General features: G+C 46.6%; 1 protein-coding gene across 3 annotated transcripts; it reads right to left on the bottom strand.

Moving 5' to 3' along the window:
• Window positions 1–47,651: 47,651 nt before the first annotated feature.
• On the bottom strand, window positions 47,652–136,197 carry CYRIB (CYFIP related Rac1 interactor B). 3 transcript variants are annotated; one of them, XM_060243218.1, is made up of 13 exons: window positions 135,993–136,197; window positions 96,184–96,261; window positions 89,412–89,445; window positions 73,140–73,222; window positions 67,525–67,646; window positions 65,025–65,130; window positions 64,508–64,644; window positions 62,891–62,968; window positions 62,652–62,768; window positions 60,361–60,440; window positions 51,723–51,849; window positions 50,856–50,926; window positions 47,652–48,522 (listed from the first exon to the last, which is right to left on the bottom strand). In XM_060243218.1, the coding sequence occupies exons 4-13, from the start codon at window positions 73,210–73,212 to the stop codon at window positions 48,459–48,461; spliced, it is 975 nt and encodes a 324-aa protein (XP_060099201.1). In that variant the 5' UTR covers window positions 73,213–73,222; window positions 89,412–89,445; window positions 96,184–96,261; window positions 135,993–136,197; the 3' UTR covers window positions 47,652–48,458. The 3 variants fall into 3 exon arrangements, with proteins under 3 accessions (XP_060099201.1, XP_060099202.1, XP_060099203.1); XM_060243219.1 differs by having other exon boundaries at window positions 89,416–89,445; XM_060243220.1 differs by lacking the exons at window positions 89,412–89,445; window positions 135,993–136,197 and having other exon boundaries at window positions 96,184–96,252.
• Between the last annotated feature and the right edge of the window lie 7,982 nt (window positions 136,198–144,179).

Here is a 144,179-nt window from a genome sequence, read left to right as displayed (position 1 = left end):
ATGTGCAGCAGCCTAACAATCCCTGGATGAGCTCCACCACCTATTTTTCTACAAAATGAACCCTGGCCACAGTGTATTGTTGGAACTCTCTATCTGGGGCTCTGTATTCCTGGCGCTTGGGGTGGGGGCAAAGTGGAAGGGCTTCTAGCCCCACTTGTGAACCTCCTGATGGCCCTTGGGTTTTTTGGCCACTATGTGACACAGAGTGTTGGACTGGATGAGCCATTGGCCTGATCCAACATGGCTTTTCTTTTGTTATGTTCCTTTGTGGCCTCCTTATCTGGGAGAAGCAGGTTTGATTCCCCACTCCTCCACTTGCAGCTGCTGGAATGGCCTTGGGTCAGCCATAGCTCTCGTAGGAGTTGTCCTTGAAAGGGCAGCTGCTGTGAGAGCCCTCTCAGCCCCACCCACCTCACAAGGTGTCTGTTGTGGGGGAGGAAGATAAAGGAGATTGTGAGCCGCTCTGAGACTCTGAGATTTGGAATGGAGAGGGGGATATAAATCCAATATCTTCTTCTTCTTCTCTTCAAGTGCTTATGGTGACCATGTGAGTTTTTTAAGGCCAGAGATGAACAGAGGTGGTTTGCCATTCCCTGCATCTGTGTAGAAACCCTGGACTCCCTTTGGTGTGAACTTATATCTCCTTTCTCCTGTATCCTTTATTATAATATTTTTATTGGAAATGTTAGCTTAAATAGTTACTTCGACAAGAAGACTTGCAACATAAATGTACCAAAATACATTATCTTGACGCTGATGATTTAATGTAAAGAGATAATAATATGTGACGATATCTGTATTTTTAAGAAAATATATTACATGCGGACTAGATTATGTTTGCAACTACAATTTTCTATTCCCTCTTACCCATCCCCCTTAACTTTTTAGAAAACCAATAAAACTTTTAAACCAGAAACCCTGGACTCCCTTGGTGGTCTCCCATTCAAGCACTTACGATGACCATCCGGGGTTTTCAAGACATTGACTACCTCTGCGTAGCGACTCTGGTCTTTCTTGGGGAGGGACAGTGGCTCAGTGGTAGAGCATCTGCTTGGTATGCAGAAGGTCCCAGGTTCAATCCCCGGCATCTCCAACTAAAAGGGGTCCAGGCAAATAGGTGTGAAAAACCTCAGCTGGAAACCCTGGAGAGCTGCTGCCAGTCTGAGAGGACAATACTGACTTTGATGGACCGAGGGTCTGATTCAGTAGAAGGCAGCTTCATATGTTCTTGGTGGTCTCTCATCTCAGCACTTACAGTGACCCTGCAGGGTTTTGAAGGCAAGAGATGTTCAGTGGTGGCTGGCCATCGCCTGCCTCTGCATAGCAGCCCTTTACTTCCTTGAGGGTCTCCCGTCCAAGAGCTAGCCAGGGCCACCTCTGCTTAGCCTCCAAGATCTGATGAGATTGGGCTAGCCTGGGTCATCCAGGGCAGGCTGTCTGGGTGGACAAAAATGGCCACTGCATGCAAGCCAATTTTGGCTTCTGGTTTGACCCGCACGGTGTGAAATCATATGTTGCATCAGGTTTCCTGCCTGCTGGCTTTCTTTCACCCGAAAAACCCTCTCGGCAAGTCAGCCAAAATGGTTCCTTTCATTCCCTAGATATTACTACTGATTGCGGTCTGCCCTCTCCGGTTTGATGTCTCCCGGACCAGTCTGTTCGTACAGTACCAAAGCTGAAGGGGAATAAGGGGGCGCTTGGAAGGAAGGGGGGGCAACATCCTCCCGATTCAGTTAACGCTTGCAGGAAGTGGTTTGCCAGCCCCTGCCTGGGGGACCATGCCCCTTCTCAGAAATGAACAGGCAGTTCTCTAAAGATAGATTGCGCAAATATTCAAGAAAACCCACCAGAGGCCCACGGGAACCTACAGCTGCAATTCCCCCAAGCAAGGAGACCCACAGAAGGCCCTTTCCCCACAGCCCCCAGCCCAATATTTTGGCACAGCTGCCTTGTGGACTCTGGCAACACATGCCAACCCAAGTCGGGCTCTTGCGCAAGGTCTCTCCGCCAGTTTCACATCTGCAGCACCCGCGTTCTGTTGAAAGAAGGACAGCTGCGCGCAGCCCCCTAACCTCGTTGTAAACGTAACCGTAACTTCAAACGAGGCCTTCGTTTCCCAAAGGCTGAGATGGCAGTGGGCCGCCCGCTGGAAATATGGAGCTCTGAGAAAGTTCCTGCCTTCAGTTTTGTGAACACAGGTGTCTAAAGGCAGGAGGGGGTCACAGAAGAAGAGGGGGATACCTCCAGAAGAACTTAATGGAAGGGAGGGGGTCACAAGTGTCTGAACTGTGGTCTGATCTTGTGGCCCAGAACGATTTCAGGAAATGGATGTTCTTATGGCTGGTGCGAACAGGTCCTGGCCTATTTTATGCATCAGTAGTGCAATCCTCCACTGCCTTCAATGGATCTAGAAGGGTGTAATGTTGTTTAAGCAGAGCCCCGTGGTGCAGAGTGGTAAAGCTGCAGTATTGCAGTCTTGAGTTCGACCTGAGTTTGATCCCCGGAGGAAGCTGGGTTTTCAGGTAGCCGGCTCGAGGTTGACTCAGCCTTCCATCCTTCCAAGGTTGGTAAAATGAGTCCCCAGCTTGCTGGGGGGAAAGTGTAGAGGACTGGGGAAGGCAATGGCAAGCCACCCCATAAAAAGTCTGCCATGAAAACATTGTGAAAGCAATGTTACCCCAGAGTCGGAAATGACTGGTACTTACACAGGGGACCACCTTTACCTTTTTAAATGGTGTTTAAGATTATATTGCTAGTAGGGTCGCCAAGTCCCCCGCACCTCTGGCAGGGGGCTGTTTTTGTGCACACAGAGCATGCACAGTGTGATGACGTCACTCACAAGCGATGTCATCATGCCGGCAACGTCACACGCCGGCCGCTCTAGGCGCTTCCAGGAAACTCTATGGTGTACCATAGAGTTTTCCCTCCCAAATTGCTAGAGCATCCAGGAAAACCATGGTTTTCCTGGAAGCTCCTAGAGCAGCCGGCGCACAATGCAATGACGCCACTACGAGTGACGTCATCATGCCAGCAATGCCGGGGGAGGATGTGGGCTGGTGGGTTGGGAATCTCTGGGTTGGGGGAATCCCTGCCCAGCCCGGGAACTTGGCAGCCCTAATGGTTAGCAAGCTAGCACAGTGCAGTTGCTAGGACTGATCCACGGAGTCCTTGATTCATGTCCTAGTTTAGGGGGAAATAGATGCAGTCACCTTCTATCGATAAGATGCAAGCCCAATCGCATCAGATCTTGGAAGCTGAGCAACTACTTGGATTGGAGACCTCCTTGGAATATCAGCAGTCGGGAGGTGAATGCTGGGCCTAAAGCAATAATGGTGGCCATAAACCGAAAGGCAACTTTTGCTGTGCAGGACTCATGGACTTCATTGTGTTTGTGCGGCAGAAAGTGCTGTCTTGTCACAGCCAACTTATGGCAAGAGACGAAGACCGGTGGTTTGTCACTGTCTACTTCAGCGTAGCATCCCTAGGCTTCCTTGGTGGTCTCCCATCTAAGTACTAACCTGGGCTGACCCTGCTTAGCTTCCAAGATCTGACAAGATAGGGTTAGCCTGGGTTATTCAGGTCAGGCAGGGGTGGAATTCTAGCAGGAGCTAGAATATGAGGCCACACACCCCTGATGTAGCCAATCCTTCAAGAGCTTACAAGGCTCTTGGAGGATTGGCTACATCAGGGGGGTGTGACCTAATTTGCAAAGGAGCTCCTGCTAGAATTCCACCCCTGCTCGTTGCAGTCTTCTGAAATAAACAGGGTTCCATTAGCCTTCCCTTGTAGAACTTGTTGGCTAGAAGCGGACATCTTCATTTTTCTCTTCTGAACCCTGTCGCAATGGCCTTGAGTCAGCCATAGCTCTCCTAGGAGTTGTCCTTGAAAGGGCAGCTGCTGTAAGAGCCCTCTCAGCCCCACCTACCTCACAGGGTGTCTGCTGTGGAGGGGATGTTAAAGAAGATTGTGACCACCCTGACAGAGTATAGGGTGGGATATAAATCCAATATCTTCTCCTTCTCCTTCTCCTTCTCCTTCTCCTTCTCCTTCTCCTTCTCCTTCTCCTTCTCCTTCTCCTTCTCCTACAGGACACAAGGACTCTGACCTGGATAGCCCAGGCAAGCCCGATTTCATCAGATCTTGGAAGCTAAGCAGGGTTGGCTCTGGCAAGTCCTTGGATGGGAATACCAGATGTCAGGAGGGCAGGGACAGGCTTTATTCAGCCACCTCACTAAATATCCTCTAAGCTTCCAGTAGGGGCCAGTCACCAGGGGGCACCAAGGAGAGGCTGAAATTGCTGGGGATCTTTAGCTAGGAGAGGAGATGACTAAGAGATGATATGATAACCAGAGGTGGAATTCTAGGAGCTCCTTTGCATATTAGACCACACACTCCTGATGTAGCCAATCCTCCAAGAGCTTACAAGGCTCTTTTTTGGTAAGCTCTTGGAGGATTGGCGACATCGGGGAGGTGTGGCCTAATACGCAAAGGAGCTCCTGCTAGAATTCCACCCCTGGTGATCACCATCTTCAAGTACTCGGAGAGCTGTCATTTAGAGGATGACGTGGAGTTGTTTTCTATGTCCCCAGAAGGTTGGACAAGAACCAACAGGTTGAAATTAAATCAAAAGAGTTTTCAGCTAAACAGTGGAACAGGCTTCCTCAGGAGGTGGTGGGCTCTCCTTCTTTGGAGGTTTTTGAACAGAGGCAAGGTGGCCATCTGACAACAGTGCTGATTCTGTGACTTGGACAGATCATGGGAAAGAGGGCAGGAAGGGCTGCATCAATACTCGGTTCTCGTGGACCTGTCTTGCACGCCAAGGGAAATGCTGGCGGCCACATTGGGATCAGGCAGCAGTTTTTCTCCAGGTCAGGGATCCTGGAGGGGCTTTTCTTTGCCATCTTCTGGGCATGGAGCAGGGGTCAGTGGTGTGTACAGGAGGAGATATTGGTGAATTTCCTGCATTACGCAGGGAGTTGGACTAGATGACCTTGGAGGCCCCTTCCAACTCTATGATTCTATGATAAACAATATGGGGTTGACAGGTGAAAGCAAAAAAAAAAGGTAGAACAGAACACAAGACTCCAGAGAAGGTATAGCAAGGTTGGGGTAGTGGTGGAAGGTGCCATAGGGTCTTCTAGGACTTTTTTTATAGCAGGAACTCCTTTGCATGTTAGATCACATACCCCTGATGCAGCCAATCTTCCAAAAGCTTACTGTAAGAGGAAAGGAAAGGTCCCCTGTGCAAGCACCAGTCGTTTCCAACTCTGGGGTGATGTTGCTTTCACGTTTTCACAGCAGACTTTTTACAGGGTGTTTTGCCATTGCCTTCCCCAGTCATCTACACTTTCCCCCCAGCAAGCGGGGTACTCATTTTACCGACCTCGGAAGGTTGGAAGGCTGAGTCAACCTCGAGCCGGCTACCTGAAAACCCAGTTTCCACCGGGGATTGAACTCAGGTCGTGAGCAGAGCTTAGGACAGCAGTACTGCAGCTTTCACACTCTGTGCCACGGGGCTCTTCCAAGAGCTTACAGTAGGCCCTGTAAGAAGGGCCCCATAAATTCTTGGAAGATTGTCTACATAAGTGGGGTGTGGCCTATTACGCAAACGAGTTCCTGCTACAAAAAAAGCCCTCCAAGAGGGCCCTTAGCACAGGGCCTACTCTAAGCTCCAGGAGGATTGGCTACATCAGGGGGGCATGGCCTAATATGCAAAAGAGCTCCTGCTAGAAAAAGAGCCCTGGCAAAAGGGGAAGGTGAATTAAATCCATGGGGCACAGGTGGGGCCTGATGATCATCAGCTCCCCTGGAGAAAATATAAACTCAGCAGGTTTCGATGTGTAAATATGGAACAATACAATCAACACCAGAAATATACTTATTATCACATCAAAGTGTGTGCAAACATATAGTTTAGTGACAAAGACTTAACAACATTTAAACATAGGGCGTTTTCGCACTCACCTTCAAGTGGTGCGACCACCCTCCTCACGCCGGCGGATCTGCAGGGATTTCGCACCAGAAGCGCCGGCGCACCCAAAAGAGCCGGCGACTTCCGTCGCGAAACCAGCTCAAACGTTTTCCTGCTTCTTGGCGGTTTCCGTTTGAGCTGGTTTTGCGACGGAAGTCGCCGGCTCTTTTGGGTGCGCCGGCGCTTCTGGTGCGAAATCCCTGCAGATCCGCCGGCGTGAGGAGGGTGGTCGCACCACTTGAAGGTGAGTGCGAAAACGCCCATAGAGTAATGCTTCCAGAGATTAGGCTGGTGAAGGGACAAGAAACGAAACTGTAATTTGACCTAGGAGTACGGTCCCTTTTCTCTCTCCAGTGAATTTTTTTTGATTTCTTGGAAGCAGCACAGAAGACAACAGGACATAGGGACGTATACAGGAAGTGGGCTTTGCCCCATAGATGGAGTTGTGTGGACTTTTGCACTATTAGACTTCTTCATTCATAGAATTATAGAGTAGGAAGGGACCTCTAGGGTCACCTAGTCCAACCCCCTGCACAATGCAGGAAACTCACAAACACTTCCCCCTAAATTCACAGGAACTTCATTGCTGTCAGATGGCCATCGAGCCTCTGTTTAATAACCTCCAAAGAAGGAGAGCCCACCATCTTCCGAGGAATCCTGTTCCACCAAGGAATCGCTCTAATGGTCAGGAAGTTCTTCCTAATGCTGAGCCAGAAACTCTTTTTATTTAATTTCAACTTCCTAATGTGTTTTTTTTTTTGGTTAAACAATTTTATTTGGTAATATATGGTAATCATATCCAATACTAATAAAATATTGATAAACACTTACTACCTTCTCCATACATTACACTTTCTCCACTTCCCCTCCCCCCAAATCTTGACTTCCGCCAGTGCCAATTACCTAAAATTCTAATATCAAAAGGTATCTTTAACTTTAAAAGAATCTTAATTTAAAAAAAAGAAATATATATATCATATTGCTGAGAAATAAACAGGCACATTTCTTATACTTTATAAAGTCCCACCCCCCTCCCCCCGAGAAAGCCTGTTCCACGGAGGAATCTCTCTAACGGTCAGGAAGTTCTTCCTAATGTTGAGCCAGAAACTCTTTTGATTTAATTTCAACCCATTGGTTCTGGTCCTACCTTCCGGGGCCACAGAAAACAATTCCACACCATCCTCTAGATGACAGGCCCTCAAGTACTTGAAGATGGTGATCATATCACCTCTCAGCCGCCTCTTTTCCAGGCTAAATATCCCCAGCTCCTTCAACCTTTCCTCATAGGACTTGGTCTCCAGACCCCTCACCAACTTTGTCACCCTCTTCTGGACCCGTTCCAGCTTGTCTATATCCTTCTTAAAATGTGGTGCCCAAAACTGAACACAGTACTTCAAGTGAGGTCTTATCAGAACAGAGTAAAGCGATACCATCACATCACGTGATCTGGACACTAGACTTCTGTTGATACAGCCCAAAATTGCATTTGCCTTTTTAGACACCGCATCACACTGTTGACTCATGTTCAGCGTATGATCCACTAAGACCCCTAGATCCTTTTCGCACATACTACTGCCAAGACAAGTCTCCCCCATCCTATAACCATGCATTGGATTTTTCCTACCTAAATGCAGAACTTTACATTTATCCCTGTTAAAATTCATTTTATTGATTTTAGCCCAGTTTTTCCAGCCTGTCAAGGTCATCCTGCATCCTGTTTCTGTCTTCTTCTGTGTTTGCAACCCCTCCCAATCATTAATTGTGTTTTGTAACCAGCTGTTTCCCCTGGAGACAATGGCCGCTTGGAAGGGTGGAATCTAGGGCCCTGTACCACTCTGAGGCCCCTCCCCTCCCCTCCCCAAACCCTGCCCTCTCCTGGCAAGAGAGGAATCTCCAGGTGTTTTCCAACACAGATGTTAGCAACCCTAAGTGCAGGTTTATCGGCTATGCTATATAAATGGAACCTCCATATCAAGAAGCAGGGCTTTTTGGGTAGGAAAAAGCCCAGCAGAAACTCATTTGGATATTAGGTCACCCCCCTGATGTCACCATTGTTTCGCACAGGGCTCTCTTTTTTTGTAGAAGAAGCCCAGCCGGAACTCATTTGCATTTTAAGCCACCACCACCACCCCGACACCAAGACAGCTGGATCTGCATTCCTGTGTGTGTCCCGTCTAGAAGCCGCATACTTCTAAAGATCAGCTGCTAAAGAACAAATCGAAGGCATAAAACTCTTGCCTTCTTGCCTGGTAGCACTTCCCTGTATTATCAGCCCTACCCCTATCCACCATCTCCGTTTACGTACTGAGCAGGGCCTTTTTTTGTAGCAGGAACTCCTTTGCATATTAGGTCGCACCCCCCCCCCTGATGTAGCCAATCCTCCAAGAGCTTTCAGGGCTCTTCATACAGGGCCTACTGAAAACTCCAGGAGGATTGGCTACATTAGGGGGGTGCGGCCTAATATTAGGGGGGTGCGGCAAAGGCGTTCCTGCTACAAAAAAAAAAAAACCAGGGACCTCTGAGGTCCCAAATATGTCAGTCCCTGAAGCTGAGGGAGAAAGCTGTTTCGGATCTGCTGAATCAGAGCGAAACTTTTTTCCGCATTGTTGACATGCCCCGTAACCAGCAAAGGGGTTGGCCACACATTCCTCCTTTGCCCGAGATTCCCACACTGGAATCTTGATGTATAATTTAGTGAGCAAGAGAGGAACTCCCTCCCCCTCCTCTGTGCAACAAAGAGTTGGCCACACAGCAAGAGAGGAAATGAGCAACATCTGTCCAGCTTCCGCTCTCTCTCCCTTTCTCTCTCTCTCTGGTAAGCATCGCAAAGGAACAGCTGTGTCTGGCATTTCAGAGACTGCCGAAATCCATCATGCCTTATTCCCTTTTCACCACACCCTTCACCCCGAGCATCTGGGATAAGGTCCCGAGGGAATTGCCAGAGGGAGCCAGTTTGGTGTAGTGGTTAAGTGCATGGACTCTTATCTGGGAGAACCCGGTTTGATTCCCCACTCCTCCACTTGCAGCTGCTGGAATGGCCTCGAGTCAGCCACAGCTATCACAGAGGTTGTCCTTGAAAGGGCAGCTGCTGTGAGAGCCCTCTCAGCCCCACCCACCTTACAGGGTGTCTGTTGTGGGGGGAGAAGATATAGAAGATTGTAAACTGCTCTGATTCAAAGAGAAGGGCGGGGTATAAATCTGCAGTCTTCTTCTTCAGAGTATTTTGATTCCCTTCAAGGTGCGCTGGAATGGGATGCTGGGCAAGAGACACGGGCTTGGTGACGTTCACCTCAGTTGGTTACAAAAGTGTAAAGTAAAAAGGTTAGGAATTCAGCTGCCAACCACCACTGCATGTTAGAACATAAGAGAAGCCATGTTGGATCAGGCCAATGGCCCATCCAGTCCAACCCTCTGTGTCACACAGTGGTCCCCAAACCAGGTGCCATTAGGAGGTACATCAGTGGGGCCAGGACACTAGAAGTCCTCACACTGTTGCTCCCCCCGCTCCCCGTACCAAGAATACAGAGGATCACTTGCCCCAGACAAAGAGTTCCAACAATACGTTGTGGCTAATAGTTTCAATTGTGAACTACTGTTCTAGTTTACAACTGAAAATCGAAACATGGCTATCCTTCCATTCATTCATATAGTTTCAGGAATGGTAGGGCTGCCAATCCCCAGGTGAGGCCAGGGGATCCTCTGGTTTGGAGGCCCTCCCTCCACTTCAGGGTATCAGAAAGCGGGGGAGGGAAATGTCTGCTGGGCACTCCATGGGTCACACGTCACACTAAAAGCGGGTGTGCAGCGCTCAAATTTGAACCGCTGAATATTGATTCGATGCAGGGCTGTTCAGACGAGCATCCAAGAATGCGGCTCACACGCCACACTAAAAGCGGGTGTGCAGCGCTCAAATTTGAACCGCTGAATATTGATTCGATGCAGGGCTGTTCAGACGAGCATCCAAGAATGCGACTTATTCTGTTGTTGAGCGATCAGACATCCAATACTATCACGCTCTTTTCTTGGAGCATGCGTGATCAGATGGTGATTTCTGGGAGGAGGGTCCATTGAACATGCGCCCAACTGTTTGGATGTGGGAAATCAAATGTTGCTTCAGAGATGGGGGGAGAAGGGGGGGAAGTTTCCAGAATTAACGTTGCCGATTCAAACCAGAGAACTGCCAGGAATTACTTTTCTGGACATTGGCAGTGACAATAATATCTCAAAATCCTCCACATTGAAAAAAAAATTATTTTTTTCCTGTTCTGAATAGTGGGAACGTTTCCACCACCACCCCTCCGATCCTGTGTTGATTGGAGAAGCAGAAGCGTCACCTCAGATTCCCGGATGATCTGGCAATGCACATGTCTGCTGGGGCTTTTTTATCAAAAAAAAAAGGTGGGAGAGGCGGTAAACATTCCAAGGGGCAGTATCGCCCATGAGCTGTCCAAACGGGAAAAAGCCGATCTTGTGCCGCTTTTTTGAAAAGGGGCCGAACTTTCTGCGCTGTCAAATTAATGCGGCATTGAGGTGCAGCAAACTGGGATGACCCTGGATGACGCTCGATTGCCAGATGTGGATGTCTGGACGAACACATTTAATCCGTCAGCGAGAGGGAGCTGTGTCGCCACTAATGTTGTGAGCCTCCCTGCGTCCGCTTGCGGAGAGGGTGGGATAAAAGTTTAATGTAAATAAAATAAATAAAATAAAAATAATGCTACGTCTGACTGCATCCCATGATTCCCTATGGAGACCAATTCCCACAGGGAATAATGGAGAATTGAACCATGGGTATCTGGGGCTCGGCGGGGAGCTGTTATTTAGGGTAGAGGCACCAAATTTGGAGCATAACATGCAATGCCTCTTGTTAAGACACTCTCCAAGTTTCAAAAGGATTGGACAAGGGGGTTCAATTCTATGAGCCCCAAAAGAAGGTGCTCCTATCCATTATTTCTGATGGAGGAAAGTGTGCTGTCCCTTTAAATGTGATGGCCAGAACTCCCTTTGGAGTTCAGCCATGCTTGTCATACCCTTGCTCCTGGCTCCAGCCAATGTCTCCTGGCTCCACCCCCAAAGTCCCCAGATATTTTTGGAATTGGACTTCGCAACCCTACAGGGTAGCCATCTTGGTCTGCTGTCGAACAGCTGGATTCAAGCCCAGGGACACCTGAGAGACCAGCAAGATTTGAAGTTTGCCCAAATATTGAAGACTGGAAAGATAAGATGGAGGACCAGGGCTTTTTTTGTATATCTGGCCACACACCCCTGATGTAGCCAATCCTCCAAGAGTTTACAGGGCTCTTTTTTTAGAACAAAGCAGCAGACAAGTGCATCTTTAAGACCAACTAAGTTTTATTTAGAATGTAAGCTTTCGTATGCTCTTAAGCAGACTTCTTCAGACAAAACTTAGTTGGTCTTAAAGATGCACTTGTCTACTGCTTTGTTCTGTTGCTTCAGACCAACACGGCTGCCTACGGGGCTCTTTTTTTGTAAGCTCTTGGAGGATTGGCTACATCAAGGAGGTGTGATCTAATATCCAAAGGAGATCCTGCTAGAATTCCACCTCTGCCCCTGATGTAGCCAATCCTCCTGGAGCTTACAGTAGACTCTGTATTAAGAACCCTGAAAGTTCTTAGGGGATTGGCTACATCAGGGGTGTGTGGCCTAATATGCAAAGGAGTTCCTGCTACAAAAAAGCCCTGTGGAGGACTATGACGTTATGGTGATACAGACAAACAATGTAAACTTTAAAAACCAAGTAGCGTATTTGAGAATAAATGGGGATCCTTTTATGCTTATTATTGGTAGAACCAGGCCTTGAATTCAGCAGGAGCTCATAGGAGCACAGCTCCTGAACCTTTCTGATGCCCCCCCTCCTCCTCTCCACCTACCTGCTTTGACCACTGAATAGTAAGTGCAACTGCATAACAATCCCTAGATTAGGAGAGTGGACAATCAGCCAGCCACCAGGAGCTTTGCCACACTCCCAACAGCCCTCATTAACCGCTGGAGAAGCTCACACCACCCTTTCTCCATTTCTTATGTGATTTTCGACGGTGGGTACCTTGCTGACCTTTTGACTGGGGGGCGGGCAGCCAAAGAGAGCCTCAGGTGAGCGAGGCCTGCTTGAGCTAGCTGGATCTCTAGCCAGGCCAAGCTGACCTCGCTCACCTAGGGCTCTCCTTTCTTGCGTCGGGTTGCTCTTGGCTGCTGGGGGAGCGGCATATGCTAATGAGTTATGCTAATGAGCTCCACCACCAACTTTTCTACAAAACAACCCATGTATCTATCTAGACTAGAGTTGTCAGGTCCTCCGTGGTCAATGGTGGTGGTGGTGGGTGGAGCCAGGTTGTGACAAGCACAATTGAACGCCAAAGGAGGGAATTCTGGCCATCGCATTTCAAGGGACTGCACACATTTTAAATGCCTTCCCTTGGCTGGAAATAATGAAGGATAGGGGCACCTTCTTTTAGGGCTCATAGAATTGGACCCCCCTTGTCTAATCTTTTTGAAATTTGGAGGGTGTTTTGAAGAGAGGCACTGGATGCAATGCTACAAATTTGGTGCCTCTAACTCAATAAACACCCCCTCGGGGCCCCAGATACCTGCAGATAGATCAATTCTCCATTATTTCCTGTGGGAATCAGTCTCCATTGGGAATAATGGAGTGGCCAGTCAGACATTTCCCTCCCCCCAAATACACTTTCAGATGACCCTGAAGTGGGGGGAGGGCCTCCAAACCGGGGGATCCCCTGCCCCCACCTGGGGATTGGCAACCCTAGGGTAGGGTTTCCAGGTCCTGGCTGGGAAACCCCTGGAGATTTGGGGGTGGAGTCTAGGGGAGGGCAGGGACCTCAGTGGGCGACAATGCCACAGAGTCCAGCCTCCAAAGCATCCATTTTCTCCAGAGGAACTGATCCCTGTAGTCTGGAGATGAGCTGGAATTCCAAGGGATCCCCAGGTTCCACCTGGAGGCTATCGTCCATATTCTGGACACACGTACATGAATGACCACTGCTGAGCAATAATTTTTTTTAAAAAAATCCAGGGCTTTTTTTGAGCAGGAACGCAGAGGAATACAGTTCCGGCTGGCTTGGCATCAGGGGGTGTGGCCTAATATGCAAATGAGTCCTTGATGGGCTTTTTCTACCAAAAAGCCCTTTGTGGAGCAATGGTGTTGTCAAGAGGTGTGACCTAATGTCAGGGGTGGAAATCTAGCAGGAGCTCCTTTGCATATTAGGCCACACACCCCCTGATGTATTTATTTATTTATTTAGTCGATTTATAGTCCGCCCTTCCCCGTAATGGGCTCAGGGCGGATCACAAGCACGATAAAACAATAAAACAGTAAAATCCAACAATAAAATCATAAAACCATAAAACAGTCAATGAACAATCAATGCAGCCAGTCTTCCAAGAGCTTCCAAGGCTCTTTTTTGTAAGCTCTTGGAGGATTGGCTACTTTAGGGGTGTGTGACCTAATATGCAAAGGAGCTCCTGCTAGAATTCCACCCCTGCCTAATATGCAAATGAGTGCCTGCTGGGCTTTTTCTACATGAAAAGCCCTGAAAAAAATCTATATGCTAGGAACCACACAGTACGTAGCCTTAAAGATTTCTGGATGCAAACAGCCGCTCTACTTTGCAACGTTCCATGAAAATATTTCAGGACACTGCTGTGGAGTTGCATTATATCATCTAATGAATTAAACATCCCCTCTTGCGGGCTCAGAGGAAATTTTACTTGCCGGGCGAAACATGCATTCATCGCAAGGGAGATGGAGTGTATCTGGTTTGTGAATCATCTAAAGAAAGTAAACAAGCCTCTCGGTAACAAAATATACTTTCCTACCCACTCAGACTCCGATCGCATCATCAGAGAGGGAACTGAGGTGGGGGCTGAGTAATCTAAAAAAGCTGCCATTGTTATGCTTGTTTTTCTGAACTGTGACAGAGGCAAGAACAGAAGGGGGGGGGGAAGCAGGAGAGAAGAGGCATGTTTTGAATTCCCACAAGGAAGTCAACTTCGAGTTCTTCCTATCTTGAAACAAAGCATGGATTGGTTCTGGAACATCCCAAAATGCATCAGACATTGGTGAACCTGCACATTTTGTGTGTATTAGGTTTTCGTGGGAGCAGGTCTATTTGACACTGCATCATGGGAGCTGTAGTATTACGGGTATGGAACTTTTCCACTCTTCCCTCTAAGCTGTGTGTGTGAGCGGCTGCTCATTAACACGGGAAGTCCCACTCAGCAACAATCTGGAGCTGTTGTAAGGTCTGTTTTAAGGTTACAGCAATTAGATTCTGTTCAGGATGTGAACTGATCTGTTCAGTAAAAAATAGGTACTCCCCTGTGCAAGCAGCAAGCCTTGAATTCGTCAGGAGCTCACAGGAGCACAGCTCCTGAACGTTTCTGAGGTTCCCCCCTCCTCCTCCCCACCTACCTACCTTGTCCATTGAATGGTAGGTGCAGCTGCATAACAATCCCTGGATGAGCTCCACCACCTATTTTTCTACAAACCGGCCCCTGGCAAGCACCACTCGTTTCTGTCTCTGGGGTGACATTGCAACATGAAGTATTCACAGCAGACTTTTTACAAGGTGGTTTGCCATTGCCTTCCCCAGTCATCTACACTTCCCGCCCCACCCCCAGCAAGCTGGGTGCTCATTTTACCGACCTCGGAAGGATGGAAGACTGAATCAACACTGAGCCGGCTACCTGAACCCAGCATCCGCTGGGATCGAACTCAGGTCGTGAGCAGAGAGCTCAAACTGCAGTATTGCAGCTTTACCACTCTGCGCCACAGGGCTCACTCTCCTCAGTGGGGGGGGGGGCGGATATTGAGGGAACATTGTATGAAAACAGGAGGTGTGTAACCTTTTCACCCTCTGTCCAGTAGAATTGTGTACGTGCAGCTTGAGAGCAATTGTCCATAAAATACCCTGTCTGCTTTACACTGCTCTCTGCATCTATGCATATTCTGTCTGTGCATATTCTAGGCCAGGGGTCCTCAATCTTTTTGATCCTGGGAGTGCCTTTAGAATTCAGACACAAGGTGGTGAGCATGATCACAAAATGGCTGCTGCAGGGGGTGGAGCCACTCACGTGCACACAGATGGGGAAAGGAAGGGAAAGGTGATTGCTCTGAGACTCCTTCCATTGTTGTTCAGCCATACAGTGCATTGTACCATAGAGTTTTCCCTCCCAAATCACTAGAGCATCCGGGAAAACCATAGAGTTTTCCCAGAAGCTTCTAGAGCAGCCGGTGCACGATGTTGCTGATGCGATGACGTCACTGCGAGGCTGCGGGGGACTTGGCAACCCTACCTCCAGGGTCTGATGCTTCTCCTGCAGCTTTCAGAAGCACAAGAGAGGGCGGGGGGTCCCAACACTGATTTGCAGCATGCTGATAACAGGGATAGGGGGGGATCAGACCAATGATCCTTTTCGTCCAGCATCCTTTTGCTCAGAATGGTTCACCAAGAAGGTCCAAAGTAGGGTTGCCTGGTCCTCAGCGTTCTGAAGTGATGTTATCGCTCCGGCAATGTCGTGTGTGGCCTCTCTAGGCGTTTGTGGGAAAACTCTATGGTTTTCCCAGATGCTCTAGCCATTTAGGGGGGAACTCTATGGTACCTATTGTGGGGAGAACCGGGTTGAGCCGCCGTGCAGTATATTACAACAATAAAGTATTCACTCTACAGGTGTTCATATTGCAACCATAAAGTATTTCTTATATAAGAACCGAGACTTTGTGAATACTTTATGGTTGCAATATATTTACAGTAATTTTGAAGAATTTTGGAGGTTATCAAAGATTTCAGGTTTTCACGGCTGGTAACATCATTAGGGTTTGTAGAATCTTTCGGGCTCAAGTGCCGTGTTCTACTGGAGAAAGCTTTCCTTCCAGACGTTTCGTTCTCAGCTGCGGAGAACATCCTCAGTGGCGTTGCAGCCGGAGCAGGCGCTCAGACCTTCTTGGCTGCTGTGCATTGAGCAGCCAAGAAGGTCAGAGCGCCTGCTCTGGCTGCAACGCCACTGAGGATGTTCTCCGCAGCTGAGAACAAAACGTCTGGAAGGAAAGCTTTCTCCAGTAGAACACGGCACTTGAGCCCGAAAGATTCTACAAACCCTAATTTTTGGACATTATTGCACGCCAGCTCAGCCTGGTTTCCCCCACACCCATACCCGTATGTCTCACTTTGGTTGCCAAATCCCCAGGTAGGGGCAGGGGGTCCCTGGTTTGGAGGCCCTCCCCCCACTTCAGAGTCATCAGAAAGGGGGGGGTGGAGGGAAACATCTGCTGGCCACTCCATTAGAGCCAGTTTGGTGTAGTGGTTAAGTGCGATTACTCTTATCTGGGAGAACCAGGTTTGATTCCCCACTGCTCCATTCGCACCTGCTGGAATGGCCTTGGGTCAGCCATAATTCTTGTAGGAGTTGTTCTTGAAAGGGCAGCTGCTGCAAGAGCTCTCTCAGCCCCACCCACCTCACAGGGTGTCTGTTGTGGCGGGGGAGGTAAAGGAGATTGTGACCATTCTGAGATTCAGGGTGTAGGGTGGGATATAAATCCAATATCTTCTTCTTCATTATGCCCTATGGAGACCAATTTCCACAGGATATAATGGAGAATTGATCTGTGTATCTGGGGCTCTGAGGGGGCCTGTTTTCTGAGGCAGAGGCACCAAATTTGCAGCATAGCATCCAGTGCCACAAAAGAAGGTGCCCCTATCCTTCATTATTTCCAATGGGGGCAAGGCATTTAAAAGGTGTGCATGTGATGACCAGAACTCCCTTTGGAGTTCCATTATGCTTGTCACACCCTTGCTCCTGGCTCTACCTCCAATGTCTCCCCAAAGTCCCCAGGTATTTCTTGAATTGTGCCTGGCAACTCTAGTGAAAAGAGGTCACCCGGGGGCATTTGCCCTCCTTACTAGGCCTGCGCTGCAGCTGCTCCTCCTTTCACAGGATCCGGGTGCCAGTTTAACAGCGTTGCGTAAGGAGGCCACCAGTGCCCGCTCCCGGGTTTACTGAGAAAGGCTGGTACAGCCGCAAAGCACCGCAGCGCTTTCAGTTCCGCCCAGCAGTGTGAGATCTGCCAGGCCACCAGCTGGGAAATCGGAAACCCCAATTTCCGCCAATTTACACATTAGAGTATTATATAATGAGCACACTGCTGCGGAAGTGGCCAACGACTAAGCCACAGAGAGATGCAACTCTGACAAGGGGATTTATGGCCTTCTCGGGCTCCCTTCCCACCCCCTCTTTTGGGGGGTGTTGAATGGGCTTCGTTTCCAGTAATCTCCATTGAGCTCTTTGCTTTCCCCTCCCTCATCCAGTTCATAAGACTGTGGGGTCTATCAGGTTCCCTTTCCCATGGAGACCCCCAGGGCTTGTTTAGCAACAGCAACTCCTTTGCGTCTTAGGTCGCACACCCCCTGATGTAGCCAATCCTCCTGGAGCTTACAGAGCTCTAAGTCCAGGGTCTACTGTAAGCTCTTGGAGGATTGGTTACATCAGGGGTGTGTGGCCTAATATGCAAAGGAGTTCCTGCTACAAAAAAAGCCTGGAGACCCACCCACCCCCTTTTATGATGGTCCTTGGAAAATGATTTGTGTTCTCTGCTATACAAAGAGGACATCTGACTTTACGGTGCTGATCGACGCATGCCAGCATGGAGCACCAGAGCCGTCTTACTTATCCATTCATAATAGTTGCAGGCAGGGCCTTTTTTTGTAGCAGGAGCTCCTTTGCAGTGGGAATTGCATGCAGAATTTGGCATTCTAAAATGGCAACTGACATTTTTAAAAAACCCAAGTTTCCAGCCCACATGGTCCTCCAAATCCTGTACTGGAGCAACCAACCCAATTCGGAATTCAACAATGAATCCATTTTATTAAGAATTATCTTCTGCCAGAGAATCCACCAGCAGGCTCTTTCAAGACGGTCTTCCTGGCCTAGAAACATCTCTCTCTCTCCCTCTCTCTCTGTATATGCATATGTGTGTGTGTACACACACAAACCTATAGATACATAAAGGTAAAGGTAGTCCCCTGTGCAAGCACCAGTCATTTTCAACATCGCATACAACATTTTCACAGCAGACTTTTAATGGGGTGGTTTGCCATTGCCTTTCCTAGTCATCTACACTTGACCCCCAGTAAGCTGAGGACTCATTTTACCGACCTCGGGAGGATGGAAGGTGGAGTTAACCTTGAGCTGGCTACCTGAACTTTCGCCGGGATTGAACTCAGGTCATGAGCAGTACTGCAGCTTTACCACTCTGTGCCATGGGGCTCTTTATATAGATATACATACATACATACATACATATACACACACACACACACGCACAAATATATACATACATATATTTTTGTTGTTCAGTCACACAGTCGAGTCCAACTCTTTGCGATCCCATGGACAAAGTCATGCCAGGCCCTCCTGTCTTCCACTATCCTCCGAAGTCTGCTCAAATTCATGTTAATTACATCAGTAACGCTGTCCAGCCATCTCATCTTTTGCCGTCCCCTTCTTCTTTTGCCTTCTGTTTTTCCCAGCATCAGAATCTTCTCCAGGGAGTGCTCCCTTCTCATTGGGTGGCCAAAGTCTTTGAGCTTCAGCTTCAGCATCTGACCTTCCAGGGAACAGTCAGGGTTGATTTCCCTTAGGACTGACTGACTGGATCTTCTTGCAGTCCAAGGGACTCTCAAGAGTCTTCTCCAGCACCTCAGCATATGTACACACACGCATATATACATGTGTGTGTGTGTGTGTGTGTGTGTGTGTGTGTGTATATATATATATATATATATATATATATATATACACACACACACACACACACACACACACATGATGGCAACCTGTTTAGTTCAGCTAAATGGGAATCTGAATTCTCCCCAGTAATCAGGACTTAAAGTAGAGTTTCTATGCAGGTAAAGGTAAAGCTAGTCCCCTGTGCATGTACCGAGTCATTACCAACCCATCACTTCACGACGTTTTCTTGGCAGACTTTTACGGGGTGGTTTGCCATTGCCTTCCCCAGTCATCTACACTTTCCCCCCAGCAAGCTCATTTGACCGACCTCGGAAGGATGGAAAGCTGAGTCAACCTTGAGCCGGCTACCTGAACCCAGCTTCCTCTGGGATCAAACTCAGGTTGTGAACAGAGAGCTTGAATTGCAGGACTCCAGCTTTACCACTCCTGCACCACAGGCTCCTTCTATGCCGAGGCAAGGTAGTAACAAGCCACCTTTGTTCATCTCTTGCCTTGAAAACCCTGCGGAGTCACTGGAAGTCAGCTGCATCTTGACGGCATTTTCCACCACCAGCCCCTGAGAAACAAGCCAGTGCAGAGTCCCTGCCACCCTCTATGGCCCATGTCCCCTGGAAGTCCCACCAGAGAGTCACAATGGCTTTGGAGACTGGACGTTTCCAGCTCGCTGCAGTTTCTCACAGGTCAGAGAAAAGGATAAGACCAACTGTGATTCTACCAGGTTTCTGCCACACAAACCCCCCCACCCCTGCTGAATTCTCTAGTCTCTGCTGCCATCTACTGCCTCTCTGGCCTTCTAGGCAAGCTCCTGTGAATGGAATGTATTTGAGAGCATCACATGATTCTGTGTATTGTTGGAACTCTCTGTCTGGGGCAGGTGATGCTCTGTATTCTTTGTGCTTGGAGGTGGGGGGGGAGGCGCAACAATGGGAGGGCTTCTAGTGTCCTGGCCTTACTGGTGGACCTCCTGATGGCACCTGGGTTTTTTGGCCACTGTGTGACACAGAGTGTTGGACTGGATGGGCCATTGGCCTGATCCAACATGGCTTCTCTTATGTTCTTATGTGACACAGAGTGTTGGACTGGATGGGCCATTGGCCTGATCCAACATGGCTTCTCTTATGTTCTTATGTGACACAGAATGTTGGACTGGATGGGCCTTTGGCCTGATCCAACATGGCTTCTCTTATGTTCTTATGTGACACAGAGTGCTGGACTGGATGGGCCACTGGCCTGATCCAACATGGCTTCTCTTATGTTCTTAAGTGACACAGAGTGTTGGACTGGATGGGCCATTGGCCTGATCCAACATGGCTTCTCTTATGTTCTTATGTGACACAGAGTGCTGGACTGGATGGGTCGTTGGCCTGATCCAGCATGGCTTCTCTTATGTTCTTATGTGACACAGAGTGTTGGACTGGATGGGCCATTGGCCTGATCCAACATAGCTTCTCTTATGTTCTTATGTGACACAGAGTGCTGGACTGGATGGGTCGTTGGCCTGATCCAACATGGCTTCTCTTATGTTCTTATGTGACACAGAGTGTTGGACTGGATGGGCCATTGGCCTGATCCAACATGGCTTCTCTTATATTCCTATGTGAATCAGGCAGATCATGAGACGGAGGGCAGGAAGGGCTACATCAGTGCTTTGTTCTTGCGGCTTCTTCTTACACACCGACGGAAATGCAGATTGACACTTTGGGATCAATCTGAATTTTTTTCTCCAGTACAGATTAGCAAGGGTTCCTGAAGGCTTTTGCCATCTTTTGGTTGTGGAGCAGGGGTCGCTGGGTACGTGTGGGGGATGTATTTGTGATTTCCCTGCATTGTACAGGGGGCTGGACTAGATCAGGGGTCCCCAACCCCCGGGCCATGGACCGGTACTGGTCTGTGGCCTGTTAGCAACCGGGCCGTGAGTTGTATAATTATTAAAGGAGGGACGGTGGCTCAGTGGTAGAGCATCTGCTTGGTAAGCAGAAGGTCCTAGGTTTAATCCCTGGCATCTCCAAAAAAGGGTCCAGGCAAATAGGTGTGAAAAACTTCAGCTTGAGACCCTGGAGAGCCGCTGCCAGTCTGAGTAGACAATACTGACTTCGATGGACCGAGGGGTCTGATTCAGTATAAGGCAGCTTTATATGTTTATATTTCATTATATATTACAATGTAGTAATAATAATAGTAAGAAGACGACGACATTGGATTTATATCCTGTCCTCCACTCAGAATTTCAGCATCTCAGGGTGGCTCACAATCTCCTTTCCCTTCCTCTCCCACGACAGACACTCTGTGAGGTGGGTGGGGCTGAGAGAGCTCTCCCCAGAAGAGCTCTGCCCTTTCTAGGACAACTCTGCGAGAGCTATGGCTAACCCAAGGCCATCCCAGCAGCTGCAAGAGGAGGAGTTGGAAATCAAACCCGGTTCTCCCAGATAAGAGTCTGCACACTTAACCACCACACCAAACTTATAGAAATAAAGTGCACAATTGTATCATCCCAAAACCATTCCCACCCCCCACCCCCACCCCAGTCCATGGAAAAATTGTCTTCCACAAAACCAGTCCCTGGTAACAAAAAGGTTGGGGACTGCTGGACTCACTAAATGACCCTGGAGGTCCCCTTCCAACTCTATGATTCTAGGCCTCAAAGCGGGAGGCAAGAAGATGTTTGGAGCATGGTAAGGTTTCAGTAAAAGGGGATGTGAAAGATCTCTTCCCAAGATCCCGGAGAGCAGCTGCCAGCCAGAGTAGGCTCAATCCTGCTCAGTGGTATACTGCACAAAAGCCACTTCATACAGTCATCCGTCTCCACCATGAAGCAGGCAAAAGAAAAGGTGTCATCCTTTCAGCCAGCAACCCCCCCCCCCAAAAAAAACAAAACCCTTTGCTCAGCAGGGCTGACCCTAGCAAGTATTTGGATGGGAGACTCCTTGGAATACCAGGACTGGGAGGCAAAGGCAGGCTGTATCAAGCCACTTTTCTGAATGTCCTCTATGCCCCAGTAGGAGTCACTAGCCATGATGCCCTCTAAGCTGAACTAGTGTGAGCTAGCTCACAGTTTTTTAGCTTCCGGCTCACACGTTTTTGTCCTAGCTCAGGAAGGATGGCCCCAGAGCAAACGAATTTATGCAGTGGCTCACAACTTTAATACTGGTCACTCACAAAGTAGAATTTTTGCTCGCAATTCGCCACAGCTTAGAGGGAGTATTGGTCACCAGTAGGGGACTTCCAGGCACACATGCGCACGCACATGCATGCACATACACAAATTACCCCCAAAATACCCATCATTCACTGCTTTTCTGATCTGACCTGTGAACCCTTTAGGACAGAAGCCCCATAGGAATTTGGGGACATCTATTCTGGATCAGAGGAATGGTCCATCTAATCCTGCATCCTGTTTTACAGAGTGACTGACCAGATGCCCAGTGGAAGGCATGAGATATTGGCTACTTCTGGGGAGATAGTATCTCCTGCTCATACAGTGTGTTCTTAAGATAAGGTTGCTAGCCTTAGGGTGGGGCGTTCTCCCAGAATTACAGCTGACCTCTGGACTACAGAAATCATTTCTCCTGGATGAAATGGCAGCTTCATGGGGATAAACCATAGAATCTAAGAGAAGAAGAAAAAGACCACTGCAGATTTATACCCTGCCCTTCTCTCTGAATCAGAGTCTCAGAGCGGCTTACAATCTCCTATATCGTCTCCCCCAACAACAGACACCCTGTGAGGTGGGTGGGGCTGAGAGAGCTCTTATAGCAGCTTCCTTTTCAAGGACAACTCCTACAAGAGCTATGGCTGACCCAAGGCCATTCCAGCAGCTGCAAGTGGAGGAGTGGGGAATCAAACCTGGTTCGCCCAGATAAGAGTCCGCACACTTCACCACTACCCCAAACTGGTCCAGTGTCCCCTTCCTCAGCACTGACCTCAAATCTGCAAGAATTTCCAAAACTGGTGCTGGCAGCCCTATCCTAAGAAGACTTTCATCCTTCTAAGACCATTGAAGTCAGCGGGGCTTATAAGGGGGCAACTTTGCTCAGGATTGCACTGGGGGGCTCTTCATTCTTTACAGACATGAACCACCCTCAATAATCCTCCCTCCCCCTCTGAACCTAAAGCAAAGGGGAAATTTCTGCACCCAGCAGGCAGGACCAAGGCAGGCATTTTCTGGAGCCTGAAAAAGAGAGGAAGGATATCTGATACATTTATTCTGTATTCAGGAATTTAGCATTGGTAAATGGAGATCCGGGCATCGCAGGGAACAAAAATAGCTTTTGACCTACTTTTGTATTGATCTCTGGGCTCTGCTGAAGTCATGCCAAGAAAATGTGCACCCGAGAATCCATGGGATTAACCATTTAATTATCCAGTACTAGGTAACCTATCTTGTGGCTACTAATATTGCATCTCCACACGTACGTACGTATGTCTGTCCATCCAACCATCTGTCTAATTTTTATTTCATCCTTCCTTTAATGAACTCTGAGCTCCCCCTTTTCTGAACAAGAGTTAAACTGAGAGAAGAAGAAGAGGAGAAGGAGAAGGTCAGATTTATACCCCACCTTTCACTCGGAGTCTCAGAGCAGTTTACAGTCTCCTTCCCTTCCTCCTACCACAACAGGCACCCTGTGAAGTAGGGAGGGCTGAGAGGGCGAGAGAACTGAGACTGGCCCAAGGTCACCCAGCTGGATGTGTCTGAAGGAGGAGTGGGGAACCCCAGATCAGAGTCTGAACATATGAACATATGGAGCTGCCTTATGCTGAATCAGACCGTCGGTCCATCGAAGTCAGTATTGTCTTCTCAGACTGGCAGCGGCTCTCCAGGGTCTCAAGCTGAGGTTTTTCACACCTATTTGCCTGGACCCTTTTTTGGAGATGCCAGGGATTGAACCTGGGACCTTCTGCTTCCCAAGCAGATGCTCTACCACTGAGCCGCCGTCCCTCCCCAAATGAGCAATGAGCAATGCTGCTCTTAACCGCTGCACCAAACTAGCTCTGAAGCTGACTGCTCCAAGGTAGCCCAGTGAGTTTTATGGCTGGGTGGGAAGTTCAATCCAGTTTCTCCATTCCTAGTTTGATCCTCTAACCTCAATACTGAGGTCTGCCAGTTGCCAAGAGGGGTCTGAAGATTTTCCAGAATTGGAACTAATCTTCAGACTACCCTATAATGTCTGCATTGAAAGGTGGGCTGTAGGCAGGGTTTTTTTTTTGAGCAGGAATGCAGTTCCAGCTGCCTTGGCATCAGGGGGTGTGGCCTAATATGTAAATGAGCCCATGCTGGGCCTTTTCTAAAAAAAGCCCTGACTGTAGGGCTCTTCTTATGTTCTTACATTAATTAAGGAGAAGGCTTGCTCATTTTCTATTCCCTGGGTAAGTAGTTGTGGCTGTCTGTCAGTGGTAGCAACAAACTTGTGCCGTGGCCTTAGAGATGCCCTTTGGTTCTCTGATGCTGATGTGTCAACAGCTTATTTTACAGCGGGGGGAGGGGGACAGAGGGGGGAATCACCTTTGCAGTGGCCAATAACAAATGGAAAAGCAATTTCATCACTCACGCACACGCACACACACACTCCTTCATCTACGCTAAAGGATGATGTTATTTGAACGGCCTCTTCAGTTTGCTTTCTTAGAACCTTTCTGAGAAAATCTGACCAGCTACTGCCATCTAGTGTCAGGAACCAGTATTCCCGAATCCCAAGAAGGGGTGGAAAAGAATATTCAGAATAATTTCTTCTTTTGTAAAGGAGTTGCAAGTTCGTGTCTTAGGTCTTCCGGAGATGTTTTGCAGATGGGATTTTTTTTCTCACCCGCTTTCTTGTTGTTAGCACCGGATTGTTTTTGACTGTTGAGTTTTAAATTATGATGTATTAATGTTGTGAAATTTTAATTGTTTATTGTGATTTTATCGTTGCGAGACGCCCTGAGCCTGGTTCGGCGGGGAGGGTGAGATAAATATCGAATGAAAGTAAAAATAAATAAATAAATAGTTTTCCTCTCGTTTTCCAGTCTGAAACATCACTTGGGTGTGGTGGGGGGGATTTATCATCCTCTACCTGTACTATAATGTGGGAAGATCTATTCTGCCAATTCAGGAGTCTCCTGTAAGAACATAAGAGGCCTGCTTGGTCAGATCAGTGGTCCATCTAGTCCAGCACACCTTTTAAATGCCTTTAAATGCCTTTCCTCTATTGGAAATAATGAAGGATAGGGGCATCTTCTTTTGGGGCTCATAGAATTGGACCCCCTGGTCCAATCCTTTTGAAACTCAGAGTGCATTTTGGGAAGAGACTCTGGATGCTATGCTGAGCATTTGGTGCCTCTACCTCAAAAAATAAGCCCCCCAGAGCCCAAGATACCCGCGGATCAATTTTCCATTGTACCCTATGGAAATCGGTCTCTACAGGGAATAATGGAGAACCCAGCAGACATCCCCCCCCCCCCAGCTTTCTGATAACCCTGAAGCAGGGGGAGGGCCTCCAAACTGAGGGATCTCCTGCCCCCACCTGGGGATTGGCAACCCTATTTGATACTGACCACAATATTGCAAGAGTGCTAATCTTTTAAGCAAGTTTTATTTTAGGTTGGGGTTTGTTTGTTTTTTAAATCGTTCATGGTGTTTGTCTGTGTCCTTTATAAAGTTTATATCTCCACTACCCGGCATTACATTTTACGACACACGCGGCCCTGCCCGACATTTATCTCATGAGTTTGACACCCCTGCACTGAATCACAGACCCTCTCATCAATGCTCTACTGCAGGGGTCCCCAACCCCCGGGGCATAGACCAGTACCAGTCCGTGGCATGTCAGCACCCGGGCCGTGAGTTGGATAATTATTTCATTAGATATTACAGTGTAGTGACAATAACAATAATAGGATGACGGCATTGGATTTATATCCTGCCTTCCACTCCAAATGTCAGCGCCTCAGAGCACCTCACAATCTCCTTTGCCTTCCTCCCCCACAACAGACCCCCCCCTGTGAGGTGGGTGGGGCTGAGAGAGCTCTGACAAAAGCTGCCCTTTCAAGGACAACTCCTGCCAGAGCTATGGCTGACCCAAGGCCATTCCAGCAGCTGCAAGTGGAGGAGGGGGGGGATCAAACCCAGTTCTCCTAGATAAGAGTCTGCGCACTTAACCACTACAGGGGAAGAAGGTTTATGAGAGCTATGGCTGACCCAAGGCCATCCCAGCAGCTGCAAGTGGAGGAGGGGGGAATCAAACCTGGTTCTCCCAGATAAGAGTCTGCGCACTTAACCACTACAGGGGAAGAAGGTCTATGAGAGCTATGGCTGACCCAAGGCCATTCCAGCAGCTGCAAGTGGAGGAGGGGGGAATCAAACCCGGTTCTCCTAGATAAGAGTCTGCGCACTTAACCACTACAGGGGAAGAAGGTCTATGAGAGCTATGGCTAACCCAAGGCCATTCCAGCAGCTGCAAGTGGAGGAGGGGGGAATCAAACCCGGTTCTCCTGGATAAGAGTCCGTGCACTTAACCACCATGCCAAACTAGAAATAAAGTGCACAATTGTATCATCCCGAAACCATCCCACCCACCCCCACCCCCAGTCCGTGGAAAAATTGTCTTTTACAAAACCGGTCCTGGTGCCAAAAAGGTTGGGGACCGCTGCTCTACCGCATCATTCTCACCTCATTCTGTTGGATGTGTAGACCAGGGCTCAAAAAAAAAAAAAATCCTACCCATGTTTCATGTATTTTCTAGGGTCATGAGAATTAGCCCTGTGTGGTATAGAATTTGAGAACCTGACACCTCCCTGGACTAGCTGAACCCGCTGCAGGAAATGCAGAATTAGTCACAGAGTTGCAAGGCTGGCAAGGCATCTGTCACAAAAGCAGCCACCGTCCCCCAGCAGATTTGGGATTCCAGCCTCTCACGAGTGCCTCTCCGATGACTTTTGCCAGCAAGAATGCCTGTAGATAATCGGAAACGAAGCAACGTTTCTCCGGAGGGATAAAAACGATAGCTTTCCATGTGAGTGAAACCTGGAGCTATGTGCCATGACGTTTCAGAATGCAAACACATTCCAAAGTGGATGAAAGGTTTGCAAAAAAACCCAAAAAAAACCCCACCCTCCTGCTGTTGAAAAGTGTGGGAGAAATTAAGGCATTTGTGTCCGGGGTGGGTGGAAATCAGGGGTCGTTTTGTAGAAGAAGAGGTGCTGGAGCTCATTGGCACAACTGATTTGCATAACTCATTTGTATATGCCACACCCCTGGCATCACCAGGTGTACTTAATAATATCAGCACAGCATCTACCTTAAAATGTTTCTTAAATTATAATTATCATAATAAAACTTCACTCCCATCCAGTGTTCTCTCTAAGCTGAGTTAGCGTGAGCTAGCTCACAGATTTTTAGCCTCCAGCTCACGCAGCTCAGAAAGGATGACCCCAGAGCACACTAATGTATGCAGAAGCTCACCACTTTAATGCCAGTAGCTCACAAAGCAGAATTTTTGCTCACAAGTCTCTGCAGCTTAGAAGGAACATTGCTCCCATCATACTTTTTCAATTACTTTATCCAATGTGGCCACAGTGGTCTGATGAAGATTTCCATCTCTCTGCTGTATATGTTGTTTTTCCAATTTCCCCATTTTTTTATGGGGGGAAATATTAGAAACTTTGTCAAATCTTAGAGTCCAGCAAAATTCTCACAGGAGGTTTGAACAATGGAGCCCAGAAGCAAGGTTTTTTTCTTGGGGGGGGTAAGAAAGAAGCTAGGGATCTAGGAGTCTTAGTGGATCACATGCTGAACATGAGTCAACAGTGTGATGCGGTGGCTAAAAAGGCAAATGCAATTTTGGGCTGTATCAACAGAAGTCTAGTGTCCAGATCATGTGATGTGATGGTATCGCTTTACTCTGCTCTGGTAAGACCTCACCTGGAGTATTGTGTTCAGTTTGGGGCACCACATTTTAAGACGGATCTAGACAAGCTGGAACAGGTCCGGAGGAGGGCGACAAAGATGGTGAGGGGTCTGGAGACCAAGTCCTATAAGGAAAGGTTGAAGGAGCTGGGGATGTTTAGCCTGGAGAGGAGGCGGCTGAGAGGTGATATGATCACCATCTTCAAGTACTTGAAGGGCTGTCATCTAGAGGATGGTGTGGAATTGTTTTCTGTGGCCCCGGAAGGTAGGACCAGAACCAATGGGTTGAAATTAAATCAGAAGAGTTTCTAGCTCAACATTAGGAAGAACTTCCTGACTGTTAGAGCGATTCTTCAGTGGAACAGGCTTCCTCAGGAGGTGGTGGGCTCTCCTTCCTTGGAGGTTTTTAAACAGAGGCTAGATGGCCATCTGACAGCAATGAAGATCCTGTGAATTTAGGGGGAAGTGTTTGTGAGTTTCCTGCATTGTGCAGGGGGTTGGACTAGATGACCCTAGAGGTCCCTTCCAACTCTATGATTCTATGATTCAGACCTGGCACTCTAAAATTTGGGACTACCTCATTCAAATTAAATTAGCTTTTTCTCTAGCTTATTCTTTATATTCTTTATTTATATGAAAAGAAAATTGTCCAGCCTCAGTTCCCTTTCATTTCATATTTGATGGACAGAGATTTTACCTTCTAATCCTGTATATCACTCAATGATTTACTTTTGATTGTGTACAAAGTGAAACTTCATTTATTTAAATTCTTTTCAGTATACCCCCTTATACTGGTCTAAGAAATGTAACTGATATCAAAGATTTCAGGTTTTCACGGCTGGCATCATCATTAGGGTTTGTAGAATCTTTCGGGCTCAAGTGCCATGTTCTACTGGAGAAAGTTTTTCTTCCAGACGTTTCGTTCTCAGCTGCGGAGAACATCCTCAGTGGCGTTGCAGCCGGAGCAGACGCTCAGCCAAGAAGGTCAGAGCGCCTGCTCCGGCTGCAACGCCACTGAGGATGTTCTCCGCAGCTGAGAACGAAACGTCTGGAAGAAAAACTTTCTCCAGTAGAACACGGCACTTGAGCCTGAAAGATTCTACAAACCCTAAAAATGTAACTGAATTCTCAGTTTGGTATTTATTCAGTTTTGCACTGCAATGTTTCTAACAAGCTGACTTGTATTATTTTTAATTATAATAATGCTTTCAATAAAATTTAAGTCTGACATAGTAGTTCATTATTAGGGCTGCCAAGCCCCCAATCTGCTAGCCCACATTGGGGAACCTCCCCCAACATCGCTGGCATGATGACGTCACCCATGAGTAACGTCATCGCACCAGCAATGTTGCGCATTGGCCGCTCTAGGCATTTCCGGGAAAACTCCCAAAATGCTAGAGCGTCTGGGGAAAGCATAGAGTTTTCCTGGAAATGCCTAGAGCGGCCAGTGTGTGACGCCGCCAGAGGCCGCGGGGGACTTGGCAACCCTATTCAAAGAGCTTGAAGCTCCGAATAGACAGCAAAGACCTTGATGGACCAAGATTCAGTAAAAGGCAGCTTCATGTTTTCATGTGTACTCAGACCAGCAGCAACTTTCCGGGGTCTCAGGCTGAGGTCCTTCACATCACTTACTGCCTGATCCTTTTACCTGGAAATGTCCAAGGCAGCACCTGGGACCTTCTGCATGCCAGGCAGGAGCTTTTTCATTGAAGGTGCCCTCTGCTGGGTGAGATTCTTGGTCTATCACGATCATATTGTCTATTCAGCCTGGCAGCAGCTCTCCAGGGTCTCAGGTAGGGTCTCAGTCTTTCTCATCAACTACTGCCTGATCCTTTTACCTGCAGAATACCAGAGACTGAGCTTGAGACCTTCTGCTTGCCAAGCAGAGAGACTCTAGCTTGTGAGCCACAGCCTCTCAGCCACATTTTCACCAGGCCTCATTTGGGGCAGGAGCTCACAGGAGCAGAGCTCCAGAACAATACTCCGGCTGAGGTCTTACCAGAGCAGAGTAAAGCGATACCATCACATCACGTGATCTGGACACTATACTTCTGTTGATACAGCCCAAAATTGCATTTGCCTTTTTAGACACCACATCACACTGTTGACTCATGTTCAGCATATGATCCACTAAGAACCCTAGATCCTTTTCGCACATACTACTGCTAAGACAAGTCTCCTCCATCCTATAACCATGCGTTGGATTTTTTTCTACCTAAATGCAGAACTTTACATTTATCCCTGTTAAAATTCATTTTATTGATTTTAGCCCAGTTTTTCCAGCCTGCCAAGGTCATCTTGTATCCTGTTTCTGTCGTCTTCTGTGTTTGCAACCCCTCCCAACTTAATATCATTTGCAAATTTAATAAGCATTCCCTCTACTCCTTCATCCAAAACATTTATAAAGATGTTGGACAATACAGGTCCCAGGACAGATCCTTGCGGCACTCCACTTGACACTCCTCTCCAAGAGGATGAGGAACCATTCACAAGCACTCTTTGGGTGCAATCTGTCAACCAATTACAGATCCACCTAATGGTAACAGGATCCAAACCACATTTTACCAAATTGTCAACAAGGATAGTATGTGGAACTTTATCAAAAGCCTTACTGAAATCAAGATAAACAATGTCTACAGCATTCCCCTGATCCAGCAAGGTAGTCACTTTCTCAAAAAAAAAGATCAGGTTAGTCTGACATGATTTGTTCTTGAGAAACCCATGCTGGCTCTTAGTAATCACATCCATTCTCTCTAAATGTTTCAGGACCGTTTGATGATTTGTTCTAAAACTTTTCCAGGTATAGACGTCAAGCTGATGGGTCGGTAATTACCCGAATCCTCTTTTTTCCCCTTCTTGAAGATGGGGACATTCGCCTGCCTCTAATCTTCCGGCACCTTTCGTGTTCTCCAAGAATTTTCAAAAATAATAGCCAGAGGCTCAGAAATCACATCCGCAAGCTCTTTTAGAACCCTTGGATGCAATTCATCTGGCCCTGAGGACTTAGTTTCATTTAAAGAAACTAGGTGTTTATGTACTACCCCTATGCTGATCCTAGGTTGGAGCTTCATACCCTCCTTATATGTTCTGTTTTTGCCATGTTGAGCACCATTTCCCTCAGAAGAGAAGACTGAGGAAAAGTAGGAATTGAGCAGTTCCGCCCTCTCTTCATTACCTGTTACAATTTCACTTTCTTGCCCTCGCAATTTCCTTGCTCTTTTTCTTACTCTGAACATAAGTTTCTTACTCTGTTGTTTTTAGCATCTTTGGCCAGCCTAAGCTCATACTGAGCTTTAGCTTTCCTAACTTTTTCTCTACAAGCACTGGTGATTTGTTTATATTCATCCTTGGTTATAAGGCCCTCCTTCCAATTCCTAAAGGAGTCTTTTTTATTTCTCAAGTCTTTAGAGAGCTGTTTATGGAGTCACTTTGGCTTCTTTAGGCTTTTTCCATTTTTCCTTCTCATAGGTATTGTCTGTGATTGCACTTTCAGTATTTCACTTTTAAGAAACTCCCACCCCTCCTGAACCCCCTTCCTCCTAAGTATTTCCATGGGATTTTACCCAGCATAGTTCTAAGTTTATCAAAGTTTGCCTTTCTGAAGTTCAACCTATAAGTCTGACTACGTATAGCTTTTCCCCTCCCTAAGACTGTAAATTCCAAAATCACATGGTCACTACTGCCCATTTGACTTCACTCTCCAGGATGTCTGGCTCAAGGGCATCAATTTCATTGTCATTGTTGTCCAGGACATTGAGATCCTTCTTGTATAATTCTTCTGTGTATTCTTGCCACCTCTTCCTGATCTCTTCTGCTTCTGTTAGGTCCCTACCATTTTTGTCCTTTATCATGGCCATCTTTGCATGAAACGTTCCCTTGATTTCTCCAATTTTCTTGAATTTTCTTTCTGTGGTTACTTGGACGCTCTTCCCCAGTAGCATATGGGGCACCTTCTGACCTGAGGGGCTCATCTTCCAGCGCCATATCTTTTAGCCTTTTGTTTCTGTTCATGGGATTTTCTTGGCAAGGATACTGGAGTGGTTTGCCATTTCCTTCTCCAGTGGATCGCATTTTGCCTGGGTTCTAAGCTGTGGCCTGTCCATCTTGGGTGGCCCTGCATGGCATAGCCCACAGCCTCATTGAACCGCGCAAGCCCTCTCGCCACGACAAGGCAGCAATCCATGAGACGGAAACATTCTTGCCATGTCCTAATTGTGAAACACGCAGCCAGGGAAGAAGCATTTGTAAAACGAGGACAATGGAGTACTATCCCATCCACCTGGGATATTTCGTGCACAGTTGCACTTTGAGTTTTAGACCCAGCCAGTCGCATCTGGAAAGGACTTTGAAAGATTTGGACCTTTATCCTTGTGATTAGTTTCATTGGTTATTTGGACTTCATGTTTGAAGGAGGTTCTCATCTCATACATGGGAGCTTATTAGTTACATGCGGCTTGCTTTATTATGATATGTGGCTTGATTTTCCATTGTACACTCCCTGGAGGTTGGCAACCCTAGCTGGGCTACAGCTCCTGGCTTGACAAGGAACAGGCTCTCTGGCTTCCAGCAGGTCTTTATCAGCAGCTGCAAATTCCCGTCAGCAGCCCTTTCCTTCCTTCTCCGAACACTCCTACGCAGTATGCCTTCTTTTCTAGCAGAGGCTCTGCAAATTCACCCCTTCCCTCAGTTATCTCCTTCGGCCCAGAGGGTCCCTGGCTCAGGCTGACAGCGGAGGTGTAAAAAAGATTTGAGTTCTATCTGCTACATTTTATCCCATTAGGGTTGCCAATCCCCAGTTGGGGGTAGGGGATCTCCTGGTTTGGAGGTCCTCCTCCCGCTTCAGGGTCATCAGAAAGCAGGGGAGAGGAGGCAAATGTCTGCTGGGCGCTCCATTATTCCTTATAGAGACCGATTCCCATAGGGTATAATGGAGAATTGATCTGTGGGTATCTGGGGGGCGGGGCTGTTTTTTGGTGCCTCTCCTCAAAACATCCTCCAAGTTTCAAAAAGATTGGACAAGGGGACCTAATTCTGTGAGCCCCCCAAAAAGGTGCACCTATCCATTATAAAAAGTTGTCCAGTCCCTTTAAATGTGATGGCCAGAACTCCCTTTGGAGTTCCAGTTATGCTTGTCACAATCTTGCTCTTGGTTCTTCCCCCAAAGTCCCCAGATATTTCTACACCCCATGCTTTCTCCAAGAAGGTCAAGGTGAAATTCATAGTTCTCACATTCCATTTTCTGTCTCCCAGACTTTTTGAACCTGTGGGAACCATTGGAATTCTAATACATCAGCGCTGGATGCAACTAGAAGAAGATGATGAAGATATTGGATTTATATCCCACCCTCCACTCCAAAGAGTCTCAGAGCGGCTCACAATCTCCTTTACCTTCCTCCCCCACAACAGACACCCTGTGAGGTGGGTGGGGCTGGAGAGAGCTCTCACAGCAGCTGCCCTTTCAAGGACAACCTCTGCCAGAGCTATGGCTGACCCAAGGCCATTCCAGCAGCTGCAAGTGGAGGAGTGGGGAATCAAACCCGGTTCTCCCAGATAAGAGTCCGCACACTTAACCACTACACCAAACTACAAAACAGCTACCGCAGGAGACAGAGCCAATCCTTCTTTGGAGGTTTTTAAAACAAAGCCAAGATAGCCATCTGACAGCCATGCTGATTCTGTGAACTTAGGGTGATCATGAGAAGGAGGGCAGGAAGGGCTGCGTCAGTGCTTCGTTCCCGTGGCCCTTTCTTACACGCCCAGGGAATTCTTTGGGAGTCAGTCCGCAATTTTTCTCCAGGTCAGTTTGGCCAAGGATCCTGGAGCGGCAGCCAAACTCTGTCGAGCACTCTCCTCTCCCCAAACTGTGACCTCCCCAGGGTATGCCCCAAATCTCTAGGGATTTCCCAAGCTGGAGTTGGAAACCTTAGGTCCACCTGAACAAAGTAGGAGTCAAGTTTCACCTTTAAGACCAACAAAGAATGCAAATTCAGAATGCAAGCTTTTGTAGGCATGCACACTTCTTCAGAAGAGGGGATAGGGTACAGATAGCCACTGTACCCTATCCCCTCGTCTGAAGAAGTACACATGCAGACGAAAGCTTGCATTCTGAATAAAACTTTGTTGGTCTTAAAGGCAACACTTGACTCCTACTTTGTTCTACTGCTTTAGACCAACACGGCTGCCCACTTGGATTTAGGTCCACCTGGTTCAGTATTGCTTACACTGACTGACAGCAGTTGGCACCATGTACTCCCATTAAACTGATGCATTTCTTGTAACACTCATATGACTTGTACTTTCCATGATCTGAACTTGAAATTAGAATGTTAGTGAGCAGATTTAGGTAGATGGCGCCACCTTGTGGTTTTAATAACGGTACATTGCATATTGTTTAAACTGAGATATTTTACGTTTTTAATTATATATTGCATTATATTTATGCTTGTAACCCACTCTGAGCCTGCCTTGGCAGAATGGGTGGGTTAGAAATCTCATTGATTGATTGATTGATTGATTGATTGATTGATTGATTGATTGATTGATTGAATGAATGAATGAATGAATGAATGAATGAATGAATGAATGAATGAATGAATGAAGTTCCTTTGGCATCAGTGGTGCAACAGAGAAGCAAATCAGGGTTGCTGGAATCAAAATGGATGACCCAAATGAAAGCTCACAATGATATGAAAAGCGAAAGGCATGGAACTGAACCCAGTCTTGTCTAGTAAGGAAGGCAGGGCGTTGAATTCCTGTTTGGCTTGAGATTGCTCAAGGCACGGGGTTGCCAGCTCCAAGGTGGGAAATCCCTGGAAATTTCAGGGTGGATTCCTGTGGAAGGCAGGGTTTCGGGAGAGGAGGGACCTCGGCTGAGTATAGGGTTGCCAAGTCCAATTTAAGAAATATCTGGGGACTTTGGGGGTGGAGCCAGGAGACATTAAGGGTGGAGCCAAGATCAAGGCTGTGACAAGCATCATTGAACTCCAAAGGGAGTTCTGGCCATCACATTTAAAGGGACGGCACACCTTTTCAAAGCCTTCCTTCCATAGGAAATAATGGATAGGGGCACCTTCTTTTGGGGCTCATAGAAGTGGACCTCCTGGTCTAATCTTTTTGAAACTTGGGGGGTATTTTGGGGAGGGGCACTAGATGCGATACTGAAAATTTGGTGCCTCTACCCCCAAAAACAGCCCCCCCCCAGAGCCCCACATACCCGCGGATCAATTCTCCATGATTTTCTATGGGAATAAATCTCCATAGGGAATAACAGAGTTCCCAGCAGACATCTCCCTCCCCTCCCCCCGCTTTCTGACGACCCTGAAGCGGGGGGAGGGCCTCCAAACCGGGGGATCCCCTGCCCCCACCTGGGGATTGGCAACCCTAGCTGAGTATATTGCCCTAGAGTTCACTCTCCAAAGCAGCCACTTCCTTCAGAGGAACTGATCCCTGGAGTCTAAAGACCAGATGTAATTCTGGGAGTTCTTCAGACTGGTGTTCCGTCTAAGCGGAGTGAGTGTGAGCTAGCTCACAGTATTTCGGCCTCCGGCTCACACATTTTTGTCTCCGCTGAGGAAGGACGGCCCCGGCGCGCAATAATTTAATGCCAGTCACTCACAACTTCGATGCCCGTCGCTCACAAAGTAGAATTTTGGCTCACAAGACTCCACAGCTTCGAGGGAGCATTGCTTCAGACCCCACCTGGAAGCGCAGCGACCAATCGAAATGCCCGGAAGGGGGGAAGGTAAGAAAGCAAGCCGCCGTGCAAAATGTCCCACAGACTTCAAATGACTCCAAAGACTTGAACTAAATATCAAATTGTTTTACAAAATATTCATACGGAACATAAATTCATGCAGAGACAGAACACACGTGGAATAAACACCAAGGGAAGAATTAAAAGAACTACCGTCGGAGGAATGGGTCTTTGAGCGTAAATAATTGCGGTTTGTTTACCCTGCTTTTGTATGCTCTGTCTCTGCATGGATTTATGTTCTGTAGGAATATTTTGCAAAACAATTTGATATTTAGTCCAAGTCTTTGGAGTGTTTGGAAATTTGTGGGACATTTTGCATGGCGGCTTGCTTTCTTAAGAGCCCCGTGGCGCAGAGTGTTAAAGCTGCAGTACTGCAGTCCTAAGCTCTGCTCATGACGTGAGTTCGATCCCCGGTGGAAGCTGGGTTTTAAGGTAGCCGACTCGAGGTTGACTAGCCTTCCATCCTTCCGAGGTCGGTAAAATGAGTCCCCAGCTTGCTGGGTGGAAAGCATAGATGACTGGGGAAGGCAATGGCAAACCACCCCGTAAAAAGTCTGCTGTGAAAACGTGAAAGCAGTGTCACCCCAGAGTCGGAAACAAATAGTGCTTGCACAGGGGACCTTTCCTTTTTCCCCTTGCTTTCTTACCTTTCCCACCCGGAAGTGGGCAACGTTGAAGCCCCCTCCCCCGCCCCTTCATCAAAGAGCCAAACCAGAGGTTGCCGCTTCAAGGGGCATGGCCATTGCTAACGCAAGGCAGACAGCCCTTCTGTCTGAGAGAGATTGTTGTGCTTCCGAGAAGCCTTGCCCCTCCTATCAGGAGAGTACACAATGGAGGTGCCGAAAGACAATTCTTAGCACTGGGCAGTTGAACAGGGTTCAAACGGAGGGCAGGCCAGGAGGGGAGGGGGGGATCGGAGTTACAGGAAGTCGGCCTCGACCTCCCTCCTGGAAGCGACACACCCGCCTTTTAACAGCCTCCATCTGTTCTGTGGCAGAAAGGGCTGGTCCCAATCGTAGATGCAAACGAGGCAACTGAGGGAGGGTCCCCCCCCCCCACAAAAAAAATATTTAGCCAGTTTGGTGTAGTGGTTAAGTGTGTGGACTCTTATCTGGGAGAACCGGGTTTGATTCCCCACTCCTCCACTCGCACCTGCTGGAATGGCCTTGGGTCAGCCATAGCTCTCGTAGACCTTCTTCCCCTGTAGTGGTTAAGTGTGCGGACTCTTATCTGGGAGAACCGGGTTTGATTCCCCTCTCCTCCTCTTGCAGCTGCTGGAATGGCCTTGGGTCAGCCATAGCTCTCATAGACCTTCTTCCCCTGTAGTGGTTAAGTGTGCGGACTCTTATCTGGGAGAACCGGGTTTGATTCCCCACTCCTCCACTTGCAGCTGCTGGAATGGACTTGGGTCAGCCATAGCTCTCATAGACATTCCTCCCCTGTAGTGGTTAAGTCTGCGGACTCTTATCTGGGAGAACCAGGTTTGATTCCTCACTCCTCCACTTGCAGCTGCTGGAATGGCCTTGGGTCAGCCATAGCTCTCATAGACCTTCTTCCCCTGTAGTGGTTAAGTGTGCGGACTCTTATCTGGGAGAACCGGGTTTGATTCCCCACTCCTCCACTTGCAGCTGCTGGAATGGCCTTGGGTCAGCCATAGCTCTCATAGACCTTCTTCCCCTGTAGTGGTTAAGTGCGCAGACTCTTATCTGGGAGAACCGGGTTTGATTCCCCACTCCTCCACTTGCAGGTGCTGGAATGGCCTTGGGTCAGCCATAGCTCTCATAGACATTCCTCCCCTGTAGTGGTTAAGTCTGCGGACTCTTATCTGGGAGAACCAGGTTTGATTCCCCACTCCTCCACTTGCACCTGCTGGAATGGCCTTGGGTCAGCCATAGCTCTCATAGACCTTCTTCCCCTGTAGTGGTTAAGTGTGCGGACTCTTATCTGGGAGAACCGGGTTTGATTCCCCACTCCTCCACTTGCACCTGCTGGAATGGCCTTGGGTCAGCCATAGCTCTCATAGACCTTCTTCCCCTGTAGTGGTTAAGTGTGCGGACTCTTATCTGGGAGAACCGGGTTTGATTCCCCACTCCTCCACTTGCAGGTGCTGGAATGGCCTTGGGTCAGCCATAGCTCTCATAGACCTTCTTCCCCTGTAGTGGTTAAGTGCGCAGACTCTTATCTGGGAGAACCGGGTTTGATTCCCCACTCCTCCACTTGCAGGTGCTGGAATGGCCTTGGGTCAGCCATAGCTCTCATAGACATTCCTCCCCTGTAGTGGTTAAGTCTGCGGACTCTTATCTGGGAGAACCAGGTTTGATTCCTCACTCCTCCACTTGCAGCTGCTGGAATGGCCTTGGGTCAGCCATAGCTCTCATAGACCTTCTTCCCCTGTAGTGGTTAAGTGCGCAGACCCTTATCTGGGAGAACCGGGTTTGATTCTCCACTCCTCCACTTGCACCTGCTGGAATGGCCTTGGGTCAGCCATAGCTCTCATAGACCTTCTTCCCCTGTAGTGGTTAAGTGTGCGGACTCTTATCTGGGAGAACCGGGTTTGATTCCCCACTCCTCCACTTGCAGCTGCTGGAATGGCCTTGGGTCAGCCATAGCTCTCATAGACCTTCTTCCCCTGTAGTGGTTAAGTGTGCGGACTCTTATCTGGGAGAACCGGGCTTGATTCCCCACTCCTCCACTTGCAGGTGCTGGAATGGCCTTGGGTCAGCCATAGCTCTCATAGACCTTCTTCCCCTGTAGTGGTTAAGTGTGCGGACTCTTATCTGGGAGAACCGGGTTTGATTCCCCACTCCTCCACTTGCACCTGCTGGAATGGACTTGGGTCAGCCATAGCTCTCATAGACCTTCCTCCCCTATAGTGGTTAAGTGTGCGGACTCTTATCTGGGAGAACCGGGTTTGATTCCCCACTCCTCCACTTGCAGCTGCTGGAATGGCCTTGAGTCAGCCATAGCTCTCATAGACCTTCTTCCCCTGTAGTGGTTAAGTGTGCGGACTCTTATCTGGGAGAACCGGGTTTGATTCCCCCCTCCTCCACTTGCAGCTGCTGGAATGGCCTTGGGTCAGCCATAGCTCTCACAGGAGTTGTCCTTGAAAGGGCAGTTTCTGTGAGAGCTTTCTCAGCCCCACCTACTTCGCAGGGTGTCTGTTGTGGGGGGGTAGGGAGAGAAGGTAAAGGAGATTGTGAGCCGATCTGAGACTCTGAGATTCAGAGTATATGGCGGGATATAAATCCAATATCATCTTCTTCTTCTACTCGCCTACCCAAAGGTCTTGGGAAGAGAAAAGGGACAGGTTTGGAGGAAGATACACAGAGGTAGCTCCTTGGTGGGTGACTGTCAGCCCTGGTGGTCCAGGAGACACCATAGAGCAGGGGTCCCCAACCCCCAGTCTGTGAACCGGTCCTGGTCTGTGGCTTGTTAGCAACTGGGCCGTAAGTTGTATAATTATTCTATTATATATTGCAGTGTAGTAATACTAAGACGACATTGGATTTATATCTTGCCCTCTCAGAGCAGCTCACAATCTCCTTTATCTTCTTCCCCCACAACAGATACCCTGTGAGGTGGGTGGGGCTGAGAGAGCTCTCCCAGAAGCTGCCCTTTCAAGGACAACTCCTGCAAGAGCTATGGCTGACCCAAGGCTATTCCAGCAGCTGCAAGCAGAAAAGTGGGGAATCAAATCCAGTTCTCCCAGATAAGAGTCTGTGCACTTAACCACCACACCAAAATAAAGCGCACAATTGTATCATCCTGAAACCATCGCCCCCTCCCCCCCAGTCCGTGGAAAAACTGCCTTCCACAAAACCGGTCCCTGGTGCCAAAAGGGTTGGGGACTACTGCCATAGAGGGCCTACGGGGAACCATCAGCTGCCCAGACTGCCAATGCAAACAAGTAGATTAGGGGGAGGTATTTTTTAGTTTCCTGCATTGTGCAGGGGGTTGGACCAGATGACCCTGGAGGTCCCTTCCAACTCTATGATTCTATGATTCTAGATCAGGATGGGGAGCCGTGTTAGTCTGTCTGCAGCAGTAGTAAAGAGCAAGAGTCCAGGAGCACCTTAAAAACCAATGCTTTCATGGGTCACTGCCTCAAAATAGTAACCTCCAGCGCAAGCTTCGAGACATTCAGAACGAGTGGTGGACCAAGCTTGCAGAGAGAACCCAGCTGTGTGCAGACACTGGTGATTTAAGAGGGTTCTACGAAGCCCTGAAGGCAGTATATGGTCCATCATATCAGGCTCAGAGTCCCTTGCATAGTGCAGACGGCCAAGTGCTCCTCACAGACAAGGCATCCATACTGAACCGATGGTCGGAGTATTTTCAGGTTCTCTTCAGTGCCAACCGCGTAGTTCAAGATTCAGCAATCCACCTCACCCCACTTCAACCGGTGAAAACAGAGTTGGATGAGATCCCCACCCTAGAAGAGACTGTTAAAGCCATCAAGCAACTGAAAAGTGGCAAGGCAGCAGGAGTTGATGGAATTCCACCAGAGATCTGGAAGCATGGGGGCACAGTACTACATAGCTCACTTCACAAAGTACTTGTCACCTGCTGGGAACAAGGCAAATTACCACAGGACTTTCGCGATGCAATCATCATCACCCTATACAAGAACAAAGGGGAAAAGTCAGACTGCTCCAACTACCGGGGGATAACCCTGCTCTCCATCGCAGGCAAAATCCTTGCCAGAATACTCCTGAACAGACTGGTGCCCACCATTGCAGAAGAACTCCTCCCAGAGAGCCAGTGCGGCTTCAGAGCTAACAGGAGCACCACCGACATGGTATTTGTTCTCAGGCAGCTCCAAGAGAAATGCAGGGAACAGAACAAGGGTCTGTATGTGACTTTTGTCGACCTTACCAAAGCTTTCGATACCGTTAGCAGGAAAGGCCTGTGGCAAATCTTGGAACGTTTAGGATGTCCCCCAAGGTTCCTCAGCATGATCATCCAGCTACACGAAGACCAGCGAGGCCAAGTCAGACACTGCAACGACCTCTCGGAGCCCTTCCCAATAGGCACAGGTGTAAAGCAAGGCTGCGTTCTCGCGCCAACTCTCTTTACGATCTTCTTTAGCATGATGCTTCAAAGAGCCGCAGTAGATCTAGATGAGGACGATGGTGTCTACATCCGCTATCGCACCGATGGCAGCCTGTTCAACCTGAGGCGACTAAAGGCACACTCCAAGACAATGGAAAAACTCATCCGAGAGCTACTGTTTGCTGATGATGCTGCACTCGTCTCCCACTCGGTATCAGCTCTGCAGCATATGACGTCCTGCTTTGCAGAGGCTGCCAAGCTATTCGGCCTAGAAGTTAGTCTGAAGAAGACAGAAGTTCTCCACCAACCTGCACCCCAGGAAGATTATCACCCTCCCTGCATCACTGTGGGTGAATCAGTTCTGAAGACAGTCCAGCAGTTCAGCTACCTGGGGTGCATCATCTCCTCAGATGCCAAGATCGACAAGGAGATTGACAACAGGCTGGCAAAGGCAAACCGTGCATTTGGCCGACTGCACAAAAGAGTGTGGAGCAACAAGCATCTGAAAAAAGGCACAAAGATCAATGTTTACAAAGCGGTTGTGATGACAACCCTCATCTATGGCTCCGAATCGTGGGTTTTATACCGTCATCACCTGCGACTCCTTGAGCGCTTTCATCAGCGCTGCCTTCGCACCATCCTCAACATCCACTGGAGTGACTTTGTGACCAACACTGAAGTCCTCAAGCGGGCAGAGGTTACCAGCATCGAGGCACTGCTGTTGAAGACGCAGCTGCGCTGGGCAGGGCATATTTCTAGGATGGAAAACCACCGCCTTCCCAAGATTGCCCTGTATGGCGAACTCTCCACCGGCCATCGAAATAGAGGGGCACCAAAGAAGAGGTACAAGGACTCCTTGAAGAAATCCCTTAGCACCTGTCACATCAACCATCACCAGTGGTCTGACCTAGCCTCAGATCGCAAAGCATGGAGGCACATCATCCACCAGGCTGTCTCTTCCTTTGAGAACACACGCATAGCTGGTCTTGAGGACAAAAGGAGATTGAGGAAGAATCGCACTGCTACAGGACCAACCCTAAATCAGACTTTTCCCTGCAGCCGCTGTGGCCGGACCTGCCTGTCCCACATTGGTCTTGTCAGCCACCAGCGAGCCTGCAGCAAACGTGGACTATTACACCCTTCTTAAATCTTCGTTCGCGAAGCCAAGCCGAGAGCCTCAAAATGGAGTGAAGGTGACAAATGAGTCGAGAACACAAGCAATGATTGCGGGACAATAATAAAGGCCCACAAAGTTAACATACAGACTGAAAAACAAAGCACATCCACGCCCCATGATTCTGCGTGCCATGTAACCCATTCTAGTTAATACCTCTGCAAGTTTTTATACTAATTGCTGACTCCAGATGCATTTTCGAGGAAGTCCCGCTGACTCCTTGCGAAAACACACACAGAGCGTGTCGTCTTCTCAGCAGCTGCAGGATCTGAAGCAAGATGCAATCGGATGCACAAGGGAAGAGGCGCAAAGCGGGAACATATTTGCAAATGGCAAAGGGGATTATGTTTTCCCACGAATGAACAAGAGGCGGCCAGGGGAGCAGGAGGACGGATGGGGTGAAGAACGAGATTTCTGAAGTGTCACACTGGGAGGGATCAATACTAGATGTTTCTGCAGACCTGAAGATTTCCGCGCACGGAGCTCAATTTTCCTGCCTCCCCTGCCATCTGAATTGCCCACTTAAATCTAATACTTGCCATGAACTAGATGGCCCAAGTTAGCCTGATCTCATCAGATCTCAGAAGCTAAACAAGGTCAGTCCTTATTAGTATTTGGATGGGCGAACACCAGGGCTTTTTGTGTAGCTGGAACTCCTTTGCATATTAGGCCACACTCCCCTGATGTAGCCAATCCTCCAAGAGTTTACAGTTAGGCTTTCCAATCCCCAGGTCCCAGCGGGGGATCCCCTGGTTTTACAGGCTTCCCCCCTCCCCCAGCCAGCTGGCCGGCAGGGGAAGCCCCACCCCCATAGCCATTATGCACCTCCATGAACGATTCCCATAGGGAATGATGGGGAATTGATTCGCGGGTATCAGGGGCTCTGGAGGGGGGGGGGCTGTTTTTTGAGATAGAGGCACCAAATTTTCAGTATAGCATCTAGTGCCTCTCCCCAAAATACCTCCCAAGTTTCAAAAAGATTGGACCAGGGGGTCCAATTCTATGAACCCCAAAAGAAGGTGCCCCTATCCTTCATTATTTCCTATGGAAGGAAGGCATTTAAAAAGATGTGTAGTCCCTTGAAATGTGATGGCCAGAACTCCCTTGAAGTTCAGTTATGCTTATCACACCCTTGCTTTTGGCTCCGCCCCCAATGTCTCCTGGCTCCACCCCCAAAGTCTCCTGACTCCACCCCCAAAGTGCCCAGATATTTCTTGAATTGGACTTGGCAACCCTACTTACAGTAGGCCTTGTACTAAGAGCCCTGTAAGCTCCAGGACTGGCTACATCAAGGGTGTGTGGCCTAATATGCAAAGGAGTTCCTGCTACAAAAAAAAGCCCTGGCGACCAACAAGGAAACCCAGGGTCACTACACAGAGGCAGGCAATAGCGAACCGCCTCTGAACATCTCTGGCCTTGAAAACCTTGTGGGGTCACTGTAAGTCAGATGCAACTTGACAGTTTCCAATCCCCCCCGAAATCTTCTTGTTGGAGGAGAGGGTATCTTCAGAAACAGGTTTGTCAGGGGACATTTCAGGCTGCTTAGGGAGGAAAGCAGCAGGAAGACTTGTCCGCGAGTAATCATTGTGCCCATGGCAATTTTAGCCTGGTCCCAATCCAAGAGCCCCGTGGCGCAGTGGTAAAGCTGCAGTACTGCAGTCCAAGCTCTGCTCACAACCTGAGTTCGATCTGGCAGAAGCTGGGTTCAGGTAACCGGCTCGAGGTTGACTCAGCCTTCCGTCCTTCCGAGGTCGGTAAAATGAGTATCCAGCTTGCTGGGGGGAAAGTGTAGACGACTGGGGAAGGCAATGGCAAACTACCCCCTAACAAAAGTCCGCCATGAAAACGTTGTGGTGCGACGTCACTCCAGTCGGAAATGACTGGTGCTTTCACAGGGGACTACCTTTACTTTTTTTTAATTCAAGGTAAGAAAGGGGGGTTAGAGGCAAGTTATCATCAAGTTTAATTTTTTTAAAAAAATCAATTGCCTTGAAAGCCTGGAAGCTTTATGCAGTATCTTCAATCTTCCATGTTTCCCAATTAAGGGGAAAATGCTGTTGGAACAAATTGCAAAGATAACCTGACTCCAAAGGCAACAAGGGAAAGAAATTTCAATTACAAAAAATAGAAACACATCTTACATGATCTATTCCCCCATATAGGACTGCAAAGAAGATAGATGATGAAGCTGCGTTCCCAATTTGAACGTTTAATCTTAGCTTCTCGTGATGTCTGAACACGGATGATTTTCTGAAGCAAGCTGGGGACCCTAAAAGCATAGTCAGAGAAAGTCAATCGTGACTAAGCTCCAATGAATGCGAGAGAAGTTAAGAATCCGATTAATAGGCAACGCCATGTGGCTGTTTGGAGACTAGGAAAAGGGTTGTTTAACTCTTTCCCTTCAGCTCTCGCACACCTTCCCCAAGTTACAATCAACTCATAGAGGGGGAAAGAGGCACTTATATCCATCTCCCTCCTCCCCCTCCTGTGAAGAGAACATCATCTTTGAAGAAGAGAGAAAGGGGTAAACAGAGACACCTATTTTCACTCTTCAAGGCAGCCACATGGTGCTGCTATTTTGTTCTATGAAAGCAGGAGATCTTAACCATAAATTTCTCAAGGTCCATTGAGTTTGGCCCCAAGTCAAGTATGACTGCAATGTTCTTTTTGTTTTAGCGGCACTCAAGTCATCACTAAATTGAGCTGAATCAGAGCTAAGAACATCACACCGCAATCCTCTCATTGGCTCTTTTTTGCCGCTTGTGTGTCCCTACTGCTCCCCCCCTAGTTGTATTCTGCTCCCTCTAGTGGCTGATTCCATATTACATTGCTGTATGTCTGGCATATGTACCTGTAGATTTAAACTACAGTGTTTTTATGCCAGGCATACAGCAATATATCAAACTGATCATGAGAGGGAACAAAACCCACTATGTTAAGTGAAAGAACCCAAAGCAGTAAGGTACGCGTGAATGATGAAAATGGGCATGCGGAAGAGCCTCATGTTTACCTGGGAGTAAATGTCACTTAACGTAGTGGGGGTGGGGTACAGAAATTAACAGCCATGGGCAATTAACCGCTGCAATTCAATGCTGAATTATTTCAGCCTAAGGCAACTAAGATCGATTGGCTTCGGTGGAAGTATAGTATAGCATAGGACTTCACTGTGCATCTTATTATCATCACTAAGTTTAGCTGAATCAGAGCTAAGAACATCAAATCGCAATCCTCTCATTGGCTCTTTTTTGCCGTTTGTTCCTGCTGCTTTTCCTCTAGATGTGTTCTGCTCCCTCTAGTGGTTGACTTGATATTACATTGTGGTATGTCTGGCATAAGTCCCTGCAGATATTGGACCCAGTTTGGTGTAGTGGTTAAGGGTGCGGACTCTTATCTGGGAGAACCGGATTTGATTCCCCACTCCTCCACTTGCAGCTGCTGAAATGGCCTTGGGTCAGCCATAGCTCTCACAGAGTTGTCCTTGAAAGGGCAGCTTGTCAGAACTCTTTCAGCCCCACCTACCTCACAGGGTGTCTGTTGTGTGTTGGGGTGGGGAAGGTAAAGGAGATTGTGACTGCTCTGCGACTCTGAGAGTCAGAGTATAGGGTGGGATATAAATCCAATGTCGTCTTCTTCTCTAACGGTTGATTTGATATTACATTGCGGTATGTCTGGCATATGTCCCTGTTGATTTAAACTATAGCTTTTTATGCCAGGTGTACAGCAATATTCATCACTAGAGCGAACAAAACCTACTGTGTTAAGTAAAAAACCCAAAGCAGTAAGGTACGCATGAATGATGAAAATGAGAATGCAGAAGAGCCTCATGTTTACCTGGGAGTAAATGTCACTTAACCTAGTGTGTGTTTGTGGGGGGGGGGGTAGGGGAGTTCAGAAGTTAACAACCATAGGCAATTAACAGTTGCAATCCTTTGCAGAATTACTCCAGCCTGAGAAGATATTGAATTTATATCTCACACTATACTCTGAATCTCAGAGCGGTGACAATCTCCTTTACCATCTTCCCCCCACATCAGACACCCTGTGACGTAGGTGGGGCTGAGAGAGCTCTTACACCCTTGAAAGAGGCTTTGGTCTGTCCCCTCCTGAAAAAATGTACAGCAGACCCGGCCGAATTGGCAAACTACCGACCGGTCTCTAATTTACCGTTTTTAGGTAAAATTATTGAGAGGGCAGTGGCGTTGCAGCTGCAGGGTTTTCTGGATGACGCTTCCATCCTAGACCCTTGCCAGTCTGGCTTCCATCCGGGCTATGGGATGGAGACAGTGCTGGTCGCCTTGGTAGATGACCTCCAGCGGCATCTGGATCGAGGTGCCGTGGCGGTGATGATGTTGTTAGATGTGTCGGAGGCGTTCGATACGGTCAACCATCAGCTACTGACCCGCTGCCTCGCCGACATAGGGGTTAGGGGGTTGTACAATGGCTTTCCTCCTTCCTCAAGGGACGGGGACAAAGGGTGGCAATCAGGGGTGAGCTGTCCCAGAGGCGCACACTAGACTGTGGGGTGCCTCAGGGAGCAGTTCTCTCCCAGATGTTATTCAATATATACATGCGCCCCCTTGCCCAGATTGCCCAGAGGTATGGGCTCTGGTGTCATCAATATGCAGATGACACCCAGCTCTATCTGCTAATGGATGGCCGGCCTGACTGCGTCCCAGGGAATCTGGACCAGGCATTGCAAGCCGTGGCAACTTGGCTTAGGCTGAGTGGGCTGAAGCTGAACCCGATGAAGACAGGGTTCCTTTGCGTGGGCCGTGGCGCTCTGGGGAGGGAAATACCTCTCCCGGTTTTTGACGGTATGCCGCTGAAAGCGGCGCACCAGGTCAGGAGCCTGGGGGTTCTACTGGAGCCTTCATTATCAATGGAGGCCCAGATAGCAGCCACTGCCAAGTCGGCGTTCTTTCATCTGAAGCGGGCAAGGCAGCTGGCCCCTTTCCTAGAGCATCGGGACCTAGCAACAGTGATCCATGCGACGGTCACCTCAAGATTGGACTACTGTAATGCCCTCTACATGGGGCTGCCTCTGTGCTGAACCCAGAAGCTGCAGCTAGTGCAGAACGTGGCGGCTAGGCTGTTATTAGGGCTCCCGAAGTGGGAACACATACAGCCAGGGCTGCGCGGACTGCACTGGCTGCCAGTTACATACCGGGTTCGCTACAAAGTGCTGGTTATTACCTTTAAAGCCCTATATGGTCGAGGACCTGCCTACCTGAGGGACCGTCTTTCCCCATATGAGCCCCAGAGAGCACTGAGGTCAGCGGGGAAGAACAAGCTGGCTATCCCTGGGCCAAAGGAGGCGAAACTGCAGAACACCCGCACACGGGCCTCCTCTATTGCAGATCCACACCTATGGAACCAGCTCCCAGAAGAGGTGCGGGCCCTGCGGAGCCTCGACCAATTCCGCAGGGCCTGCAAGACCACCCTTTTCTGGATGGCCTTTGCGGACTGCTGGTTGAAGGACTGATGGATTGATGAGTTCATCTAAGCGACTCTCGCCATCATGCTAACCGACAGAATAGCACCAGAAACGCCTAACATAAATGCCAATTTATGTTAATTGTAAATTAGAATGGTTTTAAGACTAATGTTGATTTTAAAGTTTTGTATAAATTACTGTATGGACATGTTGTTAGCCGCCCTGAGCCTGCCTCGGTGGGGAGGGCGGGATATAAATAAAATTTTATTATTATTATTATTATTACAGCAGCTGCCCTTTCAAGGATAACTCCTACAAGAGCTCTGGCTGACCCAAGGCCATTCCAGCAGTTGCAAGTGGAGGAGTGGGGATTCAAACCCAGTTCTCCCAGATAAGAGTCTGCGCGCTTAACCATTATACCAAACTGGCTCTCTATACCAAACTGGCTAGGAAGCTAAGACCAATAGGCTTTGATGGAAGAATAGTATAGTATAGGACTCCACGGTGTGCCTTATTGATTCTTCCATTTTAAAAACTTTAGAAGGGTCTAATAAAAAGAATGTGACATTAGGTTCCTCAATCAATAAATACTGGTGAAACAAACCACACTTAGAAAAATGAAAGCCGATTTTTATTGTTGTCTCCACAGCCAATCATTTGACACGAGCATGCATACGTAATTTGGCTACGCACACACCACTTTTCTTTTTAAAACGTTAGTCATTAAACGTACAACATACATCCTCACCAAAAAAAAAGAGTCAAAATGCAAACTTAACTTTTTAAAACGAACAGTTTTTACTTGATTCTTTTTTTTTTCCTTAAAAAAACTTTGTGTCAGGTACCATTTGTACAAACACAGTTAATTTAAACAAACTTTGCTCTTAAAGTTTCCTCCTGGTCGCACATAAAAAAGCTGCAATAGAAAATGAAGTCATCAAAGTTTCTTTTTTCTTTCTTTTTAAATAGCAGAAATAGGCAGTTTTGCCATGCACAAGAAGCAAATATTAAATATTAGTTAAAAAACAAAAAGAAAAAAACACGTTTAAAAATATTTAGTTCAAGTCACAGAACTTTCCCCAGTACAGAGAAATCAAAAAAATGCAACAAAGAAATTAGCTGCCACGTAAAATGGCCGTTCTGAAAAGTAGGAATTACCTTCCAGACTCGATACTTTTAATTGATTTTGGCACAGGAAAAGAAGTTATCAGCTTACTCAAGAATGAGAACGTGATTTTTTTCTTAAAAAAAAAATAGGGGGGGAGGGGGAAAAGAGGATGAGAAGGAAAAACAATCAAAAGCCAGACCGAACAAGATAGTAGTTGCAATCACTTTAAAAAACAAAAGATCTGTGCATCTCAGTCATTGCAGAATACTGTCTTCTGAATACAGCAGGGCACAATTTCCAGGTAACCGTTATTGCAACATAGACTTAATTTGCTTGGAGGTAGTCTCATCATTCAAATGTTTTGTTGTGTACCTACAAAGAGAGGGGGGGAAGAGGTCACTAGTGCTTTCTTGCATTTTTTTAACATGCAGTCCCATCCTTTAGAAGTCTGGGAGGAGGGTATTTATAAATGTTAAGTACACTCAGCCTTTTTCACAGAGACTCAAGATGGATTACACAGAGTGAGTCAACAGACAAAACTGGACATTCAATGATAAGTGAAATAGGATTAAGGCTGTAGAATCAAGCAGAAGTCTAAAAAGTAGAACTGAAGCCAAGCATAGGTGTGAACATTAAACGATACGTAAGAACGTAAGCCAAGCCATTTTGGATCAGGCCAACAGTCCACTCAGTCCAACTCTCTATGTCACACAGTGGCCAAAACCCAGATGCCATCAGGAGGTCCACCAATGGGGCCAGAATTCCAAAAGCCCTCCCACTGTTGCCCCCCAGCACCAAGTTTGGAGAGCACTGCTGCCCCAGACATAGTGTTCCACCTACAATAGATCTTATGTTTCAGTGCAAATTTAGGGGCAGCTGGAAGGCTGATCATTCTCTATCTGGTCATCAGAGCTGGGACTACCCACTGAGTTGGGGGGGTGGGGGGTTATGAATTTGCTTTTTTCTCCCATGGCAAGTTTGTCTCGCCTCCTTCTTGATGGCATTCCATCACATGGGTAAGAGGGTGCCTTTGCTTGTTCCGATGCCGGTTCAATTAGATGCAAAGATTTTCTGATATTGCTTTCTGATATTGCTGAAAGAGAAGTAGGGCTACTTATTGACTGACAACTCTTGTTTTGAAGTTCTTTTATCATTGGTGTGCTTTAACCAGGGGTGGAATTCTAGCAGAAGCTCCTTTGCATATTAGGCCACACACCCCCTGATGTAGCCAATCCTCCCAGAGCTTACAAGGCTCTTTTTTGTAAGCTCTTGGAGGATTGGCTACATCAGGGGCGTGTGGCCTAATATGCAAAGGAGCTCCTGCTAGAATTCCACCCCTGGCTTTAACTACATATAATTTTCCCACAGGATCTGATGTATGGATGAGATATAAATGACATGAAACAGTGCTATGCGATAGGCATTTTTGCAAATGCTATGGACATTTCCAGGGCCCCATAACTGCAGTTATATACTATTCCTCGAGGTTGTGGATATAGAAAGGATGACAGCGATTCAATCCCAACTGTCTTAAGCAGGTCTACTTTTATGCTGCGATTCTACAAGAAACACATAGAATATAATGATGGCAGAGCTGGGCTTCCATTTTAAATGAACAGCAGCAATAGCAAGAAAGGCAAGTCCTTGGGATTCAGAAGATACAAGAATATAAGAGAAGCTATGTTGGATCACGCCAATGGCCCATCCAGTCCAACACTGGCAACCCCCAACCCCCCGCAAAAAAAAAAAGCAGGTTCCACCAGGAGGTCCATCAGTGGGGCCAAAATACACTTTGAACACACATGAATAATGTCCAAGAAATCTCGGAATTCAGAGAAGGAAGGAGGGAGAGCTTATTGAAGATTTCCAGTTCCTTTTGCTCTTCCCCACAACTGGCACAGAAACATTCCAAGTGGCAAGAAACCGCTGAATTAATTTTGTACTGTACTCTTAATATGACTCACAGAATGATACAGAAGTGACAGAATTTTGGGTTTTTCCTCCCCCTTGGTTCTGAATTTCAGTCCTCAAGTGAAGCGCAATCCAAAGCAGAATTACACAAGTCCATTAAAGTCAAGGGCGTGGCTCTGTTTTGGGAGTTCAGTTCAGTCTTTATTACATCCCACAGGCCCTTCAGAAGAAGCGGAAAGTGAATAAAAACTTTGGTCTTTCTCCTCCCTTTTAAAAATCCATGGGGTTAAGGAAAGAGTTTGGCGATTAATGACCCTATAAAGGAATGCTGATCTCCAAGAAACACTGGTTAAAAGCCCACAGGGAGTGCTCTCCCCTACTATAGCTCCAATGATCCCACACCAATAGACGTGTTACCTAGCTGTATTAACAGGTATCATCATGCATTTATGCTGGCGAGGTTTAGCACACTACCATCTGCACTCCAGTCAGGAAAATATAAAAATATTCCATCTAATCGCAAATGTTGTCCTGGCTCTGTTTGGGATATTTCTCTGTAACAAGAACCACAATTAACAAAAAGCCTTGGCCAACAAGCCAGAAGCACAGGAAATCAACCCTTAAAGTCACTCGCCACGGCACTTCTTCCATGCCAGGGCACAGCCAGGAAGTTCTACAAAGTGCCGCGCTTAGATGCTTGCTCTGCCAACAGGTGCCACTTACGAGGCTCACGGTCACCCTGCCATAAAAGAGGAGTTGAACTTGGAACCACTTCCCGTTAAAGAGTCAAGTACCTGAGAGCGTTGAGAAGGCCTTCTACGCTGTTGGGCGGCTGGTCTTTGAGAACCTTGATGCAGCCTTTCATCTGGAAATCAAAAGGGAAACCAAAATAATGGTCTGAGTGGGTGAAAACCATTCCACAGCCTGCAATTCCCACTCTTGTTTTAAACAAATGTTTCATTCCGTTTCGTCTTCCTCCTTTCCCTTGGCTTTACAAACCGGTGCCCACCCTCACAAAAAAGCAAGAGCAGCTGTGCAGAGAACCATTTGATGGGGAAATGATGGTTTGCATGAACGTCTCCAGCAAGCCCTCAGTCTGGGGACAGCTGTAAATCCCTCATGTGAGGGCTACATAATGTGTGAGTTGGCCCTACGTAGGAACAGGCCCAAAGCAGTGTTCCCTCTAAACTGAGTCAGTGTGAGCAAGCTCGCAGGTTGTTTAGCCTTTGTTTCACACATTTTTGTCATAGTTCAGACCAAACTAATTTATCAGTAGCTCACAACTCTTAACGCCAGTAGCCCCTGAAGTACAATTTTTGCTCATAAGACTCCACAGCTTAGAGGGAACACTGGCCCACAGTATGAGCGTCCAAGGATCCCCTTTATTGCTGCCCACTGGATTCCATATTGTCTCCTCTGAGTAGCAGCAGTTCTCCGGAGGCTCATAGGCTTTTGGCTGCCGGAAAGCCTTTTTAACAGAGATGCCAGGAACTGAATTTGAGATCTTCTGCATGCAAAGAATGCACACCAGTTCTCAGCTGTACAAGCACAAAGTCTCAGATGCTCTCCTTGCGCATCTATACTTATTAAGATCTCTGTTGCTAGGGAAAACCCATATGTTGCCAGGGGAAAACGGAAAAAGTATTTGTAGAACCACTTACATCAATTTTTGAAGTTTTAGCAAAAGCGCCTACTGGGTGCACATGGTCATAGAGAATGATGACGCCAACCATTACCCTCAGACAGAACGATACCGTTTCCTCGTTTGTGAACCGGCTTCTGTATTCTCTGCAAAAAATTTTCATGCACGCATAAGAACAAGAGCCTGGTTACTGAAAGTGGAATTCTCAAGCAATCGATCAGGAACTTATTACAGTCACAGACTAGCAGAATGAAACATACACATGTACAATCTTCCATTAAAAGGTATTTAAAAAGCGAATTTGTACTGTAGACTGTGGTGGTTATACAGAAATTGGCTGCTCTTGCCAAAGTTCCAGATTCAAGGTCTGAAGGAAGAAAAGAGGCATACCATTCCTCTGATCTTCCCTGGATTCTTTTGAGAACGGGTGCAATAAATACATAATATATATCTGCAGGGCTTTTTTGGAGAAAAAGCCCAGCAGGAACTCCTTTGCATATTAGACCACACCCCATGATGTCAAAATTGTTTCACACAGCGGGTTTTTTTGCAACCCCCCCCCCCCCCAAAAAAAAGCTCAGCAGGAATTCGTTTGCATATTAGGCCACACACCCTGACACCAAGCCAGCCGGAACTGTTTTCCTGTGTGTTCCTGCTCAAAAAAAGCCCTGTATATCTGTGATCATTGTAGAAGGGGGAGGGCAGCAGCACATGACCAGCCTTTCCAATTCCCCCAGTACTGCCAGGGCGTAGACGCTCACGAAGTGGCACACCACACTATCTCCCTTCTAACAAAGCAGATGGAAGAACACTGAGAAGGGCAAGAGTGAAAGCGACTTTGAGCTTGGAAATCAATAAACTGGCTAAATAGTTTGGTAGCATTAATTTCTTGTTCCTGAAGTGAGGGGAACTATCAAGAAAGCTTCTCGTTCATCACCAGGGTTCAAGATTGTTGCAAAGTCAGCGACCTAGTACAGCTGCCAATTCTGAAGATTATTTTCAGGCCCGTATTTCAGTCCTGGCAGTTTGCAGATATCGAGGCACTGCTGTTGAAGACGCAGCTGCGCTGGGCAGGGCATATTTCTAGGATGGAAAACCACCGCCTTCCCAAGATTGCCCTGTATGGCGAACTCTCCACTGGCCATCGAAATAGAGGGGCACCAAAGAAGAGGTACAAGGACTCCTTGAAGAAATCCCTTAGCACCTGTCACATCAACCATCACCAGTGGTCTGACCTAGCCTCAGATCGCAAAGCATGGAGGCACACCATCCACCAGGCTGTCTCTTCCTTTGAGAACGCACGCATAGCTGGTCTTGAGGACAAAAGGAGATTGAGGAAGAATCGCACTGCTACAGCACCAACCCCAAATCAGACTTTTCCCTGCAGCCGCTGTGGCCGGACCTGCCTGTCCCACATTGGTCTTGTCAGCCACCAGCGAGCCTGCAGCAAACGTGGACTATTGCACCCTTCTTAAATCTTCGTTCGCGAAGCCAAGCCGAGAGAGAGAGAGAGAGAAATAACGTCCCACTGATACATGGCCAATTTTGCATGGTCTATTCCCTATAAGGGTTTGGTTGATGTTTGAAAGCCTCATTCTGTTGTATCCCTGGCCCGAAATATATTGCCAAACAGATCCAGTTGAATACAGATTTATTTTAATTAGCCCATGTTAAATATAGTTGTCTTAATTTTTTTTGTGCCTTCATATTTTAGAACCTTATGTTAACTTGAAAATGGAATTTTTTGGAGGTAACAATATATGTATTGGATGGTATCGTTTGTTCTATGTGTTGTTGCTGTTTCCTTGTCCGATAGATGAGAGAGAGAGAGAGAGAGACATGATTGGATAGATAGATAGATAGATAGATAGATAGATAGATAGATAGATAGATAGATAGATAGATAGATAGATAGATAGATAGATAGACAGACAGACGGACGGACGGACGGACGGACGGACGGACGGACGGACGGACGGACGGACGGACGGACAGACAGACAGACAGACAGACAGACAGACAGACAGATAGATAGAGACATGATAGGCAGACAGACAAGAAAGATACATGACTGGAGAGATAGTGATGACAGATAGATGAGAGAGAGACGTGATTAGATAGATAGATAAGAGATTACAGGCAAACAGATGAGAGAGAGACATGATTAGAGAGATGATAGACAGATAGACAGACGCATAGATAAGATACATGATTGGAGAGAAAGAGATGACAGACAGATGAAAGAGAGACATGATTAGATAGACAGACAGACAGACAGATAGATAAGAAAGATACATGATTGCAGAGATAGAGATGACAGACAGATAGATGAGAGAGAGACATGATTAGACAGACAGACAGACAGCTTCTTGTAACAACACGGTATTCAGCCAGGAGGAAGAGAGAACGGAAGAAACTTTATAGTGACCTAGTAGTCAAATTAAAGGAGCAGGAGGCACAACAAAAAAAGAATACGAAAGAGATAAGACTTAAGACTTAAGATCCTTGCTATTCAACATCAACTGAACATATTACTTACAGAAGAGATTGAGAAAAACATGAAATGGGTAAAACAAGCTCACTTTGAAAATGCAAATAAAATTAGTAGGTGGCTAGCCTATAAATTGAAGGAGAGAGAAAGAAAGATAATAAAATCCCTGGAAAATGAAAAGAAAGAAGTAACTCCAAACAGCCAGATGAAGATAATTATCCAGGAATTTTACCAAGGACTATATAAAAAACAAGAAATTCTGGATCAAAGACAAGAGGACTACATTGAAAGTGTTAAAATTAATCGGATATCTAAAGAACAACGAGAGAACATCGGGAAACCGATTACATTGCATGAAATTGCTGAAGCGATCCAATATCAAAAACAGAATAAAGCACCTGGCCCGGATGGGCTTCCCATTGAATTCTTTAAAACCTTTGAAGAAATTTTGTTAACACCATATAAGTACGTAATAGAGGAAATTCAAGAAACTGGTGAGATCCCAACATCTTGGCAAGAAGCCCTTATTTCTCTTATCCATAAAGTAGGAACTGATCCTGTTAATATTAAGAATTATAGACCGATTTCTTTACTGAATAGTGATTATAAAATTTTTGCGACAATCTTGGCAAATAGACTCAAGAAAGTAATCACTTCAGTGATCCACGAAGATCAAACGGGCTTTGTACCAGGGAGATTAATGAGACAAAATGCGAGACTGTTATCCAATTTGATGGAATATTATAAAGAACACCCGGAGAAACAGTTTGCTGGGATTATGATCGACGCAGAAAAAGCCTTTGACAGAGTCAACTGGAACTTCATTTTAAAATCGTTGGTAGCGATGGGATGCGGAGAAAAATTTACTCATTTAGTAAGAGCTATTTACACAAAAAAGAATGCAAGAGTAAATTTCAATGGAACCAGAACGGAACTATTTGAAATAGAGCAAGGTACGAGGCAAGGATGCCCATTATCCCCACTACTCTTTATCGTAACATCAGAATTTTGGACTTCCTGTTTCCGGAATGGTGTGAGACGACGCGGCTGGTGGAAGCTCCGGGCGTTTTTTTGCTAATTAGAGTGATTTATGGACAGATAAGTGAACTAAATTTTCTTGTTTGTTATTGCAAGACCTGGTGAACAGTGGGGTCAAGTCTCCTTCTGAACTTCGTGTGGGCTAAGCTGCCAGGAGCGAAGAATTTCCTACGCTTATACGGCAGGTTTCCCCCCTCCCCCCCCCTCCTTCACAGCCGAAGCCCCCAACTACAGTAAAAGAGCTCGGGACGTTTTTGGCAATTAGAGCGGTTTTGGACAGATAAGTGAATTAAATTTTCCTGTTTGTTATCGTAAGACCTGGTGAACAGTGGGGTTAAGTCTCCTTCTGAACTTTGTTTGGGCTAAGCTGCCAGGACTGGAGATTTCCCCACGCTTGCACGACACGTTCCCTCCCTCCTCCCCCCTCCGTTACAGCTGATGCCTCCAAGACTACAGCAAAAAAGAAAGAAGGATACACGGGGTAGAAGGGGGGCAGAAGACGACTTTGAGGGTGAAGAGGAGACTCTAATGGCTGAGGTAGCTTCTGTATCAGAGGGCTCCTCATTGGAGAAGCTAGAGAAGAAAATAGATGCATTATCAGCACGAATGGAGTCTCTCCCGATTCAAATAACTCAGCAGCTGCAGCAGATACAGCAAATTACTGCCGAGGCTTTAAACAGAGTGCAGCAGTGTGAGGGAAATCCTTAATTCCAAATAGAGAGGAATTTATTGCAAAATTATTAGAAGCCGCTGAGATGGATATGTTAACTACAAGATTACGAGAGGGTAATATGCAGAAATGTAGTGACACGTGGAATCCAGTCTATCTTTGGGTGAAAGAAAAAGGTGTAGACTTGGAACAACAGAGCTTGTAAATTGATATCCCCCAATGCTCCTTGTATGATTGGGGATCTTGGAATGATGTTATTTTGGTGTAGGGTGGTTTGTTGTATGATTGTATGATTATTATTTGTTATTTGTGTTATTATCGTGTTATTATTGTTTTTATTGTTATTTTGTGTTTCAATGTTTCAATGTTGAGTTGTTTGGTTGTCTTTTGTTTTTGTTTTGTTTTTTAATAATAAAAACTGTTTAAAAAAAACACGGTAACAATCCAGTGGGGAGCCACCCCCCCCCCCAAAAAAAAACCAGATACTGGCTTTCTCAGAGAAAAGTTCCATCCTTCATAAGGGACTTGAATACAGACACACACACAAAAAGACATAACCTTGGGTCATTAAGGGCTGCCGCCTGAAAAATTTCTCCTTACAGCACCACACCACAAGACACACCTCTTGCTCAAAGCATTGTGGTAACTAATTGCACAATAACAGGTGGGAGCGGGTTTGCAGTCGCAGCTTTCTCGAGCCACACATTCAATTGTCTTCAGCTCTGGCCCACAGTGCACAGTGGAGGCTGCTGCAGCCCTGGCCCAGCCCTTCCGATCTTGCTGCAAAACGGGGAGGAGAGATGCCAGCGCCTGAAGAAGCCCCAGTAAGGTACGGCTTGTGCTCCAGACAAATATACACACCGTTCTCCCATTTCTCTTAATTATGTATGAGATAAAACGCATTTACAAAAGCTACAGAGAGGCCTTCCGATAAGCTCCCTCTTTGAAATATTAAACAGTCGTCCCATGAAGACCAGCAACATGACGTGAGCCCAGCTTAATCTGATACATACAGAACGCCTCTAAATTAAGAAACGGGGCAGGATTTTAAAGAGAAATCTCCGTAATAAGAATGTGGTTCTCTATTTGTTACATCAAAGTAGCGCACTAGGGTAGCCAAGCTGGCCTGTAGTAGAAGAATGAATAAGATTTGAGTCCAGTTAACATGTTCAACACCAAAAAAGGTTCCAAGTCATAAGCTTTCAAGAGCCAAAGCCCCTTCGCCAGATTCTGACTAGTACAGGCGATAAAAGAGAAGTAGCATGAAATTCCTTATGACAATAAGCTGATTGGAGAATGCAGAGATGAGCTTGCTTGCCCAGTCCCACAAACCACTGCTCACATCACACACACCCCACACACCCCATCAGCAGTTTTTTTGGCAGAGCTGTTCTGAGGTTGTGTGAGGCCCCTCATCAGGCACAGATGAGGAGGAGAAGGAAGAAAAAGAAGAAGAAAGAAGAAAAAGAAGATGATGATGATACTAGATTTATATCCCTGCCCTACACTCTGAATCTCAGAGTGGTCATAATCTCCTTTACCTCCCCCCTCCCCACAACAGACACCCTATGAGGAAGGTGGGGCTGAGAGAGCTTTTACAGCAGCTGCCCTTTCAAAGACAACTCCTACAAAAGCTATGGTTGACCCAAGGCCATTCCAGCAGGTGCAAATGGAGGAGTGGGGATTCAAATCCAGTTCTCCCAGATAAGAGTCCACACACTTAACCACTACACCAAACTGGCTCTCAAGGGTAGAAGATATTGGATTTCTATCCCGCCCTCCACTCCGAAGAGTCTCAGAGCGGCTCACAATCTCCTTTACCTTCCTCCCCCACAACAGACACCCTGTGAGGTGGGTGGGGCTGAGAGGGCTCTCACAGCAGCTGCCCTTTCAAGGACAACCTCTGCCAGAGCTATGGCTGACCCAAGGCCATGCTAGCAGGTGCAAGTGGAGGAGTGGGGAATCAAACCCAGTTCTCTCAGATAAGAGTCTGCACACTTAACCACTACACCAAACTGGCTCCTGCAGTAACACTTCCCTCTGTGTCCTGTTCATTCCTCAGGACATTCCCCTACAAGATCCTTTAGAAACGATACCTTTTCCACACACCCCTTTTTGATCTGTGGTCAAACCCAAGGCAGACAAGGTGCTAGAACTTCTCTAACTCTGGCATAAAGACAATGGCAGGATGACAAAAATCACCCTGGAAACACTCCGCTATGTCATGCCCTTGCAAAGACAGGCTGAAAACAAGCCCGCTCTCTCTTCGTTATGGGCAAACTAACCAGAGATGTGCAGGTTAGTAATTCTGATGGTATCCTATCCATGTGGCTTCTTTTCAGCTTTCAGGCGACCGCTCAGTCAGAGAGATTAAGGCTGGTGTTTGTCCTCAGGGAAAAGCTGGAGTGCCCCCTCAAGGACTGGATGCATGATAACAGCTGTCCTGGGTCAGACCACAGGTCTATTTCTCCTTGCACCTTGCTGAACACAGCGACCAACCAGATGCCCCTTGGTAGTCCGCTCCCAAAAACACTGTGCAAGGCTCAAACATAGGCTTCACTGCTCCTTTTGCAGCATTATCTCTTTCCTTACCCACACCCTGAAGAGTTTATGCAGGGCTGGCCCTAGACTGTCTAGCACCCTAGGCAAGGCTAACTGCTGCCCACTCACCCACCCTGCCTAGTTTGCGTAATGGCAGAGCTGGCCCTGAGCTTATAGAATGAGAAACAGGGGAAGTGTTGCTCATCATCAGGGGTTGTTTTGTAGAAAAATAGGTGGTGGAGCTCATCCAGGGATTGTTATGCAGCTGCACCTACTATTCAATGGACAAGGTGGGGAGGAGGAGGTGGAACTCTCAAAAAGGTTCAGGAGCTGTGCTCCTGTGAGCTCCCGCTGAATCCAAGGCCTGCTCATCATCATCTCCACCAGGGGTTGAGAGAAATGCAAGGGTGGATTTGCAAAAAGGACCTCTGACCCCATTTTGCTGTATGGTTTTGATGATGAGCAGGAGGGTGGGGAGAAGAAAAGGGGACTTGATGTGTCTCTGGCAGCTGAACCCTAAACCCAGCTGCAATCGGCTTTGGGGCTCACATCACCAAACTTTTCTGTTCTATTGAGGTCTTGGTTTTCCACAGAGAGGTTTATAGGGTGATCAAATTAAATCTGTTTCTGCTTATGGACTGCACGCATTTTGGACTCATTTTGAGACCTTGGTTAACTGTCCATAAAGCCTGAAGCATGGTAATAGGTAAAAACCCAAACAATCCTCTTTCCCCAGCCAGCTTCAGTCCCGTGCAAAAAGGTCAGGTGTGACAAAACCACAGCTGTGAGAACCATACAGGCCATCTAATCCAACCCCATGCTCAATGCAGGATCAGCCTAGAGCAGAGGTGGCCAAACTAGCTAAATGTAAGAAACACATAGAATAGATATCAGATGTTTGAGAGCCACAAGTCATGAATGGCAGAGGTATGTAGGTAGGTAGGTGGGCAGGTAGGTGGATGGGTGGGAGGAAGGAAGGAAGGAAGGAAGGAAGGAAGGAAGGAAGGAAGGAAGGAAGGAAGGAAGGAAGGAAGGAAGGAAGGAAGGAAGGAAGGAAGGAAGGAAGGAAGGAAGGAAGGAAGGAAAGACGGAAGGTGTCAAGTGCCTTGCCATGAATTCCTGCACATTGCTCTTCTGATATTCCCTTGCTTTCGCTTCGCTTGCCACTATCTCTTTGCAACAAGTTATCAGAAGAAGACTCCGTTGGCCTGACAGTTGCCTAAGAGACCAAGGTTAACCAGCGGGGCTAGATGCACCTGGGAGGGGGTGGGGCCAAGGGACTTCCCATGCTTATTTCCCGCTTGAGCTTCCTGCTTTCCCTTTGAAATTATAACAGCTACACTGAATGTATATATGGGAGCCAAAGACTGGCCCCACCAGTCTTTGCAAGACCTGCCATGCCTAATACAGTTATCAAGGTTCAATAACTACTATTACACCAATGGTCTTTTTGATGTGCCTGGGAGACTGAGGACTTGACGGACGGACGGAAGGAAGGAAGGAAGGAAGGAAGGAAGGAAGGAAGGAAGGAAGGGAGGGAGGTGGAAAGAAAGCAACTTTAAAATACATTCTCCAAGCCACCAGCTGGCTTGGAGAAGCAATTTAAAGAGACAAATGCCTTCTCCAAGTTGGCTAATGGGATGGTGGGGGCTTTGAGAGCCACACAATGTGTATGAAAGAGCCACATGTGGCTCCCCAGCCACAGATTGGCCACCCCTGGCCTAGAGCATCCCCGACAACTGTTGACCAGCTGCTGCTTAAAGACTGCCAGGGAGAGGGAGCTCACCACCTCCCTAGGCAGCCGATTCCACTGCTGAACTACTCTGCCTGTAAAAAAAACAACAACCCTAATCTCCAGCTGGTACCTTCCTGCCCATAATTTAAACCCATTATGTTTGAAGCAGCCTTTCTACTTACGGAGTTTCCAACATGACTCTGCAAACGCTGGCCATGGTGCTTAAGCAGTCTGTGGTATTTTCGATGGGTAAGTTTTTGTTCTGTAAACACAAGGGGAGAAAGTGGTTACTGAAGCGCAGAGAATGCAACAATGTTTACTTGGTTTGTCCTAAGAGCAAGACATATGATCATGACTTTCCTTCTGCTGGTTAGGAACAGAGGCTGAGAAATAGGGTAAGAAGACCTATATGACACACCCAGAGACTCAAACATTCCAGTGAAATGGTTCTTACAGTCCTGGTCATACAATGTCCTTGCTGGGGTCAATTATGAAAGGGGACAGTAGAGCAACAATCCTAATCCTATTTCATTGTTTACTGCATGTCCCATCCTGTTAATTACATTGACCCACTCTGTGCGATTTGCCTTGAGTCCACGTGAGAAGGAGGGACTATATATAACATAAATGAATGGATTTTAAACAAATAAATGTGTGTCTGAATTTGCTTTGTATTGTCAGACCACCGGTTCATTTAGCACAGTACTGTCTACTACAGGGGTGGCCAAACTGTGGCTCTTTCACACATGTTGTGTGGGTCTTGAAGCCTCCACCACCTCATTGGCCAGCTTGGAGAAGGCGTTTTTTTAAATTACTTCTTTAAGCCAAGCCAACCAGCAGCTTGAAGAATGCATTTAAAGTTAAAGTTGCTTTCTTTCCACCTCTACCTCCCCCATCTATTTGACTTCCTTCCTTTATTCCTGTCTTGTGACTCTCAAACATCTGCCAGTTATTCTGAGTGGCTCTTACATTAAGCAAAGAGGGCAATGGGTCTTTGAGGGTCTCGGGCAAAGAAAGGTCTTAAGAACATAAGAAGAGCCCTGCTGGATCAGACCAGCAGACTATCTAGTCTTTCTCAAAACCTGCTAAAATCTTTTAAGCGAAGGTTGAGAGAGATTCCGCACTCACCTTTCTCTGGGACAGGCTTCTGTTTCTGGGCGGAGCAAACTGGCGATTTTGCATCAGTTGTTCTGCGCCAGCATTTTGCACGGGGCAAACTCGCGATTTGCCCTGCCGCAGTGTAAACCACCAGTTTGCTCTGCCCAGAAACAGAAGCCTGCCCCAGAGAAAGGTGAGTGAGGAATCAGCCTGACTGAACCAGGAAACTTCTGCATGGGAAATGGAAGTTCTACTAATGCACCACATCTCTACCCTGAATTACAGTGATCCTGAAGATACATTCAGCCATGTTGGTCTGAAGCTGGAGAACAAAGTTCGAGTCCAGTGGCACCTTTAAGAACAACAACAACAAAAACAAAAACAAAAAGGCACCAGACATCTTTTTGTTGGGATTACAAATGGAAACATTTCAAAAGCAAGATAAAACGATAATTTGGTACATGCTTTCAGCTGCACGGACATTATATGCGCAAATGTGGAAACAAGACAAAATACCAGAAATGCGGGAATGGACTTTGAAAGTTATGCATTGGAGTGAAATGGACAAACTTACAAGAATCTTAAAAGAACAAGATCTAGAGAAATATAAAAATGAGTGGGGAAAGTTTCAAAAGTATATTGAAAAACAATGGAACGTTAAAGGACATTTGGTGATCTTTGACAATGGTTAATTTTTAAAAAAAACTATATATGGATTACGGTTTTTAAAAAAATGGGACTATTGGATTATAACTTTTTCGTTTCTTTGTGATTAAACAAGAAGGACTATCATGAAGATGGATTATAATAACAGCTTTTGGTATTTTTTCTCTCTTTTTTAATGAAGAAAGATCCTTTAATAGATAGAGTTTATTACCTTATAACAAATTAAATAAAAATAGTAATAGGGAGTTGTTTGTTAAGGGGGTTGGCACTGCCGGGGGTCATTAAAAGAGGGGTGGGGTGGAGAAAATGTTATATATGTGTATTAACGTTTAAAAACAAATGATAATATGCTACTACAATATATTACATTATAATAAATTGTTTTAAACAGAACAACAACAAAAATTTCAATGTCTTAAAGGTGCCCCAGGGACTCAAACTCTGTCTTAGTGATCCAGACGTTTATGAAGACTTAACAAGATTCCCCTAACGCTATCCCGATAACCTGGGGAGCGCCACATTTTACCATATTTCCAAGTTTTGACTGATATACTTCACAAAAAGGCAATAATGAAATTCACATGAATGTCTCTATACTAGAGACTCCAGGGCATTACATGCCTTACTTCTGCAAAGCAAACTTGCCATTTCAGAAGAGTTAACATTCCTGCTCACACACTATTCCTAACATTCCTACTCACACACTAACCTCTGAAACGAATTTTGTTGTGGCATCGCTTAAGGTTTTCAGCATGGGCGTTGCTTCCGCGTAAAATAAAGACATTCTGTTGGCCAACTCGTTGTTTACTTCGTTTTCTCCTTCTGCCTACCAAAATAGAGAAGACGAAAGACCCCCACATTATTCACTGGTTCTGAATAAATGGATGAGTGGAGAAAAGAAGAACGACAAAGAAGCACTTCCTTCACTCAAACAAAGAGGTTACCTACTGGAACGTTATTGATTCTCATACGACTCAAGGTTCTTCTGTAATAGCTGAAATCATTCTGTATCGCAGGATTTGTCATCTAGGAATGGAAAAGCAGGAAGGTAAGTATGTTCTAATCAACATATAATTTTGATTTAGATATTCTGCCTCATTCAGAAGGGGGGGGGGCTGTCTATGATCCCACAGGTCTGAAATGCTGGGGAAAGTTGAGCATCGTTTGAGCTCTTCGAAAGAACTTCATACAAACAAACCCTACTTCGACAGTACTGGTGAACCTGAAATCAAGAATGAGTAACAAAGAGCACCTGTCTGCATTGGGAGAGCAGGAGTCCAGGAACCAGCCTTCTGTGGAACTTAAGATGGGGGCAAGTTTTATACAGTTGGACTGCTATATGTGAAATCAGACAAAACAAAGCATTGCTAAGGTCTCCATTAAAAATGCATGGGATGCTATTCATATTGGGGACAGAGGGGAGGCAGGGGTTAATACTTGCACCCTTGCCTGGTTTTGGTGTTCATCTCCCTCCCTCTCCCCCCCCCCCCCACACCTTTAAACGTATAATAACAGCACTGCAGGTGAAGGGGAGAGGAAAACAGGTTTTGATTAGCAAAATCAGGCAGGGATGTAAGCAGGACTTTTTTTTTTTTGAACGCAGTTCTGGCTGGCTTGGTGTCAGGGGGTGTGGCCTAATAAGCAAATGAGCTCCTGTTGGGCTTTTTCTACAAAAAAAGCCCTGGATTTTAAGAATTAGGTATTATCTCAGAGTAGCTGTAACTGGACTTTTGAATCAAAGTTTGAACTCTGAACCAGATCAAAGGTTTTCTGAATTTGTTAATTTCACCATTCTATTGGTTTTTAGCTTTGTACCACTTGGCATTCCAAACCCCACCAGCTATATGTGGCTCTGCTTACTGTACCTCATTCTTCGTCTGAAGAAGTGGGCATGCACACGAAAGCTTACGTTCTGAATAAAACTACGCTGGTCTTAAAGGTGCAATCGACTCCTATTTTGTTCTGCTACTTCAGACCAACACGGCTGCCTATTTTGAACTTTTGAAGGTAAACCAGAGAGTCACGATCCTGGCTGTCTAGCAAACAATTAACCTTCCAGAATTCACAAAGGAAAACTACAAATGATTCCATGTCATTTAGAAAACAGCAACTGGTCACAGCATGCAGACCTGACCATGTACCAGTAACCACCACCAGCCAGACAGGCAGCTCACTGGCATGACTGTGGGATGTCTGATGCTGCCGTCCCATGTGATCTACACAACAAAAAATACAAACTAGTGACCAATTTACTAAGAAATATATAGAAACCAGTCCAAATGTCCAAAACATGTACATTCAAGTCCCAAAGTAGTGTGGTGACAAGCCAATCGATTAAGTACTTGTTTCTTTCCAGTCTTCATCAGACCCGGGACCAATATTGATTCAATGATATAGATTCTTTACATGATTTTTAAAAAAGGGGAACGCAGAGCGTCTCCGACAGCAATTTCACATCGGCCACAGCTCAGTATGAGGCTTCTTGCGCCATGTGATCCGCCTTCAAGTCTCAGCAAGAACGACGGGCTACAAATGAAGTAAATAAATAAAACGTTCGGCATTCACCTTTAGCTCGTCAAACCGGAGTGTGAAATGAAGGATTTCTGCAAACTGCTTGGCAAGAGCCTGCTCTCGCTCCAGGTGCTGCGTGGGAGAGTACGGGGTGCTCGTCAGGGCCCCGAGAAGGCCTCGTAACGCAGCTTCTACTTACAAACAGGGGAAGCAAGAACGCACATAGAACAATGTCAGTACACAAATGCCCTGATGCATTAAAAAGCTACCAAAAAAATACTGGACAAAAATATGTATTGGATATCCTAATTTCAGACGCCAGTGGACTGCCAAAGAAAACAAGCTTCTTCAAAACGCAGCCAGTAGCTGCAACTAGATCATAAGAGGATTGGAAATTAAGAGACAGAACAGCAATTGGCAACATTTCTGCATAGGGGATGCAGCTCTGTGAAACTCAAGCACTACTAATTTCACCAGCTCTACCACCCTAAAAGTTATTCGGCAGTCTGGGATGCCTGACTAAACCACCACATCATACCTCCTGTGGTATTATGCTGCTATTGATACTTACCTAATCTCTGAGAAAATTCATAGAATTTCTTTAGTTTGCCCACTAGAGGAACAACCGCACCCCATGCTTTCTCCTGGAGCCTCTCATCACTGGGATGCTGTATTGCCTGTAAAGGAGAACGTATGTAAGTACAGATCAAGATGGGTAGCCGGTTTAGTTCATCTGCAGCAGTGGGAAAGAAATCAAGGGTTGAGCAGCACCTTAATGACTAACAAAATTTCTGGCAGGGAAAGAGCTTTTGTGAGTCACTCCTCACTTCTTTAGATAGAAAACAGCATGAGTCCACCTTAAAGACTAACAAAATTTGTGGCGGGGTATGAGCTTTCCCAAGTCACTGCTTGCTTGCTTCTTCAGATTTTGAAGAAGTGAGCAGTGACTCATGAAAGCGCCCAGCCTGCCACAAATTTTGTTTAAGTCTTTAAGGTGCAACTGGATTCATATGCAAGAATGTCACTTCAAAATATGAGACATACCCTTTGTTCCAGGCACACCTAATACAGGATGGTCCAACCATAAGAACACAAAATAGAGGCAATGTTTTTAATGCACCTGAAGGCTAAGGTAATGCATCTGAAGAAGGCCAAGAAGAGAGAGGGGCACACCTCAGTTGTTCCTGTGGGACGAATGAAGATCATAGAGAAGAGGGCTGCAGAGGAAGGGGGCTAAAGTTGCTAATCAATAGGAGGAGGAGGAGGAAAAATTGGATTTATATCCCGCCCTCCACTCTGAATGTCAGAGTCTCAGAGCAGCTCACAATCTCCTTTATCTTCCTCCCCCACAACAGACACCCTGTGAAGTGGGTGGGGCTGAGAGCTATGGCTGACCCAAGGCCATTCCAGCAGGTGCAAGTGGAGGAGTGGGGAATCAAAGCCAGTTCTCCCAGATAAGAGTCCACACACTTAACCTCTACACCAAACTTTCAAAAATGCTTGATACGGATTCAGCCCATTGATCCACCTGGCTCCGCACAGCAGGAGACTTAACTCTGGACCTTCTGTAGGACAGCCAGCATAGTGTAACAGTTACAGCAGGGTTCAACAAATCCCAGGTGCCAAATCACTATGGCATTGAGAATTTTCATTGTGGCACCTAGTATTTCCAAGTAGTGATTTTATTATGCGGTTTTGATTATGATACTGACGGCCAGGCTAACACCCCATGTGTTCATTTACATACAGTGCTTCTGTCATAATATAGGTTGAACAAAATTATGAAAAACTGTAATGTGAATAAAAGCAGATTTTTGTGGTAGCAAGGATAACTTTGGCCTCTCTTTCACACAAGGTTCTGTGGCTCAGTATTTTTCTAACCTGACCAATCCCTTACATCGCAGAGCCTTTATACCAGCCAGGCTTAATCATTTCCCTTCGGCTGTCTTGAAAGGCAGATATAACGGTATTTCTTATAAGGAAAGAGTTTGCTCCTGCCCCAATAACGACTCTGATTCTGTGCAACATATTCTTTTTTGCTGCTCTCATTATTCTTCTCTGCGCCACTACTTGATTCGCCCTCTTCTCCCCTTCTGCAAAACCTATGACCAACAACGATTTAGCCTTTTTGGAGAAGTCCCCCGAAATCACTGCATCTGTGGCGCAGTTTCTGTCATGTGCATGGAAGTTAAGGGCTAGAGAATGCAATATATATATATATTCTGCCTGCCTGCTTTGCCTTTTTAATTTCAGTGGATTCTGATGGGTGGCAACCTTCTTTTATATTTTAGGCATCTAGTTTTTGGACTGTTTACTCCTGTTTTATTATATTATTATGCCATTAAAGCTTTGATTGATTGAGAACATATTAAAGGTTTCATTGATTGATTGATTGAGAACATATAGTCATGTGTCAGCAGCCTAAATTTTTGGGCTGCCTCCTATTGCCAAGGCAAATTTGTCAAGGCCTGGGTTAAAGCGTCAGACTAGGAGCCGAGTTCCAATCCCTGCCAGGCCATGGAAGCTTGCAGGGTGGATTTTGGGCCACTCTCACTCTCTCTGACTAACCTTCCTCACAAGGTTGTTTCGAAGATAAAATGGAGAATGTTGTAAGCCCCTCTGAGCTCCACTACTGACCTTTTTCTTCCCCCAAATACTTGTAGGTTCCACAAAACAGCAGAATGAAGGGCCCTGTATCGATATCTGAATGCCAAGAAAGAGCAGTATATCTTGATCGAGAGGGGTAACTCCAAAAAGAGAGTGAGGATGATATGCAACGAACAAGAAGCAGATATGACGTACACACATTAGCTGATTATAAAGAAACCCACAGTGACCTTCTTTAAAGGGCTGCTGAGAGGGAAATCTAGATAAAGGACTAACACACTTCACATGCTGAATCCGCTATAAGACTGGAACTAATTCATTATTTAAAAGATACGGTGCTTATGGCCAAAAGCTGATTTTGATCAATCAGTATTAAAAAAAAAAAAAATCACATATATCAGGGTTGCAGAATCATCCAAAACTGGTCTTTTTAAAAAAATGTCCCAAAGCCCGTAATGCTTTACCTCTCGTATTTCATGACCAGCTCCTCTGTAGGATTGCAAGTCTTCCAGGATTCCTTCGGCATCCTTTAGCACTACGTTTACCTGATTATAAATTTCTTTTTCTGATTCTGTAGGCTGAGCATCTAAACAACAGAAAAGCAAACCGTGTCATCTGGGCATCATCGAACGCGCTCCTTTCTGTGGGGCTTGCCTACCTATGCTTTCAAGAATTACTGGAACAGCTCTGGAGAATTTCCCAAACCTAAGATTTTCCCACGGCGCCACATTTGCAATTGACAGATGACACAGCCACACGCTTGGAAAACACACCACTAGATTATATCTCTACCTATTCATTTGCAACCACCGACAGCGCTACTTTCAGCATGACACTTGTCCTCTCCAATGACATGATGCATACTGACATCAACTGGCACAGAGGGGCAAGGAGAAGACGTGTACTGAACACACAAGAAGCTGCCTTATACTGAATCAGACCATCAAGATCAATATTGTCCACTTAGGCTGGCAGTGGCTCTCCAGGGTCTCAGGCAAAGAAGTCTTTCATATCACCTCTATTGCGTGGTCCCTTTTTAACTGGAGATGCCGGGGATAGAACCCGGAACCTTCTGCATGGAAAGCAGACGCTCTTCCTCTGTGCCACGGCACACCTCCCTACTGTCCTCCCATGCCCACATATACAAGCTGAGGTTTATGAGTACAAACTAGAAAAGACAACTGTGTAGAACAAACTATTAGTAATAAATATTCATAAGAACATAAGAGAAGCCATGTTGGATTAAGCCAATGGCCCATCCAGTCCAACACTCTGTGTCACACAGTGGCCAATATATACACACACACACACACAAACACACACACACACTGTGGCTAATAGCCACTGATGGACCTCTGCTCCATATTTTTATCTAACCCCCTCTTGAAGCTGACTATGCCTGTAGCCGCCACCACCTCCTATGGCAGTGAATTCCACATGTTAATCACCCTTTGGGTGAAGAAGTACCTCCTTTTATCCGTTCTAACCCAACTGCTCAGCAATTTCATTGAATGCCCACGAGTTCTTGTATTGTGAGAAAGGGAGAAAAGGACTTCTTTCTCTACCTTCTCCATCCTATGCATAATCTTGTAAACCTCTATCATGTCACCCCGCAGTCGAAGTTTCTCCAAGCTAAAGAGCCCCAAGCGTTTTAACCTTTCTTCATAGGGAAAGTGTTCCAAACCTTTAATCATTCTAATTGCCCTTTTCTGCACTTTTTCCAATGCTATAATATCCTTTTTGAGGTGCGGTGACCAGAATTGCACACAGTATTCCAAATGAGACTGCACCATCGATTTATACAGGGGCATTATGATACTGGCTGATTTGTTTTCAATTCCCTTCCTAATAATTCCCAGCATGGCATTGGCCTTTTTTATTGCAATCGCACACTGTCTTGACATTTTCAGTGAGTTATCTACCACGACCCCAAGATCTCTCTCTTGGTCAATCTCTGCCAGTTCACACCCCATCAACTTGTATTTGTAGCTGGGATTCTTGGCCCCAATGTGCATTACTTGCACTTGGCCACATTGAACCTCATCTGCCACGTTGATGCCCACTCACCCAGCCTCAACAGATCCCTTTGGAGTTCCTCACAATCCTCTCTGGTTCTCACCACGCTGAACAATTTAGTGTCATCTGCAAACTTGGCCACTTCACTGCTTACTCTCAACTCCAAATCATTAATGAACAAGTTAAAGAGCATGGGACCCAGTACTGAGCCCTGCGGCACTCCACTGCTTACCGTCCTCCATTGCGAAGACTGCCCATTTATACTCACTCTCTGCTTCCTATTACTCAGCCAGTTTTTGATCCACAAGAGGACCTGTCCTTTTACTCCATGACTCTCGAGCTTACTAAGGAGCCTTTGATGAGGAACTTTATCAAAAGCTTTCTGGAAGTCAAGGTAAACAATATCTATCGGGTCTCCTTTGTCCACGTTTGTTCACCCCCTCAAAGAAATGTAACAGGTTAGTGAGGCAAGATCTTCCCTTACAGAAACCATAATAACTCGTGTTCATCAATGTGCCTACTCATTCTGTCCTTGATAATGGTTTCTACCAACTTTCCCGGTATTGAAGTCAGACTGACTGGCCTGTAGTTTCCTGGATCTCCTCTGGAACCCTTTTTAAAGATGGGGGTGACATTTGCTACCTTCCAGTCCTCATGAACGGAGGCAGATTTCAATGAAAGATGACATATTTTTGTCAGAAGATCCACAAGTTCAACTTTGAGTTCTTTCAGAACTCTTGGATGTATGCCATCTGGACCTGGTGACTTGTTAGTTTTTAATTTGTCTATCAGTTGTAGGACCTCCTCTCTTGTCACCTCAAAGACTCAGGTCTTTCAACACCCCTTCCAATATAAGTGGTTCTGGAGCAGGCAAACACTTCTCATCTTCCACAGTGAAGACGGAGGCAAAAAATGCATTCAGCTTCTCAGCAATTTCTCTATCCTCCTTCAGTATTCCTTTGACCCCTTGGTCATCCAAGGGCCTCCCTGGCTGGTTTCCTGCTTCTAATATATTTGAAGAAATTTTTATTGTTGGTCTTTATGTTTTTTGCAATATGCTCCTCATAGTCCCTTTTTGCCTGCCTGATCACAGTCTTGCATTTGATTTGCCGCAGCCTGTGTTCCCTTTTATTAATCTCACTTGGACTAGCTTTCCACCGCTTAAAGGAGTCCTTCTTATCTTTTACAGCTTCCATTACTTTGTTTGTTAACCATGCAGGCCTTCTCTTATACCTGTTTGTGCCTTTCCTAACTTGTGGTATATATTTTATCTGAGCTTCTAGGATTGTAGTTTTAAATAGCCTCCAAGCTTCCCCAAGGGTTTTGACTGTATTTACCTTTCCTTTCAGTTTCCTCTTCACATGCCTCCTCATCTCAGAGAATTTACCCTTTTAAAGTTAAACGTGGTTTTGCTGGGCTTTTGGGGCAACTCTCTATTTCAATACATCCTGCAACAAGATACAAAGTTGCAAGGTAAGTTCTCAAAGACAACTTTCATACAGTTTCCCATAAATGTCCAAATGGCCAATATAACCAACAGCCACTTTTCAATTGGCCCCTATTCGTTGCCAGAAATAAAAATGATGTCGAAGAAAATCTTTGTAGCTCGAGGGACCCGCTTTGGCATTCAACCCAGCCAGAAATGTGTGGAATCTAGTTCCTGAAAATATTGGACTGGTGCCCCAACTGAAAAGCATATTGCTTCTCTTTTGCAGTGAATAAGCCAGAACACATTTGCTTGCGATGGAAGCCTGTGGTTGAAAAAGGCGTGAACGCCGAAACCGGTCCCTCGGGCTACAAAGATTTTCTTCGACATCATTTTTATTTCTGGCAACGAATACAGGCCAATTAAGTGACTGTTGGTTATATTGGACATTTATGGAAACTGTATGAAAGTTGTCTTTGAGACCTTACCTTGTAACTTTGTATCTTGTTGCATGATGAACTGAATATTTATTACTAATTCTTTGTGCTACACAGTTGTCTTTTCTAGTTTGTATGTACATTTCATTAACAGTGTTTCTCTTTTTTGTGAGTATGGCACATAAATGTGTAGGCTCCACTCCCATGATCGAGATCACCATTCTTTTGGAAGTCCACAGTCATAGCACTTGCACCCGCTTTGTGTGTATCGATTTCAGCCCACACCACGTCAACGGTAGAGGGATGCGTTTCATAACCCAAACAATGATGATAGTCATTGCAACAGTGAAGATCTTTATTTTACAAAGCTAGGCAGAGATCTTCCTTATTCCTGAATAGTGCCACAAGTAAACAAATACCTGTAGCGAGCAAGATGTGTTTTGTCTGTGTGCTCAAGTAAGAGAATCTGTTTATACAGTCTGTTATCCTGGAAGAGTGCCACTCCTTCAAAACTCGCTCCAACCCTTGAATTGTTTAGAGTTTAGAGCAGCTGAAGAGAGAGGGAAGAGAACCACTTCCATAACAGCAAGGCGATCCAAGACTTTCATGCAACGTGGTCTGATTGCCTGAAACACCTTTGAATTGCTTCCTCAAGGACCTGGGAGCACTTGTTCGTAACAGCTCTCTCGGGGGGTGGGGGGAACGACACAATCACCCTTCAAGCTCAGAAGGACACAGCCTGCATCTTATTTTAATGAAGCAAAAGTGAGAACATTTGCATGTGGAAGAAGAACTTCCTGGCAGAGTGAAAATGGAAGAAGAACTTCCTGTCCTTTAATGCTGCACAGACTGGCTAGAAATTCTGCCTCTATATAAGGCAGCTTCCTAAGTTTGCATTAAGAGAGCCTCAGGCTTCTTTCGTGCTCCTGGGAGAATAAGAAGCAAAAGCATCTAGTTAGATAAAGGTTCACGGGGCAGCAGTGAAGAATTGCAAGTAAAAACCTTTAGGTTAGCGAGGTGAAATTTTGAAGCTGCTCCAGTCTATTTTGGCACACCAGCTACTATGGCAACGACATCAGCGGCCCTTGCTGAGCATCTGCAGTTCGCACTGTTTTAATAAACCTCTTGGCACTGTTCTCTGAGAGTTGTGTTTACTACTATGGAACAAAGTCCCTTTTTTAAAAAGGGGGGGGGGGGAGAGAATTAGGTATGGATTCACAGCAAATTCTCTCTTGTTTAAGGTGCCTAGTGGCAACTTAAAGACCAACAAAATTTCAAGGGCATAAGCTTTCAAGAGTCAAAGCTCCCTTCTTCGGTTACAAGTCAGAATGGAGACCTCTGAGACTTTCTATCCCAGTCAGAGGGACCTGAAACTAAGCTCGTGAATATCCAATGCTCAGCAACACATATCGTTCACGCTGTAATTGCTGAAGACAACTGAAGGAAAACTCCACAAGTTGCCGCCATGCATGAGCTCTCAGAAACTTGGAATGGGGAAAAGGGAGCTATAATATTTCCCTGAAATGACCATGCAGAATTCTATGGGTTGCCATCAGGGGTTTTTTTTTGGTTGCAGGAACTCCTTTGCATATTTGGCCATACCCACCTGATGTAGACAATCCTCCAAGAGCTTACAGGGCTCTTCGTTCAGGGCCTACTATAAGCTCCAGGAGGATTGGCTACATCAGGGGGTGTGGCCTAATAAGCAAAGGAGTCTCTGCTACAAAAGAAGCCCTGGTCGCCATACAAATCCTTATGAGAACATGTACACTCGCCCCAGTGGTTGAAATAGCCCATTCATAGTGGCATTTCAGCTGAAGAAAATGACATGAGGAATAAATAAGCTTATCTTCTCCACCCCAATCTGAAACAGGGAAGGGCATGAACCTTAAAAAAACACCTTGAGAGGACTCATTCATGGTGCAGTGTTTTGTGCAATTCACTCCCAAGGCCCCTTTACAATGAATGCTAGCGCCTCTCCCCATACAGTCTGTCTGTAAACAGTACACTTGAAGCAACGGAGCAGCGGCAAACCAAGGTTACCTGTGAAGGACTTAATTTGCCAGTAAGACTCTCCAGAGACTACAGCTCAGCTGCATCAAGTTATGATGTGCGATCAGCATACTATGGAAACAAGAACCCTACTGTGGGCTGAAAGTAAACGTGCACCCACACGTGCATTTTATATACATGTTCTTACTTTCAAAATCAAGGAAAAAGTTTGGTCCCTGCTCGAGGTCTGTGCACGTCAAAACTTTAAGAAGGTTCCCCATGTTAAGACACCTGTGGAAAGAAGAGAAAAGACAGCCTGTTTATGGAGCCACAAGTGAGAGTGAATAGAGAAAGAATAATCTGGATAATGTTGAGTACCCGTGCCAAGTTCCTCGGAAATGAAGCATTACCCCCAACTTTCCCCATGTGAAAAATAGTTTTCCCACTGAATGGAAACACCTTCAGAGAGCTGCTACGAAAGCCAGGCAGACAATTCTCCAACCACACTTGTAAGTTATTCATTTTTCATTAGATTCTCTTGCCCAGAGCAGAGAAATAGATCAAGAATGTAACCTGTAAAGTGTGTGTGGGGGGGGGGGGGGGGGGCTATTATTACATGAGACAAGTCCATGGTTATCAAGGATAACATGAAATTCTGAGCTGCTCCCTATGAAGTAGCCACCACTACTCTTACAGAAAAACCGTGGGTCTCAGAAGGCCCTGATGACAAACAAACACACACGCTGTGCACACACCACAGCATCTCCAGCTCTTTAATGCTGACACAGATTCCAGAGGTTTCAGCAGAATTCTCTCTGCCTGCCATTTGTATTATCTGGGAACAATACACCATAAGGTATTAATGACACTGGCTAAATAGATCATTTAGGAATTCGCTTTCTGGGTCAGTCTTCTACCCAATAGTTAGACGTCAAATGAAAAGCTTATTGGATTTTTGTTAAACATAATGACATTTTTAATCTAACTATTTGGGAGGGGGGGGGCAGGGAACGATCCCAGCCACCACCACGATATACTGGTCATATCTTCATTCCACCCATCTCTTCTAACGGTTCTTGGAATACTTCAGAAGTGACTTAGTGCACCTGTGATTTAATATAGCATCAGACTCTTAAATGGAATTATAGGTCTCAGCATTTTTGAAGAAGAAGACTGTAGATTTATATCCCGCCCTTCTCTCTAAATCAGAGACTCAGAGCAGCTTACAATCTCCTATATCTTCTCCCTCCACAAAAGAGGTTGTGAGGTGGGTGGGGCTGAGAGAGCTCTCCCAGCAGCTGCCCTTTTAAGAACAACCTCTGCGAGAGCTATGACTGACCCAAGGCCATTACAGCAGCTGCAAATGGAGGAGTGGGGAATCAACGTGGTTCTCCCAGATAAGAGTCCATACACTTAACCACTACACCAAACTGGATGAACCACACCTGACCGGATTGTACTGATTCTAAATCTTGCTGTATGATTTATTTGACGTACGCTGTCTTGAAGACCCACACGGTTTCAATAAGGTGCAATATAACTAGTTTAACCAAACCAACACAGAAATCTGAAAAGCCACACTTCATGTTAGAAATAAATGGACGTTATAATATCTGAAATTCACAGAGTTAACTTATATCATACCAAGAAGGATTCAGACAGCGAGACTGTCATAGAACAGGGAAGGTGATCTACAACTGACAATATACTTCTTGGCATATTGTCTAATAAACAGATCAGTTTAAAGTGGCTGCCATTCATAGCAGTTGTCAGAGCAGATGAATGTGAACTGATACCGCTGCCCACAAAACTACAGCAATTGTGTTGTATTTTTACTATGTACATTCAGGTTTTGTTGTTTGGGGTGTTTTTATCCATTTGTGAGGCTTAGATGTTTGCATTTGTATAAAGTCGCAAAACACACTGCACTTTGTACCAGATGCCCAAACTACAAAGTACGTGACAAATGCGCATCTTCTAATTGCATTCAATTATACAATCAAAATAAGCTGGGCACCAGAAAGAAGCAGGAAATCGAACAATATAGTTTTATTTGTTTGTTTCTAATCAGACGGAATAGCAATTTACATCTATTCATCAATAAAGAGTAAAGAGTAAAAGATATTTTAATGTCACATAGCAAAACTCAACCATTTTCCCTACATAGCTTTTAAGAAATGCATCTTTCATTACATAAAAAAGAAAGAAAAAGGGACCTATTTTTCTTCTGAACGCTGAAAATAAACGTTACCTACTTTAATCATTTACTTTTGTCTATTTCTATGTGCTTCTTCTCATGCTGAAGTTATTTGATACATGAATTGCAGACTTAATGGCTACGGCCATGTGGGGGTCACACTACTAGTCGTACTCAATTACTCTACTAAGCATCCCTCCCGGCATCTTACAAAAATAAATAAAATAAAATGCTTTTTGCCAGATTCTGTTTTGAATTACTATGTTCAGAAGACTGTCCTCTTAGCATCTCCTAATGCTTCCCAGCGTTTTCTAAGATATCGGTGAAGAGCCTTCTTGGGCCCAACGGCCCACGTTGTGGGAAAACGACGAGGCTGGCCGAGAAACAGTTCCAAACTTGACCTACTTTCTCAGAGGAAGACATACGGGACGCCACATTTCATTACAGTGACCTGGCCCGTTAACAGCCCTTGTGGGGTCGTCTGATGCTGAGCGCTGTGTCAAAACCAGACAAGCGGAAAGCTGAGACATATTTTCAAAACAAGATCGGCACGCATGGCCCTTCGTGCTGAAAACATCCCCGACACATTGCGGGGGTGGGGGGGGGGCATGGCTTGATCCAGAGAAAATGCAACAGAGATAGACAATGTAAAAATCAGCTACCAGAAATAGTTTCCTGAGGGGAGGGAGAGTACATTAATAGCTGTTTTGTCCACAGCTAGTGAACAAGGGACTTGGATTACTAACCCTCCTTTTCCATATTTGTGGGGGATGAGGACTACAGATCAAGAATTCCTCACAGCCTAAAATGGGTGAGGTGGAAAATGACAGTGCTTTTTCATTTGAGAGAGCTACAAAAAGGAATGAGGAGATGCACACAGGCAGAATGAGATTTCTAAATAATAACCTTAGATAAATGCTTCTAAAATTCCCCTTTTTTCTTTGTCCTTCTCAACTGGTGGAACTTCAAAAGGGCATATTAATTTTCAAAACATATTCTGTTCCTCCATCTCCTCTTATTCTCCGACACATGGCATCATATTCGGCAAAAGATCAGTACAGCCAAAGACAGAAGCACCTAAGGAGACGGCTACTATTTTTGAGGTTCAAAGCAACCCCTTGAAAGTTCCAATGTAGCCTTGAATTCGGGAAAAGCAGTGTGTCAGCAGGTGTTTTCCCTTCCACCCACAGAAAAAATGCACCCAGCTAGTTCAAGTCGGCGGAAGCTGGGATCAGGTGGCCATCAAGGTTGACTCAGCCTTCCATCCTTCCAAGGTCAGTAAAATGAGAACCCAGCTTGCTGGGGGAAAAGTGTAGATGACTGGGGAAGGCAATGGCAAACCATCCCATAAAAAATCTGCCATGGAAACGTGATGCGATATCACCCCAGAGTCAGAAACGGCTGGTGCTTGCACAGGGGACTACCTTTACCTTTAGTTCAACTCGGGCCCCAATGCAAGCAATGTGGACCTTTTGGCCAGCCAGAATGAAGATGAAGCAACATGAAATGATGGGCAACTGCTCACAACAACTGCATTTCCAACCAGAAGAAAAACTGAATTTACTGGTTTGTTTTGCATCAGTTAAAACAAACCAAAATACAGGAACAGCCACCGTTTCTAAACTGAAGCCAAGTTCACATGTGCAAGTCTTCTTGATCTGCATAATTTATTCCAAGGAATGGCAGCATTTTTAGCACAAAATTCCATGCCTCTGGGCTGCAAAAGAAGGAAAAAAGCAGAACCCACAAATACACAACAGACAATGCGATCTGAATATGGAAATAACAGGGACTAACCGCCAAGCACTGGGGGAGGGGGGTTAAAAGACTTGGCGACACTCTCTCTTTAGCAAGCTGAATATTTTTATCTTCTCCAAACACAACTGAGAGCTGCCATCAAAGAGATTCTGAACGCTGATAAGATTGGTCTGGTGATGAGGCCCTCAGCAACAGATGACACCACAAACTCAGCAGCCAATCAGATCACAATATGCCTTCTTCAGATACCAAAGCATACAGCTATGTGAAAGCAATATAAGTGAAGCAGCCTTTCCAAAGCCAACTGACAGCCCCTCCTATCTTAGCAACTTCTCTTCCACGTTAGGGAAAAAAATAATAATTTGACAGGCCGGATGTTCAGTTCTTTACTCTGCCTCATTCTGAATGGTACAGCAAATGGTACAGAAACATCTACGAGCACCGGCTCACGCTGGAACGTCCACTCCATCCTCACACTATTGGAAGCTGCTGACTGGCAAGCTCTGCATCTGAGCTCATGTCTGCAAAATAATTAAATAGCTGCATGCATGAACAGAAGAGGCCGGCTGTTAGGGAAAGCGTGCCTGTCAAAGTTGAAATAAGAGAAAAGGCCTCTCCAAAGTATGTTAACAGTTTACTGGCTACAGTCATTGACTGGGGTCTTTTAAATTGTGCTTTCAGCCTTCTAAGTGGGTGGGGTTCAGCCTCGGGTTGTTAGAGGAGGACTAACTGTTGCAGTGAACAACTTTGCCTCTGGTCTCCAGTGACTTCGGTTCACATTTATTCGTCCATGGGGAGACACAACAGAAGGACTCCAGACTATCCCATGAGTGGGTCCTCTGGCTCTTCTGGGCCAGAGCCCACAGAGCTGTTCTTCTAGTAGTTTGCCAGTCCAGGTAGTTGAGAGCCAGTTTAGTGTAGTGGTTAAGTGTGCAAACTCTTTTCTGGGAGAACTGGGTTTGATTCCCCACTCCTCCACTTGCAGCTGCTGGAATGGCCTTGGGTCGGCCATAGTTCTCGCAGAGCTGTCCTGGAAAGGGCGGCTGCTGGGAGAACCCTCTCAGCCCCACCCAACTCACAGGGTGTCTGTTGTGGGGGAGGAAGATACAGGAGATTGTAAGCGCTCTGAGCCTCTGATTCAGAGAGAAGGGGCGGGGTATAAATCTGCAGTCTTCTTCTTATAAGGGGCTCCTTGCGCCTGTGGAAAGGAGCACTTGGAGGGGAAACAGCTCGGTGGGATTCAACTACTACTCTGTGTCCACGTTATGCTGCAGACTCCTGCTGCTTGTGCTGCAGGCTGCTAGCTAGGACACCTACAGGGGGATTCCAAATATCCGAGGTGCTTTACCCACGACTCACAGTGCAATCCTGTGCAGAATCACGCCAGTCTAAGCTCCCTGAAATCAAAACGGTTAGATTGGAGCAACTCTGCCTAGGACTGCACACACAGTAATCCTTGAAAACAACCCCTAAGACGGTAGTTCCCGGCCTTTTCGGTATGGCGACTCACAAGTCCAAATATATTTGGGTATGGTGACCCATCAAGGACTGGCCCAAGGGGTTTTTTTGGCACCTGAGGCAAACTATGACCCTGGTACCCGTCTAGCTCAGCATTCCAATTTAGACAGCGGCTCACCAGATGTTTTTGAGGAACCAACTCACACTGCACAAAGAATGCAGCTGCCTGCGCTATGAACATGCCCCCCCCCCCAGCAAGTGGCATTCCAACAGACATATGGAGTGATATTCCAGCTTTTGACCACGTTCCTCTTCTCCATTACTCCTTCTGGTCTCCCTTTTCTGGTCACCACACCTCAAAAAAGATATTACAGCATTGGGAAAAGTCCAGAAAAGGGCAACTAGGATGATTAAAGGGTTGGAACACTTTCCCTTTGAAGAAACTCTTGAAGAAAGGTTAAAGCACTTGGGGCTCCTTAGCTTGGAGAAATGTCGACTGAGGGGTGACACGACAGAAGTTTACAAGATTATGCATGGGATAGAGAAGGTAGAGAAAGAAGTACTTTTCTCCCTTTCTCACAATACAAGAACTCACGGGCACTCAATGAAATTGCTGAGCAGTCAGGTTAGAATGGATAAACGGAAGTATTTCTTCACCCAAAGGGTGATTAACAGATGGAATTCACTGCCACAGGAGGTGGTGGCAGCTACATACATAGATGGCTTCAAGAGGGGACTGGATAAACATATGGAGCAGAGGTCCATCAGTGGCTATTAGCCAGAAAGTACAGATGAAACTCTGTCAGGGGCAGAGATGCTCTGTAATCTTGTTGCTTGGAGGGGGCAACAGTGGGAGGGCTTCTAGCGTCCTGGCCCCACTAGTGGACCTTCTAATGGCACGTTGCTACTGCGTGACACAGAGTGTTAGACTGGATGTGCCACTGGCCTGATCCAAAATGGCTTCTCTTATGTTCTTATGCTAAGCAACTCACTCTAGTAACCATCAGGATGCCTATCACTTGATCAAAACATACATGCAGTGAAGAGAAAAACAACTCATGCATGACATGGAAGATACTGTTTCAAGGGTCAGATCTTGGTTTCCAAAACGTACAAGAGAGCAACAGAAAGGGCAGGGATGGATGTTAGGGAAGGCTGGCCTGCAACCCACTTTCAGAGGCTTCATGACCCACTTTTGGGTCCCAATCTACAGGCTGGGAAACAACAGCCTCAGAGAATATTAGTTCCTTCAAGGCCACCCATTGTGTCCCTGGCTAAGGTATGATTTGAACCAGGGACGTCCCGGTTCACCAGATCAGCGACTCTGCTAACTCTGCCAAACAAAGAAAAACAGGGAAAACACACCCAAGCAAGGCATGCAGATATGCTTAGTACAGGGACTGAGTAATAGTCACTGATTTCCCTTTCCTTGGCTCAACGTAGCTGGAGACAACAGAGCAAGGAAACGGCTTGTGGGAAGGAATCAAACTGCCATAAATATATACAATCATGGCCTCAGACTTGTTTTGACCTCATGTCCCTTTTTTCTACACATCCAGTCCCATAACGAGTTCTGGAGAAATCCAAATCATGCAAACTGTTCTGTGTCGTTCTGTTTATTAAGAAAAGGGAATTATACTGCTTTTGCTTTTGGATAGTCACAGGAGAACCGCAGGTTCTGAAAAATATTCTTCCAAAATCCTTTCCAGCAATCCCGCCAACTTGTAGTCTCTTTTCCACTGCTGACATCTAGTGGTGGGTTTTTAGCATGCCACCTTACGTTGACAGAACAGAGATGTGAGGACAGTAAATCCTGTTATCGTGTCCTCTTTGGAAAGCTGTCAAAAGTGTCAATCTGTTGGCAGCAACTGTTCATTCAGAAGTTCTTCTCATTTTGCTTTGCGGTATTTACACAGTGAAAATAACTCCAGAGATGTATAGAAAGGGGGGGGGGGGATTGTGGAAAGGAGACACATTCACTGGAGTGCAAATAAACATTTGCAGGATTCAAAGAGACAGTCTGGTGTAGTAGTTAAGTGCATAGACTCTTATCTGGGAAAATCAGGTTAGATTCCCCACTCCTCCACCTGTAGCTGCTGGAATGGCCTTGGGTCAGCCATAGCTATCTCAGAGCTGTCCTTGAAAGGGCAGCTGCTGTGAGAGACCTCTCAGCTCCACCCACCTCACATGGTGTCTGTTGTGGGGGAGGAAGATAAAGGAGATCGTGAGCCGCTCTGAGATTCTGATTCAGGGTGGAGGGCGGAATATAAATCCAATGTCGTCGTCGTCGTCTTCAAATTCACTCACTTAAACAACAATAGCTACTTACAGTGGGGGGAATATTTTAGCCATGTTGCAGTCCTTGTCTCCTCTATAAACAGGAGGTACAGAGAGGCCACTATGATGTGGATTAAAATCGTCTCTTGTTCAAAAACAACAACAAAAGAATATTTTCTTATGCAATATGGTTCTCTGCTACTTCCACTGGAATTAACATGAAACAAAGCAAATATCCCACAATGCTCCCTTATTCTGACTCCTGAGTACCCAGAACAAAATATTTTATTTCTTAAAAATCAATCTAGGGCAACAGATGTGTCTAAAAAGTAAAACAATAAACACACACAACCACTTGCATTCCACTCAACTGAGAGCACCGTCCTTTTGTCAGCCAGGGGTGGAATTCTAGCAGGAGCTCCTTTGCATATTAGCCCACACACCCCTGATGTAGCCAATCCTCCAAGATTTTTTGCGTAAGCTCTCGGAGGATTGGCTACATCGGGGGGGAGGGGGTGGCCTAATATGCAAAGGAGCTCCTGCTATATAATTCCACCCCTGGTCATCACTAAGATCTACGTTTATGTAAAAAAAGTATGCAGAGTAAAAAAAAGCCTCATCACAGCATGCAAGAAGACAATCTTGAATTCACCCCAAACTGAATCTATGTGCTGAATATGCCCTAAAGAGTAGGAAGAAAACAAAGACAACCCTTGAAGCATTCAAGGAAATCAGCAGAGAAACTGCAATGTGTAAGGGAAAGAAGTCCTATACCTGTCATCTAAACAGAGACAAGTTTAAGGTATCACAAGCACACACACACCCCATCAAACCTTAGGATACGCAGTATGCATTTACACTAAGCTTGATTGAAGAACTGTTACTAAAGAATGGGCTTTCATGCTAAAAGCAAGCAGTCTCTCTTAACTAAATCGGCTGCTGTTTCATCACATGCTAAAAACTCCAGAGCAGGAGCTGTTTTCCTGTAGCTTCTTCTCATGTTTCCATGGCAATGGAAACCAGGATCTCAGAGTGGCACCAGTTGCAAAATGTTCCTCCCATCCAACCGTTGCCTGGCCTGGGGAGAGGGCACCAATCAGGACAGGGATGTGAGATTTGCACAGCTCACCCTGTCCAGTGAGGGAGAAGTAGCACCCTGGACACTCTGGTGACATCCAAACGGGAGCACATACAGCCGGGGCTGCGCGGACTGCACTGGCTGCCGGTTATCTACCGAGTCCAGTACAAAGTGTTGGTTATTACCTTTAAAGCCCTATATGGCCGAGGACCTGCCTACCTAAGGGACCGTCTCTCCCCGTATGAACCCCAGAGGGCACTGAGGTCAGCAAGTAAAAACAAAATGACCATCCCTGGGCCGAGAGAGGCCAGGCTCCAAAGCACCAGGGTGCGAGCCTTTTCAGTTGCGGCACCTGCACTGTGGAACCAGCTCCCGGAGGAGGTGCGGGCCCTGCGGAACCTCGACCAGTTCCGCAGGGCCTGCAAGACTGCCCTTTTTAGACACGCCTATAAAGATACGGACTGCTGAGTTGCAATGAACGAAGAACCGCCATCTTTAACACCATTTAAACTGGCAGAATCAGCGCCAGAACAGCTATTACTGCCAGATATATATATAATGTAATTGTAAATTAAGTATTTTAACTGAATTAACGGGTTTTTATATGTGTAATTTTAATTGCTAATCTAATGTTTTACTATTTATGTTAATATATTACTTACTGTTAGCCGCCCTGAGCCGCTTTGCGGGGAGGGCGGGGTAGAAATAAAATTTATTATTATTATTATTATTATATTACTGCTTAGAAATAGATCCAGTATACACTCTCTTTGGAGCAGGGTTAATTAAGGACCAAGGCACACAATCAAGCTGGCATGTTAAAAATGTGCCTTGCACAGAGCCATGTATGCTGGAGAGGTGGCATGGCTACAGAGCGTGTATATCCTCCCTGTCTGTCCCTGTTAAAACCACCTTTGGGCTGATGCGGCAACTGGAAGCTTAGCTGCAAGATGGGCTTCTGGTACAACAAGTGCATGAAAATTTCAGTACTCTGAAGGCCAAGTTCAGCTTTGCAGCATGCCAGTTTGAACAGACAGAGCCAATACACATGCAGAGCTGATTCCAAAGGCTGTTTACCAATAGAGAAAGAGCAACTTCTGCTGATTCCCCCCCACACACACATTTCTTGCAGGCCTCCACTTGTTCCACCACACTATTCTCAAAGGTTCCCTGTCCCCGCAAGAGTTCTGCAGGTGACAGCAGAAAGGGGGAGGTGGGAAAGTTCAGTGAGTACGAGCCCATTCCTGTGGAGGAATACAGACTTATATTTTCAGAGGTAACCTGCAAAAAGACAGGTTGCTTACCTGTAACTGTAGATCTTCGAGTGGTCATCTGTGCATTCACACTTGTGGGATGTACTGCGCCTGCGCTGGTCCCCAGTCGGTATCTGTAAGAAAGCCCGGGAAAGATTTCCGCGGACGGCGCCACTGGGCATGCGCCGGCGCCCCACTGCGCAGGCCCAACGGCGCCACCGCGGCAATCCCACCAGTTCCTTCTTGACCGCTGAAAGCCCCTAAGGAAGGGAGACCGTCAGCAGTGGGGAAGGAGGGTGGGTAGTGTGAATGCACAGATGACCACTCGAAGATCTACAGTTACAGGTAAGCAACCTGTCTATCTTCTTCGTGGTCTCTGTGCATCACACTTGTGGGAGATTAGCAAGCAAGTCATACCTGGAGGTGGGAAGACGGTCAACCGGAGATGACAGATTGTAGCACCGCAGTCCCCAACCGGGTCCTCTGCTGAGCATGCACGTCCAACGCGTAGTGCTTCATGAAAGCATGCGGGGACGACCAGGTAGCAGCTTTGCAGACATCAGCCAGAGGCACGCCCTTCAGGAACGCCACCGATGTCGCCATCGCTCGTGTGGAGTGGCCACGTACAGGTCCAGGCAGTGGCCTCTTTGCTAGGAGGTAGCAGAGCTTGATGGTCTCTGTCAACCATTTCGAGAATCTCTGTGAAGAAATCTTGTCACCCATTCTGGGTGCGGTGTAGGAAACGAATAACTGCTGTCCCTTACGGAAGGACTTGGATCGGCTTAGGTAGAAAAGCAGGGCACGCCGGACGTCTAGGGAGTGAAGCCGACGCTCCTCGTCCGAGGAGGGGCTAGGGAAGAAGGCGGGGAGCCACACTTCCAGGTTGAGGTGGAATTGGGAGGGCACCTTAGGAAGGAAGTTGATATCAGGGGCCAGGGAGACGCCCGACTCTCTAAAGGCTAGGTAGGGGTAGTCACAACGCATCGCCGTGAGTTCCCCCACCCGGCGTGCGGAGGTGATGGCCACTAGGAAGGCAGTCTTCCAGGACAGAAGCTGCAGGGAACATGAGGCCATGGGTTCGAAGGGCCGCCTGGTTAATCTGTCTAGGACTATTGACAAATCCCACAGTGGGGTGGGGGGTTTGGACGGTGGATGCAGTCTAAATAGCCCCTTCATGAACTTCTTGGACTGGGGATGGGCGAAAACGGAGTACCCAGCCACAGGTTCGTGAAAGGCAGAAATGGCTGCCAAGTAGACCTTAATGGAGGAAAACACCAAGCCCGCGTCTACTAGGGACAACAAGAAATCAAAGACTGCCGGCAGGCCAGCCTCCCTAGGTGCGACTGGCCGGCCAGCCATGAAGTCCGAGAACCTCTTCCACTTCCTGTCATAGGATGCCCTGGTGGAGGGCTTCCTGCTATTCAACAGGACCTCCTGGACCCTACCCGAGAACTCTAAGGGTCTATGCGCCACGCCGTCAGTTTCAGGTGTGGCACGTTGTGGTGTAGCACCCGCCCCCGTTGGGACGACAGGAGGTCTGGTTCCGCTGGAAAGTGGTAGAAGTTCCCCCCCGACATGGTCAGTAGGGAGGCGAACCAGTTCTGGCGGGGCCACCAGGGGGTCACCAGGATACAGCGTGGCCTCTCCCTCGCTAACTTGTTTATTACCCTGGTCAGCAGAGGGAGAGGAGGGAACAGATAGAGGAAGCGGCCCTCCCACGGGATGAGGAGCCCGTCCCCCAGGGATGCAGGGTCTGCACCCCCTCTGGAGCAAAACATAGGGCACTTCTTGTTGCCTGCCGTGGCGAAGGCATCCAGCTGTGGGTACCCCCAGAGCTGGAAAACTGGTTGTAGGAAACGCCACTGAAGTTCCCACTCGTGCGGGGAGGCCCCCCCCCTGCTCAGAGAGTCCGCTTGAATGTTGAGGACCCCTGGGAGGTGTGCGGCCTTCACGAAGACGTCGTGCTGGATGCATTCCGTCCACAATTCTATCGCCAACGCACAGAGGCGGCGGGACACTGTCCCGCCCTGCCTGTTGATGTACGCCAAAGCGGTGGTGTTGTCTGTGAGTAGTGCCACTGTCCTCCCTATCAACTTTGGGCGGAAGGAACGAAGGGCAAAGTGAACCGCTAGTAGCTCCAGATAGTTGATATGGTGCACAGCCAGCTTGGGAGGCCACTGGCCCCCCACACACAGGCCTTCCATGTGGGCGCCCCAGCCCCACTGGGAGGCATCGGTGGTGATGGTCACTGAGGGCGGTGGGAGGTGGAAGGGAGCTCCCTGGCAGATATTGTCTCTGGATCCCCACCACTGGAGCGATTGGAGCGTCATAAGGGGAATAGTGAACCTCTTTCGAGGTGAGTCTCTGTTTGGGCGAAACTGGCGAAGAAACCATAGCTGTAGGTCCCTCATCCTCAGTTTCGCGTAAAGAAGCACGCTTGTCGTTGCTGCCATCAGTCCCAGCATTCGCTGAAGTTGCTTTACTGTGCCCCAGCCTTGGTTCTGGAGTAACTGTACTGAGTTGGTGATGTCCTCTGCCCTTTGGGCGGGGAGGAAAGCTCGATGGAGGTTTGTGTCCAGCACTGCCCCTATGAACTGCACTGTCCTTGATGGAGTGAGATTTGACTTTTCTAGATTGACCTGCAGGCCCAGGGCATCGAGAAGGTGCAGTGTGGCTGTGATGTGGGTAGACAGACTTTCTCTTGAATTGGCTACCAGGAGCCAGTCGTCTATGTATGGGAAGACTATCACCCCCTGCAGCCGCAGGTAGGCGGCCACGACGCTCATCATCTTTGTAAACACCCTGGGTGCCGTGGAGAGCCCGAAGGGTAGGGCAGTGAACTGGAAGTGTTGTGAGCCTATTGCAAACCTGAGAAACTTTCTGAACTCTGGGTGGATGCTGATGTGAAAGTAAGCATCCTTGAGGTCTAGGGTGGCCATCCAGTCTCCTTGGTTGATGAGGGGCAGGATGGACTGCAGTGTGGACATCCTGAACTTTCGATACAGGATGAATTTGTTCAGATTCCGGAGGTCCATGATGGGCCTTAATCCCCCATCTCTCTTCGGGACTAGGAAGTAGCGGGAGTAGAAACCACCCGTCCTGGTTTCCGATGGTAATTTCTCTATGGCTTGTTTCTGTAGGAGGGTGTCCACCTCCGCCAGCAGAGGTGGGGATGGGGGGGTGGTGATCACCACTGACTGTGTTGGAATCTGAGCAAAGTCTATTTTGTAGCCCTCTTGGATGACAGAGAGGACCCACCTGTCTGAGGAGACCAGCTCCCAGGCAGGCAGGAAAGGGCGAAGGCGGATGGTGGGCTGGGTGGTGGCAACGACGCGTGGTGCAGGAAAGTCAAAGCCCCTGCTTGGCGGGGCGGGTGCCCTTCGGTTTGCCTGATGGCTGGGCACTGTAGCGCCCTCTGTTGTTGCCCGAGTAGGCCTGCTTGTCGGGCTGTGGAGGGCGTGGTCGCCACTGTTGGTCCGAAGATGGCTTATGCGGAGTCTTTCTCGACCAGGACCTGCTCCACTGTCTGGCTCTGGGTTGTCTGGGAAGTGGCTGCACCCCAAGGCTCCTAGAGATCTTAAGGTTCTTATCTAGTTCCTGCAGTGCGGTGTCCGTGGTGGAACTAAAGAGTCCGTCCCCTTCAAATGGCAGGTCCTCGATAAGCGCCCTGGTGTCTTGTTGCAGGGCGGTCGATCTCAGCCAGGAGTGCCTGCGAATGGAGACAGCGGACATGATTGCCGCAGCTGAAACGTCCACTAGGTGCTTGGCTGCTGTTAGTTGCTGCTTTGCGACCTTCTGGCCCTCGTGCAGCAGTGCCTTGGCAGTGGTTTTCTTGTCATCCGGTAGGAAGGACAGGAGGGGGGACAGCTGCTCCCACATGGCGTATTGGTATCTGGCCATACAGGCCGTATAGTTCGATACCTTGGCGCCGAGGGACCCCGCCGAGTAGATCTTCCTCCCCATGGCGTCGAGTTTCTTCCCCTCCTTGTCAGGGGGGGTAGAGTGCACCTTACGTGACCTCGAGGAAGAGGAGACGATGGCTGAATTTGGTCTAGGATGTGTGAACAGAAATTCAGCCCCCGCCTCTTGGACCTTGTACATGTGGTCCAGTTTTCTTGAAGACACCGGTGCAGAGGATGGCTTCTTCCACGGATCCTTGAGCGCCTGGAGCATGACCTTTGTCATTGGGAGGGAGACGGCTGGAGAAGTGTCCTTCTGGACGATATCAAAAACACTATCGTCCACGGTTGGCTTGGGTTGAGAGATGGGGAGGGAGATGGTCGCTGCCATTCTTTTGACCATCTCCGCATAGGAGCGTAGGTCCTCAGAGGGCGAGACTGGGAGGTCCTCTGACGTGTTGGGGTCCGGTGAGGGCTCCCAGGTTCTCTCCTCGTCGCTTTCCGACCCCGACGGGGAGGACTCTCCTCGGCCCGAGCGCTCCGATAGGCGCGGTGATGGCTCCCTTCGCGGCGACCGGGTCGGTGTCGGTGTTCGGCGCGGAGGCTCCGTCGGTGTGACGCGTTTGTCCCGAGGAGTCGTGGCCGATCCCTGAGGATGCTTGGACCGATGCGATGTCCTGGAGAGCGAGGATAGCTCAGATTGATGCTCCCAGTCCGGGTGGTCGAGTGGCTGATGCCAATGATATTGGGGGCAGCAGGGATACGTCGACTGCCATCGATGGTGCTCCCAATGCGGCATCGATGGGTAGTGGCGTGGCTCGACCGAAGGCTCCCTTGGCCTCACGCGCTTGGGTGCCGCAGGCGTTGTCACGTCGACCGGTGGAAGAGACTCGACGTCCGATGCCGAGTCGAAGCTCCGCTGACGAGACGCCACCGATGGAGACCGACGGGTGAGGTCGATCTCCACGTCGTGTGTCGAGGACTGCAGCCGATGGTCGCTGGGTCCAGGCGTCGGGGAGGTACGACGTCGATGCGCGCTAGCCCGTGGAGTTGGAGGGCTGCGTGGTCGATGGCCGCTAGCCCGCGGAGTTGGAGGGCTGCGTGGTCGATGGCCGCTAGCCCTTGGTGTCGGAGGGCTGCGCTGCCTTCTCGCGCTAGCCCCTGGAGTAGCGGGGGTGCGGAGAGGAGAGGGGGGAACCCTTCTCACTGGGTCGGTGCCGATCGGTGCCGACACGTCGGGGGGAGGCGGAGGGGAGCGTGGCCGTTTCCGCTTCTCCTTGCTCTTCGCCTTCTTAGAGGATTCATGTCCCGAATCCTCCCGTCGTTTCTTCTGGGGCCTCTCGACCGACTCGTCGGTGGGCCGTTTCGCCGACTGCTGCTCCTTCTGCGGGACAACGTCGACCGGGGCTGCATCGGCCGATGGGGCCTTCGGGGTTTGGGCGGCAGCCATTTTCGGTACCGATGCCGAGGAAGACGCCGTTTGCTTCGGAGGGCGAAGTGCCGAGGCAGTTAGTGCGGCCGAGAGCCTAGCCGCTCTATTCTTTCTGGTCTGCTTCGAAAAGCGGAGGCAATGCGGGCAGGCTTCCACGCGGTGTCCTTCGCCGAGGCAGAGCAGACACAAAGAGTGGCCGTCGGGAGGGGCGATTTTCTTGCCGCAGGCCTGGCACCTCTTAAAAAATCCCCAGCGACTGTCCATAGACAGCGGTCGCTGGGAAAAATCCTCTCAGAATCCTCTGAGAGGAGGAAAAACTAGGGGCGAGGGGGGGGAAGTCCCGGAGGACAAGAAACCCCACCGCGACACGCACCCGAACGAAAACGCACTTTTTTTTTTTTTTTTTTTAAACTAACTAACTATGGAACTAACTAACTACTACACTACAGAAAACAATAAACAGGCTAATATTTACAGGAGGCTCGGGGAAAAAGGGGTAGAAAAAACCCAAAGCTCACCGACCGGGAACACGAGGAAACACAACTCTTCGCGCAGCGGTCAGAAAGGAACTGGTGGGATTGCCGCGGTGGCGCCGTTGGGCCTGCGCAGTGGGGCGCCGGCGCATGCCCAGTGGCGCCGTCCGCGGAAATCTTTCCCGGGCTTTCTTACAGATACCGACTGGGGACCAGCGCAGGCGCAGTACATCCCACAAGTGTGATGCACAGAGACCACGAAGAAGATTGCTCCAGTTCCTTGAATGATAATATGTATGCATTATAAGTGCATGCTTAGCCATGTGCATCACACAGGTGGTTCTGCCAGGGATCTGCCTGTGCTCCTTGTGACATACAGAACAGACACAATAACACGGCAAATTCCTATTCACCACAAGGAACGGCCCTTAGCCCGTGGACTATTGGGAGTGCAAACTGGTGCCAATTTGCAGCCATCAGCCATTGATTCTGAAACTGTACTACCCTCTATTCATTTCAGTATGGCGTGTCTCGTTCCCTATGACATCCTTCTCTGAAACAAACAGGGATGGTGGACAGCAAGGACTTGCGAAAGACAAACACAAACTGCGGGTAGGATGCACATCTGTATACACAAACAAAATGAGATTCTCACCTGCAGCCAGTGCTGCTCTGTTGCTGTTCCCAATCTAAAACAAACAAAAAGATTACATCAATAAAAGAAATGGATCCACCTGCAATCAGATCTTAACAAAACAGTGCACACGTTTTTCTCCCCGCAATGAAAATATATAGAGAGATGGCCCCCTATCACTTTAAAAAAGAAAGCATACACGTTTTGCTGAAATCTAAAATATGATAAATTCCATGCGAGCAACACGGGTATTTGTTTGACACATCTCAGTAAAGCTTTGAGCCCTTATGGTTATAAGAAATGCTCAAAAGATGAACTCACTGTCCCTTTTGTACTGGCATCCATTTTTTGGCCCATTTCAATGAATTACTGATTGCAGATTTACATAGTAGATTTTCCAATATTCCACAGGCACAAAGCATGCACCTGCCCTTGTGGGTCTCACATGCCTGAAAACCTGGTACATTTTTTTAGTAGAATCATGCAAATTCTATGACAGTCTAGGAACTCCTTTGACGGCTGCCTTTCCTGTAATATTTCCCAATCATTCGGATGACGAACATATTCTCCAGTCAGGTAATGAAAACTCTACTTGTCTTGCTGTTGCTAAATGCATCTAGTCGCTCTGAAAGTTCAATACCATTTCTTCAGCCTCAAAACAACCAAGAAATATGACCGACTCTTTATGGAGCCAACATTACTCTCCAATATTTGTATCTCTCTTTTTATTTTTCAACATTGGATCTCTTGTTCTTCTGAATTTTAACCTTTGTTTCTTTTTCACCTTCGTTGTTGTTGTTGGGGAATTCCTTCCACCTTTTGATTATTTCAAACCATGTAAACAATTTCAGTAATTCACTGTGGTAAAAGCTAGGCTGGGTCAGACGGTTACTAATGACCCTGATGCCCACTGACAGCAGAGTTTCTAACCTAATCTTTCTTACACTGCTAAAAGCCAACATGCTATTTTAGACTTCTGAATCAACAGAACTGAATAGGATTGAACTCCTTTTCTCAAAAATGCAGCCATTCGTAGTTGGGAAAGAAATGGGCACACACAAGAACAGCAGAATAACTAAGAACTGTGTCCAAGTAACATATTAAGAGACCCGCAAGGTTCTTGAGGTTATAAAGCAGGGGTGGCCAAACTTACTTAACATAAGAGTCACACAGAATAGATGTCTGGAGTTTGAGAGACACAAGACATGAACATTAGATGTTTGAGAGCTGCAAGGGAGGGAGGGAGGGAAGCAAATAGATGAGGGAGGGAGAGGTTGAAAGAAAGCAACTTTAACTTTAAATCCATTCTCCAAGCTGCTGGCTGGCTTGGCTTGGAGAAGTGATTTAAAGACAGAAATGTTTTCTTCACCAAGCCAGCCAATGGGGCAGTGGGGGCTTACACCGTTTGTGTGAAAGAGCCACATGTGGCTCCTGAACCACAGTTTGGTCACCCCTGTTATAAAGTGATCTGACAAAGCAAGCTTTGACGCGAGTTATAACCCCCTGAAATATCTTAGAATCATAATGTTGGAAGGCACCTCCAGGGTCATCTAGTCCAACCCCCGCACAATGCAGGAAATTCACAGATACCTCCCCCCCATCCCCAATGACACCAGCCCCATGCCCAGAAGAAGGTGTGGTCTCTAAGGTGCAACTAGGATCTGGGTGCTCTGCTGCAGACCCACACAGTTACCCTCTCAATCAATGGCATTTTGGTGTAGTGGTTAAGTGTGTGGACTCTTATCTGGAAGAACCAGGTTTGATTCCCCACTCCTCCACTTGCAGCTGCTGGAATGGCCTTGGGTCAGCCATGGCTCTGGCAGAGGTTGTCCTTGAAAGGGCAGCTGCTGTGAAAGCCCTCTCCAGCCCCACCCACCTCACAGGGTGTCTGCTGTGGGGGAGGAAGGAAAAGGAGATTGTGAGCCGTTCTGAGTCTCTGAGATTCGGAGTGGAGGGCGGGATATAAATTCAATATCAACTTCTTCTTCATTTACTCTACTAGTCCAGTGGGGGAAATCTCCTCCAGATGGATCCAGTTCTAAGCATGGCCCCTATGCCAACAAAACAATTAGTGGCCATTTGTATTTTCCCCCCCGCAGGCAAACTGAATACCTAATGGCTAAGGAAAGAAATGGGTTAATACTGATATTATACAGTGAGGCTTCAAATCTTTTTAAGTTTGACAGGATGAGGAGTGCTTCTGCACCCCAAACTGAGAATTCAGCTTCTTGGCTCCTTAAGTAAGGAAGTCAGCTTGGCCCTAAAGGTATTCTATTCATCAGAGACCAGCACACAGAAATAAAGACAACAGGAAAGACCAAAGCACAGGGCTTATGTGTCAGATTCTGCACTGGAATTCCCACTATTTCCTTTCACTCTAAAAAGTAACTGGGGAGAGAACATTAGACCTGGCTCAGCATGGGGGAGGGGGGGACACTCCTTACCCATCCACCACTGTCCACAAGAAATCACAACTCTTCTATCTGTAACAATAAGGGCAGGGGGAGAGAGAGAGAGAGAACCCTCCACCCAATCCAATTCACTCCCCGCCCCCCCCCCCAAAATCTTCCACAGAGGAAATGAAACTTGCCGGTCCAAAGCATTTAATTTCCAGCCATGCCGATCAGAAGTGCATTGTGCAAACATTCTACGGGCTATTGGTCTGACCCTGTACAGCTGCTCTGATGTCCTTAATAATGACTTGTCTAGTCAGTCACCGGTGGCACATATGGATCTACTTACAAGTGATCAGGCTAGGAAGCTAGAGTACCTCCCTACTCTGCTTTTCTACTGTTATAGTGCAGAAACGGAGGAGACGCTGAAGAACTTTACAGAGCACGCAGCTTCTTCTCTGCCTGTGTCTATGGCCAAAGCAGCATGGCCGCCTGAGTCCCTGGAAAGTTCTACGGCGGGGGTGGCCAAACTTGCTTAACTTAAGAGCCACATAAAATAAACATCAGATGTTCAAGAGTCACAAGACATGAAAGTCAGATGTTTGAGAGCTGCAAGGCGTGGAAGAAAGGAAGGGTGGTGAGAAATGTGGAAAGAAAGCAAACAGATGGGAGAGAAAGAGAGAAGTGGAAAGAAAGCAACTTTAAATGCATTCTCCAAACCACTAGCTGGCTTGGCTTGGAGATGTGATTTAAAAGACAAACGCCTTCTCCAAGCTGGGGCAATGGGGACTTTGAGAGACATACAATACGTGTGAAACAGTCATGGTTTGCCCAACCCTGTTTATGGGTTTGGAAAAAGGAGATTGTGGAGAAACACCATTTTGGGCCTATGTTTGTCTCTGAGTGGTTGGAGGAGTCTCTCAAAATCTAAGCAAGGCTTTGGCCTAGTCTATTCCTCCTTTTCCCTCCCCACCTGTCTGGAAGCAGCACTTCTGAGGAGGCCTCCTAGAGAGACAGGAAGTCTTTGAGGCTGGTCTCCCAGAAGGCTGCAGGAGGGAAAACCAGTTCATGGGCGGGAATTGGGGTTTATATTATAGATTTGGGGAGGAAAAAGCAGTTTGATTTGAGTCTTGGTGACTGACTGGTGAGTTGGTCCTGGATGGTATGGTCAGGGTCAGTTATCTATTAGGGAAAGAAGGAGCGTTTATCCCTACTTTCATTTATTACTTCTGTGCACCCTGTATTTAAAGATGCCTGTAAATAGTTGCATGTTTTAAATAAATGTTTTATTTGTTTAAAAGGTAGACCCTCTGTACCACCAAGGTTCCCCAACCGCCTTAGAGGGGAGTCCCCACACTACTGTTAGAGGGAAGTCCCGGGAAGGCATACAGTTGGCAAGGGTGCCAATCCTCCAGGGGTCTCTCAAAGAAGGACTTTGGTCTCTGTCATAACCAAGTGCTGGGTTGGCAGAGGACCTTGAGGCCAGGCCTCAGAACTGGCGAGGGGGATTGGGAGTCCTGTTCCTCTCGGTCAGGAACCCCTAAATTGAACAGGTGGTGGCAGCGTGCCCTAGTGGTGAGAAGAGGATAAGCTCCCTCCAGGAGTTGGCAACTCAAAAGAGGTCTGAAGGCAGAATCGGGCCGGTTCCGTCACAGAGCTGATTCAGGAATTCTTACCAGCGCTAACAACTGCCCCCCAGAGTCCCATAGAAAGAGTCACAGTCAAGCCGGCTTTCCACCCCCATGGTTCTGAAATTGCCTAGCATCCTTCCTACCTACTTGACCTCTCTCAAAAGACCTGCCTCCAGTCTTCTCTGTCGCTGCACGTGTCTTTGCTCAGCAGGCCTGAAGATTCTGAACTGAACTGGGATTCTTTCACTGGTTGATTTGGGGAACTGTAGTCTGGGAAGGAAGGCCACCAGTTGGAGAGCTGGGCATGCAGGAACTGACTTCCCATTTCCTGTTATTGTTCCCTTGGGAAATGTTGGGGAAACGTTCTTGGCAACTCTGCCTTCAATCTACAGGCTGCCTTTGCCATTAGGTGGAGAAATGTGTCCAGAGATGGGGGGAAATCCTATTCTAGCAGACTATCAGAACTTTCATTTCTTCAGCTGATTTGTCCTCATTTCCCCCCGTAGGAGAGCAGACTCAGCCCAGGCACACGTTAATTTCCTTTCCCTCGTGAGCACTTTTTCTTCCCTGGCAGCATTCACCTAATTTTGCTCTGGGTTCCTCAGAACTCCCATCTCCTTGAAAGGGAACAGGTTTGCTGGCTTGAGGACCTCTTCTGCTCTCCAAAACAGACTTGCTCTAGTGCATTAAGAGTTTCTGTTTTAAATTAATGGATGGGAGATTGTTTTGCAACAGAGGCTTGGCCAGCTGGGTGGCCATGAATAGCATCAGCATCCTCTCCACATTCATTTGGGAGCTAGAAGTGCCAGCAAGGTGATCAATTCTCGTATCTGCTCTAAAGCCAGCAAGGGCAAGCATGAGGGATGCAAGGAAGAGGATTTTGGAGAATACCTACGCATCCACTTCGTACATCCTCCACTCTTGTGCAAGCAACATTCTTACAACAACCTTAAATATGCACCTGAAGAAATTCAGGGACGGGGAAAGGATTTTTCAGAAGAAAATATCTGCCTGATAGGAGACACCTTCCAGTCTTTCCTGGCTCCTGATTTTTTTTTTTTCTCTCTTTCCATAAGACTAGAACCTGGGAGATTCAGAACAGGCAAAAGGAAGTACTTCACACAGTTGTTAAATTGTGGAACTTGCAAAAGGATGTAGAATAAATGTAATAAATAAATGGAAAGTGAGCTAAATAGAGGAATTATCTATACCTGGCAAACCTAGGCAGTATAATAAAAAGTAGAGACATCACCCTGCCAACAAAAGTCCATATAGTCAAAACAATGGTATTCCCAGTAGCAATGTATGGCTGTGAGAGTTGGACCATAAGGAAGGCTGAGTGCAGCAGAATAGATGCTTTCGAGCTGTGGTGCTGGTGAAGACTCTTGAGAGTCCCTTGGACTGCAAGAAAATCAAATCAGTCAGTCCTAAGGGAAATCAACCCAGACGTTCCCTGGAAGCTGAAGCTCAAATACTCTGGCCACTCAATGAGAAGGGAGCACTCACTGGAGAAGACCCTGATGCTAGGAAAGAGAGAAGGCAAAAGAAGAAGGGGACGGCAAAAGATGAGATGGCTGGACAGCGTTACTGATGTAACTAACATGAATTTGAGCAAACTTTGGAGGATGGTGAAAGACAGGAGGGCCTGGTGTGACATTGTCCATGGGGTCACAAAGAGTCGGACTTGACTGTGCGACTGAACAACAACAACAAATCTATACCTTAAAAAGCTAGTGGTTTAACAGATAATTGTTTAAGGAAAGGCATTATTGTTTTATATCCATTAGGCGAATAAATGCTTGTAGAGTAGATATGCCTTTGGGAATTACTGATGTGGAAGAACCACTGAAGTTGGAGAAAGGCTATAAATTCTATGCAGTAGAGTGGCAGGACCAGGGCGATTGCCTAGAGCACCTGTCTTCTCGGGGTGCCGAAGTGTGACTTGGTGACATTATCAGGGGCACCACAAGTTAGCCTTGCCTAGGGTGCAGACAGTCTAGGGCCAGTCTAAGGGTAGGACCCACCCTTTTACTACTGTTGCTGGGGGTGGAAGGAAGGAAAAATTATTCTACCCTCTGACAGTACAGTCTTCTAGTAGAACTACATGTTATACTTATTTATTGACTTCTTAAAAAAACAGAGGCAGAAATTGCTATTTAAGAGGCATTGTCATGGGGGAAACAAAGTTCTCCCTTCCCCCCATTTCCCTCCTCCTGCCACAATATAGTTTAACCCCAGAGGGGAAAACTTCAACCCTCCAAGCTTCCTACAGTTAAAGTGAAAGCAGCTAGAGGACAATGTTCCCTCTAAGCTGCAGAATCTTGTGAGCAAAAGTTCTACTTGGCGAGCTACTGGTATTAAAAGTTGTGAGCTGCCGACATTGAAGTTGTGAGCTGCTGCATAAATTAGTTTGCTCTGGGGCTATCCTTCCTGAGCTAAGGAAAAATGTGTGAGCTGGAGGCTAAAAATCTGTGAGCTAGCTCACGCTAACTCCGCTTAGAGGGAACAGCGCTGGAGGATCACCATTTTCAGCTGACAGCCCCGCTCTCGCCCTCTTCAAACCACTGCCCCAGAGATTGCATTCTGTCAAAGAAAAAGAAAGTAGAACGGGATCCTGGAACTCAACATGGGGTGTAGTTCTACACTAACCGTCTAAAGTTGAGGTAGTATATTTAACCTGCAGTTCTGACCAGCAAAAACAGAAATCACTGATACCAGGAGGGGGGAAATGAAGACATTTATGAGCATGAGCACTTCACAAATACTTACCAAGTGACAATATCGACTTGAAGCTTTTGTAGATGCTGACACCTTATAATGCAAAATGCAACAGTTTTTCTATGAAACCTGGAGAGATGAAAGAACAAAACAGCGAAAATGAGATTATTCTGCCTAAGGCGTATTGTTATGTGTTACCTGTGAAAAACAAGTTCAACCAATTCCAAGTGGCTTTACCTAATCAAATATTAAAGATATCCCAAAAGCCAGAGCAAGCAAATAAAAACACATTTATGTATTATTTCCCTGTGGGACTGGAGACAAGCACATCTCTCACATGTTGCCTTCAGTGCTTCCAAGATGGAAGAGACAACACAGCAAGAGCACTTGTATCTAAAATAAAATTAAGGCTACTAAACTTTGAACAAGACAGAGAATTCCCAAGCGCTACTGATTTCTGATTTACTTATATAATTTACAGCACGGAGTGGGAGTGGAGTTAATATACCCACTTCTATGCACCCAGCCATCTACCTCATATTGTAGCTTCAAGGTAGGATACTGCTTATCAGTAGCCTCCCCACCCCTCAACAGAATGCTCTTCAGCAAGAGGTCCAGAGGATCTTCCTAAGCAAATGCAGGTAAAACTTTTCAATGCTCAGACGACAGGAAGCTGATTAAGAACAGTGCATGCCTTGGATCTGTGTGAGAATGAGGGCCAAAGTAGATACACAGTGGCCACAGATCCCACTCATGGACACTGATGCCATTTTAGAGGAGATTTTGTCCATTTTAAAAATGCAGTATGGGGAGAGCGGTCAGGTGATCTTGTCTGCTCCACACCTTTTCAAGTACCGAAACAGTTCTGGGGAGGGAGGGCTTTTTTTCGGCACCTGAAAAGGTGCAGACGGGAACAAGATCTGACCCCTCGTCCCTCCCTTTGCAACATTTTTTTTAATGGACAATATCTTCTGTATGACGGCATTGGCAGCTAGTTGTTTGACCTGTGGCCACCATAATATCTAGTTTGGCTCTGTCTTTTAAGTTACCTTGTATCTGATGAAGGGAGCTCTGACTTTTGAAAGCTCACACCCTAAACAACTTGCTAATCTCTAAAGTGCTACTGGAGTCAAATCTAGCTCTTTTAGGTTACCACATCTGATGGATCTGAAATATACAGCTCTGCTGTAGGGCAAGGCACAAGTTCATAAGAACGTAAGAGAAGCCATCTTGGATCAGGCCGATGGCCCATTCAGTCCAACACCCTGTGTCATACAGAAGTCAAAACCCAGATGCCACCAGGACACCCCCCTGCAGAATGAGTGCCATCTGCAACCAATCCCTCCCCAACGATCAGAGTGGTAGAGACTGGGGTGGTGGTTGGGGTGGGTGGGTGGGAATGGAGATGCGAGAGATATTAGTGACAGTACATGATACTTCAGTTTGAAAAGAAGCCTCCTTCCCCCTCCAATTGTGGAACACATTTTCACATCCTAACACAGTCCCATAAAAGCAACTGCAGAGAGCTTCAAATACCACCCCCCCCCCCAATAAAGTTTGCCCCCAACAGAATACAGAGTTCCGCCAAAGGGACAGATGCTTCATCTCCCCCCCCACCACCAAATACACTCCCTGCACAAACACACAGAACTGAGCTCTCTCTCCACCTCCCCCACCCAGGCAGTAGGGCAAACAACCTGCACACAAGAGGGTGTCTTTGGGCATTTTTTAAAAATGAACTCCTCTGATTAAGTCCACTATTCTTACTGCAACAGACTGAAAGGGCTCGCTGGTCAAGAGCTGTAAAGTGCCTTTTCCAAAAAGGCAACAGAGTCATGATTTAATAGAAACAGGCTCTCACAAAGGCTGCCTTACCTCGAGGCCAGGTGAAGGAAGCATGAGGTAAGAGATTAAGGTGCCGCTACAGGTGACAGGGGTGGAAAACAAATCTCAACCGAAGGGCGCAACCTACTTCCACCAGCCCCACCGAAATGGTGTTCCTCTGCAGCTCCTGTTCCCTTCAGTGGAACCGGAGCAGGTGGCCCTTCCAATGGATCATGCCCCTGCCGGAGAGTGGAAGCAGGGTGGATCTCCCACCTGGGGCACCAAAACGCTTCTAATAAATGCAGCTGCAATTGTGTGGATTTTGAATCACGTGCCTTTTGGAGGAAAGCAAGGATAAAAATACAGATGTTACATCGTACGTTGTTTTTCCTCTCCGGTTCCAGACCACGAGGGTTAACGAACGTTGGGTTAACAAACGTTGGAACATTCTAAGACAGTGGGATGGGGAGACTCATGATTGCCTACAAGGATGAAAGCAGAGCCAGACACCTTTTGACTATTATCCAACATGGACAGGGATGGCCAAATGGCAGTCGGTGAGCCCACATGGTTTATGGAGCACTTTTACGTGACCTCTGAAGGCTTTATCGAACCTTAATCCGACTGCAGCGGAAAGGTTCTACACAGGTTCAATTATAAAGAGAAGGACTAAAATAACATTCACGCTTTAGGATTCTCCTTCTGGATTTTGCACACCATCCCTTGGCTAGGTCTAAGCACAAGTGCACCAGCATCTTGTAGTTCTTACTAAGAGGGATTACTGATTTTATTGCAGAGCCTGGCCCTCCATGAAAGGTACTTTGTGTGTCCATATGCACATCTATCCCCAAGCCTGGAGCCAAGGGTGGCCTCCCACAGTGGCACAGGTAATTTCTAACGCAAGGCACAAGAATAAGGAGCATATCAGAAACAAACTGTCTATGAAGAGCAAGAACCAACATCTGTATCCCGAAGAGATGCATAGTTCCATTCATTAAGCAGAGCTTCCATGCAATCTAACCTAGATGACTTCCTATATAAGATGAGCTGGAATCTGGGGAGGAGAGGAGAAATATTTATAAGCTCTTTTTTTTAAAAAAAAAGGATGCTTGTGTTTAAGTGCCACCAACTCCAGCCAGCCCCACAAGAAGCAGTGAAGCCACGTCCACACGGACCATTATTTCAGCTGAGGAACCAATCTTGTATGGTGCTTTAACTCCTGCTCTCGCTGAGTTAAAAAGGCAGCACAGGGCCTGGCCCAGCCCTTCCAACCACAGAAGAAAAGAACATTTCTCTCATCAAAAGATACAGAGGGGGAACTGGGATAGCTTCATAGGACTTCACTGAATAAGCTCCTCCTTGAATCCCAAATGAAGAAACACACCTTATCATGCAATCCCTATGGACACAATCAACATTTGCTGCAGTTATGAACACACAATCTATGTTTTGCTATGCTGCCCTTGCTTGCAACATGGAGAATCAGCTGGGTTCCATGTAACCATGTAATGGTTAAGAATGGCAACCTATAACCAGAAGAACCATGGTCTGATTTCCCACTTCTCCACATGAAGCCAGCTGGGTGACCTCGGGACAGTCATAGTTCTCTCAAACTCTCTCAGCCCCACGCACCTCAGAAGGTGCCTGTTGTGGGGAGAGGAAGGGGAGGCGATTATAAGCAGCTCTGAGACCCTCTAGGGTAGAAAAAAGCAGGCAAGTTTTTTTCAGCTTCACAGTTGTGTAATCACATTCATGCACACAAGCACAGATTTAAGACCTAAAAACAGATATGCATGTACACACCATGGAAAGATGTACTGTTTTCCTCTAGGGTCCAGATGAAAAGGTGCAGTCAACAGGAACAAAGAGAAGCCAGCAACCCTAGAATCATGAACCCGATTACCAGACCAGTGCAGTTAAGAGTTGTCCTATTCTATAGTACTGCCCAAGCCAGGGCTGAGAAGTCAAAAGGAATTAGTAATACCCATGCAACTGCACAATTCATTGACTACTGGAGTAATCCAGCACAGGATGATAAGTGATAAGAAGGATACAGACAAGCTGGAATGGGTCCAGAGGAGGGTGATGAAGATAGTGAGGGTCTGGAGACCAAGTCCTATGAAGAAAGGTTGAAGGAGCTGGGCATGTTTAGCCTGGAGAGGAGGCAGTTGAGAGGTGATATGATCACCATCTTCAAGTACTTGAAGGGCTGTTATATAGAGGATGGTGCGGAATTGTTTTCTGTGGCCCCAAAAGGTAGGACCAGAACCAATGGGTTGAAATTAAATTAGAAGATTTCCAGCTCAACATAGGAAGAACTTCCTGGCAGTTAGAGCGGTTCCTCAGTGGAACAGGCTTCCTCCGGAAGTGGTGGGCTCTCCTTCCTTGGAGGTTTGGAAACATAACATTTGGCCATTTGACAGCAGTGCTGATTCTGTGAATCAGGCAGATCAAGAGAAAAAGGGCAGGAAGGGTTGCATCAGTACTTAGTTCTTGTGGCCTTTCTTCTTACACACCCAGGGAAATGCTGTTTGCCAATTTGGGGTCAGTCAGCAATTTTTCTCCAGGCTAGTTTGTTAGAGATCCTGGAGATTTTTTGCCATCTTCTGGGCATGGAGCAGGGGTCACTGGGGATGTATGTGTGTGTGTGTGGGGGGGGGGAGTATTTGTGAATTTCCTACATTGTGCATGAGGATGGACTAGATGACCCTGGAGGTCCCTTCTGACGCCACGAATCTATGATTCCAACCCAATGATTCATAAGGAAGCGGCAGCTGTCATGCAGAACTGGTGACAAATGCATTAGCTCTAGTTCATTGAGACCTAGTTCTCAGTAGCAATCCTACGGCGGGCGTGGCTTCTGCTATTCCGGACTGCATGAAGGAGAGTTCTAAAATTATACTGTTTCTTGGTATGCTACCCTTCTGCATGTAGAACTTTTTAAGACTCACAAGACCCTACTTGCAGCTAGAAACGACACGGCCCAGTCATGGCTTTGTGAGAGTCAAACCCTACATGACAAGTTTGAATCACACTATCTGTTTCAGCAGAGGATTTAGAAATTGTTAAGGGAGTGGCGTGGACAACACACAGCCCTTCCTAGCACAACACACTGTCAAGCCCAGCATCTACCAGTCCCGGTGGCACCACAAGCGACTGCCACTGACAGATGGCCTTCTGACAATCAGCTGTTGGGAACCTCTGCCCTGGAGGCAGGGAAGGGGTGATGGAGTGGAGTGGGGAGGAAAAAAATTCCTCAGAAGGAGCTATTGGTCTCCATGGGTTTGGCCACACTCCCATAAGGCTTCTGGGTAGCAAGGGGCCTCTGGGCATGCCCCCAGGACAGCTAGGATGTTTGAAAGGCCTTGAGGGAAGAGGCCAGTGAGGACAGAGCAGCTCTGGTTCCCAGTTCAGAAGGGAGCAGAATTACAGGAGTTGGAATAGGGGGGTGCTCAACTCCCACCCCTCTCTGCATGAGCGAAAGGAAAAGAACTCCAGTCAAAAGTGGACCTTGACGCATGATGAAGAGGACCCTATGAAAATTAGAGGAGTTTTATTTATCTGATGTATTCATCGTACACTTTTTGCCTGGCTGGACCACCTCTTCACTTGTCGGAAATAGGTCTGAAAGGGCTACCTGCTCCCCAGGTAAAAATTGTGTGCTTCCCAATCTCTAACTCATAGGGGAACTTCTAAGTCTTTATTGTCAATTGTTCTTAGTTTGAATGACTTTTATGGTACATTTCTTAAGGGTGGTGGTGGAAAGCACGGTCTAGTCATGACGGGCTTGTGTTCTCCAGGCAACAAACTTTCAAAGGTGGTTTTCCATTGCCTGATTCTGAATCATGACCATGGCATTCCTTGGAGGTCTCAAGATTTTGGTGACTTTAGGGTCCCTAAAAGCAACACTTGAAGAGAAGGCGTTTAACCCTTCCCTCTCGATGACAAAGGCTGCCTTGCAGAAAAGTGAGAGCCCTCCATGAGTCCTCTGAAATACACAGTGGGAGAAGGGCAAAAATAAGGGGTGTCTTCTAGTCTGCCAAGATAGGGCTGGCAATTATCAAGCAGAGATGCAGAGTCTCCAATAATGACTGCATTTGTGAAACCCTGAATATGCACAATCAATCAAGGAAATCAGTTACAAAGAGAGGAAAGACAAGCTCTTTTAAAGTCAGCACTCTACTAGAGACTATTTTAAGTTCTCTGATAAAATACCAGAAATGTCCGAGGAAAATTACTGAAACCACTGCAATACATTAAGTGCAGGACTTGCTGTGCTTCCAAGCTGGAAACCAGCTCAATCACGTCTTGGCACAAGGGCGGTGTGCGAGCATCTTTCCTATACCTTGCATACTGAGTCAGCATCAAAATTTTGTGGGCACACACAATGCTCTTCACACAGAACTGACACTGCAATCTTATGCAGGGTTTCTTCAGTCTAAACCAGGGGAGGCTAAACTGCGGCTCGAGAGCCACATGTGGCTCTTTCACACATATTGTGGCTCTCGAAGCCCCCACTGTCCTGTTGACCGGCCAGGAGAAGGCATTTAAATTTAAAGTTGCTTTCTTCCCACCGCTCCCTTCATCTATTTTCCCTCCTTCCTTCCTTCCGCTTGCAAACCTCGGATGTTCATGTCTTGTGGCTCTCAAACATCTAATGTTTATTCTTTATGACTCTTACATTAAGCAAGTGTGGCCACCCCTAGTCTAAACCCATCAAAATCAATCAGCTGAGACTGGAGATCTACGGGCTTAGAGAGGAGTAGCTTTGCATAAAACTGCACTGGGCCAGCCCCATCCTAAGCAAAGCTGATGTTGGTGGAAAGTGCTATCAAGTCACAGCTGACTTATGGTAACCCCATAGGGTTTTCAAGACAAGCGACGTTCAGAGGTGGTTTGTTATTGCTTGCCTCGGCATCACAAACCTGGTATTCCTTGGAGATCTTCCCAATTAGATACCAGCCAGGGCTGACCCTGTTTAGCTTTCGTGATCAGGCTAGCCTGGGGTACCCAGGTCACAAAAAGCAAAGTTACATCCTCCCAAAATCATAGGCTTAACTTTGCTGTGTCTTGGTTCAACTCATCCAAAAATGCGATGGTGGTAAAGCAACAGGCCTCTTGAAAATGAAAATCCAGTCACATTTGGAAACTGCAGAAACTATCCTGGGCATCCTGATTTAAGGGGAAGTCAAGACTTGACAGCTTTTCCTATGGTCTGCTATGGGGAGGGGAACCAGACAAAGAGGTGGCATGGTCCACAGTACAATCTGCAGCTTGCCACTTTCTCTCTCTCTTTTTGCATCACCTTCTTCATTTCCCACTTCTCCATTTATCATCTTCCAATTACGCCATAAGGACAACAGCACACAAAGAGGTATTTTGGTCACTGACTGGCTGACTCATAAAGACGACTGTACTGCTGTACTTCCACAACAGAGAGAGTACCTGAAATTTGGCTCACACGCATCCTGCATAATCCGCTCGTTAGCAAGGTCTCAAAACAACTTTTGAATATATTGCAAACACAATCACATGCTCAATGGTCAGAGTTAATCTTTCCCCAGTCTAAGGATGGCTTAAGCAGGGGTGGCCAAACTTGCTTAATGCAAGAGCCACATAGAATAAATGCCAGATGTTCAAGAGCCCCAAACCATGAACATCAGAGAGCCACAAGACAGGAAGGGAGGGAGGGAGAGGTGGAAAGAAAGCTACTTGCCTTCTCCCAAGCTGCTGGCTGGTCTAGCTCGGAGAAGTGATTTAAAGAGACAAATGCCTTCCCCAAGCCAGCCAATGGGGTGGTGGGGACTCCAAGAGCCATACAATATGTGTGAAAGAGCCACATGTGGCTCCCGAGCCACAGTTTGGCCACCCCTGGCTTAAGCGTGTGGCTCATTGTGATAGGCTCTGTGCTGGACCTCAAAGACATGCCTGGTTTGGTGAACCTTCAACCATAAGGCAAAGATGTAGGGGTTTCACCTACAATGGCACACAGCCCTTCACCTAAGGAAAGGAAAGGTCCCCCGTGCAAGCACCAGTCATTTCCAACTCTGGGGTGATGTTGCTTTCACAACATTTTCACAGCAGACTTTTTAAGGGGTGGTCTGTCATTGCCTTCCCCAGTCATCTACACTTCGCCCCCCAGCAAGCTGGCTACTCATTTTACCAACCTCGGAAGGATGGAAGGCTGAGTCAACCTCAAGTCGGCTACCTGAAAACCCAGCTTCTGCCGGGGATCGAACTCAGGTTGTGAGCAGACTTTAGGACTGCAGTACTGCAGCTTTAACACTCTGCGCCATGAGGCTCTTGTCCTTCACCTAAAGATACCCATTAAAACACACAGATGTTTTTGCATTAGCAAAATGCAAGCAAAGTGCACTGCATATATGTTCAACATCTCTACAAATGCAGCAGTGATTCTGCTGTTTATGAAATTATTTTCTGTTTGCAGCTATTCCACAGGGTCCCTAACTTTCAGTGGTTTTTTTTTTGGTTAGTTCAGGGAGGGGCGAGGGGGCTACAGTAGGGTCGTGGTTCCTATGTGATGTCCTCCCAGTTCAGAAGTCCTAGTTCCTATGTGAAGCCATCACAGAATTTTAAATATACAGCTGGGGGAGGGGAATGGAAATCTATAAAGAAATACCACTATGAATGAAAACCTCAGGTGAGATTTAAAAAAAAACAAAACGTTAAGAGACTGTTTCAAATTCTCTCACTCACACACCCACACTTTCCACTCAGCTGTGAAAAGGTAAAGGGTAGCAAACCTGTGTCTTTATCTATGGCAAAATTAGCCTGCTTGAGAAAAGAAAATACCTTTAGGCATCATAAAGCAGAATACATCACTAATGAGAGCTGTACACACTTGGACATTATGTGACCACCTCAGATTCCTGGAACCATCCAAGGTAGCTAGCAGCCACTTCAAATATCACAAAACACAAAAAGACTGGTGAAAAGCGACCGGTAAGGAATTAAAATATGACCAAGGCCCATATTTCTTAGATAGGAAGGCAGCAATATCCTCGTCCTTATAGAGAGAAGCTCGATAATAAAATGCTTTAAATACAAAACAATTCAAAGAGGAAAGGCAATGCTTCTCAAACAGATCAAAGCCATTACACTTCACAAATTTGCATTTCAAAGACATCCAGCTCTGCCTCATGCTTCATATCCAGGCTAGCTATTTCAGAAGAACACCCTGGAAGTGCAGTATGTCTATCAATTATATTCATGAAAGTGACAAATTAGGTTAATTACATGCAACTGAAATACAGAAGAGTGGCTCATAACGCATTTTCCAATACCGCTCTCGGTGAGGGAGAAGGTTACCCATCGCTGCACTAAACAGTCGTCTTATGTACTACTGGCAAGGGGAAGATTTAGGCCCTGTAAGCAACAAAATATGTTTGCAGTAGGTTTGTCACAAGCTCTGACTGCATTCAGTTAGTGCTTCCTTCCTTCTAGCGATTTGAGTCACATCCTCAAGTTTAGTTTCTTTTAAAAAGGGGAAACAAAATACATTAAGACACTAGAGGCTGCAACTTGATGCACATTTTCGGCGGCGCAACATGCTTTCTGAGTGATTTGCACGCGTTATCTCAACAACCCTTAACAATACCTGTAAAGTATTGCTGCCATTATCATCTCCGAACTACAGGCGGGGATTAAGAGCTAGTTGAATTAGGGATGGAAATTTGGACTATGGACATCCAGTGAATAATTACCATTCTCTTCTCTGACATCTACAATGGCTTTCATCTTATCTTTGGTTAGCGAGGTCACAGATTTCCTAAAGAAACCTAGGGGTGGAGAATGAAGAAGGAACCAACCATCGCTTTACCCAGTAAACACAACTGAACAAATAGGAGAACATGACTGGAAGCTTTCAAGAGGAGGATAAACATTCGATTTGTATCTCAAAAGTCTTAACTCCAGCACCTTTTCTAGCTTCCATCTGCACACAAAGCCATATTTCTGCACAGCCTTAAAGCCACACCTTTCAATAATGCACAGCATAAGTCTGCTTTGGGGAGGGTGGAATAAAAATCTAAATAAATAATAACTAAACTAATAAATTCTTTACCCAGCACTGTAGAAAACACCAGTTTCAATTAAAGTCTCAATACAAACTACTAACCTGCAAAAAATATTTTAATATACAGATTCTTTGTTACAGCATGCAAAATAAGATATGGATATGTTAGGTTGGATCCTTAAAATCTTTTCCACTACTAGCAGCAGAGAAGGAAAACGCTTCCGTTAGCTGAACAGATCTACCCTCCTGTGTGACCCTCAAGTTGCTGAAACACATTTGTCAAAAGAGGAAAACCAATATTCAAAATATTTGCATGACAGTAATTCTGGGGCCACCTTAGTTTCTTACTAGCAGACTTTGAAATAGTAAGTAAAGTAAAAGTAAAAGTAAAATTTTATTTGTCTCCTGCCCTCCCCCGGCAAGCAGGCTCAGGGCGGCTAACAACAACAAAAAACAACAATACATTAGTAAACCATTACATTAATACACATTAAATTAATCTTAAAAACCAGTTAATACATTAATTAAAAACCATTATTAATCTGATTACATTAAACTAAGTTACATTAATTAAATCTAACCATATTATTGTCATTGACGCTATCTATCAGTTGGTATCAATGGCGAATTTCCTTGTTGTGCACTTGTGATTCAGCTATTCGGAAACGCCAGTTTAAAGAGGGTGGTCTTGCAGGCCCTGCAGAACTGATCGAGGTTCCGCAGGGCCCGCACCTCCTCTGGGAGCTGATTCCAAAGATATGGGGCCGCAGAAGAAAAGGCCCGTGTGCGGGTGTTCTGGAGTTTGACCTCTCTCGGCCCAGGGATCATCATTTTATTTTTGCCTGTTGACCTCAGTGCCCTCTGGGGTTCATATGGGGAGAGACGGTCCCTTAGGTAGGCTGGTCCTCGGCCATATAGGGCTTTAAAGGTAATAACCAACACTTTGTACTGGACTCGGTAGGTAATTGGCAGCCAGTGCAGTCCGCGCAGCCCTGGCCGTATGTGCTCCCACTTCGAGAGCCCCAATAATAGCCTGGCCGACACGTTCTGCACCAGCTGCAGCTTCCGGGTCCGGCACAGAGGTAGCCCCAAGTAGAGGGCATTACAGTAGTCCAATCTTGAGGTGACCGTTGCATGGATCACTGTTGCGAGGTCGCGGCGTTACAGGAAGGGGGCCAACTGCCTTGCCCGCTTCAGATGGAAGAATGCTGACTTGGCAGTGGCTGCTATCTGGGCCTCCATGGATAATGAAGGCTCCAGTAAAACACCCAAACTCTTTACCTGGCACGCTGATTTCAATGGTGCGCCATCGAAAGTTGGGAGAGCTATTTCCCCTCCCAGGGCACCGCGACCCACACAAAGGACCTCAGTCTTCGCTGGGTTCAACTTCAACCCACTCAATCTGAGCCACGTCACTACAGCCTGCAAGGCCCGATCTAGGTTCCCTGGGGCCAGGGGTAGTCAATCTGTTTTTTCCTACTGACCTCAATGCTCTCTGGGGCTCGTACCAGGAGAGACGGTCCTTCAGGTAGGCCGGTCCTCGGCCATATAGGGCTTTAAAGGTAATGACCAGCACTTTGTACTGGACCCGGTATACAATTGGTAGCCAGTGCAGTTCGCATAGCCCCGGCCGTATATGTTCCCATCTTGGGAGACCAAGCAGCAGTCTGGCCGCCGCGTTCTGCACTAGTTGTAACTTCCGGGTCCGGCACAGAGGCAGCCCCATGTAGAGGGCGTTACAGTAGTCCAATCTTGAGGTGACCGTCGCATGGATCACCATTGCTAGGTCCTGGCGCTCTGGGAAAGGGGCCAATTGCCTCGCCCGCCTCAGATGGAAGAATGCTGACTTGGCAGTGGCTGTTATCTGGGCCTCCATTGATAGTGAAGGCTCCAGTAAAACACCCAGACTCTTCACCCGCTGCGCCGCCTTTAGTGGCGCACCGTCGAAGGTCGGGAGAGATATTTCCTTCCCCAGAGTGCCACGACCCACATAGAGAACCTCTGTCTTCGCTGGGTTTAACTTCAGCCCACTCAGTCTAAGCCACGTTGCGACAGCCCGTAAAGCCCGGTCCAGGTTCCCCGGGGCGGAGGCGGGCCGGCCGTCCATTAGCAGATAGAGCTGGGTGTCGTCTGCATATTGATGACAACCCAGCCCAAACCTCCGGGCAATCTGGGCAAGGGGGCGCATATAGATGTTAAATAACATCGGGGAGAGAACTGCTCCCTGAGGCACCCCACAGTCTAGTGTGCGCCTCTGGGATCATTCACCCCCAATCGCCACCCTTTGTCCCCGACCCATGAGGAAGGAGGAGAGCCATTGTAGAGCCAACCCCCTAACCCCTATGTCGGCGAGGCCCATGTCACCTGACCCATAAGCCCCGGGTATTTCAACGCCCAGCCCGCCACTGCCTCCAATAGTGATGGTAAGGCGCCGGCTGGTGCGTTAGGCGGACGGTACACCAGCCAGATCGCCAACCCCTCTCCAACATCCCACGTCAGACCGGCACACTCGATGCCCTCGATCTTTGGGGCCGAGAGAGCCCGAAAGGAGTAACCCTCCCGTATGAATAACGCCACCCCTCCCCCCCGCCCGTTACTCCGTGACTGGTGAAAGACCGAGTAACCTGGGGGGGTCATCTGGGAGAGAGCTACTGTCTCTCCGTCCCGCACCCAGGTCTCGGTCACGCAAGCCAGGTCCACATCCTGCTGGAGCAGAAACTCCTTAAGGGTCAAGGTCTTATTGTTAATGGGCCTGGCGTTGCATAACACCAGTGACGGAGACGAGCATTTCCTCTTAGGCCCACTACCTGCCACCGTTGGGATGGGAAATAGACTGGCAGGTGGCCGAGCACTGTTTTGTCTCTGTCTCCTTCCTTTGCATGTCTGTCTATTCCCACCGTCGTATCTTCCCCTCCCCTGGAGCACCAGCCTGGGATGAGCTCACAGTATGTCCCCTCACGATTTAGTCCCAGTTTTCCCCACCTGCTTTTTACTTTATCCCCCCCTGTCAGTTCTTCCGATTCTTGCTGCTACTCCACTAATTATCTTAACTTAATTAATTTAGTAACCCCTCTCAATTTCCCTTTCAATCAATTAGTATAATATTATAAGTCAATCGATTCCAGCACTAATGATAATCAAACAATCCCTCCCACCCTTACTGATAAATGTGCTAGAATTATAAATATAAATACATATAAATCAATATATATAAATATATTATAAATAATCAATTGCTAATTAATTGACTAAAAATCTAATAAATTAATTAATAACGCCTTTAGCAAATTTCCTTCGTGGGTTAGCAGTCAGTTAATTCAACGTTCTAAATCCAGATGTTCCGTGGGGTGGCAGAAACAGGAAGTGAGAGTTGTATGTTGATTTAAAAAAATAATAAAAAGGGCTATAATCAGAAACTATTCTAGCACCACTGTATTAAACATTTTATTTTTACAATAGCTTGGGGAAGGGGAACTGACATTCCATTCATATTAATTTTAGTATTTCCTCTTTCTTTAAAAGTGGGGGAATTTGGATAACGCAAAAATGTTAACCGTTAGCCATTTTCCAGGTTGCTCAGAGATCGGCAAGAATCAGCCAAATATGGATATATGCTAGAAATATTTTCTGTTATGTCCTAATCTACGGTAGGGGATTGGACTAGAAATCAGTGCAATGTCACTGCTGGGAAGAGATCAGAGACACGCCCATACAGACACACGACAACTGTCTGGTTGATCCAATACTATGTCAGAATTTCAACTGACCAATCAGGGGACATGATTGTGGAGCCCTCAGGCCAGTTTTGAACAAACTCAAGGAGGTACCATCCTGGAAGGTGAGCACTGCACAATGCTCTTCTTACTATTTGGCATCACAGTGGGGCCTGAAGACCCCTGCAGAGCTTGCAACCCCTACTATACGGTCATCTAGTTATTCTTTCTCATTTTCCACTCCCTTTCCCGGTTCTTGGAACACGGTTTGAAGCGCTCACCTCCGATACTAGGGGAAGTCAGTTGCTCTACTTCTTTGCAAAAGAAAAGCCTGACATTCGGGAATAAATGCAAGATAGGCAAAATTGGTAAACACTAAACTCACTAATTATTACCAGAGTTCTGAACAACGCTGTGCTTTCAAAAAATGAACAATCTGCTTCAATGGATAGTGAATTTTATTCCTACCCCCTCCCATGTACATGAGGACATGCGTGCCATCTTTTATTCAGCATTGCTCTTTGATAAAAAGAGGCAAGGAGCAATGAATAGCACTACAGCTGCATTCACATCCACCAGAAACCTATTCTAGCCATTCCTCTGGCTTCTTTTAACAGTTTCAAGTCTAGCATCGCAGCCACAAGGGATAGGCACCTGCTTTGTAAATCCAGCAAATATCACATTCCGTACTTTTACAAAAACCTTCCCATATTCAGTACTCTCTCTAAACTGTGGAGCCTTCTGAGCAAAAATTCTACTTCGTGAGCTACTGGTATTAAAGTTGTGAGCAGATGATTTGGCTACTGCATAAGTTAGTTTGCTCTGGGGCCATCAGAGTGTGTGAACTGGAGAAGAAAAAACTGTGAGCTAGCTCACACTAACTCAACTTAGAGGGAACACTGACCGTAATCTAATCTCAGAGGAGGAGGAGGGGGTGGTGGTGATGATGATTTTGGATTTATATCCCACCCTGTACTCTGCATCTCAGAGTCTCAGAGTAGTCACAATCTCCTTTACCTTCCTCCCCCACAACAGACACTCTGTGAGGTAGGTGGGGCTGAGAGAGTTCTCCCAGAAGCTGCCCTTTCAAGAACAACTCCTATGAGAGCTCTGGCTGACCCAAGGCCATTCCAACAGCTGCAAGTGAAGGAGTGGAGAATCAAACCCAGTTCTCCTAGATAAGAGCCCACACACTTAACCACTACACCAAACTGGATCTCAAAGAGGCTCAGCATGACTATTGTTGGTGGCAAGGAAGGAAAGAAATCCTGCACAAGGTTTCAGGGGAAGTATCCCTCTCACCCCCATTCTTCAGAAGCTCTCCACTTCTGGACTGCATCATTGCTTGGGTTTTTTTAAACTTTGAAAATGTTTATATCCACCACCATCACTGCCTTCCTTTATGGCAGGGATGGGGAACCTCTGTCCCGAGGGCCGTATGCGGCCCTCGAAGTCACTTTGTGTGGCCCTTGGGGACTGCTGGGCCGAACCGAGCTATGTGGCAGCCTCTCTGGGGCCTGGCTGGCCAGCGAGGATCGTGGGGTCCAGCCGCACTGTGCAGCAGCCTCCCCAGGGCCAGGCAGGGATCACAGGGCCCAGATGTACTGTACTGGAGCCTCCCTGGGGCCTGGCTGGCCAGTCAGAATTGCTGTAGGGCCTGGAAAAGTTACTGCCACAGTTCAGTTTGCACTTGATTATCCCAGAAGGTGTGGCCTAATATGCTAATGAGTATGTGACCTAATATGCTCATATTGGGGATGTGGTCTAATATGCTACTGAGTTCCTGCTGGGCTTTTTCTACAAAAAAGCGGGCCGTGTGTGTGTGTGCCAGATTAGGCTCTCCCCACATGACTTAAAATAGAAAAACAATTATTTGTATTAATTTTGCCAGCCTGAATTGTTCTCCCTTGGCGGAGCACTGTTTTTTTAAGTTGATAATTTGTTTATGGCCCACAAATGATGTTATAAATATCCATATGGCCCTTGGCAAAAAAAAGGTTCCCCAGCCCTGCTTTATGAGAAAATTGTAGAATTAAGATGCAGGGCAGAAAAACCCAGCATCCACACTGTTGGGCAACAAATTCAACTCACGTCATTCTGGAAGATGTCAAACTGAATTTAATGAAACTTCCGATTAGAATTATGCGGTTAGGAATGCCTCACCTCTTCACGATGAGTATGTGTGTAACATAAATATGAAACACAGTCTTACAAATACAGAATCTTCCTTCCTCAAAAGTTCAGGGCAAATCTATTACCATAAGAGGCAACAACTGGGTCTTGGATGCCCCCGTTCTCTTCGCTGCAGAGTTAGAACGACGCAAGCATTTCTCTGTATGTGTAGAATGGCCTGAAGCAAACAGAAAGGGCCTGGAAAGGAAGGGGGAGCTCCAGTCTGGGTCATCATTAGGTCACGGCAAATAAATTTTAGTTGCATAATATTTTTAAAAAGAGGTAAACCATAGCACAGTGTAACCCTTCACCTCCTGGGGTCCATGCGGCTTCTTCCATTGGCATGTTTAAATGCCTTGGTTTAGAAATCACTCCCTTGTTTGAACTGGCAAACTGACTGGCCACCTCAACCTTATGCCTGCGCTCTGTATATGTCTTAGATTGCGTATGCACAGAGTTTATACACAGCGATGAGTTAAGCATCTTAGATGTAATCGTACTGCTAACAACAATGGAAACACTCTTTCGGTGCTCAATGACTTCTGCCCCTGAGCTAGCGGATGGTTCGTTGTATTTCCTGCCTGAAAGTGAGATGGAGAATGAATACCAGATTGGGCTGAAGCTGACAAAAAGGAGGATATGCCCTCAGGCCCCATTTCAGAAGGCTCCTAGTCCTCCAAACTGCAGCCAGAAGCAACGTTTGTTGAAGCAGAACAGGCTTCTCTTCGCACTCCCATTACTTATTTAACTTATGGCAGAGTTACACACAGCAAGCACATAACATAAAATTTGTAATCAAGTAGATACTACAGTAGATAGATGGATAGATAGATAGATAGATAGATAGATAGATAGATAGATAGATAGATAGATAGATAGATAGATAGATAGATAGATAGATAGATAGATAGATAGATAGATAGATAGATAGATAGAACTCTGTGTGTGTGTGTGTGTGTGTATGTGCGTGTGCATGGCTTTTTTGTAGCAGGAACTCCTTTGCCTATTAGGCCACACCCTCTTGATGTCGCCAATCCTCCTGGAGCTTGCAGTAGGCCCTGTACTAAGAGCCCTGTAAGCTGCAGGAGGATTGGCTACAACAGGGGTGCGTGGCCTAATATGCAAAGGAGGTTCTGCTACAAAAAAAAAGCTTTGAGATAGAGACACAGACGGAAGGACAGATTCACACACACATGAACACACATATATACACAGATATATATACACAGATATTATACATAAATAATAAGGTATATTTATTTACACTCCCAAGGCCAACTGCTCCCATCTCATGCTCAGTGTAATGCTGTAACATGTTGGGTTTTAATCCTCTGCCACCCACCCAAAACAAGTTACACTACTTTTCTCCTACTGAAGTGTTTGAAAATCCAACCACCCCGACAACGTTTATTTATTTATTTATTTAGAATTTATATCCCGCCCTTCCCACGAATGGCTCAGGGCAGCTTCCAACAATAGATCCCACATAACAATAAGCAATATTTAAACATGTGAGGGAATAGACAATTAAAACAGATAAAACTCTAAAAATTAATAAATATTCAAGTATATATAAAGGAAATCTGGCAAGTTGCGTTAGGTTCTCAAGCTAGGTATGGGCTAGCCGGAAGAGGGACGTCTTACAGGCCCTGCGGAACCGAGCTAGGTCCCGCAGGGCCCTCACCTCCTCCGGCAGCTGATTCCACCATGTAGGGGCCATAACAGAGAAAGCCCTTTCTCTGGTGGATTTCAAGCGGGCTTCTTTCGGCCCAGGGACAGTAAGGAGATTTTGTGTTCCCGACCTCAGTACTCTCTGGGGAACATGCGGGGAAAGACGGTCCTTCAGGTAGACAGGTCCCAAGCCAGGTCCCAAGTTTTGAAGAACTGAGAGCAAAGTCTACTCACAAATTATGCCAGTGCAACCTTTTGAACACAGCACCTAAAGAGCTACTCGGTTTCCAGATATCCAATCCGCAAAGAGCCTCTCTCCATTTATATCCACCATTCTCAAACAGTGGCCCACAAAAGGTGGGTTGTCTCAATATTCCCTGATTAGGAAAGCTGCATAAAGTTAATCCACAGAATTGCGCTCAATCTTGAAATAGAGCTGTTACAGCGTTGAACTAGGATCTAAAATCCCCACTCATTCCGCAAAAACCTGATGCATGACCTTAGGTCACTCGCTCACTCTCAGCCTGACACAGCTCACCAAGTTGTTAGGAGGATAAAATGGAGGAAAGGAGATTGATGCAAACCACTTTGCGACCCCACTGGGGAGATATGCAAAATATCAACATCTGAGCCCCAATGGGGGAATGAGCAGAATATAAATAAACTAAAAATAAAAATAAGTAAAGTATAAGTATCTCAACAAAGAGGAAGTCTACAAGCAGAACAGGAGAACCTCCTTTACCCAAAACCTTCTGAAATTCACAACTGGAAGGTGTGGTGCTGGGCACCAGCTCAGGTGGCTTTTTAACAATGATCAGGCACTTCCATGAAGGGTGTGCCTTTAAAAGTAAGACAATAAACCATGACAGCTAAATAGATGATGGCCTGCATTCAGAAGAGTTCAACTGTGTATCAAGGTGAGCACAGAAGATTGTTGGCCTGACACAAGAAGTCTTATTATCCTCGGCATTCCTAGGGCACGTCTCAAAGCATTTCACATACATTACCGCAACTGGTGTTATCCCCACATGCGAGTATGGTTTGCCCACCGATATATCTAGGTGAGATATAAACCAGTGGCGTCTGGAACACAGGTCACCATGTGAATGCGTACAAGTGTGTGAAGTGCAGCCAACGTATGAAGAGCCTGTAGAGATGTTCAGAGGTGGATTGCCATTGCCTGCCTCTGAGTAGCAACTCTAGAATTCCTTGGTGACCTTCCATCAGGGTCAATTCTGCTTAGCTTCCAGGATCCAGGCTAGCCTGGGCCATTCAGTCAGGGACTGGTCACCTTAGCCTCTTACAATACACAACATTGATCTGGGAAGGAAGGAGAAAATTAAGCTGCATGCCTCAAAGAACCAGCTCAAAGAACCATTCTTTAGGGTTAGCCCTAGGTCATCAAAACACCCACAAGTTTGACAAATAATGTTACCATAAGTCCCCTGACCAATACTGTCAAATGTGACCGGTATGATTTATTTGTGTCTGGTTGCACTGTTACCTCACTTTCCCCTGAAGAGCGCAGTAGCTTGAGTGATCCCTAGGTGGTCTCCGATTCAGGTAGTTTGCAAGGTTGGGCCTCCTTAAATTTATTTATAGCATCTCTGTGTGTCTGTTGTGCCATCAAGTCATTTCTGACTTATAGTGACCCTACAAATTAATGACATCCAAAATGTTGCATCTCAGCTTGCAGACTGAACACTGTGGCTTCCTTTACTGAGCCAATACCTCTCATGCTGGGTCTTAGAATCATAGAGTTGGAAGAGACCTGGGTCATCTAGTCCAACCCCCTGCACAATGCAGGAAACTCACAAACACTTCCCCCTAAATTCACAGGATCCTCATAGCTGTCAGATCGCTATCTAGCCTCTGTTTAAAAACTTCCAAGGAAGGAGAGCCCACCACCTCCCAAGGAAGCCTGTTCCTCTGAGGAACTGCTCTAACAGTCAGGAAGTTCTTCCTAATGTTGAACCCGAAACTCTTTTGATTTAATTTCAACCCATCATTTCTGATCCTACCTTCTGGGGCCACAAAACAATTCCACACCATCCTCTATATGACAGCCCTTCAAGTACTTGAAGATGGTGATCATATCACCTCTCAGTCACCAATTCTCCAGGCTAAACATGCCCAGCTCCTTCAACCTTTCTTCACAGGACTTGGTCTCCAGACCCTCACCATCTTCTTCCTCCTATATACTGCACATTTCTCCTATAACAGATCTAAGACAGCTCCACTTAGTATTAGATCTCCAGATCTAATACCGCCCTGAGGCAATACTCTGAAGGCTTTCAACTGTGCTTTCAAAATGGACATCAGACTTCACTGCTACAGAGCACCTAATTTGGCTTATCCATGTGCCTCTGGTGGTTGTTATTCAAAAAGGATGGTAAATGGAAAAAGTGTATTGCTAGGTACTTGGCACCAGATTGTGTAACTTGATTCATGCCAAAAAATTAACTGAGTATTGGTTTTAGTAGCCTTTCTTGCCTCCAAAAGGGAGCTACCATGTCTAGGTAAATGGATAAAACGATACCATATTTAAAACGCTAGCTGTGCCTCATGAAGTCACTTGCTCTGACTTTGCAGCGAGCGATAAGCACAGCTATTAAGGCTAGCGGTTACAATTGCAGAATCAGAAAAGAACATATAGGAAACAGGAAGATGTCAGAATTCAGTGTGTTCCTTTGTGACCTGTTGTGTAATGAAACCTTTATAAATGCCATTCTTGTTCAATGACAATACCCAACTATTTCAGGAAGTCTGACCTGCCAATCACATCGACAAGGCAATGCCATAGCCCAACTCCTATTGGATAAACATAGCCTTTCACGCTGGTTTCCAACCACCAAGTGCCTACGCCAGCTTAAAACTCACAGCAGGGAGGGCAACTCTTTCACAGAATGAAGGCCCTGTTGTTCCTTCACTATTCCTTCTAAGATGATAAGGCTGGGGATGAAACTATAAAATCTCCTGGCGAAAGCAGTGGGTGGGAAGTTTTCACTGTGTGGGGTGTGTCACCAAAATGTGCTGCAGAATTTAAGCAGCGGTATGGGAAGGAAGGAGAAAAATAGGCTATATGTTTCAAAGAACCAACTCTCCAATAATTGACTGCCACCGTCTCCACTTAACACGAACATTTTCGCTCTAATCCAGGGAGTCCCTGAGAACAGGAAATTCTCGCACAGGCAGTGCTTTCTCCGTTTCCTATTCCAGACGCTAAACTGCTCCAAACAATGGAACACATAGTCTAGATTAATGAAGGCCCAGTTTAGATTTAGACAAATTCATGAAGCAGGTGCCCATCCATAGCAAGTAGACATGAAAGCTTCATGTACAGAGGCAATATCTATATTATAGTGTAGTGTGGCCCCTATTTATTTGCAGATATCTCGATCCGCAGATTGGGAACACACTGACGCTACAAAGATTTTCATGCAAACTGGGGGTGAACCTCCCCCAGGTATGCAGAAAAATCTGAAATCTTTTTTTAAAAATTACATTGGGGTGCTTAAATTCCCGCCAAATAAAAGAGTGTTGTCTGTGCACATGATGATAACAAACTTACCTTAGAATCACAAAATCATAATGGAGTTGGAAGGGACTTCCAGGGTCATCTAGTTCAACCCCTTGCACAATGCAGGAAACTCAAAAATACCTTCCCCTAAATTCACAGGATCCTCATTGCTGTCAGATGGCCATCTAGCCTCTGTTTAAAAACCTCCAAGGAAGGAGAGCCCACCACCTCCTGAGAAAGCCTGTTAAACTGAGGAACTGCTCTAATGGTCAGGAAGTTCTTCCTAATGTTGAGCCAGAAACTCTTTTGATTTAATTTCAACCCCCTGGTTCTGGTCCTACCTTCTGGGGCCACAGAAAACAATTCCACACCCTCCTCTATATGACAGCCCTTCAAGTATTTGAAGATGATGATCATATCACCTCTCAGCCACCTTCTCTCCAGGCTAAACATGCCCAGCTCCTTCACCCTTTCTTCATAGGACTTGGTCTCCAAACTCCTCACCATCTTGATTCTGATTCTGCAGAGGTGGATGTTGGGAGCCCCTCTGGGCCTGGTGGCCATGGCTGCCAGAAGTTGCTCCAGGCTCGGACCAGCTTCCCAGACATTGCTGCAGCCAGGCTCAAAGGTGGGTGGTGGGGGACCTGGAGCCGTACTGAGCATAGCAATGAGGGGGAGATGGGATCCCTTCCCCATGAGTTGCACCCCCCCACACACTTGTATGCTTCTAATTATCAGCTGCTGGGAGACAGACAGCAAAAGAAAACCCATACTGGGAAAGCTCAGAGGCATCTGATGGCCACTGGGTAAACCCCTGGTCTGAGCCCAGAGAGGAGTTTTTTTATGTTCTTCGGTCTTTGCTTACTTAGGAGCTCTGTATGTATATTAAAAATCTAAGGATCAATGAACTGGGCTTCTTCTGATCTTCAGGACACAGCACAGGTCTCCAAAAGTTGACAGCCAAATGAATCCTTCCGCTTCTCCACCCCAAACACTCATTACAGAAAGCGCCCATTGACTGATTAAAAGAAAACCAATGAAAAGTAGCTTTCCTTCTGCCCTGAGAATAGAAGGCTGAAGTCTTGAGATAAAAAAATAAAAAGGGCAGTAGTCTGCCAAAAAGACACAAGTGAATAACTGCCCTGTGTGTACTTTTTTTAACAGATCTCATGACTTCTGAGCTCATTTTGTAGTCTGAAACATTTCAGAGTAGTTACACAAAGCTCCAGGTCACTCCGATTAAAAGCAAGAGTGAGACTGTGCTACAACAGAATCCAGGCAGCCAGCCTGTTCATTAAAATTATGTTTACTTAAAAATAAAAATAAAAGAGAAGTGTGAATATTTCTAAGCCCTACAGAGTCAAGAGTGCCTTTTCACGCAGCCCAGTTATGGACTTCCTCTTCAATTCTCCACTCTAGTTTGCATCAAGGAAACTGAGCTTCTCAAATACAACCCAGTGCACAATTTCTCTTAAACCACAACTGTGCCCTTATTAATCAACACTTCTTCAGTTCAGTTGTACTTTCCCTACACTGGCTAACATCTTGCCTGCAAGCAAATTCTTCTGCCTTCACTGCTCTACACCAAAGCCTACAAAATGCATTAGATACAGAGCTGGAAAAGCAAGTATTCTACTTCTTAGGCAACCAAAGCACATTTGTAAGTGACCCAGCAACCTGGGATTTTTATATATATATATTTAGTCTCAGTTATAAAGCAACTATAGGAATTACCGAACTGCACACCTAAGGGTAACATTTAGTATTGATATGGGTTGTAGCCAACCAATTTAATTAATTTATTTTATTCATACCCCACCTTCCTCCCCAAAGGGGACTCAAAGGAGCTTACTTCATTCTCTGCTCCTCCCTTTTATCCTCACAACAACCCTGTGAGGTATGTTAGGCTGAGGGTCTGTGCCTGGCATAGTGGGGATTTGAACCTGGGTCTCCCAGATCCTAGTCTGACATTAACCACTACACCGCACTGGCCTTCTTCCAACTGCCACTATCCACTGCCTCTCAGAACACCCAGCCCCCAGAGCAGGGGTGGCCAAACTGTGGCTCAGGAGCCACATGTGGCTTTCACACCTATTGTGTGGCTCTCAAAGCACCCACTGCCCCAGTGGCTTGCTTGGAGAAGGCATTTCTCTTTTTAAATTGCTTTGCCAAGCCAACAGCTGGCGGCTTCCATAATGCATTTAAAGTTAACGTTGCTTTCTTCCCACCTCTCCCTTCCTCCCCCATTTTTTTCCTTCCTGCCTGCCTGCTTTCAAACATCTGACGCTCATGTCTTGTGGCTCTCAAGCGTCTGATGTTTATTCTATGTGGCTCTTACGTTAAGTAAGTCTGGCCTCCACTGCCCCAGAGTTTAGGGACCCCTTGGGGCAGTTCTCAGCTTTGGGTAGGTCAGTAGTGGCAAGGGAGAAATAAAAATCCTCCCCCCATCCAGTTGACAGAAATGCCATCCCAATTATTAAAATGACAACTGGATACAACCCATTGCATTTTACAGTGTTCAAGACACTGTATATTACTCAACAGCCTTCACATATATTACTCACCAACCTTTACAACTTGGGACCCACCCATTTGAAGGCCCATCTCAATAGGTCCCTGCATGCCAACTTCAGTCATCAGGCAGCCATCTGCTGCCTATCCCGTCACTTAGGGTGGCTCATCTCCACCAACAAGGATCATACAGTTGGAAGGTACCCACAGGGTCATCTAGTCCAACCCCCTGCACAAAACAGGAAATTTACAAATACCTCCCCCTAAATTCATAGGATCAGCACTGCTGTCAGATGGCCATCCAGCCTCTATTTAAAAACCTCCAAGGAAGGAGAGCCCGCCAGCGCCACCTCCCAAGGAAGCCTGTTCCACTGAGGAACTACTCAGTCAGGATGTTCTTCCTGATGTTGAGTCGGAAACTCTTTTGATTTAACTTCAACCCGTTGGTTCTGGTCCGACCTTCTGGGGTCACAGGAAACAATTCCACACCATCCTTCAGAGTCTGGGCCTTTTCTATCATCACTCCAGCTCTGCAGAATGGGCTCCATGAAAAGGAGAAGGAGAAGCAGAAGAGTTGGTCTTGGATACCTCACCTTTCACTACCGGAAGGAGTCTCAAAAGGGCTTGCAATCACCTTCCCTTCCTCTCCCCACAACAGACAACCTGTGAGGCAGGTGGGGCTAAGAGAGCTCTGAGAGAACTGTGACTGGCTCAAGGTCCCCCAGCTGGCTTCACGTGGAGGAGAAAGTAGGGAATCAAACCTGGTTCTCTAGATGAGAGTCCGCCGCTCTTAACCACTGCACAGCATTGGCTCTTCAGGAGGTGCTCGCATGGCCTGCCTGTCTTCCAGAGCTATCGAGAGGGTGTGAATGGCAGGTATACTTTAAGGGGGGGGGGGTAGGGATTTGAGGTCTACTATTTTATTTTTGCTTCTACCATTAAAATGGCTCTATTATTGTTAGCTGCCTTGAACCAGGAGAAAAGGAAGGACATCGATATTTTGATAAATAAGTATAAATAAATCAGTCTATCAGGTAGGGTCTATTACCCTACACTACGGATTGGAAGGGGCTGACGTATGGAGCTTGCAATGCCTACAGCTGCCAAGGAGGCATATAGCGGAGATTCAACTGGAGCCACAGACTTGGAGAAACGTCGACTGCGGGGTGACATGATAGAGGTTTACAAGATAATGCATGGAATGGAGAAAGTAGAGAAAGAAGTACTTTTCTCCCTTTCTCACAATACAAGAACTCGTGGGCATTCGATGAAATTGCTGAGCAGACAGGTTAAAACGGATAAAAGGAAGTACTTCTTCACCCAAAGGGTGATTAACATGTGGAATTCACTGCCACAGGAGGTGGTGGCGGCCACAAGTATAGCCACCTTCAAGAGGGGTTTAGATAAAAATATGGAGCAGAGGTCCATCAGTGGCTATTAGCCACAGTGTATGTGTGTATATAACATTTTTTGCCATTGTGTGACACAGAGGGTTGGACTTGATGGGCCGTTGGCCTGATCCAACATGGCTTCTCTTATGTTCTTATGTTCTTACTTCCGGATTCACAGCTCACATCTCTTCTCCATTACACTGCTTGGGCAACAGATGATTACCAAATTAATAATCATTAACCCACCCCAAAAGTCTGAAGAATCAAATTCAACATTTACATCTGATCACAAGGTTGCCAGCATCCAATACCTCTGGGCTTGGCAGAAGTTGAAACAGAGGCCGTTGTGCATAAATTAAGATGACACTTCCTCTGGACGAGGCAAAGGCATGCAGGTACATTGTGCCAGATGGCTGGCGCTCAGGAAATAGCAACTGTCACACTGACACTAATCAGACCGGCAGGAGGAGTGGTCGCCTCTGCCACAAGCACACCACAAGGCCAAGAGGGACGATGGACTGCATTCAGAGCACAGGCCACAGAAGATTTAAACGGAGCTCGCCTGCAAGAGAATATCCCAAGGTACTTAACACTCGATACGAGGAATAAGTTACAGGACTAGTAATAGATCCAAGCAGGCAGCCGTGTTGGTCTGAAGCAGTTGAACAAAGCAGGAGTCAAGTTGCACCTTTAAGACCAACCAGTTTTTATTTACAGCGTAAGCTTTCGTGTGCTCTTAAGCACACCATCAGACGACGAATCCAGCACAGTGAGCAAAGCCATAATAGCTGAGCAGAGCCATACATAGCTGGTAGGCAGTGGCCCAGAATGCAACATGGTACAGATTTAAGAACCAATGACAGTGAAGTAAAATTATCTGGTAGGCAGTGGTTTAGAATGTAAAATGGTACAATGACAGAATAGTAAAATTAAGAAATTGAGCAAACCTTGATCTGAGTAGCATGAGCATACGAAAGCAACAAAACAGTAGTATGTCAAAATGTGAGATTGTCAATGACAGAGAAGAGGAGCGTGAGACCGGGACAAGGCTAGTGGGGAATTGGTCCCTGCATTCTCAGAATAGGCTAAAGATTTATTTCTACATTTGGGAACTAGGCACCTTTTTTGAATTTTTAAGCATTATACAATATAAAAATAAAATAATATTTCAGGCAAAGTTAGGGCCATGTTGCCACAGATGTAAAACTATGGAAGACATGAAGGCTGAAAGCAAACATAGAGGCAACAGTTATGGTTATCAGCTGAAAAAGAAAATCAAGCTACCAAAGTATATCACATTGGCAGAAAACTGAGCAGAGAAAATGTCGAGGTAGGAATGTTCCAAAGCACATGATCTGGTTTGCTTGAAGTGCAATTGCAGGCTAGTATATATTCTTTCTCCGGACATCTGCACACCTAAAACTGAATGGAAGTACAGAGCGCAAATAAAGAAGATAGCTGTGCATGCCATGATTGATCATGGCAGAACCGTCCACTGGTTGCCACTACATCTCAAAGCAGTTTGGTACTCATATGAACCACTGAAGGAAATTAAAGTGAAACTGATGCCCCTTTTACACACTAAAACCACAATAACCTCACATCCTTTGTGCTTTGTTTCCAGTGAGAGAGTGAATTATTCAGGATTGATTTGTTCCCAAGAGGAACAACAGACCAATGCAAAACCCTTCATTATCCAGGAACTTTCCACCTTAAATCTGGTTCAGACTCCCATTAACCTGCCTCAGAGACTGAAAAGGCTTTGCTGCAAAGGTAACTTGCTTCAGCCAACATGCCCCAAGGATCAATTCAGCAACTACTCAAACTGACTCAGTTAACAAATGGGCAAATTTGTACCCTGAACACAGATACCTGGGAATAAGTTCTACTAAATTCAGCAGATCTAGTGCATCAGCTTGGGTTGGACCACACAGCCATGCCAAACTAATCGTCTCTGAAACTGCAGGATTGCTTTGTTGCGTTTCTAGCAGAGCCCAAATTAAAGCACACCACATAGGCAGGTATTACTCTGGGCATGACGATGCTAGCTGATTGTGAAGTGTCCTAATGGCCTCACCTAACAGCTGAGACTGGGAACCTGTGCTTGCATCACACAGTGACCGTAAGGCAAAATCCCCCTGACACCAAGATATTTCATGGGCTGGTTTCAGAGAGAGCTCAGGCAGTAGCCATCAGGGCTTTTTTTGTAGCAGGAACTCCTTTGCATATTAGGCCACACACCCCGCTGTAGCCAATCCTTCTGGAGCTTACAGTAGACCCTGTACTAAGATCCCTGTAAGCTCCAGGAGGACTGGCTATATCCCAGGGGTGGGTGACTTAATATGCAAAGGAGTTCCTGCTACAAAAAAAAGTCCCGGTAACCATCATTTTATGCATGCAAGATGCAGACATGTCCATATTCAAGAAGAGCGGCACATGATACTGACTCCCTGAAATACGCTCAACCACAGCATTCAATCACTGGCACATTACTCTGTTTCAGGAAAGTCAGCTCGCCCCTGGGGAGTTAAGCATAAATGTGCACAGGGCCAAAATATCTGCATGATGCAGTCCTCTTGAGAACAATTCAGATGAGTTATTGACCCACCCGCCCATACATATGTAAGACATTTGCAGCTCACCGACAGCCTAGAGAAGGAGCCAGCAGAGTTGACAAGAACGGTCCTGCCTATCCAGCCCCAAAGGATCCGACCCTGCGACTAGATAATCGGCTGTTTGCAAGCCTGTTAAATGGGATACTGACAAGCAACGCCACTGTGTCCCATCTCTGAAGGGGAAAATAGCCACTCGCTGAAGCCTATGGGAGAGCTACTCCAGCATTCGATGGAACGTTGGAGGGAAACACAGCAGGACCTAAGTTCTGTTCTGCCTCAGAGAGAGCGCAGAGCACTCAGGTCTGATTCAGGAAAAGGGCAGAGGGAAGGGCAGCTCTGCCAGGCAGAGTGGCAGAGTGGTTTGGCTTTGCTTCTGACAGAGAACAGACTACCCGATTGTCAGACCTGACTCTGGCGACGAGCAGAGCTGGTGCCATTTGGTCTGACTCCTGGGAAAGAGCAGGCTGGTGTGGGTGGAATCCTGCGTGGGTGTTAGAATCCAACCGAGTGGCTAATTGGTGAGAGCCTGTTTATGCTCGAAAGTATTGAAGAAAACTGAAACCACTCTCTAGATTAATGCACCTCTGCCACGTTTCTCTTATGTCTATCAGGAGGCCTGTACTGCTCAGCTGTTCCTGGAAATGGATCTGTAAATAAAAAGATTCAGGTGGGTAGCCATGTTGATCTAAAGCAGCAGAACAAGGTTTGAGTCCAGTGGCACCTCTAAGACTGACAAAGTTTTATTCTGGGCAGAAGCTTTCGTGTGCATGGTATCTGAGGAAGTGTTCTGTTGATCTTAAAGGTGTCCCTGGGCTCAAACTTTGTTCCGTAAATAAATAAATCTCCTTTGTTGTTAATATGTAATTCCTGCCTTGGAGACCTCCATATCCTACTTGTGCATCGCAAAACATACCTCACAGCAGCGAACCCAAAGCCTAGAACACCCTGGGGAGGGACTGTGGCTCAGTGGTAGAGCCAGTTTGGTGTAGTGGTTAAGTGTGCAGACTCTTATCTGGGAGAACCGGGTTTGATTCCCCACTCCTCCACCTGCACCTGCTGGAATGGCCTTGGGTCAGCCATAGCTCTGGCAGAGGTTATCCTTGAAAGGGCAGCTGTTGTAAGAGTCCTCTCAGCCCCACCCACCTCACAGGGTGTCTGTTGTGGGGGAGGAAGATAAAAGGATTGTGAGTCGCTCTGAGACTCAGAGTGGAGGGCAGGATATAAATCCAATATCCAAGCAGAAGGTCCCAGGTTCAATCGCTGGCATCTCCAATTAAAAAGAGTCCAGACAAATAGGCGTGAAAAACCCTCAGCTTGAAACCCTGGAGAGCCGCTGCCAGTCTGGGTAGACAATACTGACTTTGATGGACCGAGGGTCTGATTCAGTATAAGGCAGCTTCATATGTTCAGAACACCTGGTATCTGAAGGGAAGGTTTACAGTTTAAAATAAACCTGGTTTCTTCCCCCCTGCCCCCCAAATAATAGCAGGATAAGTGTAGTGCTCCCTCTAAGCTGTGAAGTCTTGTGAGCAAAAATTCTACTTCATGAGCTATTGGCGTTAAAGTTGCGAGTGAGTGATTTGGCTACTGCATAACTCAGTGTGCTCTGGGGCCATCTTTCCTGAGCTAAGACAAAAATGTGTGAGCTGGAGGCTAAAAAGCTGTGAGCCTGCTCACACTAACTCAGCATAGTGGGATCACCAGATGAGTAGGTTCCCTCCGTTGATAGAAAACAGCTTGTCACAGTCAGCTCCATTCTTTCCCAGGGGGAACAAAGCGATGTAGCACTGTAATACCAAGGCCTAAGCAGCTTTCAGCAGAAGCTACTTAATTTTAAAGCACAATCTGCAAACTGGCACTTCATGCTAAAGAGAGGAGATTCTGAGAGACAGTGGAGTCAGATTCCTTTTCGTCTTTAATGGAAAGCACAATTATTTATTGCCTTGTTCGGGCAGTGCAGTTTAAACCGCCGAGCTCATCCACGCATCTTCCAAGACTAAACAGGTCATCCAAAACCTGGATGCCGTTTAAGAGCAGGGATCAGCTTAAACAGAGAGAAGAGCAGCCACAAAGCTTCTAGAGGCGGAACTAATCTTAAAGAGGGAGAGATGCAGCACCCACCCCAGGTACGACTCTGGCCTCCAGGCTGTGAGTCATGTAAACGTATGACATGACAATTTAAACAAGCAGCTTACTCACACTTCGCTGCTTATAAACGCCTTGCATTTTAGCCCTTTCAAGTGCGCAAAGCTCTTCAAAAGTCTTTGCTCCTCCCCAATCAAAATCCTGTTTCAGCAATGGAGAGGAAGAAGGGTAGGGCGCAGTGAAGCTCCAGCTCCACCCTGAGTTCACGACTCAGCAGGGAAACTGATCCAAGAGGCTAACCCCAGTCAGGGGTGGAATTCTAGCAAGAGCTCCTTTGCATATTAGGCCACCACACCCCTGATGTAGCCAATCTTCCAAGGGCTTACAGGGCTTTTTTTTGTAAGCTCTTGGAGGACTGGCTACATCAGGGGTGTGTGGCCTAATACGCAAAGGAGCTCCTGCCAGAATTCCACCTCTGACCCCCGTTATCAATAACTGATATAGGCAGACAGATCACAGCAGAGAAATGGGCCAAGTAGAGGCCTAGGAAAAAGAGGAACCTGGAAAAAAAAATTACACTCCCAGCAAAGTGGGGGGGGAAGAGTGTGTCTAGGAAAGGTGGGATGCAACAGGGAGCGGTCCAAACCAATGATGGGAAGCAGAATGGGTGAAGAGGAGAGTTCCACGTGGCCAGATGAGGATGGCTGAAGTTTAGATATTGGCTTGAAATTATCAGCCAGACTTGAAGACCTCCAGCTCCCAATTATAACCAAACTGAACCAAACTTCTCAATTATAATAACCAAACTTCTCAATTATAATAACCAAACTTCTCAATGCAGCCTATAAGACAGGCTTGTAAATAGTCAACTCTCAGTTGACACAGAAGGCTATCAAAGAATGATCTGGAGATTTGGCAGGTTGATCTTCCCTCCCTGGAAAAATACATGAGACAATCTATTCTGACAGAACCCCAGATGGGGCTTGTTTTAAGCTGGTGGCTCAAGCAGAGGGCTTCTCATTCATGGTGGCTCCCCATATTTCCCCCTGGCAACTTGGATCTCTGAGTCCTTCCACTCTGCCCACTACCCTTGTTCCCTTTCTCACATTCTCCACCCACTCCTTCCGGCATCCTCTTCCGCCAGCGGGTGAGGACTTTTCTGTTTTGTCTGGGCAGCTGCTCACTGCTCCTGATTACCCCTTCCTCCCCTTCATGTGTTTTAACTGCTTTTAGAAATCTATTTGGGAGTTTAACATTGTTTTAATGTATTTGTGTGCTGGCTTAAGAATCCCAAACTGCAAGGAATCATAGCTTCGATGTTTTAATTGCATAAACCAGGGGTGGCCAACGGTAGCTCTCCAGATGTTTCTTTTGCCTACAACTCCCATCAGCCCCAGCCATTGGCCATGCTGGCTGGGGCTGATGGGAGTTGTAGGCAAAAGAAACTTCTGGAGAGCTACTGTTGGCCACCCCTGGCATAAACAAATAAAAATGCGCCCTGTCCCAAACTTGTCATTATACTTCAACCACCTTCAAGTACTCTTCATAATGCTCTTCTGCAAAGCCTTTTATGCTATTAATTTGCTAGCTCATACACACTCATTCCCTCCACTATATATATATTTTAGACCCTATCATCCCTTGATCTCTGGACAAGGACCAGACCAGTACACAAAGCTACTTCTATTGTCATCAAAGACACCACAATAATAGCAGTGCTCAGCTCTCACTGCTTCCCCCCCAAAGCATTAGGCATTGCCACGATGGGATGCTTACAGGGGCAGACACGTGCCACTAAAAGAAGCCACGTGATTTTTGCGCAGAAAAGTTTTGTAACAAGATTTTGTCCTCCTGCTCAGTGACCAGACGTTCCCTATGCGGTGCCGGGAAACAATGTGCCCCAAATCTTACAGGAGAGTGACGCACAGCTACCCTTTAAAACAATTATCTTCCAGTTTGCCTGGCTTGATAAAGCCACATTTCTGCACACTGAAAAAAGTGTGGTTCTCGTTCTCTTTCAAGCCACAAATTTTCACACTTTTCCCCTTTAGAAAGCTCACTGTGGGGTCCCACAGTCTCCAATGGGTCACGCTTGCTTGCTTTCCAGAATACTACAGCTTCAACAATGTGACTAAACCATTTATTAAACCTTTTATTAAACCAGCATGTTAGATGAGTAGGAGAAGTACATCTTGCCAGCTGAAAACTGGATGGACTACTGGCCTGTTCTTGTAGGTTCTACTTGCATTCTCATATACTTTGCGAGCTACTTACTTTTTCAGACTTACTTGTAAGGCTGCTCTGATCATTTTTCATTTGCCCAGTGGGAAAGAAACTTAAGTGGTCTTAACTCTACTGAACATGTTTTTCTCTATTATTGCAAGCTGCTGCGAACCAAAAGGAAAAATGGGATATAAATGGTTAAACAAATAGCCTTTATTGAGCCACATGAATGGTCTCACCAAGCTACCCATTGCCTTCAGCATCAGTTTGGTGCATTGGTTTGGTGCATCCCCACCCCACAAGTTCTTTGGTGGTGGAAAATGCCATCAAGTCCCAGCCGACTTACAGTGACCCTATAGGATTCTCAAGATACAAGATGAACAGAGGTGCTCTGCCATTGCCTCCTTCTGCGAAGTGACCTTGGACTTTCCTGGTGGTCTCCTATCCAAGTACTAACCAGGGCCGACCCTGCTTAGCTTCCACAAGTTGATGAGATCAAAGCCAGCCTTGGTTATCCAGGTCAGAGCCCCAAGTTCTCTGCTAGTGATAAATTACCATCTGAATGAGCAGAACAAAGCAAGAGTCAAGTTTCACTTTTAAGACCAACAAAGTTTTATTCAGAATGTACGCTTTTGTGTGCTCTGAGCGCACTTCATCACACGAAAACTTACATTCCGAATAAAACTTGGTTGGTCTTAAAGGTGGTACCTGACTCTTGCTTTGTTCTACTGCTTCAGACCAACACGACTGCCCACTTGGATCCATCCGAATGAGAGAGATCAGTTCCCTTCGCAGATGTAGGGACTATCCTTTCAGAAGTAAGAGACAGAGCTTGGTGCACTTTGGGTCCTTTCCTGTCCCACGATTCCACGTGTTTTGTTCGATTCCTTCTAGCGGCAAAGAACAAAGAACCTGCACTTTCGTCATTGGCGCCTCATAGTTGATGAAACGGGGAAATTCTGAATTATGCCGCTTCCCTCTAAGGTTTATTGACTCACCTGAGTCACGTGTGACAATCACAGCTGCATGATGATTCACAGTTGCCAGATATTTATTCCTCTCTCTGCGTACTATTTCATTTACAATGGCCTAAGATGAAAGTCATTATTCACACTACTCATAAAGCCCGGCAGAAATCTATAATGAATGACATACTCTACATAAGCCAATTTAAGTGTTCATCCTCTGAAAGGACTTAGGGCAATTAGGAAAAACAGTGTGTCACATGGAAGGGAAGCTGGCAAAGCAAAAGACCCCATATACGACTCATCCAAAAGAAGTGTAACACCATCTCCACAGCAAGAGAACAGCAGCATGCAGAGCTGGGAAAATATCCACCATCTTTTCAAGAGCTAGCACTGAATGTTAATATAAGCCAACACAAAACTGCAAGGGAATAACCCAGTACCTGAGTTAGAAACATTAGTTCTGAATACACAAAGCTGTTCTAAACTAAGTCAAACAACTGGTCCATTTAGCTTTGTACGATCTGGGTAGCAGTGAACACAATCTTGCAGACTGTAACCTAAATACAAGCACTCAGCATGATGCAGCGGCAAAGAAGACTGATGTGATTTTGGGATGTATCAACAGTAGCGCAGCATCCAGATCACAAGATCACCACAGCACACCATGTTGGTCAGGTCACACAAACAGTACGGCATGCAGTTCTGCAAGCCTCACTTTAAAAAGGATGTAGACAGAATGGAGCAGGCACCAAAAAGAACAACAAACGTGATCGGGGCCTGGAGACCAAGCCCTACGATGAAAGGCTGAAAGACTGGAGACTGTTTAGTCTGGAGAAGAGGAGGTTGAGGGGGACATAGGTGCTCTCCCTAAGTATCTGAAAGGTCATCGCTCTGAGAAGAGCAGGGAGCTGTTCCTGCTGGCAGCAGAGCAGAGGACTCACAATAATGGGTTGCAGTTATTGTTGTTGTTATCATCCTTATTACTGATTTGATTTGCTTAATCACCACATCACAACCTAGGCCAAGCTCTGGGGGATGTACATCAGTAAAATACAAGTTAGGAAGGTGGTGAGCTCCCCCTTACTGTCAATTCTTCAAACAGCGGCTGGACAAACACTTGTCATGGATGCTTTCGGCTGATCCTGCACTTAGCCGGAGGGTGTGTGTGTGTTAGATTACATGGTCCCTTCCAACTCTATGATTCTATGATTCTATCAATTATGGCAATGACTTTGCAAGGTCTCAGGCAAAGGTCCTTCCTAACACTGTTACTCAAGGTCCTTTTTAACTAGTGATGCCAGAGACTGAATTCAGGGCATACTGCGCCATACCACCATGAACCATATTCATTAGCCAGAGGGATCCCAGGTACGGGGCAGACAAGTACTTACAGGGGAGGCCATCTGAGAAAGCTGCATAGGAAGAAGAGGGGTTATTAATGAAGCAATGAACAGGGGTTTTAGTTGCCCGAAGCTTACATTTTTTCTGTCCCTTCCATAACCTCGAATAATAGGCAATATAATGAGCAAGGAGATAAAGAACACTTCATGGGCCAGAATTAAAGGCTGAAATCAGCACAACACAGCTGCTGAGTGTTATCAATCATGCTAGGGGAAATATTGCCTTTCAGCTGGACTTAACAGGAAGGAGAGAAATAATATTTGAAGCAAGCAATTCATAGCTTTGCTGGTAAGGTTTTCTGGACGGCAGCAGCCGATGTAAGTAATCTGATCCTACAAAATGCAAAATAAGTCTTCAGCCGTTTGACAGAAGAGTCAAAAATATCAGTTTCTATTTAGAGAGCGGCTGGGACAGAGCAGCTGCCTGCGGTGGCTCCTTTTAACGCAACCTCATCCTGCAAGGTGAGCTTGCGCTGGGAGACTTGACAGAGGTTGCGGTGGCAGACAGATTAAGGGTTGGGCTGTTCAGATGAAGGAAGAGAAAGAGAGCAAGAAGAAAGGGAGGAAGGGTGCTGATTATAGCACCAGAAACTAACAAGAGGAACTGAGATAAAAGTGATTGAGAGGTTCCCAAGGAAGTTAATTGTTTCAGCAAAGGGATCGGGCAATGGTAAGATTAAAGAGCACAAGTTCAAATGGAAAGAAAGCTGTGACTATAGTCAACTATGTTAACGGGCGGATTCAGGCGGGGAGCCGTGTTTGGCGTGAAGTCACCGAACAGTCTGAGTCCAGTGGCTCCTTTAAGGCCAACAATGTTTATTTCTGCGTGCACACAAAAGCTCACACCCAGAATCCAACTTCGTGGGTCTTAAGGCTGCTAGTGGGCAGTCAGAGCTGGGAGTGTGTCAGCTCAAGGAGCAAGTGGGCAAACAGGTGAAGATGGAATCCTAAGTGGATGTGACTGGAAGATAAGCAAGAAGTTTTCTAGAAAGAACTTGAGATAAGATGATATTGGGTTTATATCCCACCCTCTACTCCAAATCTCAGAGTGGCTCACAATCTCCTTTATCTTCCTCCCCGACAAGACACCCTGTGAGGTGGGTGGGGCTGAGACGACAAGGACAACCTCTGCCAGAGCTATGACTGACTCAAGGCCATTCCAGGAGCTGCAAGTGGAGGAGTGGGGAATCAAACCCGGTTCTCCCAGATAACAGTCCGCACACTTAACAGCTACACCAAACTGGCTGAGCACAACTGACAGGCAGAAGTAGAAAAAAATACACAAAGTAGCATTAAAAACACACACACACACGAATACATGAAACTGCCTCATACTGATTCACACCACTGGTCCCTCATGGACAATACTGTTTTCTAAGACAGGAAGTGGCTCTCCAGGGTCCGAGGTAGAGGTCGTACATCATCTATTGCCTGGTCCTTTTAACTGATGATACTGGGGATTGATCCTGGGACTTCATGCCAAGCAGATGCTCTACCACTGAGCCACAGCCCCTCCCCTAACCAAACTGAGTATCAATAAAAGTGGAATATAAACCTGTAGACTAAGGTGTCCCCAAGACCAATTTTAAAATCCTCAACACCACATTTTCAGACAGTTTGCTGAGCCCTGTTTGTTGGAGTAATTGGTATGTTTCTTTGTTCATTCAGTGCCACCTATGGATACGACATCTGATAGAACATCACATGTTTTCTGAAGGGCATTGGGTTGAAAAGCTGCATATAAATGGGCTCTGGAGGTCCCATAAAGCAACCCTGTTCCAAAGAACTTTTGCTGGAGGTTGAAGCTCTTTTCTAACAGAAAGCAAGACAGAGGCCTTGAGGAGGCTTCTGTTTGTGTTTGATTTGTAAGTTTTAAACTGCGTGGTTCAGTGCTTGGTTCAAAAATTGGGGTGAGCAGGGCAGAAACATTTAAAAAGCAAAATGAAAAACGAAAGGCAAGTCCCTATCCAGGGGAACATAATATCTAACTGCACAGAACAAAGATAACGAATGATGTCTGTGGTGAAAGGTGCACAAGGTGAACAGTGAATTCGTAAGCACTGTCTTGCTGGATCTGATCATGTGCATCTTTGCTCCCAACTCTGGTCAGGCCTTCCAGGACATTTTGTAACTATTTGCTCTCAGCTTCTAACAGAACTATTTCTGAGTAACCCACAACCACTACTAGATCTAACCCTCCCCCCCCCCGCCCGGGGTGAGTTTATCTTTTCCTTTTCCAAAAGTCTTTTTCAAATAGCAGTAAGTGGCACATCACAGAACAACAAATGACAGAGGAGCGGGAGCAGGATCAATGTTCCCTCTGAGCTGAGTGAGTGTGAGCTAGCTCACAGTTTTTTTAGCCTCCAGCTCACATATTTTTGTCTTAGCTCAGGAAAAATGTCCCCAGAGCAAACTAATTTATGCAGTAGCCAAAATTGCTTGATCACAACTTTAATGCCAGTAACTAATAAGGCAGAATTTTTTGCTCACAAGACTCCACAGCTTAAAGGGAGTATTGAACAAAACAGGAGTCAAGGTGCACCTTTAAGACCAACCAAGTTTTATTTAGAACGTAAGCTTTCAGGTGCTCTCTAAGCACACTTCATCAGAGGGGATCAATACCTGATCCCCTCGTCTGATGAAGTGTGCTTAGAGAGCACACGAAAGCTTACGTTCGAAATAAAACGTGGTTGGTCTTAAAGGTGCCACTTGACTCCTGCTTTGTTCAACTGCTTCAGACCAACACGGCTGCCTGCTTGGATCTATCTAAAGGGAGTATTGGTTAGGATCTGCCCAAAGACCACTTGTACTATTTTCTGAACAGCTCTCTATAGTCTGAATGGTTCCCTTCCCCTCCCTGTAAATTGCCGGCCCTAAATAAACCTGAAATAACAATTAAATAACAGGAGTGACAGAAAACAAATGTCTCCTGGCTAGTCGTTTCCACAGCATATTCCAATGGCTCGGTTGCTTTTTTTTGTCTTACTTAATTTTACAATAGGGCACAAGGGTGCCAATGAGAAGAAGGAACGAGAGACAAATCCTGCCTGAAGTTAATGGAGGAAAGGAAGGAAGCAAGCAAAATGGGCAGGTGGGGGAAAGAAGAAATGAATGATGAATGCGGAGAAGAAGCAGCACTTCACCAGAAGAGCAGCAGGCTCCTGCCAATGAAAACTAAGGGCACACGTGGGGCAGAGGAAGCGGAGGAGGGATTGCTTCAGATCAGAAAACAGGAAGTAGCACAGGGAGGGAAGAAGAGAGCTGAGTCAGATCTACCTGAGTAGGGGATGTGCAGTCTGATTCTCTCTGTATATTTGCCCTTTGTGGAGTGGAAGTAAGGAGACGCAGGGCTGCGTATCTCAGGATGCAATACCAAAAGTGGACAGGGCATGAGAGAGAAGCGTGGAAGAGAAAGCATGGCAGTTGGAAAATTATTTCACAAGGAATTATTTTGCAGAATATTTACATAGAGACTTGGAGGGTATAAAGCTGCTGGAGTCAACAGAGGTGGGAGGAAGGAGGACACTTCTTTTAGGGGGGAAAAATAATGTATCAGGACTATGCACAGTAACACAAAGGGAACATAAGAACATAAGAGAAGCCATGTTGGATCAAGCCAATGGCCCATCCAGTCCAATACTCTGTCACACAGCGGCCAAAAAAACCAAGTGCAATCAGGAGGTCCACCAGTGGGGCCAGGACACTAGAAACCCTCCCACTGTGCCCCCCCCCCAAGCACCAAGAATAGAGCATCACTGCCCCAGACAGAGAGTTCCCACAATACCCTGTGGCATAAGAACAAGGAAGGAGGATGTACCCATCAAAAATACATTCAGGTTGATAGATCCAAGTGAGCAGCCACGTTGGTCTGAAGCAACAGAACAAGGTAAAAGACAAGATGTACCTTTAAGACCAGCTAAGCTTTATTCAGAATGTAAACTTTCGTATGCTCTAAGCAGACTTCATCAGCCAAGATTGGAACGGCAAGCCATCTTTAAATATGGAAAAGGTGAGCAGTGAGCTGGTATGTAGAGTCATGGGAATGTTTTTTAGCAGATTAAAAGAATCAAAAATTGGGGTCTGTGTTTGTTTGTTAGTATTGTTAACTGGGCTGTAACTACAGTAGAGGGTGATAAAAAGCAGACAGGTCATAGGTGTGAAGTGCCATGAATCTGGGTGCCATTCCGGTTTCGTTAGTTGTGAGTTTAAATGGAGGGCATTAGTATCTCAAGATATTATAACATCATTATAGTTTACCATTAGAAAAAAAGAATACATCCAGTTTGAGGAAGCAGATGAGAGGAGCAGTTACAGGGAGGTGGACAAAGAGTGAAGAAAGGAGGCTCTTGAAAAGACGCAGGAGGAGTTTAACATCCTGCACATGGATACCAAAACAACCGAGGGGAAGCAAAGAAGGTTAATTAAGAAGCAGTGATTCAGTGAAGGGAAGACAGAGAGCAAAACTTGTCCCAAATAAGGGCAGAAGATCAAGAAGGGGAGGGGGGAAACAGGGAGTGGTCAAGAAAAGGAAAACAATCCTGGTCCAAACAGAAAGCAAGGTAGGGAAGGTGTGTAGGGAAGGGTCAAAAGGTTCAAGGAGAGAATGAAACCTAAAAAGGAACACCGAAGGAGGAGTGCTAACAGAGTCCAAAAAGAAGAAGAAAGAGATCAAGATTAGGAGGAGGGCAGTCCAGGTTCAAAAGGAAGCTATTGTGAAAGGAGAGAGCTGTCAATTCGAGTCCAGCTGCTTCTGTAGAGACCAAGACGATTTCGGGACCACAAGCTTTCCGACAGTCAGAACTCCCTTCATCAGACCAAGGATATTTTCTTACTTGGTGTCCGACAAAGGGAGCTTTGACTGTCAAAAGCCGATACTCCTAAAACCTTCTCGGTCTTTACAGCGCTGCTAGACTCAAATTTAACTGCTCTTCTGCAGACCACCAAAGCTCCCCTCCAGTGTTCCCTCTAAGCTGAGTTAGCGTGAGCTAGCTCACAGATTTTTAGCCTCCAGCTCACACATTTTTTGGAAGGATGACCCCAGAGCCCACTGATTTATGAAGTAGCTCACCACTTTAATGCCAGTAGCTCACAACGTAGAATTTTTGCTCACAAGACTCTGTAGCTTAGAAGGAACATTGCTCCCCTCCAAGTCAAGAGTGGGAAAGACTCACGTCAAAGAGGACAACCAGACCTGATGCAAAAACCAAGCAGCATTCAGGGAGGGGATCACGAATATTAAGAGCTTGACAAGAATGCAGGGGAGGAAACACACCCCTTCCCCCCCCCCCAAAAAAGGCAGCAGATGAATGGATGACATGGGGGGAAAGAGGGGGGGATGGGAAGCATGTGGAGATGCCCGAAATAACCAACTTGTTGTGGGGGGGGGGGGGGGAGAACTGTTTTTTGCAGAGAGAAAAGGAGAAGCGTCTGCAGAAGGAAGTCTGGAGCTGACCCACGTGGAAGGCAGGCGGGCGAGGCGGCGCGCGCGGGGGGCAGCCGAGGGCGGTTTCTATGGCGACGGGAAAGGTGCGCGTGGAGCGGGAGACCGGGAAGCTCAGAGGGCAGGGCGAGTCCATGTGCCGGGGGGGGGGGATTCCACAGAGCGCCTCAGTCAGCTTCTTCCATGAGAACGCGACGGGAGGGGGGGCTGAGTGACAAGACACTGAGGGCGAAAAGAGGGCGGGGGTGGTTGTTTTTTCACGCTCCCTCCCCCGGTTTTTTGTGGTACTTACCGCGCTGCCCCCTCCCCCGAAGCTGAGGGGAGGGACCGAGCTGGGAGCGGAGCCGCCCGCGAGGACCAGGCAGCCGTTAAAGAGCCGCCGCCACCAGGGAGACGACGACCGCCGCCGGGCGTGCGTGCGTCAGGCGCGTGCGTGCCAGTGACCCGGATGTACCGGGTAAAGCGCGAGCCCTGCCAGTTGGAGCGCGGCAGGGCGGTTGCTGGGCTGGCGGCGGAGGCTGGCCGAGCAGTGCGCATGCTCCCTCGGCAGCCGCCCAAACGGTTTTTAGGAAGGGGAAAAATCTTCTGTTTCACTGCAGCTTTTGTGAAGCTAAAACAGAGCGGGCGAGCACAGGGCTATCTTGGGAAAAGAAATTGTCCCGCCAAAGCTGCAATCCTGGACATTAAGGAACAGAAACCTTTTCAATTCAGTTATTATATTTTGTCTTTAATTCCTCAAGCCAGCTTACATCATTGTCTCTTCTGCCATTTCATGCTCACAACAACCTTGCGAGGTAGGTTAGGCTGAGTGAATGTGACTTGAAGGTTGGCCAGCAAGATAGGGTTGGATCGGGTCAGTTCAGTTGATTATTAGTCATTGACCAGAACATTTTAATCATGGAAAGGGCCTTAAAAGTACCTTATAAAAAGTCCGACAAAGAATCTGCATGTTAAAATTTGATGACTTGAGGGTTATAGCAGAAAAATAAAAATAAAATATTATTATTTAACCCTTTAAACCATTTTTAAAAAGTCACTTTAAAATATGTTAAAAGATTTACAGTTTGGCCTATTTGTCTGGCTTTTTGCATTCTTTATAAACCTGGGAACAGAACCTAGCCACCTGTCTTCTTGTTTGGTGGCTCCTATCTGACAAAAGATAATCTAATTTGAGTTTATTTGATCTGCCAGGAAACCTTTTCAACAGCAGGCTAATAATTTCCCTCCAGCTCACCGTATGAAAAGAACAATTAAATATATATATATATCTACTCCAGAGAATCTATTTCAGGCTGGGTTGGAACATACCTGAAGATTGTGGATAGATCCAGCCGCACCTGGAGACTGGCAACCTTACAGCAAGAGTCCATAGGAGAGCCAGGATTCAAACCTGGGTCCCTCAGAACTTAATCCAACATGCTAACCAATGCATCCCCACTGGCTTTCAGACTGACAGATCCATCCCATTAAAAGATAAGAACATAAGAGAAGTCATGTTGGATCAGGCCAATGGCCCATCCAGTCCAACACTCTGTGTCACACAGTGGCCAAAAACTCAAGTGCCATCAGGAGGTCCACAGGTGAAGCTAGAACCCCTTCCACTGTCCCCCCACCCCAGCACAAGAATACAGAGCACCACTGCCCCAGACAGAGTTCCAACAATAAGCTGTGGCTAATAACCACTGATGGACCTCTGCTCCATATGCTTATCCATTCCCCTTTTGAAGCTGTCTATGCTTGTAGCCGCCACCACATCCTGTGGCAGTGAATTCCACATGTTAATCACCATTTTGGTGAAGAAGTACTTCCTTTTATCCATTTTAACCTGACTGCTCAGCAATTTCATCGAATGCCCACGAGTTCTTGTATTGTGAGAAAGGGAGAAAAGGACTTCTTTCTCTACTTTCTCCATCCCATGCATAATCTTGTAAACCTCTCTCATGTCACCTCGCAGTCGATGTTTCTCCAAGCTAAAGAGCCCCAAGCCCCAAGCGTTTTCTTCATAGGGAAAGTGTTCTAATGCTCTAGATTAGACTGTAGGAGTAAAGGAGGAGTAATCAATCAATCAATCAACCTTTAATGGCATGTAAAAACAGGTTAAAAGAACAATGGGTTGAAAAACAGAAAATAGGTTAAAATACTGGACATCAGGATTAAAGTACATTTACATAAGATCAAAGTTAAATGGGACAACAAAACTGTTCCTTGTCTTGACGAATCATTTTGGCCCAGTACAGAAATAAGGCAGTGTTTACAGTTATGTCAGGAGTAACATCCTTCAAAAGATACTGGACCTTATCTGGATCAGCCAGACCCATCTTATTTAGACTGTAGAATGTACAGTTTCAGGAGCAGACAGAAATATAATTTTCGAAGATGTCTTATTCACTGTAACACTCTTGTCGGCGTGCTGGAGAGATCTCAATCGGAGCAGCGGTCCCTGCTGGCTGAGCCTCATTACATAAACTTTATTGCTTAATTGGAGAGGAAAACTGCTGGAATTTAAATCAGTTGTACTAAACTGGGTTCCCCTTTCCCACGTTGCAGGAAAAGGAAAGAGGCAAAAACAGAATGCAGGTCTCTGCTGTTGGACTTTTTCTCAGGCTATCAGCAAGACCTTTTTTCTTTTTTGTTTTACTGCCTGCCCCTTGTAAATCCACCATGATTTGAAGGTAGGGAGAACTTTATTTATTTATTATTTTATTGTATTGTATTTATATCCCCCTCCCTCCCCTAACACGCTCAGGGCAGCGAACAACAGTTAAAATAACAGAATGTTAAGATCAAGGTACAATAAAACCATCAAAACGTTTCAACAGTTCATACAGTTTAAAATATGTAGTACAGTTCCAGGTTCACTCGCCAGGATTCCGATGGCGGGTTTTAATTCTTATTGAGCGCCACATCTAATGATATCGTAAGATGTTATTTGACGCTCTGGATTTGTACTGGGATGGTTCAGGTGTCAGTCAGTGCTGTGGGATGGTGGAATAGCGGTCGCCTCCCCATTAATAGGAGCCCTGTGGCGCAGAGTGTTAAAGCTGCAGTGCTGCAGTCCTAAACTCTGCTCACTCTGAGTTCAATCCCCGGCGGAAGCTGGGTTTTCAGGTAGCCGGTTCGAGGTTGACTCAGCCTTCCATCCTTCCGAGGTCAGTAAAATGAGTACCCGGCTTGCTGGGGGAAAGTGTAGATGACTGGGGAAGGAAATGACAAACCACCCCGTAAAAAGTCTGCTGTGAAAACGTTGTGAAAGCATCACCCCAGAGTGGGAAACGACTGGTGCTTGCACAGGGGACCTCTCCCTTTCCTTTCCCCATTATTTATTAAACGCTAGTAATGTATGGCTGTGAGAGTTGGACCATAAGGAAGGCCGAGCGCAGAAGAATAGATGCTTTTGAGCTGTGGTGCTGGGGAAGACTCTTGAGAGTCCCTTGGACTGAAAAAAGATCCAGTCAGTCAGTGCTAAGGGAAATCAACCCTGACTGTTCCCTGGAAGGTCAGATGCTGAAGCTGAAGCTCAAATACTTTGGCCACCAAATGAGAAGGAAGCTCTCCCTGGAGAAGATCCTGATGCTGGGAAAAACAGAAGGCAAAAGAAGAAGGGGACGGCAAAAGATGAGATGGCTGCATAGTGTTACTGATGTAACTAACACAAATTTGAGCAGACTTCGGAGGATGGTGGAAGACAGAAGGGCCGGGCATGACTTCGTCCATGGGGTCGCAAAAAGCCGGACTCAACTGTGCGACTGAACAACAACAAAGTTTAAACAATTCTGTCTTACAGGCCCTGCCTTGGAATCTCTTGCCTTGGGGGAAAAAAAATCAACTACAAGGAAATGACAGAACAAAGTTTCAGTCCAGTGACAACTTTAAGACCAACAGGTTTAATCCTGGGTAGATTTCGGGTGCATCCACACTTCTTCGAATACACTGAAACAGCTTCTACCAAGAATTAGACTTGGTTGGTCTTAAAGGTGCCACTGAACTCAAACACAACTACCCGCCTGAATCTGTCTTCAAGGAAACCACGGACTGAGATTAACAACAACTGAAAACACAGGCCTCACCTAAAACAGACCTGCAGAAAGGATTAAGTCCTCTAGGCAAGGATACCCTAAAGCAGGGGTGGCCAACGGTAGCTCTCCAGAAGTTTTTTGCCTACAACTCCCATCAGCCCCAGCCAGCATGCTGGCTGGGGCTGATGGGAGTTGTAGGCAAAAAACATCTGGAGAGCTACCGTTGGCCACCCCTGCCATAGAGATATCTGAAAACACAATCCCCAAATGAGGGAAACTGGCATGTCAGAGAAGAGCAGGATTACTAAAATCCAGGTAGAGCCTGGAGATCTCCCAAAATTAGACCTGATTTCCAGGCAACAGAAAGCAATCACCCTGGAAGAAATGGCTGTTTTGGAGGGTGGACGCTATGGCATTGTACCTTGCTGAGGTCCCTCCTCTCCCCAAACTCCACCCTATGCAGGCTGCAGCCCCAGATCAACAGGAATTCCCCAACATGGAGTTGACAACCCTAGATACTAGGCTAAAACATTACTTCCTGATCCTCTAATTTTCTCTGTGCAGTGAATTTCTAATAAAAGAGGAACAGTCAGTCATATAAGACCCACAGATGCAAATGAGATTCGGAACAGATTCAGCAGAGCTTTTTTTTTTAAGCAGGAATTCCTTTTGCAAATTAGGCCACACATCCCTGATGTAGCCAATCCTCCAAGAGCTTACAGGGCTGTTAGTATAGGGCCTACTGTAAGCTCTTGGAGGATTGGCTACAGCAGGGGTGTGTGGCCTCATATGCAAAGGAGTTTTTGCTACAAAAAAAAAAAAGCCCTGCCATTTGGGTTTCCAGTTCTGAGTGGAGAAATACTTGGAGATTTAGGGGATAGCACCTGATGACGGTGGCACTTGGGGAGGAAAAGGACTTCAGCAGGGTACAAAGCCATAGAACCCACCCTCCATGGCAGCTATTTTATGCAGGGGAACTGATCTCTGTCATCTGGGGATTATTTGTAATAACGGGAGATCTTCAGGCAGCCCCTGGAGATTGGCAACCCTCCTTACCGCCTCTGCAGGCATGATGCCCAAGCTGGAAGAACAGATTTTTCTTTTTTTAAAAAATGTCATGCCGACGCCTTAGGATCTTTTGCACACAAGAGAAAAAGAGGAACAGAACTGCAGCCTGCTCTTGCAGAAGAGAGGGAAATACCCAAGCAGAAAAAATGTCTCTGGTTTCCCAACCTAGAGTTTCGGCTGAATTATTTTGCTCATAACATTTGGTAGCCAACAGGTCTTTCACTGTCTGAATGCCGCCAGCGCTTCCCCACCCTCTGCAAAGAGCAACAACTACCCAGTTTGACAACTTCCTCCCTTTGAACGCCAGTGGCCTCAACACTCCCACTCAGTGGCCATGACAGAGCCAGTTTGGTGTAGTGGTTACGTGCGTGGACTCTTATCTGGGAGAACCGGGTTTGATTCCCCCCTCCTCCACTTGCAGCTGCTGGAATGGCCTTGGGTCAGCCATAGCTCTTGCAAGGGTTGTCCTTGAAAGGGCAGCTTCTGGGAGAGCCCTCTCAGCCCCACCCACCTAACAGGGTGTCTGTTGTGGGGGGAGGAGAAAATATAGGAGATTGTAAATCGCTGAGTCGAGAGAAGGGCGGGGTATAAATCTGCATTCTTCATCATCTTCTTTTGCTCCAGAGCAAAATTCACTGTTGGGGAGAGGTCCATGGGGGGGAACCCTGACAGATGGGAGGGGTGCATGAACGTTTTCCCCTCCCTCCTGTTTTCCTGGCTCTGACTTAGATGACCTGATCACGTTAGATCTCAGAAGCTTAAGTAGGGTCGTCCCTGGTTAGTACTTAGATGGAAGACCACCAAGAAAGTCCAGGGTCACTATGCAAAGGCAGGCAATGGCAAACAATTGTTCTTATAAGCATAAACTTCAAGCATAGCCAGCTTCAAGGGGGGAATGGATAAGCATATGGAGCAGAGGTCCATCAGTGGCTATTAGCCACAGTGTATTGTTGGAACTCTCTGTCTGGGGCAGTGATGCTCTGTATTCTTGTGCTTGGTGGGGGGGGGGGGGCTCAGTGGAAGGGCTTCTAGCTTCACCTGTGGACCTCCTGATGGCACTTGGGTTTTTTGGCCACTGTGTGAAACAGAGTGTTGGACTGGATGGACCATTGGCCTGATCCAACATGGCTTCTCTTATGTTCTTATGTGACACAGAGTGTTGGACTGGATGGGCCATTGGCCTGATCCAACATGACTTCTCTTATGTTCTTATGTGACACAGAGTGTTGGACTGGATGGGCCATTGGCCTGATCCAACATGACTTCTCTTATGTTCTTATGTGACTCAGAGTGTTGGACTGGATGGGCCATTGACCTGATCCAACATGGCTTCTCTTATGTTCTTATGTGACACAAAGTGTTGGACTGGATGGGCCATTGGCCTGATCCAACATGGCTTCTCTTATGTTTTTATGTGACACAGAGTGTTGGACTGGATGGGCCATTGGCCTGATCCAACATGGCTTCTCTTATGTTCTTAAACCACCTCTGAATGTCTCTTGCTTTGAAAACCCTACAGGGCTGCTGTTAAGGTGACTGTGGACCTACTACACTTTTCACCACCACCACCAGTTCCCTCCTTCAAAATCTGCTCCCACACAAGATTTTAACTCTCCCAACTGTGGTTAATCTAGGGTTGTCCATTCTTGAGTTGAGGAAATCCTGCAGATTTAGGAATGGAACCTGCAGAGGACAGAGTTTGGGAAGGGGCCCCCAGCAGGATCTAACACCAGAAATCTCACGCTCCAAAGCCTCCATTTTCTCCAGGGGAACTGATCTCTATAGCCTGGGGATCAGTTGTAATTCCAGGAAATCTCCAGGCCCCACCTGGAAGTTGGTCACCCTAGGTGAATCCCTTTTTTACGTAACATTTCCCTACTCCAAAGTGCCCCCAAACGACTCTCCACCCACCATGGAAGAATCACAACAGCATGTTTGCCTCCACAAACAATGCAAATAGGGAATGTATGTGGGGAAGGAAAGACCCAAAGAAAGGAAAGAGCATCTAGGAAAAGGTGGCATGTAGCTATCCTCCCTACTTTACAATTTCCATTCCTGATTTTTTTTTAATATCCAGGCTCAGCTACATGTATTTGAATGTACCAGACACCTCTTCCATGAAACCTTAAACCAGGGATGTCAAACATACAGCCCCGGGGCCAGATCAGGCCCCCAGAGAGGTCCTATGAGGCCCACAAGCAAATCAAAAGTAACTTTGCAACTTATGGATACACACCTGAACAGCATACTCAAGATTGCTACAGCACAGACATTGTCTCCAGTTTTTGATACAATAATTCAGAACAAGGGTTGTCAGTTATCAGAGACTGTTAAATAGACAAAATATTGAAAGAGTGCTAATCTTTTAAGCATGTTTTAGTTTTTAAGTTTTTTTAAAAAATCTTTAATTGTGTTTGTCGGCGTTCGCTACCTGGCATTACATTTCATGATACACATGGCCCAGCCCGATAAGGTCTCATTTATGTCAGATCTGGCCCTCATAACAAACGAGTTTGACTCCCCTGCCTTAGACTGTAGCCTCACTGTTCAACAATCATTCAAAGAAACGTGAGTAATTTGATCTCTATTCGTCTTGGCTATCGCTTTCCACCATGCATACTCACTATCTAAATTTAGATTTCAAGGTCCTTCAGGATATTTCACATGCTTTATTCCGTAAAATGCTGCACACGTGGATGACTGTCTAAAAATAGTAATATATACACATACTTTGGGCCTGGAGGCTGTAATATCTATGGATGCATGTGGACCACTCATTCATATGCATACAGAATGGACTGGCAGATGTAGGGCGGCCATTTTTGTTCTGTTCCTTTCATGGCTGCAGGTTGAGCTAAATCATCAATGGAAGTAACATCCCACTAGGATGGAGATGCAATGTGTGGGGCAGTGGTTAGTGAGAGACCAAGCTTCAAATCCCCGCTCTACCATGGAAGCTTATCTTATCTGGGAGAACCAGGTTTGATTCCCCACTCCTCCACTTGCAGCTGCTGGAATGGCCTTGGGTTAGCCATAGCTCTTGCAGGAGTTGTCCTTGAAAGGGCAGCTGCTGTAAGAGCTCTCTCAGCCCCACCCACCTCACAGGGTGTCTGTTGTGGGGAGGATGGTAAAGGAGATTGTGAGCTGCTCTGAGATTCGGAGTGGAGGGCAGGATATAAATCCAGTATCATTTTCTTACTAAGTGATCTTTGGTCATCATTCTCAGTCTAAGAGTTATGGGAAACAGCAAGAGTTCAGTAGCACCTTAAAGACTGATACAATTTGTGGCAGGGGATCAGCTTTTGTGAATCACTGCTCGCTTCTTCAGGTACCCTGCCACAAATTTTGTTAATCTTCAAGATGCTACTGGATTCTTGCTCTTTTCTACAGCTACA

Source organism: Heteronotia binoei, chromosome 7 (genome assembly GCF_032191835.1).
Source record: "Heteronotia binoei isolate CCM8104 ecotype False Entrance Well chromosome 7, APGP_CSIRO_Hbin_v1, whole genome shotgun sequence".
Taxonomy (NCBI): Eukaryota; Metazoa; Chordata; class Lepidosauria; order Squamata; family Gekkonidae; genus Heteronotia; species Heteronotia binoei.
The sequence above is the reverse complement of the archived record's forward strand: the minus strand, read 5'-3'. Positions and strand labels throughout refer to the sequence as shown.

Coding starts and splice junctions, on each gene's coding strand:
- CYRIB (XM_060243218.1), bottom strand. CDS start 73,212: ATGGGGAACCTTCTTAAAGTTTTGACGTGCACAGACCTCGAGCAGGGA. Junction 64,645..65,024: donor TGAATTTTCTCAGAGATTAG/GTAAGTATCAAT, acceptor GTTTGTAAGTAG/AAGCTGCGTTACGAGGCCTT. Junction 60,441..62,651: donor CAACAAAATTCGTTTCAGAG/GTTAGTGTGTGA, acceptor TTGTGTTTACAG/AACAAAAACTTACCCATCGA.